The sequence below is a fragment of the Bos javanicus genome, chromosome 18, assembly GCF_032452875.1.
Source record: "Bos javanicus breed banteng chromosome 18, ARS-OSU_banteng_1.0, whole genome shotgun sequence".
NCBI classification, from domain to species: domain Eukaryota; kingdom Metazoa; phylum Chordata; class Mammalia; order Artiodactyla; family Bovidae; genus Bos; species Bos javanicus.
In genome coordinates, this window is record NC_083885.1 from 46441537 (window position 1) to 46563263 (window position 121727).

The 121727-nt window shown below is 45.9% G+C and overlaps 5 protein-coding genes, 1 long non-coding RNA gene, 1 other non-coding gene and 1 pseudogene across 11 annotated transcripts; 7 read left to right on the top strand and 1 right to left on the bottom strand.

Moving 5' to 3' along the window:
* Positions 1 to 4277: 4277 nt before the first annotated feature.
* On the top strand, positions 4278 to 6001 carry LOC133229424 (etoposide-induced protein 2.4 homolog; annotated as a pseudogene).
* A 25761-nt stretch (positions 6002 to 31762) lies between these two features.
* LOC133229864 (uncharacterized) lies at positions 31763 to 33377 on the top strand. The gene is made up of 2 exons (XR_009730666.1): positions 31763 to 32979; positions 33181 to 33377. It is a non-coding gene; the product is annotated as an uncharacterized LOC133229864 (long non-coding RNA).
* A 12504-nt stretch (positions 33378 to 45881) lies between these two features.
* On the top strand, positions 45882 to 57074 carry HAUS5 (HAUS augmin like complex subunit 5). Its single transcript, XM_061388017.1, has 19 exons — positions 45882 to 46046; positions 46816 to 46878; positions 46970 to 47002; positions 47137 to 47161; positions 47717 to 47822; positions 47902 to 48061; positions 49170 to 49239; positions 49332 to 49414; positions 49902 to 49959; positions 50114 to 50238; positions 50424 to 50487; positions 50595 to 50725; positions 50949 to 51111; positions 51330 to 51410; positions 51512 to 51657; positions 51842 to 51953; positions 52031 to 52163; positions 54126 to 54258; positions 54427 to 57074. Exons 1-19 carry the CDS (start codon positions 45949 to 45951, stop codon positions 54542 to 54544), a joined length of 1902 nt encoding a protein of 633 aa, XP_061244001.1. The 5' UTR covers positions 45882 to 45948; the 3' UTR covers positions 54545 to 57074.
* Positions 57075 to 62356: 5282 nt separating this feature from the next.
* On the top strand, positions 62357 to 69861 carry RBM42 (RNA binding motif protein 42). 4 transcript variants are annotated; one of them, XM_061388019.1, is made up of 10 exons: positions 62357 to 62590; positions 62832 to 62976; positions 64267 to 64351; positions 64452 to 64526; positions 66053 to 66118; positions 66218 to 66372; positions 66838 to 67170; positions 67483 to 67600; positions 69337 to 69531; positions 69612 to 69861. In XM_061388019.1, exons 1-10 carry the CDS (start codon positions 62463 to 62465, stop codon positions 69722 to 69724), a joined length of 1413 nt encoding a protein of 470 aa, XP_061244003.1. In that variant the 5' UTR covers positions 62357 to 62462; the 3' UTR covers positions 69725 to 69861. The 4 variants fall into 4 exon arrangements, with proteins under 4 accessions (XP_061244003.1, XP_061244002.1, XP_061244004.1 ...); XM_061388018.1 differs by having other exon boundaries at positions 62358 to 62590; positions 66197 to 66372; XM_061388020.1 differs by lacking the exon at positions 66053 to 66118 and having other exon boundaries at positions 62358 to 62590.
* A 3626-nt stretch (positions 69862 to 73487) lies between these two features.
* ETV2 (ETS variant transcription factor 2) lies at positions 73488 to 76032 on the top strand. The gene is made up of 6 exons (XM_061388023.1): positions 73488 to 73777; positions 73875 to 73952; positions 74227 to 74304; positions 74582 to 75040; positions 75467 to 75579; positions 75818 to 76032. The coding sequence occupies exons 1-6, from the start codon at positions 73708 to 73710 to the stop codon at positions 76016 to 76018; spliced, it is 999 nt and encodes a 332-aa protein (XP_061244007.1). The 5' UTR covers positions 73488 to 73707; the 3' UTR covers positions 76019 to 76032.
* An 8786-nt stretch (positions 76033 to 84818) lies between these two features.
* LOC133230500 (cytochrome c oxidase subunit 6B1) lies at positions 84819 to 93374 on the top strand. Of its 2 annotated transcripts, XM_061388025.1 has the most exons (4): positions 84819 to 84925; positions 86486 to 86602; positions 87906 to 88006; positions 93183 to 93374. In XM_061388025.1, exons 2-4 carry the CDS (start codon positions 86497 to 86499, stop codon positions 93234 to 93236), a joined length of 261 nt encoding a protein of 86 aa, XP_061244009.1. In that variant the 5' UTR covers positions 84819 to 84925; positions 86486 to 86496; the 3' UTR covers positions 93237 to 93374. The 2 variants fall into 2 exon arrangements, with proteins under 2 accessions (XP_061244009.1, XP_061244010.1); XM_061388026.1 differs by lacking the exon at positions 87906 to 88006.
* Positions 93375 to 93776: 402 nt separating this feature from the next.
* On the bottom strand, positions 93777 to 93848 carry TRNAT-UGU (transfer RNA threonine (anticodon UGU)). The gene has a single exon. It is a non-coding gene; the product is annotated as a tRNA-Thr (tRNA).
* An 8379-nt stretch (positions 93849 to 102227) lies between these two features.
* On the top strand, positions 102228 to 111364 carry UPK1A (uroplakin 1A). The gene is made up of 7 exons (XM_061388024.1): positions 102228 to 103364; positions 104847 to 105047; positions 107640 to 107714; positions 107850 to 107957; positions 109109 to 109288; positions 110587 to 110670; positions 110749 to 111364. The coding sequence occupies exons 1-7, from the start codon at positions 103200 to 103202 to the stop codon at positions 110791 to 110793; spliced, it is 858 nt and encodes a 285-aa protein (XP_061244008.1). The 5' UTR covers positions 102228 to 103199; the 3' UTR covers positions 110794 to 111364.
* The last annotated feature ends 10363 nt before the right edge of the window (positions 111365 to 121727 follow it).

The following is a 121727-nucleotide window of genomic DNA, read 5'->3' on the forward strand; positions in this document are numbered from 1 at the left end:
CCTCGGGAATTGATCACCTAAGAGAGTAGGAGGAGCCTGAACCCCTACAGACCAATCAGAAGCCACTTGAGTGTTTCCCCAGCAGCCACTTGAGTGCTTGCCCAGCACACACAGCCTCCAATCAGCCAATGGAAGTGGAACTACAGAAGCGGGGCCTGCCTGGTCTCCATGGTAATCCCTGGCAGGGCGGAGTGGGAAAAAGGCTCTATGTAGCCTTGGTAGTACCAAATCCAGGTGCCCTAAAGGAGGGAGGTGGGGGATTAGAAGAGGTAGGGAGAGAATTTATGGAGTGACAAGTGCCAGGAAGAGAGTTAGGAGGGGTAGGGGAGAATCAGGCGGAAGGAGAGTTTCATGAGCCGGAAGAGAGGGTTTATTAAGAAGAGAAGTATTTAGAGACAGTACAAGTTTAGCAGAACAGGGGGGTTGTGTAATTAGTAGAGGAAAAAGGAGTTCAAAGCTGGTTTCAGAGGTAGAAAGAAGACGTTAGGAGGACGCAGGGCAGGTCTGTATAAGGGACAGACAAGAAGCTACGAGTGGATAAGAAGAGACTTCGAGTTTACAGTTGCTTAAAGAAGGTCTTAGAGGAGCCAAGTGAGAGGATATGGGCGTGGGGGATAGATGAGGGGAAGAGTTTACAGGTGAAAAATAAGGGTCATAGCAGGACCATGAGAGATGCTTAGGGGCAAAATGAGTGATATTATTATAAAAGGGACAAGCAGAGAGCTATTAAAGACATTAAAGTATTATAGGGTGAACGTCTTTAAGGGGACAATGGAGGTTTTACACATGAAAAGTGAATGTGTTAGTGCTGAGTGAGGATCTTCTCAGAAGGGTGGTTTATAGGGACAAAGAGAAGGTTGCTTGGGGGACAATGAGGGTGTTCATGGAAACAAAGTATTACAGTGGGTCAGTTGAGGTACAAGGAGGTCAAGTGAGAGTCCTCAGAGTCAGAAAGGACTTTAGGGGGACAATGGAAGGGGGCAAGTGAGACATGCTGCAGAGAGCAGCAAAGCAGTTGTAGAAGCCAGGGAGTAGCTTCCAGGAGATGGAGAAAATGTTACAGAGAACAGAGGGGTTATAGGGCATGGGGGTGGGGAGAAGAGAGGGTCTGGGAGTTATGGGGTAAATGGATTTATTAAAATGGATAGTAAGGTTTAAGAGAATACAGCATGAATTCAAAGGAGTCAGTGAGTCTTTTAAAGAGTGTCAGTGAAGATTTTATAGGAATCAAGGACAATCAAGGAAGGAAGTTACAGGGAATGGTAGGGTCCAGAAGCCAAGCCAAGCCATAACCCACTCCCTCTCCCCAGGCATTTGAAATTATGGCTGAGAAGCCCCCCAGTGACCACCTCTTGATGGCGATCTTGGCCTATCTCCTGTGCTTTCCTTTAGGCGCTGTAGCCTTGTACTATTCTTCCCAGGTGGGAATGTGTGTCGTGTGAGTCCTCACCCTCCCCTCCCTCTCCATCCTGGCCCTGTGTGTGTGTTAGTTGCTCAGTCATATCCAATTCTTTCCAACCCCATGGTCTGTAGCCCACTGGGCTCCTCTGTCCATGGAACTCTCCAGACAAGAATACTGGAGTGGGTAGCCATTCCCTTCTCCAGGGGATCTTCCCGACCCAGGGATCAGACCTGGGTCTCCTGCATTGCAGGCAGATTCTTTACCATCTGAGCTACCACAGAAGCCCTGACCTTGGATAAATTTCATCCATATTCTCCATCCTGTTGGTTCAGACCCCACCCTTGCAGTGCCTTCACCCCCTCCAATAACCCTTTTAAGCTCATCTGTTCCTGTTCTGTCTCTCCTCTCAAACTCAGACAAGGCGCCACAACCGCAGGAATGAACGAGCCTTGGCAGTCAAGACCTCCCGCAAAGTCTTCAGTTATTCAGTGGCGGGAATTATTCTGGCATGCATCGCTGCTGTCAATATCTGGATTGTATTTCTAATAGCCACTTTTAAACGGTAACCTCATCTCCAGCTCATGAAGAAAACCACAAAAATATACAACAGCATTGCTTACCAAGGCTCTCAGTATCCATCTGGGCCAGTGTCTGGTGTGCCAGGTGTTCTAACTTGAAGCACCTTGAGGTGGCTGATGGGGGAAGGAAGTGGTAATTCAGGCAGCCTATTGGACCAGAGCTCAAACCAACCCTGGGACTCTGCCAAAGGAGTGGGGCTCATGGGAGACAGTGTAGGGCACTATTTCTCCAGGGCAGTCTCCCCTCCTGCCCAAATACATGCCACAAACCTGTTTATGTCAACCAAGGGCCTTGACTGAGCTGCCTGACTTTGGGGATACTGCAGTCAACTTCAGGTCAAATCCCCACCCTTTCAGAACTTATAAACCAGGGGGGAAGACATATCACCAGATAGTGACCGTCCACATTAGAACTATCTGTAATTGAAGAAATCCAGTGCTGGGTATTGGAGGCTGAACCTAATCTGGACCTAATCTGGGGTACTTGTGGTCTAACAGAAAACCAGAGAGTCAAGCAGCTGTGAGTGAACTGACTAGAATTCAGGCCAGGTAGGATTGTGGAGTTTCCATAACAGCTATGGTTGCCTCCTCTCCCCACCAACACCATTGTTTGTTACTTAGGCATCATTCAACAATACTTTATGAGCACCTACTATATCTCGGCCACTAACTGGGAAAGCAACAGAGCAAAATAAATCAGACCTCTTTCTAATGGAGCTTATGCTCCAGTGAGAAGAAAACCATAAACAAATAGACCTCTAAGTAAACAAGGTAATTACAGGGAATATAAATACTACGGAGAAAAATATCACAGGGTAATAAGCTAAAGCAATGCCAGTACTGGTCCAGCAAGTGTTAGCGTTAATTACACAAGATAGGTGCAGAAATTGCCAGTTTAGTTCAGTTCAGTCGTTCAATCGTGTCCGACTCCTTGCGACCCCATGGACTGCAGCATGCCAGGCTTCACTGTCCATCACCAGTAATTGCCAGTAGGTATGTTGAAAGTTCAGGAGTAACATTTGTTCCTATGTAGATTTAATGTTGGTACATAGTAGAAAACCTCAAGAGATGATTGATATTTGGTCTCAGTTGCAGAGTGCTCATTTAAAATGCTGAATTATGTGCAAACTACATTTTACATAGAAATGTATCTCAAATACTTCCAATTTGTGTTCTCTTCCATTAGAGGTCATTTCTATGTAAAACCATCAAAATTGCCTTTATAGGTCATGTCCATTTGACAGCCTCTAAACCCTTCAGTTCAGACGGTAAAGCGTCTGCCTGCAATGCGGGAGACCTGGGTTCGATCCCTGGGTCGGGAAGATCCCTTGGAGAAGGAAATGGCAACCCACTCCAGTATTCTTGCCTGGAGAATCCCATGGATGGAAGAGCCTTGGGGGCTAGAGTCCATGGGGTCACAAAGAGTTGGACACGACTGAGCGACTTCACACACCCACTCATGTTGAAAGTGAAAATGTTAGTCTTTTGGGCCTGATTCTTTGTGACACCCATGGACTGTAGCCCACCAGGCTCCTCTGTTCATGGGATTCTCCACTCAAGAGTACTGGAGTGGGTTGCCATTCCCTTCTCCAGGGAATCTTCCCAACCCAGGAATTGAACCCGTGTCTCTTGCATTGCAGGCAGATCCTCTACCTTCTGAACCACCAGGGAAGCCATACGTTGAAACTTACAGCAGTTTGACATTGTCATGGCATCCAAGTATAAGGTCAAGAATCTTGTTTCAATCAAAAATTAAAGAGTCTTGGGTCCATCTAGTCAAGGCTATGGTTTTTCCCATGGTCATGTATGGATGTGAAAGTCAGACTGTGAAGAAAGCTGAGTGCTGAAGAATTGATGCCTTTGAACTGTGGTGTTGGAGAAGACTCTTGAGAGTCCCTTGGACTTCAAGGAGATCCATTCTAAAGGAGATCAGTCCTGGGTGTTCTTTGGAAGGACTGATGCTGAAGCTGAAACTCCAATACTTTGGCCATCTCATGCGAAGAGCTGACTCATTGGAAAAGACTCTGATGCTGGGAGGGATTGGGGGCAGGAGGAAAAGGGGACGACAGAGGATGAGATGGCTGGATGGCATCACTGATTCAATGGACGTGAGTCTCAGTGAACTCCGAGAGTTGGTGATGGACAGGGAGGCCTGGCGTGCCGAGATTCATGAGGTCACAGAGAGTCGGACACGACTGAGCGACTGAACTGAACTGAACTGAAAGAGTCTTGTCTGGTTGAACCAAGTATAGGCCAGAGTACGGGTGCAGCGGCCTTGGCCCCGGAGCACGGGGGCAGGAGTGGGTGGCCAGGCAGGTTGGGCTGGGAGGTGCTGAGTGGGTCCACATGGGGTGAGAGGCCTGACTAGATCTGGAGCCCCGGGGGCAAAGCAGCTGTGTCCCTCACAATGAAAGGTCTGGGGACAACTCTCTCTCCTTTGTGTAGTTGATAGTTTGAGCAGTGAGGAAATGGCTTACAGTATCAAAACCTTTCTGCAGGACCCTGCCAGGGGAATCAAAACCTCCATCTGGGGAATTTGTACCATCTCAAAGCTAGATGCTCAAATTCAACAAAAGAGAGAAGAGCAGTGTCCAAGAAAGGCAAGCAGTGTCCTGGCTCAGAGGAGAGCCCAGAGCACTGAGAGGAAGCAGGAGCGTGAACCACATGTTGTTAGGAGAATTTTTCAGTGCTGCACTTGGAATGGTGGAGTTTTCTGGTTCAATCTCCTCTTGTTTCATCACGTGTTTATTCCTGTGCTTCAGTCAGTAGCAGCCCAGATTATTGGTGATCCCATCACTACACAGGGATGTTTGGTCATGGCTGGAGATTTTCCCTGGGTCAACTTTCAGAGCTCTCTCGGTGCACTCTCTCTTTGCGCTCACCAAAGTCGTAAGCTCAATTTGGTTCCATGATATAGCTGACCTGGCATCCGAGGTATCAGGAAGGAAGCCTCCCACATTCCTTGCTGCTCCTGCTGCTAAGTCCCTTCAGTCATGTCCAACTCTGTGTGACCCCATAGACGGCAGCACACCAGGCTTCCCCGTCCCTGAGATTCTCCAGGCAAGAATACTGGAGTGGGTTGCCATTTCCTTCTCCAATGCATTAAAGTGAAAAGTCAAAGTGAAGTCACTCAGTTGTGTCTGACTCTTAGCGACCTCATGGACTGCAGCCTACCAGGCTCCTCCATCCATGGGATTTTCCAGGCAAGAGTACTGGAGTGGGGTGCCATTGCCTTCTCCACCCACATTCCCTAGTGTAGCAAAATAATTGCTGACATGCTCTTCAGCCTTTCGCTGCAGGCTCTCTTCTTCCTCCAGGGGATGTTTGTGAGTCTTTTTCCCATCTAGCTGGTTAGTCTGGTTAGTCTTCTGCATATGTCTCTTTTCTACTCACTACTCACAGTTCATGGAATTCTCCAGGCCAGAATACTGGAGTGGGTAGCCTTTCCCTTCTCCAGGGGATCTTCCCAACGCAGGGATTGAACCCAGGTCTCCTGCTTTGCAGGACGATTCTTTACCAGCTGAGCCACAAGGGAAGCCCAAGAATACTGAAGTGGGTAGCCTATCCCTTCTCCAGCAGATCTTCCTGACCCAGAAATCGAACTGGGGTTCCTGCAGATTCTTTACCAACTGAACTATTAGGGAAGCTCTAACTCACTATATTGCTTGAATGGATGGTTCCATAAAGGAATTGAAATGCACCAGCGGTTGTCAAACACAGAAAGGAATTGGCCTTGCTTTGGATTTGGTTTGCCCCTGGCTTTCCTCACAGCAAGGCAGTCTCCAACATTGTCAGTGGCTGACCCTTCTCTGTCCTCTTCCCTTTATTCCTTATCAATGCCAATGAAGCAAAGATCCCTGGCAAAGCAAACCTTTTCAAATTGCAGCTCTTCTCCTTAGTGATTTTCTTGAGCAGCAGACTCTTCCACAAGATGGGTGAACCTGCAGTAATTTCCACTTCTGCAGAGTTTCTTCACCACACCCATCTCCTGCCTGAACTGAAGGCTGCTGTGGGCCCCTGAGTCCATCACCTGCAATCTGGAGGAGATGGGAGGGATTGGAAGGATGCTGCGGCAGCTCTTTTCCTGGTTCACCTCCATCCCCTCCCAGGGAAGCTGGGGCCCACCATGCCAAAGGCCCTAGATACATTCCCTTCTCTCTGAGGAATCCGGACTTTTGTCTCTGGTGCACGTAAGGCAGAATCTTCCTGACACCACTACAGACTTTAAGCACTGGTGGGTCTGAAAGGACCTCAGGTTTTTCTGCAGCTCTTCTCTAACATTTGCCAGCCTCATGCCTGGACTGATTTGAATACTCTTTCTCCCTGTGCCATTTCCCCTTCCACTTACCCTTCCTGCCTCCCACCACCCTTGGATGAATGGATTTTTGTGATTCTGGCTGCTGTATTTTGTGGATCTATTATTTTTGTTTTTCTGTGATGCACATCTATTGGCTGTGGGAGGGACAGGAGGCTCTGCTGCTCCTGGTCACTCCCTTTTATAGCCATCACTGTCTTGTTTCTTTAACTCAAGTTAGATTTTGGTCTCTTGCTCCACTGCAAAAAAAAAGGAGAAACAAGCCTGAAGAGATGGGACAGGGAGAAAGACTGCACAGCCAGATCTGCTGGGTTTTGAGGAGTGATTTTCTTTCTTCCCCGTGAAGGAGAAAAGCTTTTTTCACTGGTACATTTAAAGCTCGCTTGACGACAGGGAGGTACCAGTTTTGGACAAGTGCCACGGCAACGTGGAATGCTCAGAGAACCTGACTGTTGGCCACTGCCAGGTCTGTCTGGTATTTCAAAGGAATACTGGGTGCTGCAAATAGGAACTGAATGGGTAAACTTATTAAACCCATTAAACCTGAAAAAAAAAAAAAAGTACAGCCCCAAAGTATCGATCCATGACAGACTGGAGAAGATAGCAAAAACAGATCCTATACTATAGTCACAAATAGCTTGAGATGCAATGAGCTAGTAGACACTGAGGTCTAGAAAGTATATTGTTTCAGGTCATGCTAGTGGCCATAGTAAATATACTAGCTCACAAAATAGAAGTGTATTTCACATTCCCAGAACCTCAAATTTGGGCATTTCAAAGGAGATGAGTCCTGCGTGTTCTTTGGAAGGAATGATGCTAAAGCTGAAACTCCAGTACTTTGGCCACCTCATGCGAAGAGTTGACTCATTGGAAAAGACTCTGATGCTGGGAGGGATTGGGGGCAGGAGGAGAAGGGGACGACAGAGGATGAGATGGCTGGATGGCATCACTGACTCGGTGGACGTGAGTCTGAGTGAACTCCGGGAGTTGGTGATGGACAGGGAGGCCTGGCGTGCTGCAATTCATGGGGTCGCAAAAGTCAGACATGACTGAGCGACTGAACTGAACTGAACTGAACTGACCCACAAATAATTCAGGGATCCCATCTCCTTCTATTTGGTAATTCCACCATCCCCAGAGGACTGAGTCTTTTGAATTCAGGTAGAAGTAGACAGTGAGATCCCCAACTTGATTTTTAAAAATTCCTGGCCTGCAAGTGAGCACTTGTACATTGTTGGTAAGAAGGTAAACTTGGACAACCACTATAGAAAAAAGAATGGAGGACCCTCATAAGTATAATTTATAGATTAATTACGATTGTCTATCAGCTGATGCAACCATTTCACTTTTGGGCATATGTCCTAAAGAAAGAAAATCACTGCTTCAAAGACATATCTGTTCACCCTTGATCATTGCAGCATTATTGACAATAGGCAAGATAAGGAAACAACTCAAGTGTCTGATAAAGGATGAATATCATCCACATAAAGCAGATGTGATACATGTACAGAAAGGAATATTATTAAGCCATGAGAAATATGAAATTCTGCCAATTAAGACAACAGAGATGGACCTTAAGGGAACTACCATAAATGAAACAGGTCGAACAGAGAAAGATAAATACTGTATGATACCACTTACATATGTAATTTTTAAAAATATATTCCTATAGAAACTAAAAGTAGAATGATGGTTGCCAGGGACTGGAAAGTGGGAGGGAAAGGGACAAGCTGGTAAAAACTTTTTAAAAAGTAGAAAATTTCAGTTACAAGGTGAATAAGGTTTGAGGGTCTAATATATAACATTGTAACTACCATTAACAATACTGTATTGTGAACTTAAAACTTGCTAAGAAAGTAAGTCTTAAGCATTCAACAACCTCCCCCCCCCAAAAAAAATAAAGAGGTAACGGTGTGAGCTAGCAGATGTGTTAATTAATTTGATTATGGTAATAATTTCACTACAGATATGATACAAATGAGTAATCATAACAAAACAGAAACAGAGTCATCGATACAAATAGTTGCCAAAAGGAGGATAAGTGGAACAGGTGAGGGAGGTTAAGAGACCCAAACTTCCAGTTAAAAAATAAGTGAATCACATCTATGTACATCATGGGGAATATAGTCAGTAGTAATGAAATATCTTTGTATGGTGACTGATGAAACTAGGCTTATCACAATGATTATTTTGTAATGTATAGAAATATCAAATCACTATATTGTGTACCAGGCATAGGTCAATTATGCTTCAAACAAACTCATAAAAAAGAGATCAGATTTGTGGTGACCAAAGGATGGGAGTAGGGGGAGGAGGACTTGGATGAAAGTGGTAAAAGGTACAAACTTCCAGTTATAAGACAAATCATTACTAGAATATTATATATAATGTGATAATACAATCCACACTGCTGTAAGTTCTATATGTAAATTGTTAAGAGAGTAAATCCTAAATCCTAAGAGTAAATCATCACAAGGCAAAAAAAATTTTTTTCTGTTATTTTGTATCTGTATGTGATGATGGATGTTCACTAGGTTTATTGCGGTGATCATTTCATGATGTATGTAAGTCTGATCATCATGCTGTACACCTTAAACCTATGCAGTGCTATATGTCAATTATATCTCAATAAAAATGGAAGAAAAAACACATGCATACATATATATTCCTGGAATTGGTAACATGCGTTTAGAAGATCACAGGGTACAATATCAACAAGCAAAAATCTAAGATATTAGCAAATGCTAGCAATGAACAATAAGAATGCATATCTTTTTTAAATACCATTTTATTTTTTTTATTTTTTTTTTTTTTTGCATTTCAAATATTTTTGTAAAGTTTTTTATTAAAACTTTGAATGTTCAGCTCAGTTCAGTCGCTCAGTCATGTCTGACTCTGCGACCCCAGGGAATGCAGCACTCCAGGCTTCCCTGTCCATCACCAGCTCCCGGAGTTTGCTCAAACTCATGTCCATAGAGTTGGTGATGCTATCTAACCATCTCATCTTCGATCGTCCCCTTCTCCTCCTGCCTTCAATATTTCCCAGCACCAGGGTCTTTTCAAATAAGTCAGTCCTTTGCATCAGATGGCCAAAGTATTGGAGTTTCAGCTTTAGCATCAGTCCTTCCAATGAATATCAGGACTGATTTCCTTTAGGTTTGACTGGTTTGATATCCTTGCAGTCCAAGGGACTCTCAAGAGTCTTTTCCAACACCACGGTTCAAAAGCATCAATTCTTCGGCACTCGGCTTTCTTTATAGTCCAACTCTCACATCCATACATGACTACTGGAAAAACCATAGCTTTGACTAGATGGACCTTTGTTGGTAAAGTAATGTCTCTGCTTTTTAATATACTGTCTAGGTTGGTCATAGCTTTTCTTCCAAGGAGCAAGCGTGTTTTTAATTTCATGGAGCCAATCACCATCTGCAGTGATTTTGGAGCCTAAGAAAATAAAGTCTGTCACTGTGTCCACTGTTTCCCCATCTATTTGCCATGAAGTGATGGGACTGGATGTCATGATCCTAGTTTTCTGAATGTTGAGCTTTAAGCCAACTTTCTCACTCTCCTCTTTCACTTTCATCAAGAGGCTCTTTAGTTCTTCTTTGCTTTCTGCGTAAGGGTGGTGTCATCAGCATATCTGAGGTTATTGATATTTCTGCTGGCTATCTGGATTCCACTTGTGCTTCATCCAGCTCAGCATTTTGCATCATGTACTCTGGTGACTAAGTGTGCTAATTCTAACTAGTAAAGTACCAAGAGCTTCTTGAAAAGTTCACTGGGCACATTCTTGTAGAAAAAATACAGAATCATGTTGGAAAGTCGGGTATAACACCAGTGCCCGTGGACAAGGAGGAGCTTGCTGAGATGTCTAAACTGAGAAACAGCAAAGTCGCTGGCCATCACAGCCTTGTCCTGAAGGATCCCGGACAAGCCCCCAAGATGAAAGGTTGTTGTTGAATCACGCGAATACACCGGGATTCTTGGCCCCCGGAGGAGAAGAATTTAATCCGGGGCCAGAGACGAGGCTTAATCGCTCAGAGCTTTTGTGTAGTAAAGTTTTATTAAAGTATAAAGGAGATAGAGAAAGCTTCTGACATAGGCATCAGAAGGGGGCAGAAAGAGTACCCCTTAAATACCATTTTAAATAGTTTAAAAAAAAACTAGTAGAGTGTATATCTAAGAGATTCTGTGTATGCACTGTCTATTTAAACAACAGCAGCTGACGAAAGAAATAAAAGAAGACTTAAAAGTGTTCCCACAATCATTAGTTGAAAGGTTCAACATCTCTCAAGTAGATACGAAATTTTAATACTATTCGTATTAAAAGACCAACAAAATTTGTAGATCTAGACAAGAATAGTCAAAACAATTATGAAAAATAAGAATAAAGTTATAGAACTCATGTTACCCAATTTTAAGAATCATTATAAAGCTACATTAATAAAACAGTGTGGTATTGGCAAACAGATAAATACATAGGCCAACAGAATAGAATAAGGAATGCAGAAAGAGACACACAATAAACACGGTCAATTTATTTTTAAAAGAAGTCCAAAAGCAATTTATGAATAAAAAAGGGTATTCATGGTGTTTAATTGGATCACTATAACCAAAATATAATTAATCTCAACTAAAACCTCATATCTTATACAGATATACTCAATACAGACCATAGAGCTAAATGTACATTGTAAATCTAACATTTAGAAGAAAACATTGGAAAAAATCCTCCTGAGTTAAGCAAAGAGTTCTTAGACATGATACCAAAAACACCTCCATAAAAGAAAAAAAAGTAATTTAGACTCCCTCAAAATTAAAAACTTTGCTCTGCAATGGACACTGTTAGAAAATAAAAAGATTAAGCTACAGACCCAAAGAAAATACTTTCAAGTCACAAATTTGATATCTGGATTCAAATATATATGACCCTCAAACCTAACTGTAATTAAAAAAAAAAACAAAACTATTTTTAAATGGGAAGAAGACCTGAACTGACACTTCGTCAAAGGGGATGTACAAGTGGCAAATAAGCATATGAAAAGCTGTTCGTTCTTGCAAAGATCACCCTCCACCTGTCACTGCTAATGATCCTTCTCAAGGTGTCTGAAGCAACCTAAGACTCCTAGGTTCATATCACTCTTGCACCAAGCGGTGTCTCTCCCTTGCTGGGACTGATCAATCATCAGAGAGACTAGGAGGGGCCTGAACTCCTTCAGACCAACCAGCAGCCAGATGAGAATTGGCTTCCTCAACCCTAACACACAACCTCCAATCAATCAATAGAAGTAGAATGATAGAATATTCTAGGATAGGAGGCGGGGTCTGTCTGGTCTCCATGGTAATCCCTGGCAGATTGGAGTGAGGGACAGGCCGTATGCTACCTTAGTAGTGCCAGACCCATGTGCCCTAATGGAGGTGAGGGGGGCAGGGAGAGAATTTATGGGGTGACAGGAGGGAGAACGAGAGTTAGAGGGGGTGGGGAATGGAGGCTCAAGGAGGGCTTCGTTAGAGGGCAGAGAGGGTGTAGAAAATTATTCAAGGAGAATGGATTTTGGAGAACTGGAAGGTTGTAATTAGTGGAGGGAGAAGGAATTCAAAGGATCACCAAGCTCGTTTTAGAGGCAGAGAGAAGGTGTTAGGAGGAACAGGTTAGGTCTTTAAAAGAGGACAAAGAAGAGGCTATAAGTGGACAAGGAAAGGACTTAGAGTTTATATTTGCTCAAATAACATCTTAGCGGAGCCAAGTGAGAGGATATGGGCGTGGGGGAAAGGGAGGAATTTATAGGTGAACAATAAGGGTCATGACAGGACCGTGACAGATGCTTAGGGTCAAAATGAGTGGTATTATTATAAAAGGGACAAGCAGAGAGCTATTAAAGACATTAGAAGTGTCGTAGGGTGAGAGCTTTTAGGGGGACAGTGGAGGTTTCACACATGAAAAGTGTGTTAGTGTTGAGTGAGGGTCTTCTTAGTAGGGTGGTTTATAGGGACAAAGAGAAGGTTGCTTGGGGGACAATAAGAGTGTTAATGGAAACAAACTGGAACAGTGGGTCAGTCGAGGTACAAGGAGGTAGAGTGAGAGTCCTCAGAGTCAGTAGGGACTTTAGGGGAACAGTGGAAGGGGTCAAGTGAGACATGCTGTAGAGAGGAGCAAAGTAGTCACAGAAGACAGGGAGGAGCTTATAGGAGATGGAGAAAATGTTACAGAGAACAGACGGGTTATAGGGCATGGGGTCGGGAGGAGAGAGGGTCTGGGAGTTATGGCATAAAGGTATTTATTAGAGTGGGTAATAAGGTTTGAAGGAATATGGTGTGAGTTAGAGGGAGTCAGTGAGACTTTTCAAGAGTGTCAGTGAAGATTTTATAGGAATCAAGGACAGTCAAAGAAGTTACAGGGAATGGTAGGGTCCAGAAGCCACGCTGAGCCATCACTCACTGCCTCACCCCAGGAATCTGAAAGTGTCTGACGAGGCCCCCAGTGACCACCTCTTGCTGGCGATCTTGGCCTGTCTCCTGTGCTGTCCTTTAGGCACTGCAGCCTTGTCCTGTTCTTCCCAGGTGGGAATGTGCGTCATGTCAGTCCTCACCCTCCCCTCCCTCTCCACGCTGGCCCTGACCCTGAACCAATCTCATCCATGTTCTCCATCCTGTTGGCTCAGACCCTACCCTGAGTCCTTGCAGCGCCTTCACCCCTCCACACCCCCCACAGTAACCCTTTTAAGCCCATCTATCCCTGTTCTGTCTCTCCTCCCAAACTCAGACAAGGCGCCACAACCATAGGAATGAACGAGCCTTGGCAGCCGAGACCTCCCACAAAGTCTTCAGTTTTGCACTAGCGGGAATTATTGTGGCATGCATCACTGCACTCAACAGCTGGATTATATTAATAATAGCCACTTTTAAACGGTGACCTCATCTCCAGCTCATGAAGAAAACTGCCAAAATATACAACAGTTATTAACCTAGGCTCTCAGTATCCATATGGGCCAATGTCTGCTGTGCCAGTAGTTTTAACCTGAAGCACCTTGAGGTGGTTGACGGAGAAAGGAAGTGATAAGTCAGGCCAGAGCTCAAACCAACCCTGGAACCCTGCTGAGGGGTGGAGCTCATGGGAGACAGTGTAGGGCACTGCTTCCCGAGGGCAGTCTCCCCTCCTGCCCAAGTACATGCCACAAACTTGTTTATGTCCACCAAGGGCCTTGACTGAGCTGCCTGACTTTGGGGATACAGCAGTCAACTTCAAATCAAATCCCCACCCTCTCAGAACTTATAAACCAGGGGGGAAGACATATCACCAGATAGTGACCATCCACAGTGGACCTATCTGTAATCAGGGAAATCTAGTAGGGGATAAGTGAGGCTGGACTTAATCTGGGTACTTGTCATCTATCAGAAAACTAGGGAATCAAGCATCTGTGAGTGAACTGGCTAGAATTCAAGTCAGGTAGGATTGTGGAGAGTTCCCATAACAGTTACGGTTGCCTCCTCCTTTTTCCACCAACACCATTGCTTGTGATTTAGGCATCATTCAAAAATGCTTCCTGCTGCTGCTGCTGCTGCTAAGTCACTTCAGTCGTGCCCGACTCTGTGCAACCCCATAGACGGCAGCACACCAGGCTCCCCCGTCCCTGAGATTCTCCAGGCAAGAACACTGGAGTGGGTTGCCATTTCCTTCTCCAATGCATGAAAGTGAAAAGTCAAAGTGAAGTCACTCAGTCGTTTCCGACTCTTAGCGACCCCATGGTCTGCAGCCTTCCAGGCTCCTCCATCCATGGGATTTTCCAGGCAGGAGTACTGGAGTGGGGTGCCATTGCCTTCTCCAAATGCTTCCTGAGCATCTACTATTTATCAGCCATGATAACAGGAACTAGGAATGCAAAAGAGCAAAAGAAATCATACTCCTTTCTGATGGAGCTTACAGACAGAGCTCTAAATAAACAAGATAGTTACAGGGAATGTAAATGCTATGGAGAAAAATAACACAGTGTAATAAGCTAGAGCAGTGCCAGTACCAGTCCACTGACTGTTAATGTTAATTACAACAAGCTAGACAGAAATTTACAGTAGGTGCATTGAAATTTACAGCAATTTGACAGTGTCATGGCCTCCAAGTACAAGATCAAGAGTTTTGTCCTCTTGAACAAAGTATTACCCAAAAGGATCAATACATGACAGACTGGAGACATATGAAACAGATTCAATGCCACAATCAAAACTAGTTTGAGATGCACTGGGCTAGTGGGCACCAAGGTCTAGAAAGTATACTGTTTAGAGTCATGCTAGAGGCTGTAACAAATAAACCCCCTCAAATCAAGGGCTCACAAGATACAAGTTTATTTCACATTATCACAACCTCAAAATGTGGGCATTTCAAGTGACCCACTTATAGTTCACAAATCCCATCTCCTTCTGCCGGTGATTCCACCATATCCAGAGGGCTCAGAATCCTTTGAACTCAGGCAGATAAGACAATAAGACATTTGCTTTTTAATTTTATTTATTTTTGCCTGTGCTGGATCTTCATTGTTGCACATGGGCTCTCTCTACTTGTGGTGCGTGGGCTTTTCATTGCAATGGCTTCTCTTGTTGCAGAGCAGGGGCTCTAGGGCATGCGGCCTTCAGTAGTTGTAAAGCACAGGCTGAGATGCCCTGTGGCTTGTGGGATCTTCCTGGACCAGGGATAGAACCCATGTCCCCGATCTTGGCAGGTGGATTCTTAATCATCTGACCACCATAGAGGTCCTCCACTGGCTTTTTTAAATCCCTGGCCTGAAAGTGAACACTTGTACACTGTTGGTGGGAATGTGAACTTGGACAACCACTATAAAACACAGAATTGAGGATCCTCAAAAATATAATTTAAATATTAACTATGATTGTCTATAATATGATGCAGCAATTTCACTTTTGGGCATATGTACAAAAGAAATAAAATCACTGCTTCAAAGAGATATCTGCTCTCCCTTGATCATTGCAGCGTTATTCACAATAGGCAAGATAAGGAAACAACTCAAGTGTCTGACAATGGATGAATGGATGAAGAAGATGTGTTATATGTACAGAAATGAATATTATTAAGCCTTGAGAAATACGAAATTCTTCCAATTAAGACAACACAAATGGACCTTGAGGGAATTACTATAAGTGAAATAGGTCAAATCAGAAAAATATAAATACTGTATGGTATCATTTATATATGCTGCTGCTGCTAAGTCGCTTCAGTCATGTCCGACTGTGCGACCCCATAGATGGAAGCCCACCAGGCTCCCCCGTCCCTGGGATTCTCCAGGCAAGAACACTGGAGTGGGTTGCCATTTCCTTCTCCAATGCATGAAAGTGAAAAGTGAAAGGGAAGTCGCTCAGTCGTGTCCGACTCTTAGCGACCCCATGGACTGCAGCCTACCAGGCTCTACCGTCCATGGGATTTTCCAGGCAAGAGTACTGGAGTGGGGTGCCATTGCCTTCTCTGATCATTTATATATAGAATATTTTTTTAAAAAACATAGAAACTGAAAATAGAATGAAGGTTGTCAGGGGCTGGAAGGTAGGGGACAAGCTGGTAAAAAAAAAGTAGAAAATTTCAGTTGTAAGGTGAATTTTGTCTGAAGGTCTAATATATAACATTCTAACTATGGTTAACAATACTGCATTTTGTACTTAAAATCTGCTAAGAAAGTAAATCTTAAGCATTCAACACTCCCCCAAAACAATCAAGAGGTAGCTGTGTGAGCTGATAGATGTGCTAATTAATTTGATTATGGTAATAATTTTACTACCAACATGATACAAATGAACAATCATAACAAAACAGAAAAAGAATCATAGATACAGAAGGGGGTGTGGAAATAAGTGGAATAGGTAAGGGAAAACTAAGAGCTACAAAGTCCTAGTTAAAAAATAAATGAATCACATTTATGTACAGCATGGGGAATATAGTCAGTAGTAATGTAATATTTTTTATGGTGATGGATGATAACTAGACATCACAGTGATTATTTTGTTCTGTATAGAAATATCAAATCATAATATTGTGCACCAGGGATAGGTCAATTATACTTTAAACAAGCTCATAAAAAAAAGGGAGACCAGATTTGTGGTGACCAAAGGAAGGGAATCGGGGAGGGGATATTGGATGAAAGTGGTAAAAGGTATGAACTTCCAGTTATAAGACAAATAATTACTGGGATATAATGTTGTTGCTGTTGTTCTGTTGCTCAGTCATCTGACCCTCTGCAACCCCATGGACTACAGCACACCAGTCTCCTCTGTCCTTCACTATCTCCCAAACTTTGCTCAAACTCATGTCCATTGAATTGGTGATGCCAGCCAACCACCTTATCCTCTATTGTCCCCTTCTCCTCCTGCCTTCTGTCTTTCCCAGCATCAGGGTCTTTTCAAATGAGTCAGCTCTTCGAATCAGGTGGCCAAAGTATTGGAGCTTCAGCTTCAGCATCAATCCTTCCAATGAATAGTCAGGACTGGTTTCCTTTAGGATGGACTGGTTGAATCTCCTTGCTGTCCAAGGGACTCTCAAGAGTCGTCTTCAACACCACAGTTCAAAAGCATCAATTCTTTGCTGCTCAGCTTTCTTTTTAGTCCAACTCTCACATCCATACAAGACTACTGGAAAAACCATAGCTTTGACTAGATGGACCCTCAAGGCACTCCTGCAATTGATCAGTCACCAGAGAGAGTAGGAAGAGCCTGAGCTCCTTCAGACCAATCAGCAGCCTTCTGAGTATTTGGCTTACCCTAGTCATCACACACAACCTCTAATCAGCCAATAGAAGTAGAAAGATAGACTAGGAGGCGGGGCCTGCCTGGTCTCCATGGTAATCTCTGGATAGTGAAGGAAAGGCTCTATGTAGCCTTGGTAGTACCAGATCCAGTTGCTCTAATGGGGTGTTTGAAAGGGCAGGGAGAGAATTTATGGGGTGACAGATGGGAGGAAGAGAATTAGAGAGGGTGGGGGGAATAAAGTGGGGAGACAGTTTTATAAGTAAAGAAGTATCTAGAGGGAGCACAAGTTTAGGAAAGCATGGAGGTTGTAATCAGTGGTGGGAAAAAGAGTTCAAAGGATCACCAAGTTGGTTTCAGAAGTAGAAGGTTTCAGTGGGGGACAGGGCAAGTCTTTATAAAGGGATAGAGAAGAGGCTGTAAGTGGAAATGGAGGGAACTTTAGTTCACAGTTGGTCAAATAACAGAGGAGCCAAGTGAAAAGTTATGGTGTGAGGGGGAGAAGGGAGAAGTTTATGGATGAATATAAGGGTCATAACAGGATCATGACACATTCACAAGGACAAAATGAGTGGTATTATTATAAAAGGGACAATGAAATGAAATGTTAGTTGTTCATTCATGTCCAACTCTTTGTAATCCCATGGACTGTAGACTTCCAGGTTCCTCCATCTATGGGATTCTCCAGGCAAGAATACTGGAGTGGGTTGCCATACTCTTCTCCAGGGGATCTTCCCGACCCAAGGTTCAAACCTGCATCTCTTACATCTCCTGCATTACAGGCAGATTCTTTACTGTCTGAGCCAGCAGGGAAGCTATAAAGGGGACAAGCAGAAAATTATTAAAGACATTAGAAGTATTATAGGGACTTCCCTGGTGGTCCAGTGGCTAAGACTCCTTGCTTCAAATGCAGTGGGCCTAGGTTCAATCCCTGGTCAAGGATCAAGATCCTACATGCTGCAACCAAAAATCTGAAGTGTCACGACTAAGACCCAGCACAGCCAAATAAATAAATGTTTTTAAAAAGACATTCAAAGTATTATAGGGTGAAAGATTTTAAGGGGACAATGGAGGTTTTACACATGAAAGGTGTTGAGTGAGGGTCTTCTTAGTTGGGTGGTTTATAGGGGCAAAGAGAAGGTTGCTTGGAGGACTATGAGAGTGTTAATGGAAACAAAGCATGACAGTGAGTCAGTTGAGGTACAGGGAGGCCAAATGAGAGTCATCAGAATCAGTAGGGAATTTAGGGGGACAGTGGAAGGGGTCACGTGGGACAAGCTGTAGAGATCACCAAGCAATTATAGAAGACAGAGAGGAGCTTACAGGAGAAGGGGAAAATGTTACAGAGAACAAAGAGGGATTCTAGGGCATGGGGGTGGGGTGGGAGGCTGCTACCAGGTCTAGTGGTCAGGGAGGTATCAAAAGAGAGAGGGAGATGTTAGGGGGAGACAGTGAGAGTTTGCAAGGGCTAAGGGGGTGGTCAGTGAAGAACTTATAGGAGCCACAGAGAGATGTGTTGGTGTAAAAAGAGAGAGACCAGAAGCCATACTGAGCCATAACCCACTCCTTCCCCAGGTGTTTGAAATTATGTCAGAGGCATCACCCAGCGAGGACAACATCATGCTGCCAACCGTGGCCTGCTTCATGTGTTGTCCCTTATGTATGGCAGCCATGTTCTACTCTTCCCAGGTGGGAATCTGCATCTTGTGAATCCAAACCCTCCTCTCCCTCTGTCTGGCTGTGACCCTGAACCACCTTCTTCCTGGTCCTTCCTTCTTGGTTTCAGGCCCCCACCCTGGGTCTGTACACTCCCAATGGCTCACCCCCATTCAGTAACCCTTATAAGCTCATCTATTCCCGTTCTGCCTCTCCTCTCAAACTCAGACAAGATGCCACAAAAATAAAACGAACAGTTTTGTGGGGACAGTGGAAGGGGTCAAGTGAGGAATGCTGTAGGGGTGTGCAAGTCAGTTAGAGAAGATGGTGAGGAGGTTGTAGGAGGCAGAGAAAGGGTTATAGAGAACAGAGAGGGATTAGAGGGTGTAGGGGTGGGGTGGGGGTAAATGAGTTCTAGGGAACATCAAGGTACTATAGTAAAGTTAAAAGGAGTATGGCACAACTAGTGGGGGTCAATAAGACGTTTTTAAAGAGTGCCAGTAAAGATTTTATAGAAGCCAAGCAGGGTGAAGGGTAGGAGGTATTGGGAATCATAGAGTCCAGGAGCCACACTGAACCATAACCCACTCCTTCTCCCCAGGCTTTTGAAATTAGGTCTAACAAGCCCCCAAGCGACCACCTCTTGCTGGCGATCTTGGCCTATCTCCTGTGCTGTCCTTTAGGCACTGCAGCCTTGTACTATTCTTTCCAGGTGGGAATGTGCATCATGTCAGTCCTCACCCTCCCCTCCCTCTCCATGCTGGCCCTGACCCTGAACCAATCTCATCCATGTTCTCCATCCTTTTGGCTCAGACCCCACCCTGAGTCCTTGCAGCACCTTCACCCCCTCCAAGAACCCTTTTAAACCCATCTGTTCCTGTTCTGTCTCTCCTCCCAAACTCAGACAAGGCGCCACAACCGTAGGAATGAACGAACCTTGGCAGTCAAGACCTCCCACAAAGTCTTCAGTTTCGCTGTCTCAGCAATTGTTTTGGGATGCGTCATCATACTCCTCACCCTGAGTGTATTCCTAACAGTCTTACTTAAGCGGTAACTTCCTCTCCAGGTCATAAAAAAGCAACCAAAAAAATATACAACAGTGTGTCTAACCTTGGCTCTAGGTATCCACTGGGGCCAAATGAGACTCCTGCCTCTCAGTGTCTGGCATTCTGAGTGCTGCCAACCTGAGCCAGTGCCATGAGGTGCTTGTTGGGAGAAAGAAAGTGGTAGTTCAGGAAGCCCCTTAAACCAGAGCTCAAGACCAACCTAGGGACCCCACCAAGATGTGCGCCATGGGAGACAGGGTAGCATACTGACTCCCCACGGCAGCCTCCCCTCTGTCCACATTCACGCATTGATGCCATACATCTGCTTATGTTGACCAAGGACCTAGACTGTGCTGCATGACTCTGGGGACATAGCAGTCATCACTTGAGATCAAACCTTACACCTTCAGAATCTCACAACCTAGGCTGGAAGACAGACATATCACTAAACAGTAACAGTCCATAGTGACCCCATCTCTAAAGGGGAAAACTTAAAGAGAGGGATTGTAGGAGGCTGGACCTAATCTGGGATACTTGTGGGTCTATCATAAAACCAGGGAGTCAGGCAGTTGTGAGTGAACTGGCTAGAATTCAGACCAGGTAGGATCATAGACAGCTTCCATGACAGCTATGGTTGCCTCCTCTCCCCACCAACACCATTGCTTGTGATTCAAAAATCAACAGTACTTTCTGAGCACCTACTATGTATCAGGCACTAGACTGGGAAATAGGAAAGCAACAGAGCAAAGTAAATCAGACCTCTTTCTGATAGACCTTAAGTTCTAGTGGGAAGAAAACCATAAAAAATAGACCTCTAAATAAACAAGATAATTACAGGGAACAGTAAATGCTATAGAGGAAAATAACAGAGTAACAAGCTAAAGCAATAATGTAATGAACATTAACAGCTGGTCCATCAAACTGCTAATGTTCATTATAAGACAGGTGCAGGAATTGATAGTAGGTACCTTGAAACTTACAGCAATTTGATGTCATCATGACATCCAAGTATAAGATCAAGAATCTTGTCAAACAAAGTATAGACCAAAAGGATCAATCCATGACAGACTGAAAGTGAAAGTGAAAGTCACTCAGTCATGTCTGATTCTTTGCAACCCCATAGTCCATGGAATTCTCCAGGCCAGAATACTGAAGTGGGTAGCCTTTCCCTTCTCCAGGGCATCTTCCCAATCCGGGGATCGAACCTAGGTCTCCCACTTTGCAGGCACATTCTTTACAAGCTGAGCCACAAGGGAAGCCCAGGAATACTGGAGTGGGTAGTCTATCCCTTCCCCACTGAATCTTCCAGACCCAGGAATCAAGCCTGCATTGCAGCTGGATTCTTTACCAACTCAGCTATCAGGGAAGCCCTCCATGACAGATTTGAGATACCAAAAACAGAATCTATGCCACAGTCACAAATAGATTGAGATGCATTGGGCTAGTGGGTACTGAGGTCTAAAAGGTATATTGTTTAGAGTCATGCTAGAGGCTGTAAAAAATAAGCCCTCATCAAATCAGCAGCTCACAAGATACAAGTTTATTTGACACTATCACAACCTTTCCATGTGAGTATTTCTACTGACCCATAGATTAAGCCGGGGATCCATGCTCCTTTTACTTGGTGATTCCACCATCTCCTAAGGGCTCAGAGTCCTTTGAGTCTGGGCAGAGGATGAAAGAGTTAAAACCTCCACTTGTTTCTTAATATCCTTGGCCTGCAAGGAAATCCTTGTCCACTGTTGGTAGATTGTAAATATGAACAACCACTGTGGAAAATAAGACGTGTGTGTGTTTAGTCACTAAGTTGTGTCCAACTCTTTTTCATCCCCAAGGACTACACTCCACTAGGCTCCTCTGTCCATGGGATTTCCCAGGCAGGAATACTAGAGTAGGTTGCCATTTCCTTCCCCAGGGGATCTTCCTGACCCAGGGATCGAACCCAAGTCTCCTACACTGCAGGCGGATTTTTTACCACTGAGTCACCAGGGAAGACCAGAAAATAGGATGGAGGTCCTCAAATATTAAAATTATAACTACATATGATGCAGCCATCTCACTTCTGAGTATACATCCAAAGGAAATAAAATCACTATCTCAAAGAGGTACCTGGAGTCCCATATTCATTGCAGCATTATTCATGAACAAACTGAGTGTCCATCGTCAACTTAAGAAATAAAGAGGATTTGGTGTCTATATACAAAGGAAAATTATTAATCTGTGAGAAATATGAAATCCTGCCATTTGAGACAACAGATAGATCTTGAAGGTGTTATGAAAAATGAAAAAAAGTCTGACAAAGACAAGTACTGTATGATATCACTTACATGTGGAATCTTAAAGAAAACAAACTCGGAAGAACAGAAATTAGAGTAATGGTTGCCAGAGGGTGGAAGGTGGTGAGGAAAAACAGATAGGCTGGTAGGGAATTCCCTGGTGGTCCAGTGGTTAGGACTCAGTGCTTTCACTGCAGAGGCTACGGGTTCCATCCCTGGTCAAGGAACTAAGATCCCATAAGTGAAGCCACACAGTCCCCCAACCAAAAAAAAAGGATAAGCTGATAAAAAAGAAAAAGTTCAAACTTTCAGTTATATAATAAATAAAGTCTGAGGGGCTAATATATAATATAGTAACTAGAGCTAACAATACCATTTGATATACTTATAATTTACTAAGAAAGCAAATCTTAAGTGTTCTCCCAACCCCCCCAAAAAAAGGTAAAAAAAAAGAAACTGTAAGCTGATGGATGTATTAATTAACTTCAGTACAGTAAAAATTCACTATATACATGTATATCAAATCACCACGTTGTACATTTTAAATATATTACAATTTTATTTGTCACATATACCTCAATAAAGCAGGGGAAGGGTTTTGAAATAAAGCTTTGGTCTTAAAGTAACAAGCATCACTTTTTTTCTTAATCACTTTTGTCTCAGTCTTGTACAGAAGTAGTCTTATGGTCTCAACTGGATGTAAGGGCCTCTGAGATGAAGCCCCCAGACAGATCCACAGATGCTTCCCAGACCCTGAGATGAAGCCCGACTGCAGGATGTCCAGATGCTGGCCGAGAAGCCAGCAGCAGTCAAGGACCCATAGGCTTCACAGACGTTGAAAATTCGGGGCAGCCTCTGGCTGAGGATCACCCAGGTTCCTCTGGTACCCTGGTCAGCCTTCCATCCCTGGCATCCTGGCTTGCCTCGCCTCTCTCCAAATGCCCAGCACACCACACCCACTGTCCCAGGCTCAGGACCAGCACCAGCCTCTGGGGAGCCCTTGTGTGAGTCAGAAGAGGTGCCCATTCACCTGGGCAAGTGAAGCAGCTCCCATGCACTCCCCTGCCAGGTCAAGTCATGAGCAATGGGTACAAAACCGAAACAGCTCCAGGTGGCAGCCCTGCCCAACCATTGTCACTGACCCCCATGAGCTTCTTCCTCCCTGCCCCTCCCCGCAACCTGCAGACCCAGAGAGCCACCCTCCAGGGAGACGTGATCTGAGCCCAGGTCCGCTCTGCCAGCACCCTCTGCTTCAATGCCTGTTCTGCCCTCTGCACTTCCATCACCTTGTTCTTGATCGTTTTCTATTGCAGTTGTGGTCGTGGCCCTGGACCAGGACTGACAGACTCATCTGCACCTCAGGCAGTAGGACAGAGGAAGGGGGTGGGGAATGAAATGCTTACTCCATTTTAGGACACTTTCAGGAAATTTTACACACACACTTATACACACACCTATTCTGCTGCCAGAATTTAACTACACGTTGGCCAGAATTTAACTACAAGGCCTCTGGCTACCTCCCAGGGAACCTGGAAAATACAGTCTATTCCAGGAGGCCAAGTACCTGGATAAAATGAGAATTTCAGGTTTGGGGACTACCTATATGTGCCACCTTAATTCTAGTCTGGTGGAACAAGTATACCTGTGATAGTTTTTATTTGGAAGACTGAACATCAGGAATGAAAACTAAAAGAATTAAAATGGCAGTTGGAGAATGTGCATTGGTATGAATCAAACCAATTTGCAATCAATCTCATAAAAACCCAAGATGGAAGTGCATGCGATTACCACGTTGAGTACAAAACCTTGTACTGGCTTGATTTTATCTGCCCTCGAGTATTGTCTGCAGAATTGTCTGTCCATGACTTGATGTTACGTTAGAAAAGATTTCTGCCGGTTAACACAAAACAAACAAAAAAGCCAAGATGAACAAAATTGTTCTCTTCTCCGTGGCACATTTACAGTGTCCATGTGCTACTCAGTGTGTCTAATTACAGCTGGAATTGCTCTTATCTGTGTCGGCTGAGGAGGAGGGCAGGGCAACCCACTCCAGTATTCTTGCCTGGAGAATCATATGGACAGAGAAACCCGGCGGGCTACAGTCCCTAGGGTCACAAAGAGTCAGACATGACTGAAGCGACTTAGCATGGCACTGCACATGTCGGTTGAGAGGGTTGAGAGTTGCTCAGGTTTGAAGTTGGCTGCACTGTTCTTCGGAGAAGGCAATGGCGCCCCACTCCAGTACTCTTGCCTGGAAAATCCCATGGACGGAGGAGCCTCGTAGGCTGCAGTCCATGGAGTCGCTGAGGGTCGAACACGACTGAGCGACTTCACTTTGACTTTTCACTTTAATGCGTTGGAGAAGGAAATGGGAACCCACTCCAGTGTTCTTGCCTGGAGAATCCCAGGGACGGGGGAGCCTGATTGGCTGCCGTCTATGGGGTCGCACAGAGTCAGACATGACTGAAGTGAAGCAGCAGCAGCACTGTTCTTAAAATTTATCTGGAACATTGAGTCAATGTCTGTGTTTTTAAAATATAGGATGGATCATTTACAATCTGGGGTCATGGAAATTCAGATTTATAAACACAAAGTGTAATTCCCAGGCATTTGTTTTTTAATTTTTCATTGGCATATAGTTGATTCAAACATTGTGTTAGTTTCAGGGGCACAGCAAAGTGAGTTCGTTATTCATGTATCTATTCTTTTTCAGATTATTTTCTCATATAGGTTATTACAGAGTATTGAGTACAGTTGCCCATGCTATACAGTAGGTCCTTGTTGATTATCTATTTTACATATAGTAGTGTGGATAGGCCATTTCGGAGAAGGCAGTGGCAACCCACTTCAGTATCTTGCCTGGAAAATCCCATGGACGGAGGGGCCTGGTAGGCTGCCGTCTATGGGGTCGCACAGAGTCGGACACGACTGGTGACTTAGCAGCAGCAGCAGCATAGGCCATTTAGTTTTTTAAACCCTAAAGAAAAAAATTATCTTGCCTTTAATCTCTTTTTTACTTACAGAATTTACTCTGTTGCTCTTTTATTAACTTAATCTTTCAGAGCTTTATCAAAGTATAATCGACAAGACTACATGATACTTTAAAATACAATGTGATGAGTTTTGACACAAGTAATACACCCATGAAACTATTACCACAATCAAGATAATGAACATATTCATCACCTCCAACTTATTTCTCCAGCCACTTTGTCATCCCTCCCTCCCATCTCTCCCCAAGTGGCTACTAATCTGTTTTCTGTCGCTATAGATTAGTCTGTATTTTCTAGAATTTTATGTAACTGGAATCACAAAGTATGCGCCCTTCTTTTCTCTAATATCTTTCAGTCAGCATAATTATTTTGAGATTCATCAATGCTGTTCCATTTTCAACAGTTCATTCCTTTTATTGCCAACTACTTCATTATATGATTGTGCCACAGTCTGTTCATCTGTTAACCTGTTAGTGGACACTACGATGCTTTCCAGTTTTTGCCTAATACAAATAAAGCTGCTGTGAACATTCAAACACAAGTATTTGTATGGGTATGTGGGTACACGCTTTCATTCCTTATAAATAAATAACTAGGAGTGGGATGGCTAGATCATATGTTAAATACATGCTTAGCTTTTAAGAAATTGCCAAAGTGTTTTTCCAAATTGGTTGTACTATTTTACATTCCTATAAGCCATGCATGAGACTTCCAGTTGGCCCATCTTTGCCAAGCCCTGGTATGATTAGTCTTTTTATTTTAGCCATTCTACTAGTTATGTAATGATATCTCACTGTGATTGAACATGCCTTTTCCTAGTGACTAATACAATTGAGTATCTTTCTGACTACTTATTTACCGTCAATACTTGGTGATGCGTTTGTCAAATGCTTTGCTTTTTTTTTTTTTTTTGGCCGCAACAAGTGGCATACGGGATCTTAGTTCCCTGATCAGGCATGGAACCTGTGACCCCCGGCAGTGGAAGCATGGAGTCTTAACCACTAGACCACCAGGGAAGTCCCTTGCCCATTTTTATTGGATTGCTTCTTTTCTTTTTCAAAAAATATACTTATTTATTTGACTGTGCCAAGTTTAGTTCCCTGACCGGGGATCCAACCTGGTTTCTCTGCATTGTAAGCGCAGAGTATTAACCACTGGACCAGCAGGGAAGTCCGTGTTTCTTTTCTTATTATTGAGTTTTAAGAGTTCATGATATATTCTGGAATCAAGTCCTCTATCAAATTTTCCAGCATGTACCATGTCTTTTGTTTCTCTCAACAGTGTCTTTTGAAGATTGGAAATTTTAACTTTGATGATGGCTGTTTTGTCAATTTCTCTTTTATTTCAGATCATATTTTTGTTGTTGGATCTAAGAAATCAAGGGTTTCTTAACCCAAGGTTTCTCTTAACATCCTCCTCTAGAAGTTTTATGATTGTAGTTTACATTTAAGTCTAGGATCTATTCTGGGTTCATTTTTATTAGATGCAAAGTATGCATCTGACTTTACTCTTCTGCATGCATGCATGTGCCTGCTCAGTCATGTCTGACTCTTTGCGACCCCAGGGATTGTAGCCAGCCAGGCTCCTCTGTCCATGGGATTTTCCAGGCAAGCATACTGCAGTGGGTTGCCATCTCCTTTTCCAGGGAATCTCCCTAACCCAGGGATCGAACCTGAGTTTCCTCCATTAAAGGCAGATTCTTTAACAACTGAACCACCAAGGAAGCCACATATAGATGTCCAATTATTCCAGGGACATTTGTTGAAAAGACTGGCCTTCTCCACTGAATTGCCTCTGCATATTTTTTAAAAATTCAAATGTTCAGATATGTTAAGATCTAGTTCTAGGGTAAAAATAGGTTGTACCCTTCTACTGATCCATTTCTCTATCTTGAGAGTAATACCATATTTTTTCATTTTCCATGCCTTATAATAGGACTTGAAGTTAAGGAGTGTGACTGCTCCCATTCTGTTCTTTTTCAAAGTCATTCTTGGCTATTCCAGTTCTTTTTTATTTACATCTGAATTTATGAAGAATCTTATAAATTTCTAAAACAAATTTTAAAGGCCTGTGAGTATTTTCACTGAAACTGCACTGACTCTATAGATAAATTTGAGGAGAACTGACATCTTAGCAGGGCTTCTCAGGTGGTGCTAATGATAAAGAACCTGCTTGTCAATGCAGGAGACATAAGAGACACAGGTTGGAGCCCTGGGTCAGGAAGCTCACCTGGAGGAGGGTATGGCAACCCACTCCAGTATTCTTGCCTAGAGAATCCCATGGACAGAGGAGAGCTACAGTCTATAGGGTCACAAACAGTTAGACATGACTGAAGCGACTTAGCACACACATACAACAACTTAGCAATATTTTATTTCTTTCTATCTATGAGCATGGTATACCTCCCCTTTTACATAGGTCTTCTTGAGATCAGCCCTGGGATTTCTTTGGAAGGAATGATGCTAAAGCTGAAACTCCAGTACTTTGGCCACCTCATGCAAAGAGTTGACTCATTGGAAAAGACTCTGATGCTGGGAGGGATTGTGGGCAGGAGGAGAAGGGGACGACAGAGGATGAGATGGCTGGATGGCATCACTGACTCGATGGACGTGAGTCTCAGTGAACTCCAGGAGTTGGTGACGGACAGGGAGGCCTGGCATGCTGCGATTCATGGGGTTGCAAAGAGTCAGACATGACTGAGCAACTGACCTGATCTGATCTTATCTTTTAAATCTCTCAGAATTGTTTTGTAGTTTCCAATGTACAGAGATGGCATATCTTTTGTCAAATTCATCTCAAATTATTTAATATTTTTGACATCAGTATAAATGGCATTTTTTAATTGTAGTAAAATATACATAACACAAAATTTACCACCTTACAAATATTAAATGTACAGTTCAGTGGTGTTCAGTATATTTCATATTGCTGTTCAACCAATCTCCAGAACTGTTTTCATCTTATAAAACTATATCTCTATACCTATTAAACACAACTCCCACTCTCTCCCTGCCACCAGCACCTAGAAATCACCATTTTAGTTTCTGTCTCTACACATTTGACTACTCTAGATTTTTTATATAAATGAAAATCATAGAGTATTTGCCTTTTTGTAACTAGCTTATTTGTTTGTTTTTTGCTTGTTTGGCTGCACTGCATGGCTTTCAGGATCTTAATTAACTGATCAGGGATTAGTTCAAGTTCTAACCACTGAACATCCAGGGAGCTCCCTGTAACTAGCTTACTTCACTTAGCATAATGTCCTTAAGGTCCATCCATATTATAGCATTTATCAGAATTCCTTACTTTTTAAAGCTGGATTGTGTGTGTGTGTGTGTGTGTATGTTTTTATAATATACATACATAAAAATGTTTTATCCATATAAAATACATGTATTTTATATATATCCAGGCTCTTCTGTCCATGGAATTCTCCAGGCAAGAATACTGGAGTGGGTAGTCATTCCCTTCTCCAGATCTTCCTGACCCAGGGATTGAACCCTAGTGTCCTGCATTGCAGGTAGATTTTTTACCATCTGAGCCACCAGAGAAGCCCCATGTAAACATACATGTGTGTATATGCACGTGTGCTAAGCTGCTTCAGTCGTCTCTTACTCTTTGTGACTCCACGGACTGTAGTGCACCAGGTTCTTCTGTCTGTGGGATTCTCCAGGCAAGAATACTGGAGTGAGTTGCCATGCCCTGCTCCAGATCTTCCCCACCCAGGGATTGAACCCTCATCTCTGGCAGCTCCTGCACTGCAGGCAGATTCTTTACCCCGAGCCACCCACATATATTATCATGTATTATAAATATGTGCTTTTATATATATATATATATATATATATACAACATTTTGTTTATCCATTCATCCATCAATGTATACTGGGGTTGCTGTCACCTTTTAGCTATGGTGAATAATGTTGTTATGAACATGGGTATGCAAATTCTTTTGAAAACATGAGTGTTTTTAATCCTTTTGAACATATACCCAGAAGCTAAATGGTTGGATCATATAATAATTCAACTTTTAATTTTTGAGGAACTGCCGTACTGCTGTCCATAGCACCTGTGCGATTTTGTATCCCTACCAACAGTGCATAGGGGTTCCAATTTCTGCACAACCTTGTCCTCACTTGTTATTTTCTAGGTTTTTCTGATAGTAATCATCCCGATGGATATGAGGTGATAGATATATCATCATGATTTTGCATCAGGGAATGACTGGTGATGTTGAGCACATTTTCATATACTTATTGGCCTTTTACATATCTTCTTTGAAGAAATTATCTAGTCCTTTGCCAATTTTTAATCAGATTATTTTGTTTTTATGAGTAGTAGGGGTTCTTTATATATTCTGGATATTAGCCCCTTATCAGATATATGATTGGCAAACATTTAATCCCATTCCATCATAGGTTGTATTTTCACTATTAATGTTCTATGATACATACTAGTTTTTTTATTTTTATGTAGTCCATTTTACCTATTTTTGTTTTTGTTGCCTATTCTTTTGTTGTCATATCCAAGAAATGACTACCAAGTCCAGCGCCATTAAGCTTTCCCGGATGTTTCTATGGATTTTGTGGTTTTAGATCTTCTGTTTAGTCCTTTGATCCAGTTTAGTTAATTTTGATGTATGGTGTACTTCATTCTTTTGCACGTGGATATCCAATTTTTCAACACCATTTGTTGAAATTACTCTTCTGCTTGGTTTTATTGTAATTTGCTCTCCTTTTTTCAGATACTCAAAGTGGAAGCTGACATCATTAATTTGAGATGATTTGCTATAGATCAAATGTTCATGTCTTCCCAAAATTCACATGTTTGAAGCCTAATCCCCAGTGTTATGGTACTTAGATGTACAGCCTTTGGGAAGTGATTAAGTCATGAGGGCAGGTATTAATGCAAACTATTGAGCATAAGATAGGCTCAAGGATGTATTGTGCAACATGGGGAATACAGAAAACATTTTGTAATAACTGTCAGTGGAAATAAACCTTTAAAATTGTTTTTAAATTTTTTAAATTTTTAAAAAGATAGACCATATCTTTGATCATAAAACTAACAAATTCAAAGAATTTAAATCATACAAAATCGTATTATCTGACTGTGGTATGTAAAACTCTAATGTGCCCCACCCCCAACCACAAAAGAACTCCAGCCCCTGGTGTGCAATCCTGTAAAATCTCTGAGATTGTGACTATGATGGGATATCACTCCTGTGATTTTCTGGTACAGCTGACCTTAAGAGAAGAAGATGATATGGATGCACCTAGCCTAAACACATGATGAGGCATTTAAACGTGGGTCTAGAGGTAAGAAACAGAAGTCAAACACAAAGCACAAGAGTGATTTTGATGGAAGGAGATTCTCTGTTCACAGCTTTGAAGATGAACAGGACCACATGCCAAGGAATGCAGGTGTGCTATAGAAGCTGAGAATAGATCCTGGCAGCTCGCCTGCAAGGAAGAGGATGGCCTCAGCCCCCAAGCCACAGGGAACTGAATTTGGTCACAACCACATGAGCTTGGAAGAGTATCCAGAGCTACAGAAGAGACATTTCAGCAGACACACTGATATCAGCCTTGTGAGAGCCTGAGCAAGGAACTCAGGCACACCATTCCTGGATTTCTCATCCTCAGAACTGTAAGCCAATATACGGCTGTTGTTTTAAACCACTCAGTGTATGTTGATTTGTCATATAGAAATAGAAAACTAATGTGCTGACCATAATAAAAGTAATGCAGAAATAAATAACTGAAAGTTAACAGGAAAATCTTCAAACACTTGGAAAATCAATCCTGCAAGTCAAAATAACTCATGAAGCAAGGGAAATTAGCAAATGTATTTAACACATCAAAAAGGTAGTATAGGGCTTCCCTGGTGGCTCAGCGGTAAAGAATCCCCACACTAATGCAGGAGACATGGGTTCCATCCCTGATCCTAGAAGATCCTACATGGTGAAGAGCAACTAAGCCAGAGAGTCGCAACTACTGAGCCCATGTGCCCTAGAGCCAGTGCTCCGCAATAAGAGAAGCCATTGCAATGAGCAGCCTGCAGGTCACAACTAGAGCGTAGACCGACTCCCTGCAACTAGAGAAAAGCCCACGCACGAACGAAGACCAAGAACAGCCAAAAAAAAAGTGTATGTGGATGCAGCTAAAGCAGTGCTTAGAAGTAAACATATTATACTCAGATGCTTATTATATTAGAAAATAACACGTCTCAAATTAACAATCAAATATATAACGTAAATCTATCAAACATTTGGAAGAAAATATAGGAGAAAATATTTCTGACACGGGGTTAGACAAAGAGTTCTTAAACATGATACCAAAGCACGTTCCTAAAAGAAAAAAAAAAATATATATATATATATATATATACTCTATCAATATTAAAAAAACTCTTGCACTGCAAATGACAAAAAATAAAAAGATAAAGACCCAAACATAATAATTGCAAATCGCATATCTGACTAAGGGCTTGTATCCAATACAGATAAATAACTCTAAACAAAATAAAAAGAACATCAAAAACAAACAAACAAAAAACTAAATTGCAGTAAAAATACTCCTAGAATTGATCAATCACGGGAGAGTTTAGGACAGACCCGCACTCTACGAGACCAATCAGCATTGGTTTCCCACCCCAACACGCAACTTCCAATCAGCCAATAGGAGAAGGTACAGGGTAAGAGGCGGAGCCTGCGTGGTCTCCATGGCAATACCTGGAGGGATGGAGTCAGGGAGAGGTTCCATGTAGCCAGATCCAGACGCCCTAATGGGGGTGTTTGAGGGGGCAGGGCGGGAATTTATGGGGGGACAGGGTGGGAGGAAGAAAGCCAGCATGGGTTGAGGGGAATGAGGGGACAAAAAAGTGTTTCATAAGGGGAAGGGAGGGTATTAAGTATTCAGAGGGAGGCACGGGTCTAGGAGAACCGAAGGCTGCTGTCATTAAGTGTACAGGAAGTTCACAGGGTATTGAAACTGGTTTCAGACTTAGCGAGAGGGTATTAGAGGGCGACGTGGCAGGTCTTTATAAGGGGACAGAGAAGAGGCTATGTATAGACAAGGAGAGGACTTAGAGTTTATAGTTGCTCAAAGAAGGTCTTAGAGGAGCCGAGTGAGAGGTTATTGGTGCGGTCGGGGTGGGGGGTGGAGTGGGGAGGAGTTAGTAGGTGAACAATAAGGTTTATAACAGGACCATGACAGATTCATAGGGACAAAATGAGGAATATTAAAATGGAGCAAGGAGAGAGCCACTAAGGTCATTAGAAGTTTTTATAAGTTGAGAATTTTGCAGGAGCATAATGATGGTTTTACACATGAAAAATCAGAGTGTTAAAGTGTTGAATGAGGATCTTCTTAGTAGGGTGGTGAATAGAGACAAAGAAAAGGTTGCTTGGGAAATGATGAGGGTTTGTTTTATAGGAAGAAAATGCTCTTAAGGTGTCAGCTGAGTTTTCAGGGAGGCCAAATGAGAGTCCTTGGAGTCGGTAAATGATTTTGTGGGGACAATGGAAGGACCAAGTGAGACGTGCTTGGGATCTGAAAGGCAGTTATAGAATATGGTGAGGAGTTTACAGGAGATGGGGAAAGCCTTACAGAGAACTGAGCAGGATTATAGGGTAGGGGGGATGGAGGTGGAGTGGGGGGCTGACAGTTCTAGAGGACAGAGAAGGTATTAAAAGGAATAGGGAGAGGTTAGAGAGAACACAGTAGGAAGTAAATGGAGTCAGAGTTTTAAAGGGTGTCAGTGAAGACTTTACAGGAACGGAGGAAAGTCAAAGGGAGGAGGTCAGAGGGATGTCAGAACCCAGAAGCCATACTGAACCATAATTCACTTCCTACTCCCAGACGTTTGAGATTTTGCGTGCCAAGCCCCCCAAAGACTATATGTGCCTGTCCATTTTGGCCCTCTTCCTGTGTTTTCCCGTAGGAATTGTGGCAGTGATCTTCTCCATCCAGGTGCGAATCTGAATCATGCCAATCCTTGCTTCCCCCTTACTCTCCATCCTGGCCCTAACGCTGACTCAAGTTCTTCCTTGTTTCCTGCCTCTGGGTTTAGGTCCCCACCCTGTGTTCCTATAGTCCCATGGCTCACCCCTCTCCCATACAAGAACCTTTTTATGCCCATCTATTCCTGTTCTACTTATTACCTCCAATCAGACAAGGCACTGCAACAGATGGAATAATCGAGCCATGGCAGCCGAGACCTCCCACCAAACCTTCTACATTGCAGTCCTGGGGATTGTTATGGGAAGCATCATCATATTCATCATCTTGATTTTCTCCATGACGGACTTATTTTCTCGGTAGCCTCCTCCCCAGCTCATGAGGAAAAAAAGCACCAAATATATCCAAAACTGTTCCTTACTTTGGTTCTAAGTATCCATTTGGGCCAAATGAGACACCTGCCCCTCAGTGTCTGGTGGGTCAAGTGTTGCCAACCTGAGGCAGCACCGTGAGGTGGTAGATGGGGGAGGAGGGCCACTGGACCCGAGCTCAAGACCAATCCTGGGACCCCGCCAAGATGTGGACCATGGGAGACAGAGTAGAACACTGTTCTCCTCTGCCCATATTCACGTATTTGTGTCATAAATCTATTTATGTTGACCAAGGGCTTTGAATGTATTGCCATACTCTGGGGACAGAGCAGTCACCACTTAAGTACCACTGGTACCTCCTGTGAACTTAAAAACCAGGCTGAAAGACAGTCATATCACCAGACAATAACAGAATAGAGGGTCCAGTCTCTACCAGGGGAAGCCTAGGGAAGTGGGTTGTAAGAGGTCATGTTGGGTGCTGTGGTCCACCAGAAAACTTGGGAGTCAGAAACTGTCAGTGAACTCATTGGAATTTGGAATTTTGATTGTAGGGCTTCTGTAATAGGTAGATTAACTCCTCTCCCCTCTAACCACCAAGTATGAGGCTTATTCACCATTCAACAAGTACTTATTCCGTTGAGTAAGTTGAATATTCTGAGCACTTATGATGTACCAAGCACTGTACTAGGTACTAGAATCACAACACAGAGCTTACATCTGGGAAGTTTCCCCACATTCTAGTGGGAAGAAAACCACAAACAAATAGAAGCAAATAATTACAGGGAATGGTGAATGTCGCAGAGAAAAATAAAACAGGGTAATAAGCTATGGCAGTGATAATAGTGGTCTACCACTGTTAATAGTTTGCAATAAGCTAAGTGTGGAAATTGCCAGTAGGCGCTTTCAGACTTACAGCAATTTGACCTGTTACGGCATCCAAGTATTTGAAATAGACTTGTCCCGTTGTGCAGGGCATAGGACCAGTCCATGACAGATTGGGAGATATTAAAAAAAAAAAAAAAACAGGTCCTATTCCACAATCACAAATAGTTTGAGACGCACTGGGATAGACAGCAAAAGTCTAGAAGGTATATTGTTTAGGGTCATGCTAGCAGCTGTAACAAATAAACCCCACCATTTAGTAGTTCACAAAATAGGAATTTATTTCTCACTCACAGAACCTGCCAAGGTGGTCAAGGGACCCAGGAACCTTCCATGTGGTGATTCCACCATCCCCTAAGGATCCAGAATCCTTTGAGTCCAGGCAGAAGATAAGAATGGAAAACTGCCACATGTTTCTTTAAAGCCTTGACTTGAAAGTGAACACTTGTGCACTGTTGGTGGAAAAGTAAGTTTGTAGAGCCACTGTGAAAACCAGGATGGAGGCTTCACAAAAATTTAAAAATAGAACTACCATATGAATCAGTAATCTCACTTTTGAGAGTATATCCAAAGGAAATAAAATTACTGTCTAAAACAAATATCTGGACTCCCACATTCAGTGCAGCATATTCATAACAGCCAAGATATGGAAACAACTTAAGTGTCCATCAACAAATTAAGGGATAAAGAGGATTTGATATCTATATTCAAAGGAATATTATTAAGCCATGAGAAATACAAAAGCCTGCCATTTACAACAATATGAATGAAACTTGATGGCATTATGCTAACTGAAATAGGTGGAGAAAAACAAATACTCTATGATATCACTCATATGTAGAATCTTTTTTAGATTTGTTTTCAAACTCGTAAGAACAGAAAGTAGAATGGTGGTTGCCAGGGACTGGGGGTGGGGGATATGAGGACAGGCTGGTAAAAGGGTAAAGACCTTCGGTTATAAGATGAATAAGGTCTGAGAATTTAGCATAGGACAAGGTGACTGTGATTAACAATACTGTACTGTATACTTAAAATTTGCTAAGACAGTAGCTCTTAAGCACTCTCACCAAAAACAGACAAAAACAAAGGTAACTCTGTGAGGTGATGATATTTAATTTGGTTGTGGTAATAACTTCACAATGATGCATATAGCAAATCACCATGTTGTACATTTTAAACCACATTACAATTTTTGTCATCTATACCTCAATTAAGCAGTATAAATTTTTAAATAAAACTTTGGCCCTAAAGTACCAACTATCAAATAAATAAATAAAGTACCAACTATCACATTTGCTCTCAGACCATTCAACAGAACTAATTTCATGGCCTCAACTGGAACAAGGGCCTCTGGGAAATGTAGTCCCACACTGGACACCCAGTGCACACCTTTCTAAGATGTTCCTTGAGCCAAAGTGTGAACAGCTGTTCCAAGAACTGTGAGAACAGAGTTCCCACAGAGTGGGACTAGCAAGTGTAAACGTCCATAAGCTGGAATGAGCTTTGCAATTCAAGGAACACAAAGGAAGCCAATGCGGCAGTAAGTAATGTCATACATCTCCACTCTCCAAAATAGGTGGGGCTCTCTCCTCCTCCTAGTAAGAATCCTTGTAGGTGCTTATGAAAGTCCCAAAGATATCCCCCATTTCCACCTTTACTGAAGAGGAAACCCAGCACTGGTTCTCACAGATCTGCTCACAGGAATATTTTGCACATACAGTCACCCTCCTATAGGACCTCCCAATCCCCTCCATGCCTGGCTCTGTGCTGGGTGATGCTAGAAACACAGCTGTGACCAAGACATACCCCATCCCCGCTTTCAGGAAACCCACAGCCCAGTGGGCAAGGCAGATTCACCCCCACACAGGGCTGTTGATTTGTTCTTTCTTCTTTCATTCAGCAAATTTTTATTGTGCATCAATTGTTGTCCCAGGCAAAGGGCACAACAAAGCAAACCAAAAAACTCCTACCTCATGGATCTCATGTTCTAGTGGGGTGTGAAAGGTAATAAATATAGTAAATAGTGAAATATTAAGAGGACTGTGGGGAGAAATAAAGCAAAGTAAGGGTGACTGGAAGTAACCAATCACCAAAACGACAACCAAAATGACAGTGAGGGGCTGTCATTTTAAATAGGGAGGCAGGTAATGCTCCAGTGAAGATCTGACTTTTATTTATTTTTGGCTGTGCTGGCTCTTCATTGCTGCACATGGGCGTCCTCTAGTTGCGGTGAGCAGGGACTGCTCTCTAGTTGCAGTGCTCAGGCTTCTCATTGCCGTGGCTTCTCTTGTTGTGGAGCACAGGCTCTAGAGCGTGGGCTCAGTAGTTGTGGCACATGGGCTTAGTTGATCTGAGACATGTGGAATCTTCTCAGACCAGGGATCGAACCTGTGTCCCCTGCATTGGCAGGAAGATTCTTATCCCCTGGGCCACCAGGGAAGCCCCAGATCTGACTTTTGACCTAAGTCCTGTAGGACTTAAGTGAGGAAACTAAGCAGATATCTAAGTGAAGCTTATCCCAGGGACATGAAATGCTAGTTCAAAGGTCTGGAGGGAGAAGCATGTCTGATATTTCTGAGATATATTAAGGAGGCCAGGTGTAGCTAAAGGGCAGAAGACAGGGAATGGTTAAAAGAGAAATCAGGGAGGAAACAGAAAATAAGATGGAAGTGAGCTTACTCTACTCTGAGTAACATGAACAGCCTTTAAACAGATGAGTGACAAGAGCTGACTCAGGTATTAACAGGCTCTCCATGACTTTGGAGGGGAGCTGACTGTGGGGGAAATGTAACAGTAGCAAATTGCTGTGAAAGTCTAGATGGGATGTGATGGAATATCAGGGCAGTGTAAGGGAAGTGGAAAAGGAAAAGCCTTGATGAATTTTAAAGGTAAGGTAAATAGGATTGCTGATGCATGAGTATAAGAGAAAAAGAGGGATTTGGGGCCTCAGAAGCTTGAAGGAGAGAGCTGCCCTCATCTGAGCTGGAGAAGGAGGTGAGAAACACCTCTGGGATGTATGGTGTAGTGATCATTATGAATGTGGGAAGTCATATACTGGCTCAGAGATTGCTTCAGCAGTGGGCATGTGACCCTGCTTGAGTCAATGAAACTTAAATAAATGGCTTCTACAGCTTATGGAGGGCTTCCCCGGTGGCTCAGTGGTAAAGAATCAGCCTGCAGTGCAGGAGCCACAGGAGACTTGAGTTCGATCCCTGGGTCAGGGAAGGAGGAGGAGGGCATGGCAACCCACTCCCAGTGTTCTTCCTGGAGAATCCCATGGACAGAGGAGTCTGGTGGGCTACAGTCCACAGGGTTGCAAAGAGTCGGACATGACTGAAGCAACTCAGCATGCATGCAGAGGTTATGGAAGGAAGCAGAGCACCTCTTCCAAATTAGCCTCTAACCACATCTTTGTCTCTCACCTCGCAGGAGCAGAGAAAGTCATTCTACAACCACATGAAAAAGCCTGGGGCTTTCAGGATGAATGAGGGGCCAAGGAAAAAGCAAGTACTAAGAAGTGGAGAAGCAGGAAACTGGGTCTTACTCATCAGGACCATCATCATCACTATCATCACCATTGTAGCTACCGAGCAGTCAACTGTGTCAATCACAATTCAAGGAACTTATGCATATTATTACATTTAAATCCCACTCACTAACCTTAGAGTACCTGCCAAATGGGTAGGGACCTACTGGAACTCTCTCCAGGACTGAAGGTTCCAGCAAGCAGCATTGTTTGATCCCCCAGGACTCCCCACAGCCTGTGCCTGCTCCAGCTCCAGCTGCCTGCTAAGGCTCCTACAGCATGACACATCCCTAGACTGCCCAGTCCATGTGTGCTCCAGCTCCAGCTGTCCACCAAGGAGGCCTTGGCACAACATGCTCCAGGGTTTCCTCTTGCCCCACAATAGCTTCCAGGTATCTACCAAGGACACTATCAGAGTGCCCTGGGACTAACCCCAGCCCCCGCCCAGTTCTCCTCCAGTAGGCCTGCCAAAGCCACCAGGTACAGGCAGTCTACACCAAGGATGCTCCCACACAAGGCTGCTTTTTCCAGACTGAAAGAGGTGCTGGTTCATCTAATTAACAGAAACAAACACAGAAAGTCAAACAAAATTAAAAGACATACAAAGAAAGAACAAGATAAAACCCAAGGGGAAAAAAATCCCTAATGAAATGGAAATAAGTGATTAACAGAAACAAACACAGAAAGTCAAACAAAATTAAAAGACACACAAAAAAAGAACAAGATAAAACCCTAGGGGAAAAATCCCTAATGAAATGGAAATAAGTAGTTTATCCAATGGGCTTCCCTGGTGGCTCAGATGGTAAATAATCTGTCTGCAATGTGGGAGACCTGGGTTCAAGCCCTGGGTTGGCAAGATCCCCTAGAGGAGGGTATGGAAAGCCACTCCAGTATTCTTGCCTGAAGAATCCCCATGGACAGAGGAGCCTGGCAGGCTACAGTCCATGGGGTCACAAAGAGTAGGACACAACTGAGCAACTAAGCACAATTTATCCAATAAAGAGTTAAAAGCAATGATCATAAAGATGCTCACTGAACTCAGAAGAAGAATGGATGAACTCAGCAAGAACTTCAACAAAGAGTTAGAAAATATAAGAAAGAACCAAACAGACCTGAAAGATACAGTAACAGAAATAAGAAATACAACAGAGGGAATCAACAGTAGACCAGATGATACAGAACAGATAAGTGATCTGGAAAATAGAATAATGGAAATCACCCAATCAAAACAGCAAAAAGAAAAAAATTTAATGAGGACATTTTTAAGGGACCTCTGGGACAATATCAAGCATATTAACATTCCCTGGTGGCTCAGATGATAAAGAATCTGCCTGCAATGCGGGAGACCTGAGTTCGATCCCTGGGCTGGGAAGATTCCCTGGAGAAGGGAATGACTACCCACTCTAGTATTCGCTGCCTGGAGAACTCCATGGACAGAGGAGCCTGGCAGGCTACAGTCGATGAGTTCATAAAAAGTCAGACATGACTGAGCAACTTTCACTTCCCATCACTTCAGAAGGATAACAGAGAAAGAGAAAGGGACAAAAAAAACACTTATTTGAAGACATAAGAGCCAACTACCTTTTCCTGAGGAAGGAAACAGACATCCAGGTCAGGGAATCATAGAGTCCCAAACAAGATGAGATTAAAGAGATCTGCACCAAGACATAATTAAAATGGCAACAGTTAAAGAGAGACTCCAGGTAAAAAAAAAAATCCATTCAAAATCACATCAAAACATAAAGTAAAATAACTAGGAATATACTTAACCAAGGAGATGAAAGACCTATACTCTGAAAACTATAATATACTGATGAAGGAAACTGAAGATTACTCAAAGAAATAGTAAGGTATCCCATGCTCTTGGATTGGAAGAATTAATACTAAAATAGTCATATTACCCAAAGCAATCAACAAAGCCTTTGACTGTGTGGATCACAATAAACTGTGGAAAATTCTGAAAGAGATGGGAATACCAGACCACCTGACCTGCCTCTTGAGAAATTTGTATGCAGGTCAGGAAGCAATAGTTAGAACTGGACATGGAACAACAGACTGGTTCCAAATAGGAAAAGGAGTACATCAAGGCTGTATATTGTCACCCTGTTTATTTAACTTATATGCAGAGTACATCATGAGAAACACTGGACTGGAAGAAACACAAGCTGGAATCAAGACTGCCAGGAGAAATATCAATAACCTCAGATATGCAGATAACACCACCATTATGGCAGAAAGTGAAGAGGAACTAAAAAGCCTCTTGATGAAAGTGAAAGTGGAGAATGAAAAAGTTGACTTAAAGCTCAACATTCAGAAAACAAAGATCATGGCATCCGGTCCCATAACTTCATGGGAAATAGATGGAGAAACAGTGGAAACAGTGTCAGACTTCGTTTTTCTGGGCTCCAAAATCACTGCAGATGGTGACTGCAGCCATGAAATTAAAAGATGCTTACTCCTTGGAAGGAAAGTTATGACCAACCTAGATAGCATATTCAAAAGCAGAGACATTACTTTGCCAACAAAGTTTCGTCTAGTCAAGGCCATGGTTTTTCCTGTGGTTATGTATGGACGTGAGAGTTGGACTGTGAAGAAGGCTGAGCGCTGAAGAATGGATGCTTTTGAACTGTGGTGTTGGAGAAGACTCTTGAAGTCCCTTGGACTGCAAGGACATCCAACCAGTCCACTCTGAAGGAGATCAGCCCTGGGATTTCTTTGGAAGGAATGATGCTAAAGCTGAAACTCCAGTACTTTGGCCACCTCATGCGAAGAGTTGACTCATTGGAAAAGACTCTGATGCTGGGAGGGATTGGGGGGAAGAGGAGAAGGGGACGACAGAGGATTAAATGGCTGGATGGCATCACTGACTCAATGGATGTGAGTCTGTGTGAACTCTGGGAGTTGGTGATGGACAGGGAGGCCTGGTGTGTTGCGATTCATGGGGTTGCAAAGAGTCGGACACGACTGAGCGACTGATCTGATCTGATCTGATCTGATCAAAATATCTATGATAGTTCTTACAGAACTAGAATAAATAAACTTTATATGTAACCACAAGACTTCAAATTGCTAAAATGATCCCAAGGGGAGGGGGGAAAGTTGATGGTATAACCCTCCCAGACTTCAAACTATATTACAAAGCTACAGTAATCAAAACAGTATGTTGTTGTCATAAAAAATAGATCAATGGAACAGAATAGAGAGCCCAGAAATAAACTCATATATCTACAGTCAATTCGTAGAACATGCAATGGAAAAAAAGACAGTCTCTTCAACAAGTAGTGCTGGGAAAGTTGGACAACTACATGTAAAACAGTAAGATTAGAGCATTCCCTCACAACATATACAAAAACTCAAAATGGTTTAAAGACCTAAACGTAAGATCTGAAACCACAGAAGAGAACTAAAACTCCTAGAAGAGAACATAGGTGGAACAGTCTTTGACATAAAGCATAACAATATTTTACTGGATCAGTCTCCTAAGGTAAAAGAAATAAAAGCAAAAATAAAATAATGGACCTAATTTAACTTAAAAGTTTTTGCACAGCAAAAGAAGCCATTAACAAAACAAGACAACCTATCCAATGGGAGAAAATGCTTGCAAATGATGAACTAACACTTCATCATAAGTACTTAATATCCAAAATATACATCTCATACAACTCAATATCAAAAAAAAATCCCAAATGGAATCAAAAAGTGGGCAGAAGACCCAAATAAACATTTTTCCAAAGAAGACAAAAGATGGCTAACAGGCTTGTGAAAAGATACTTAATGTCACTAATTACTAAAGCAATGCAAATCAAAACCACAGTGAGGTATCACTTCACTGTGTATATGAAGGGCTATCATCAGAAAGTCTATAAATAACAAATGTTGGAGAGAATATTGAGAAAAGGAAACTTTCATACATTGTTGGTGGGAATGTAAATTAGTGCATCCATTATGGAAAACAGTGTGAAGGTTCCTTTAAAAACTAAAAATAGAACTACTATATGATTCAGAAATCTGTTGCATTTCTATACACTAATAATGAACTATCAGAGAAATTAAGGGAAAAATCCTATTTACAAAGGCCTCAAAAAGTATAAAATACCTAGGAATAAATTTAACCAAGGAGGTGAAAAAAAATGTACTCTGAAAACTACAAGATACCAAGGAAAGAAATTGAAGATGACAAAAGAAAAGCACACCATGCTCATGGATCAGAAAAATCAACATCTTTAAAATGTCCTTACTATCAAAAGCAATCTACAGATTCAATGCAATCCCTGTCAAATGCCCAAATGCCAACGGCAGTTTTCACAGAACTAAAACAAACAATCCTAAAATTTTTATAAGACCACCAAAGACCCCAAACAGCCAAAGAAATCTTGAGAAAGAAGAATAAAGCTGGAGATATCATGCCCCTGGACTTGAAACTATACTACTACAAAGCAATAGTAATTGAAACAGTATGGTACTGGTAGAAAAATAGACAGTTATCAATGGAACAAAATAGAGAGTCCAGATATAAACCCACTCCCATATGGTCAATTAATCTAAAACAAAGTAAGGAAGAATATAAAATGGGGGAAAGACAGTCTCTTCAATAATGATGATGGGAAAATTGGACAGCTACATGCAAAATATGGCCTTCCCTAGTGGCGCTACTGGTAAAGAATTCTCCTGCAATGCAGGGGCCACAGGAGACCCAGGTTCAATCCCTGGGTCAGGAAGATTCCCTGGAGGAGGGCATGGCAACTCACTCCAGTATTCTTGCCTGTAGAATCCCATGGGCAGAGGAGCCTGGGGATACAATCCATAGGGTCATAAAGAGTCAGACCAGACACGACTGAAGAGACTTAGCACACACACACATGCAAAAGAATGAAACTGACAACTTTCTTTCTTTTTGGTGAGAAGAAAAGTTTATTGTTTGATTTATTGTGACAGGTGGTTTTACCTAATTGGATACTATCACTAATCTTAAAATTTTGCTATTGTATTAACTGAAATCAAAACCTCATTTCATGCTTAATATTATTTTTGTTAAATCCACGTCATTCTATTTGTTAGGAATTTCATAAAATACCTTGTTCAGTTCAGTCACTCAGTCATGTCTGACTCTTTGTGACCCCATGGACTGCAGCACACCAGGCCTCCCTGTCCATCACCAACTCTCAGAGTTTACTCAAACTCACATCCATTGAGTCAGTGATGCCATCCAACCATCTCATCCTCTGTCGTCCCCTTCTCCTCCCACCTCCAATCTTTCCCAGCATCAGGGTCTTTTCCAGTGAGTCAGTTCTTCACATCAGGTGGCCAAAGTATTGGAGTATCAGCTTCAGCATCAGTCCTTCCAATGAATATTCAAGACTGATTTCCTTTCAGATGGACTGGTTGGATCTCCTTGCTGTCCAAGGGACTCTCAAGAGTCTTCTTCAACACCACGGTTCGAAAGTGGTGAACACAGTTCAAATGTTCAACAGTTCAATTCTTTAGCGCTTTAAAATACCTAAGTTTCTTAAAAAGCCCACCCCTGCCAATGCAAGAGACATGGGTTCGATCCCTGGTCTGGGAAGATTTCACAAGTTGCAGAGTGACTAGACCCATGCATCGTAACTACTGAAGCCCAAGTGCTCTAGAGCCCATACACCTCAACTGCTGAGCCCACTAGCCCTAGAGCCTGTGCACTACAATAAAGAGTAGCCCCTGCTCACCGCAACTAGAGAAAGCCTATGCTAAGTAACAAAGACCCAGCACGGCCAAAAGTAAAAATAATCAATTAAACAATGAGGATGTAGCCTTTGAAGATAAGAAAGAAGGGTAATTGAGTTAGGGGGCAGAGCAGGAATAAAAGCTCAGATGTGAGAGGGAGGGAGTCTTGAAAGCTACTATCCCAAAGGGAACACTGCCTTGCTCTCTGGAAAAGTCTTAATCTTAGAATCTGTTCCCTCCAGTTAGCCCTATCATCACTCTCACCAGTCCCTTGCTATGCTTCAGTTCTACCATCCTCTGCCCTAGTTCCCTGCCCTGGCCTCAGTCTCCTCCTGATATCAGGGTTCAATTAGAGAGACTGAACCAACAGCGGGGGATAGATAAGTAGGTAGATAGACAGACAGACAGACAGACAGGGATTTGACCTTATGCAAGTGGTGGAGACATTAAGCAGTCCCTAATATTATTGTCTTAGTGTCTGATGCTGCCACTCAAAGTGCAGAGGGCAGGCAGTTGTTAGGAAGGGAAGACAGATGTAAATGGGGGAAAGCTAGCACAAGCTGGAACAAACTTGCCTCTGACCTTATTGGTATGAATGCCCACAAGAGAAGCTGGAGCTAAACACACACATGGCCCAGGAGTTGCAGAAGTTGATGGAAGAGCCAGGAGAAAGTGCAACACTTGCTGACCTGGCTGCTGCCCTATGCAAACATGATGTGCTAGCAGCCAGCCAGGGACAACTTGCATGACTGGCAAAATGTCAGCCACCTCACTTCTGGATTTTAGACGTTCTAATAGATATGTAGAAGTATTCCATTATTGTTTCAATTTGCAACTCCCTGATGACATTGTGTTGAACAAGTTCTCGTATGCTTACTTGCATTTATCTGTATATTTTCTTTGGTGAGACATATGTTCATAATTTTTGTCCATTTTTAAACTGGATTATTTTCTCATGGTTGAATATAAGAGTTCTTTGTATATTTTGCGTACAAGTCAATAATCAGATATGTGTTTTGCAAATATTTTCTCCCAATCTGTGATTTGTCTCTTTATTCCTTTAACAGTCAATACTTTCTAACACTCCTTGAAAGGCTCAGAGACCTGCTAACTGCTTTTTTTAATAGCAAAACAACCCACAAAAGTTGGAAGGGTGGAGACGTTTGAGAGAAATCAAAACTGTTGAAAAATCAAAATGGTGAAGTAGAAGCTGCTAATCTTTCTTCCAGGAAGCCCATCTGGATTTTACATCAGCCCCAGGCACCCTCTTCTGCATCTCAGCCCATAAGAAGCATTTGAAGCTCAATTCAGCTTCTCCCTGAAATCTGCTATCTCAATGGAAACCTTGTAGTCCCCTTGTTCCTGGAGCAGAGACTCAGCTGACCCTTGGACACCTCCTTGACTCCTCACACCCAGTGTTGATAACATTGTTGTCAACATCTCCTCCAAAGCTGTCCCTTCTCTCATCTCCCCATATCAAGGTCTGTTCCACCTAATCTCCAGCCTAGAGTGCTGTATTTCACCCCTCTACAGCCAGTCAACTTCACATGAGATCCACTCAGTTACCTCTCTACTCAACATCCCTACAGTTGTCCAGCACTGTCCTCAACACCCTCCTCTCCCTCACCCTGCTCCATCCTCTTCCCTGGGTTCCCAGCTTTTAGTCTCACCCCGTCATCTTTCTCCCCCATTTGTTTATTCAACAACTATTTAGAGATTCAGGCTCTGTATTGGACACTGAAGACAGTGATTAATGACACAATCATATTGAGTGAGAGGTATTATTTCTCAGGACCATGTCTGAGGCTGAGTGGGCTCTCCAGGACTCCAGCCCTAGTATTAGCGCTTTCTAGGGGCACTCCACAGACCTCTCACGTTCCTTGACCCCAAAGTGACCCACCCCTGCCGCTTATGTCCTATCCATCCCCACCTGGTGATGCGTCTACTTCCCTCACTGAACTGTGAGCTCCGTAGCATGGAGACTGGGGCTGTCTCAGCCACCGGGGTGTCCCCAGCTCAAGGTCAGCTCACGAATGTTACGGATTGGTAAGGACGAACGAATACCTAGAAGAAAGTATGCCAGGGAAATATTAGGCTCATGCCAACTGCCCCCGTCCCTCGCTCAGACCTGACACCCTGTTTCTGAAATCAAAGGGCAGTAATTTTGGCATCCCCTCGCTGGATTGTCATCCTCCTAGGATGAAAGTCCCATTTTGTCGAGAAAATGAAAGGAGGCATTAGGGACCTTTAGCCTCTTAGGGAACAGCTGGTAGTAGGAAGGAAGACGCAGAAGGCAAGCGGATCCCACCGTTTCTTCAAGTTCTTTCATCTTCGCTCACAGGAACCCCGAGGTAAGAGAGCTGTGGGTCGGCTCTGAGACCCCGCAGAGCGGGAAAGCCCCCATCTTCCTGGAGACCGTGGCATCACTTCCGGCGCGTGCGTGACGTCAGAGAAGGACGCCACACTGAAGAAGGGGCGGGAGGCAGCGGCCTGGTCACTGTCATGGAGCTAGCGCAGCAAGCGCGGGAACTGGGTTGCTGGGCGGCGGAAGAGATGGAGGTGCCCGTGGCGGCCCGGGTCCCGGAGTCGACGCTGCGCAGGTGAGAGCCGCTCTGGGAGTGAGGACTCCCCACCCTGGAGATGGAGTCTCCCGGGATGAGACCCACGTCTTCATCCAAAACGCGCCATCCTCCCCTTGCCCCTCTGCCCCAGTGAAAATAACCTTTGAGGGCGCTGCTGCCGCAGTGCAATTAACCCTCGACGGCGCTCCTGCCCTGCAGGTAGTAAATCCAGGCAGAGGATCCTGAATTGAGTGAGGGAGTCCTGGTGGTGACTCCCACCCCCATCCTCTGAGGCCACCCAGAATGGGGTCCCTTGCACTAGTGGGGATCCTCCATGAGTTAGTAATAAAGCTCTCTTTTATCAGTGTGAAAATTGGATTTCCAGGGTAAGGCTGTCCCTCAGTACATCACCACCCACCCTAGCTAGTGAGGACACTCAAGTCAGCAAAGACCGCCCCATTCGAGACCGAATGTATAGGAGTAATGACCCACAACTGATCATGAGAAGGCCCTTTCTGGCAGTGTACCCCTCACCCCACCTCTGGAAGTAACTGGAGATAATCCTTTGCCAGGAGAAATGGAGCACTCCACCAGAGAATGAGAATACCCCTATCCCCAGTGAGACGCCCACCCTCTCAGTGGCTGAGAACTCCCCAGGAGGAAATACCTTACCCCTAAAAGTATGGGCCCTCCCTCCCGTACAGATGAGAATTCCCTAGTAAAGGTCTTACCTCCTCACCACTCTGTTAGTGAGGATCCTCCATCCTGTGTGATGGCCCAGGCATACCTTTATATGCTGTTCCCACAGGCTGTGTCTGGGCCAGGGGGCCGACATCTGGGCCTACGTTTTGCGGCACGTGCACAGCCAGAGGTGAGCCTGGCCACAGAAGGGAAGCTTTGGCAGAGGAGAGGACCCAGGAGAGCCCCACTGTAACTCCCCTTCCTCCTGCCTCTCCATTTAGGAACGTCAGGAAGATCCGGGGAAACCTGCTCTGGTAACTGGTCCTCAAAGCTGTCCCTTCCTGTCTTCCCCAGCCCCATCAAGCCATGTCCCTGCCCCCAGCCTCACACCTCCTGTCTCTCCCCTGGAAGTCCCCATCATCCTCTCACTCTGATCTCATTTCCTCAGGTATGGCCACCAGGACAATCCAGAGGTGAGAAGCATGTGCTGCAAGGTTTTATTTCATCCAAAAAAAGGACTTATAGATCTTCTGCTCTGGGCCCAGCCTTGTGCTGGGTGATGCCAAGGGTCACTGTGTCACAAGACAGCCCGATCCCTGCACTCACTTGCAGTCCGGGGGGAGGAGGCATGAGCTGTGAGTGGGGGGACATGGATATGAGGCATCAAAGCCGGTGAGGTTGATGGGAGAAGAGATGGGCTTGGGAGAAATGCTGAGGCCAGTATGGGACCCAGCATGTGCATGGTGCCCAGGTGACATCTTGGGGGAGGCTTCCAGGAGACCTCAGGACTCCTGGTTTGGGGCTCAATGGGAAGATGAGGACTGGGACAGAGACAGGAAACAGGTTGGGGGGACAGATGAGGCAATCCCAGAAGGAAGGAGGGGGACATGATAGTACCCTGGTGCTCTTCTTCAGGCACTGAAACTGCCTGGGGAAAACCCTATGCCATGTAACTGGGCAGGTAAGAGACTACTGCCCCACAGAGAGCAGTCAGGCCATGCATCTGACCCTGTACCTGATTCCACCAGGCCCGCCGGAAGTTGGAGTTGGAAGCCGATGTTGCCCGCCTGCGGGCAGAGATCCTGGAGTTAGACCAGAGCCTGGAGCTGATGGAGCAAGAGACTGAGGCTCAGGGTGACCCATGGGGCTGGAGAGATGGGCAGCAGAATGGGGTGAGGGAAAGCGCTGATGGCCACCCTTGTTCCTCTCACAGACATGGCCATGGAGCAGAACCTACAGAGAATGCAAGATACCCAGCGCCGTGCTCTCCTCCTCCGGGCTCAAGCTGGGGCCATGCGAAGACAGCAGCGTGAGCTCCAGGATCCCATGCAGCGACTGCAGAATCAGCTCAAGCGCTTGCAGGACATAGAGAGGTGGGCTTCAGGTGTCCAGGGAGCATCCCTCACCAGGGTGGGCATACAGACATTCTTAGAGACCCAGTGCTCTGCCCGGACCCCTTCTGGGTTCTAGAATTCTGAGCTTCACTCCATGGAGCCAGAAATTTTTGCCGTCTCAGCCACCTGTTTTTTCAGTGCTTAGCATGGTGCCAGCTGTATATCTAGAACGCCAGTGCTGGGGGGAGAAAAAAAAAAACAGTAAACGGGACAGTCCTGCCCTCATGGAGCTCACACTCTGATGCAGAGGAGACAAGTGCTAAACCAGGACACAAACAAACCCTATAATCAAGGGTGGAGATGAGCGCTATGAAGAAAAGGTGATGTAGAAAGGGAGAGGGAGATGCTACCCTAGGTACAGTGGTCAGAGAAAACCTCTCTGAGGATGTTAACATTTGAGTTAGGGGAGGAATTTCCATTGAGAGGAACAGCAAGAGCAGAGCCCCCTGAGCCTGGCATGTGGGAAGAACAGCCAAGAAGCCAGTTCAGCTTAAATTTTGAAGGCAAGAGGCAGAGTAGTAAGGGGGTAGGTTGGAGAGGTGGACAGAGCACTGTGAAGGCATTGGAGTTTTATTCGGAGGCTTGGTTCATGCCCTGGCTCAGCTACTTACAGCTGTGTAACTTTGGGCAAAGTATTTAACTGCTTTGTGCTTCAGTTTCTAAGTTCTGTAGAAGAGAGATAATATTAATATCTATTCTAAAGGGTAGGTATGATAATTGAGTTAAATCAAGCAGAGTGCTTAGAAGCATTCTAATTGTTGTTATTCTGTGTGTGATGGAAACCCATTACGTTTTCAAAGGTTTTGAGCAAAACAGGGACTGTTTTGATCTGTCTGAGGTTTTAACAGGATTGTTGGCTTACTGCTGGGTGGAGAACAGACTGCAGAGGGTAAGAGCAGGGAGATGGATGAGGAGATTAATGCAGTCATCCAGCTGGGAGGTGATCTCATCTGGGGGTTGGCCTCTGAGATCCAGGCTCAGTGATCCCTGTGACTAGCTTTGCTGGCAGCAGGAGGGAACACCAACCTCTGTGCTGCCAGCCGCCTCCTCCCAGGACCCCCAGCCCCAACTGAACTCCTCCCTCCAGGAAGGCCAAAGTGGATATAAACTTTGGACCCTTGATATCAGCAGCCCTGGGCCTGGAGCCTGCGGTCCTGGTAAGAGTCCTGGGCCAGCGGGGAGAAAGGTTGGGTGTCCGGGGTTAGATGGACCTCTGGGCCTCCCTCATACTACACCCTCTTCTTCACAGCACGATGTCCGAACAGCCTGCAGCCTCCGAACCCAGTTCCTGCAGAGCCTCCTGAGTCCTCAGGCCCAGGGAGGCGGCGTTCCGTGAGTAGCCCTCGGCCACCAGAGACCCTGTAAAGAACCTTGTTACAGACACTACCTCTGGGCTCTGTCAGCCCCAGGCCCTGCCCTGACAGGGCTCCCAGGCTGGGAAGAGAGGAAGCAGACCTTTAGAGATAGTGACAACCCAGGTAGGTAGGGCTCTCAGAGGGTGGGCAAGCCTGGGAGGCTTTGGGTACCTAAAGGAGGCACCTTACCCAGCTAAGGAGGCAGAGAGGATGGGTGCTTTGGTGAGGAGGGATAAAAGGTTGAGAGGATGTTCCAGGTAAACAGCACACATGAAAGGGTCCAAGGCCAAGGCATTGATATGCTGTTAAGTGGGACACTCAAGTCTAGCTGGTATAGAGGAACCTGGTTTCCAGTCTTTAACATGGGGACAGTGACAGCCCCTATCTTACAGAGTGGTAGTGATCATTAAAGGGTGAATTAATGGTTCTTGTAACATTCTCTGTCCTCCTTCCCAACTCCACAGAACCCTGCAAGATGACCACTTTGGAACTTCCTACCAGCAGTGGCTTAGCTCAGTGGAGGTGAGGGGCACTCTCAAGAAAGGCTACACCCCCTGCCCCATGATTAAACCTCAGGGTGCCAGGACCTCACTCATGATCCCTACTCCTTCTCCATGGAGTCCCAGCTCGCAGCCCTGCCCCCATCCTGGCCTGACTTCACCCCTCTCCCCACCAGAGCCTACTGACAAACCACCCACCAGGCCACGTCCTGGCTGCCTTGCAGCATCTGGCTGCAGAGCGGGAGGCAGAGATCCAGTCCCTGTGCAGTGTGGATGGGCTCCAGGATATGGAGAGAACCAGGTGAGGTGTTGGTGTTCCCAGTCAGCGCAGGGCAGGTGGCTGGGTGAGCTGGGACAGGTTAGGACCAGGCAGGGTGACCTGCCAATGGGAACTGAGGCCCAGTAACCAGTCTGGCAGGTAGGCTGACACTGGTTACCTACAAGGGGACAGGGCTTCTCCCACTACAGCTCAGCCCTTATTCTCAGGTCCCAGGCACCAGACCAGTCAGACTCCAGCCAGACCCTGCCATCCGTGGTGCATCTCATCCAGGTGACCCCCCAGGACCCTTCCCAGGACTCCATCCCCTTCTCAACCCAAAACACCTTGGTCCCCTCCCTGCCAGGGACCATGTCACCCTGACTTTGTGCTCACTCCAGGAGGGCTGGCGGTCTGTGGGTGAGCTGGTCACCCAGCGGGAACCCCTCCTGAAGGAGCATCAAGTCCTGACCCTGCGCCTCCAGGGCCTGATGGAGAAGGCTGATAGATGTATCCTGGGATCCAGCGAGAGGTGAAGAGTCTCCAAGGGCTATGGTCTCTAGGCCATGTCTCTCCCAAGGGTCTTAGAATACAGACTTCTGCACCCTGGCTCCTGTTTCAGTCTTCCTGCTTGCTCTGCTGGGTTCTCCCTATGTTTACGGCTCCTTGTGCATCCTTGTGCCTCTGATCTCCCTGCTCCGGCGAGAGTCTTAGTCACCTTCCTTCTCCTTTGGTCTTTTCTCCTTGGGCCGCAGGCAGACTTTGGTGCTGGGGCTCCGGGTCTGTGCCCTGTGGGCTGAACTCAAGGCCCTGCGTGCCCTGAGCCAGGAGCTGGAGGAGGCCACTGGGCGTCGGCAGATTCTGCTCCAGGAGCTACAGGCCAAACAGCAACGGATCTTACGCTGGCGGCAACTAGTGGTGAGAAGTGGGATTGCAGGAGAAGTGGCCAGGCTTGATGGAGGGCCTGAGTCAGACTGGGAGCCCTAAGGAGCCAGAACTGGGCCTCCTGGTGAGGGGAGGGGGCCTCAGTGAGACTTCCAAGAGAAGTCAGGGCCTGTGCAAAGGGGTGAGCAGGGGCAGAGGCTCGGAGGTAAAACAGAAAATCAGCCCATCTCCATGGCTTCTTGGTTGCCTAGGAGGAGACACAGGAGCAGATCCGCCTGCTCATCAAGGGCAACTCAGCCAGCAAGACACGCCTGTGCCGGAGCCCCGAGGAGGTGAGATGGGAGTGGGGGCCAATTCTGGGGAGGGCTGGGCCTCCTCGGGAGGGGACTAAGCAGCCTCACACTGTCCTTCCCATCCCTTTCCTTCCCCACAGGTGCTAGCTTTGGTTCAGCGAAAAGTGATCCCCACGTCTGAGGCGGTGGCTCCACAGAGCCGGGAACTGGTGCAGTGTCTGGAGCAGGAAGCCCAGCACCTGCCCCGTCTTCCTCTGGGCCCCTTGCTGCAGCACAGCCCCGGAGGGTGAGATAGGGGTTGCCACATACCCTGTCGTGGATGACTGCTATTCCCTGGGCCCACTCCTAAAACACAATCCTAGGGTTCCCAGGCTGCCAGACCTCACCCTCAGCCCTACCTCCAAGTTCCTGGGCCTCTGGAACCCAGCCTCTCTCTCAGCACCCCTCCCAACCTGGACTTCACTCCACAGATTGCAGCCCCTCCCCACGATCCTGCCATCCATCCACCAGCTGCATCCTGCATCCCCAAGGGGCTCCAGCCTCATAGCACTGAGCCACACGCTGGGGCTGCCTGCAGGAAAGGTGAGTGCCTGTCCCCTCGGCCCTGTCTTCCGACCCCAACCTCCGCCCCAGGTGACTATCCGTCCTCCTCCCTCCAGGCTCCGGAGCTGCTCCTCCCGAGGGCTGCCTCTCTTCGCCAGGACCTTCTGTTCCTCCAGGACCAACAAAGTCTCCGACGCTGGTATCTGCTCCACATGAAGACCAACCTGCCACCAGGACTGTCCACCCAGGGTAGGCCTGCCCCACTTCCTTATCCAGCATCTCAGCCCCTTCCCAGCACCTTTAGCCTCCAGAAGAAATCACAAATACCCACTGCTTACACAGTGCCCACTGTGCATTGAGGTCTCACTAGAGTCCTCTGCGCAGCATCCCCGGGGGTTCTCTCCATATCACAGAGGGCTTGCAAGCTGCCCAGACGGCCGAGCTAGATTCAAACCCAGGCCGTCTAACATGGGTCTGTGCTCCTAACCATTAGATGACACTGCTCATCAAACTGCCGAATATTCATCCATCATCAAACAGCAGTATACTTGAGTATACAAAGCAGTCTGTATAGTTAAACTACTGGATTCTTTTCTCAGCAGTCCCTCTTCCTTGCTGTATGGTCTCCCTCTGCCTCAGTTTCCCCTGCAGTGGACTAAGCATAATCATATTAATAACACCTTACAGAACGGCTGGGAAGACTCAGTCAGGTGGCCTGAACAGGGTGTTGAGCTGAGGCTGGCTGCAGTTAAGCATTCTGTATCCCTCGCATGATTCCAGTCTCCGCTCTCTGCACATGCACAGCCTCTTCTAGTCCTTACCATGAGGGAAGGGAGTGTAAGACTACAGAAAGGAAGCTAAAACGCAGAAGTCCTTTATTCCTGGATTCACTAAGCAAGTACTCACTGCGTATATGCCATGTGCTAGCCCCCGAGAATTCAGTGGGGAGAAAGGTGAGAGCTGTCCAGCCCCAGGGTGTCCCAATTGTAGAAGCAAAGAATTCAAAAGAGAAATAGATGGAAGAGGTGGCTTGAGAAGAAGTGAATCAGTATACTATCAGCAAAGCAGGAAGAGACCATTTTCAGGCCTTTGAATTTTTAGCTCCTTACCACCCCGACTCTTCAGTGGGCAAGGAGCAGTGTGAAGGAACAACAGAAACAGCCCAAGACGTGGCACAGCATTGTCTTACTTCGTGGGCATCAGGGACTTTTAACACATCTGCAACTGGAACTCAGTTCCCTTTAGTCCGGAAAGCAGTTCTGTTTTTTTTCCATCCTGGTTTCCTTCCCTTAATAAATGACCCCACTGCCCTCATGCAGGGGCTAAAGCCAGAAACCCAGGAGTCATCCGTAATTTTTCCTAGTCCTCTGAACCCCTACCTTCAACCTGTCAGTAAGCCCTGTGGGTCCCCTCTCCAGAGTGCTCCCATCTGCTCCCTGCCTCACTAGCCTGTGGCTCAAATAATTCCATCTGTGCCTAAGAGTGCCCAAAGAAAGGGCAAGTGTCATGCCTGAGATTACAAAGCCAGGAAGGGGTTCAGGCCCAAAGGGTCTGACCACACTGCTGATCTGCACTTACTCTGAGCTGGGCTTATTCTGAGTCTGTAGAGAGAGACTAGACGAGTCACAGTCCCCAGGGAAGACACCAGTGGAGGGAAGGACTGCAGCAGTCTGAGGAAGCAGCCAGGGTGAGGAATGCTGGGAAGGGCTTCCAGGAGGAAAGATGGTGTCTCCAGTGGTCCTGGGGGACAGTGAGGCTTTGCTCCGGAGTAGTGAGCAGAGGCCACGTGGTGCATTCCTCAAGTACTAGGCTGAGAGCTTGGGTGGTCTTGAGGCGCTGAGGCGCCTTGGAGGGTTCCAAGCAGGAGAGGGAAAGGATCAGGTTTAGGCCGTGAGAGCACTCTGGCTGCCACATGAAGGGTGGACCAGTAAGAGGCTGAGGCTTGGAGCTAGGAGGGAGGCTGGGGGGCAAGCAGAGAAGCAGGTAGGACACTGAGGGATGGACCATGGAGACTGAGGGGGCGGGAGGAAGGTGTTCAGAGGATGCCTGGGGCATGGTGGGCTTGCACCTGGTAGGAGGACCTGGGAGGAGAGAGAGGCTCAGGAGGGATGCTGAGGTGAAGACTAGATGACCGGAGACAGTGACTCATTAGCTGCAAGGTACCCGGGAGCCCGAGGATTCAGTGCTGCCCCCTGGGTTTCTAACCTACAGAGCTGCTGCGGATCCAGGAATCCCAGGAAAAGGAGCAGAAGGAGAGCCTGGGACAGGCTCTGAAGCGGCTGGAGAACCTGCTGAAACAAGCACTGAAGCGAGTCCCCGAGCTTCAGGGAGTTGTGGGGGACTGGTGAGAGGGGGACATGACGAGGTGGGGGCTGAACTGGGTGCAATGGGCAGAACTTAGGCCGGGGGAGGGGGTGGGGGGCTGGTGACAAGCAGACCGTGGTGTTGAGGGTCAGCTAGTGAACGTCTGGAGGTCCTAGACCTTCCCTTTTAACCCCATCCCCTTCTCCAGGTGGGAGCAGCCAGGACAAGCCGCCCTTTCCAGGGAGCTCTGCCAAGGCCTGTCGCTGTCCCAGTGGCAGCTGCGCTGGGTCCAGGCCCAAGGTGCCCTGCAGCAGTTGTGCAGATGAAGAGGTAGCTCAAAAAGAAGTCAAGAGCTTCGCACTTGTTCATCCCAACACATCACTTCCCTTAAGACCTCTGGAAGCACTGCCTGGACACATCCGCCCATGGTCTCTACCGCACCTGCCGCCCACATCCCGGCTGTTCTCGGTGGTTCTCTCAATTGCCTTGCCCTGTCCTGTCATTGCACTAAAGCCCAGACGAACGAGATACTACGAGCCCCACCCTAGCTGAAACTCGCCTCATCGCTTTTACCCTCAGTAAGAAATAATCAAGTGCCTGCTGTAAACACTGAGGATCCAGCACTGAAAAAATGGACAGAAGCCCCAGCCTTCAGGGAGTTATTCTAGGACAGGAGAACAAACCGCTGACAGAATAAGTAAGCAGAATATCTAGTACATGGAAGAACTATGAGAAAAAGCGATTGCAGAGGTGCAGTGTTAGAGGACTGCGCAGCAAGGTGACACTGTAAAGGCAGTGAGGAGGAAGCACCCGGCTATTGAGGAGGGCCTGCAGGGGGAGACCGCAGCGCATGCAGGGGCCCCAGTTCACGTGTGTTGCTGCGAGGGCTGAGGAGGCAGTGTCGCTGTTGGAAGAAGGGAAGCTTTAAGAGATGGGATTGTCTTTGAGTTTTTATACAGTTGTTTTTTTTTTTTTACATTTAAATCTTTGAGCCATTTGGAATTTATCCAGATGGATTCCATTTTGTCTTATTTTAAGCACTTACTAAAATTCTCATTCAGAGCAGTGGTCACCTCTAAGGGAGGGGTGGGTGGCAAGGAGGAGACAAACTTCCTAGAGTTAAAAATACATTGTGTGTTGAAGGTGGTGAGGGTTACACAGGTGTACGGATTTGTCAGAACTAATCTCGCTGTACTCGTTAGGTCTGTGTATTTCACCGTGAACTATCTTCAATTTGTAAAGTAAAATTTTACCCACCTAAACTTTATAAAGTAGATTTAGATATTTTTCATACACAAAACTTCCATGGCTATTTGGGTTGTATCTGGGTTGTATCTGTTTTATCTGGCTGTATCCAAGACCGCTATCCGTCTGACTCTTGTGTGCCAACCCCACAGCGTTTTAATTTTAAAGGCTGTGTAATATGTCTTAACTGCAATGACTGGTTGCCATCTTGCGCTTACTTGTCAGTGTTTCCCTGTCTCTACTTGCTGTCTTTTTCTGTTAAGTGAAATTATACCAAATTTGGCTGGTTCCTGAAGAAATACATAGATAGGAGTTTTACTGGGGTTGCAGTTAGTCTGCCAGTTAGGGATATTTGCCATCTTTGAGATTTTAAACCTGATTTTCCAGCTCCCTTCCCATAGCGCCTCTCTCGACCTCCAGAGCACCCTCGCTCCCAGTGCCCCTCCTGTCCCTCGCTGCTCTTTCTCAGTCTTCACACACTTGCTTTCCCACATGCCACCTTAGTGTCCCCGCCTCCTTTTTCTTCTCTTCGTCTCACTTCCCAGCCACCTCCCTACTGAACAAGGTGATCCTTACCCTGTCCTTGCTTTTTTTTCTGTAACATAGCTTCTAACATATACTATTTTATCTTTTATTGTCCTCCTCAAACAAAATGTGACCTCCACGAAGGCGAATTCCTCTGTAAACTAGAACCTGGACAAACTGTCTTCAATATGATTTGAAATCCATATGCAATAAGGGAAAATAATACTGACAAAAACATAAATTTTTACATGATTTTTTTTAAAAAAGGCAAAGTTAACAAGAAGGCTAATTAGGGGGAAATATTTGCAGTTTATACCATAAAAGGATGTGTGAGTGTGTGTGTATGTGTGTGTAGTGTCAAAATGGAAAAGAAAAGTTCCAAGTCCATAGAAAAATGGACAAAATATATGAATGAATAGTTCTCAGAAAATATGCTCAAAATCAATAAGAGAAAAGCTAATGAAAACCCCACTTTGATACATTTCCTACCTATCAGACAGGGAAAAGGAAACCTGGGATTTGGGCAGCTCCCTCTGTCGACAAGGCAGAGGGAAGCAGCACTCTGATGTATCAGTGGGTATGCCATATGGAACACCTGTGAGATAATCTCCAGCAAAACTGTATGAGGACCTGCTCTTTGCCAAAACAATGCTACCTATAGGAATCTGTCCCGAAGACATACTGGGCGAAACATAAGTTGTGGGGCTTTGTACAAAACTACTAGATCACATCCTCAGAAAGTCAGTGGGGGTACAGAGGGGGCTGTTTTAGAATTAAAAGAGACATGACAGCCAAATGTAATGCAAGATATTGATTGTATCACAAGCTGTTGTGATTTTTAAGTGTTTGAGTTTGAAAGTAACATTTTTAAATCAATGGGGGAAGTTTTCATGAGAAATGGAAAATTGGTATATTGGAAAGTGTTATCTTTATTACATTTCTTTGGTGTGATAATGGTATTGTGGTTAGGTGAGAGAATGTGGACAAAGTATTAAGGATGATGTCTGCAACTTACTTTCAAGTAGTCTTCTTGTTCATAATACTGATTTTTTTATTTTGATAAAAGTTTAAAATTTTGAAAGCCAACATCATATATTTTGAAATTATATATATTAGACTAAAGCATATAAGTATCTATGCTAACACTACTGGGGACCAAGTTTTTAATGCAAGTGAAAAAAAAAAATATAAGAAGTAATACCCTGTGATCTTTCATTTGAATTGGAAATACCAGAATGAATTCATGGGTTTTCCTCTTTCTTAAACAAACAAACAAAATATATATAGTTCCCTAGCTAAGTCCACAGAAAAACTCTAGATACAACAAACCCAGTAACCCTCATGCCCAGGTTGTGGTCTCTAAATACCACTTCTGACTCAAAGGAACCAAGGATCCTTGGGGAAATAACTGATTCTAGTCTGGGGAAAGAAATGTGCAAAACGAGTATGAAGCATTTTGTGCCAGCAGCAAGGAAGTACTCTAAAACTACTGGGATTGAGTCAAAGGACTCAGAAGTCAATATGAAGAGGTTGTTGATTCTTAATCACTAAGTCATGTCCGATTCTTTGCGACTCCATGGACTGTAGCCCACCAGGCTTCTCTTGTTCATGGGATTTCCTAGGCAAGAATCCTCAAGTGGGTTGCCGTTTCATTCCCCAGGAGATCTTCCAGACCCAGGGATGAACCCAAGTCTCCTGCATTGCAGGTGGATTCTTTACCTCCGAGCCATCAGGCAAGCCCATTAAGTTTAATACTCAATAGAAACTTCACTTATCTTGAATCTAAAATTTGTAGTTGGGCCTACATACTCACGCTGTGCTTTTACAGTACCCAGAAGGATGATAAATTTTGAAGCATTAATTGCAGTAGTTTGCACTACAGTCCATGCAACTTTTTGTGGATTCTTGAGGCGATCGTTTACAAAGGTCACACATACTGGCTGTGGCTGGCCTGGCTGCCTGCCATTATCTTTCAACAACAATTTCCCAAGTGAAATTTCAAAACAGACCATTGAGTCCCCATTTTCCAAGATCCACATCATGCTCACAGCCAGGACAAGGAAAAGCAGTTGTCCTAGGGGTCAATGAATTGCACTTCCAGCCTGTGTATTTAGTAAATCTTTGTTACATCAGTAGGAAAATGAACAGAATGAAAGAAAAGGAGGAGTCATGTTTTGGAAAGATAGGTATCTAAATATATGTATTCCAAAACAATACTCAACATGGTTCCATATTGATTTATGTACTAAAAAAATTGTAATGGTTTTTCCTTGGCATATGAAAGATAAGCCAAAGCTACTAGTTATTAAAAAGAAAAGAAATTCTATAACAAATCTCATAAAAACCACATTAAATCAAACATGTGAACTAAACACATAATGCAATAGTACACAGGGTCAAGATCTTTTGAAAGTATACAGCTAACCTTTATAGTTACTTTTATATATCATACCCAAAGGAATCTGGCTTGCATTTAAATGAAAACATCCTCGACGGATAGGAAATCAGTTTATACATAGAAGAGCAGGAGTCCTTACCCCAGCCATGGTCCATGGATTGACTCTGCTGCTGCTGCTAAGTCATTTCAGTCGTGTCCGACTCTGTGCAACCCCATAGACGGCAGCCCACCAGGCTCCCCCATCCCTGGGATTCTCCAGGCAAGAACACAAGTGGGTTGCCATTTCCTTCTCCAATGCGTGAAAGTGGAAAGTGGAAGGGAAGTCACTCAGTCGTGTCTGACTCTTAGCGACCCCATGGCCTGCAGCCTACCAGGCTCCTCTGTCCATGGGATTTTCCAGGCAAGAGTACTGGAGTGGGGTGCCATTGCCTTCTCTGGATTGACTCTAGGAAGATTCAAATAGTTTAGTAAACCATTTAAAATTGTATGGAAAATTTTGCATCTGTGTATCCATACATATTGGCTAAAGATGGGATATTTTGAGCAGCAATTAGAATGACTTGAAGCACATACATATGTTTGAAAATGTAAGTTTATATTGATATTCATACACATATACCTCATTGGTCCTTTGAAGGGTGCTAGGTAACCAACTCATTTCTTCCCTCCCTCCCATAAAATAGGGAAAGAATCAGGCATTTTCTGTCTTCCTTCCTGTTTGTGAAAAAGTAACCAAAGTTCTGAAAAGAGGAAGTTTATAAAAGTCACTAATGATTTTAGAATAATAAAATTTGAAAACCACTATCTTCAATACATTAATGGCATAATAGATACAGGTGATGATGATCAAGTGCTGCTAAAACTTAATGGAAGGACTGGAAGGGCTGATTGAGCTTTTTTAAATGGATGAACAGGATGACACTGCTGATCAATCTTGGCATCACTGAAGCAGGACAACCAGACACCACCCACTCCTGACAGGACAGTGGTGGTGCTTTAGCCACTAAGTCATGTCCAACTCTTGCGACCCCATGGACTGTAACTTGCCAGGCTCCTCCATGGGATTCTCCAGGCAAGAATACTGGAGTGGGTAGCCATTTCCTTCAGGGGATTTTCCCAATCCAGGGATCAAACCTGGGTCTCATGCATTGCAGGTAGATTCTTTACCGGACTGAGCTACATGTAGGATTCAATGGCTACTTTATAACAGCACTACCTCTTAAGCATTCTTTTACAAAATTAAATCTAAATCTAAGCTTCTGTCAAGAAAGGGAGAGGAACAAGTGAAACAATGTAATCAGTTAAACCCAAAATATGAGAAATCCAACAGGACAAGTGATCAGTTTCTCCAACAAATAGGGGAAAAAGAGAGAGAGAGAGGATCTGGAGGAGAAAGAAAAGAAAAAATGAGGAAGATAAAGAGAAGGACATTTTTCGGTTAAAAAAAAAAAAAAAGACTTAAAAGCTGAAACAATTTGAGCAACAAAATAAGTATTGAATAATAACCAAAAGTATAAGATATCCATGAGTCCATACTGATACAAATGATTTACTAATTAAATGAAGGGGGTAGACTAGACATCCCCTATGCAAGAAAAAGAGCTTGAAAAGGTTTTTTGTTTTGTTTTTGTTTTAATTGAAGGATAATTGCTTTACAATACTGTGTTGGTTTCTGGTGAATCATACACAGTTATACATATGTCCCCTTCCTCTTGAACTTCCCTCCCTCCTTTCACCCCATCCCACTGCTCTAGGTTGTCACAGAGCCCCGGTTTGAGTTCCCTGAGTCACACAGCAAATTCCCACTGGCTGTCTTGGTAGTGTTTATGTTTCCATGCTACTTTCTCCATTCGTCACACTCTCTCCTTCCCCTCCCCCCGCATGTCAGCAAGTCTGTTCTCTAGGTCCAAGTCTCTATTCTTGCCCAGCAAATAGATTCATCAGTACTATTTTTTTTAGATTTTATATATATATATATGTCAATATATTTGTTTTCCTCTTTTCTTATTTCCCTCTGCCTAATAGGCACTAGGTTCATCCAACTCATAGAACTGACTCAAATGTGTTCCTTTTCATGGCTGAATAATATTCTATTATATATATATACCACAGCTTGTTTATCTATTCATCTGTTGATGGATATCTCGGTTGCTTCCATGTCCTAGCTATTGTAAATAGTGCTACAATGAACATTGGGGTACATGTATCTTTTTCAATTATGGTTTACTCAGGATACATGCCAAGTAGTGGGATTGTTGGGTCATATGGTAGTTTTATTCCTAGTTTTTTTTAAGGAATCTTCATACTGTCTTCTGTAGTAGCTGTATCACTTTACATTGCCATCAACATTGCAAGAGAGTTGAAAAGGGAGGTTTCTTTTTTTTTTTAAGTAACTTTATAGTAGAGGCCTGACAAGTGCTACCTCAGGAGATGAAAATTAATAATAATTCATGTTGACAGTATGTACCCTTGATATGATAAGAATTACACTTTACCTCTGTGGTCTCCCCCCGCCCCTCAAAAAAATATAACCTCAGCCTAATAATGAGAAAAACATCAGAGAGGTCCCAAATGTGAAATATTCTACAAAATACATGACCAGTACTCCTCAAAACTATCAAAGTCATGAAAAAAGAAAGAGAAATTGTCACTGGCAAGAAGAGCTTAAGGAAACATGACAACTATATGTTACGTGTTATCCTGGATAGAATGTGTGAACAGAAAACAGATAAGGTAAACACTAGGAAAACTGAATAAAGTACGGACTCTGGTTAATAATTTTTAAGGTATCTTATTCTCTTCTTATAATATCTCCAGCACAGAAGCAACCAAACTATTTTAACAAATCTCTCATTTATGCTAATTCAAACTCGAACTTCAAGGAACCAAGGCAGGCAGTAAAATTAAGTTTTAAGGGGTGGGATGGGGGGTGAAGGAGACTGACCCACTGACCACATGAAATGTGGGGCTTACTTGGATCCTGATTTTTACAATACTATTGTAATATAATGACATTTTGAGTCAGGGGAAATAGAACGCAATGTAGGTGTAAGATAATAGAACAGTTTCCTGTATGTGAACATGGTATTTTTTTCTTTTAAATACTCCTTATTTAATAGACATCTTATCTGTTACACATTATGAAGCAAGTACAGGCGAATTGACAGATGTCTTCAATTTGCTATAACGTAAACCGAAAAAATGTATAGACAAAACAAGAAGGATAAAATTTTAGTAAATTCTTGAGAGGCACGTGGATGTTCGTTATATTATTCTCTCTACTATTGTGTAGTTTTGAAAATATTCATAAAACATCTTGAGGACTAAAAAAAGAGAGAAAGAGAGCTGTGTCTGAAGGAAGCACAAACAACAGACCTATACACGTGACCTTCTGAGTTGACATATTTGACTACCGTCCCTTGGCCTTTGCATGAACTATTCCTCCTACCCAGAGTCTCTATACTCATTTTATCTAGCAGAAGTCTTCAGGTGTCACCTCCTCCTCCAGGAAGCCTGGGTCAGGCGCCTCCTCTGAAATTCCCACATCATGGTCCTGGTTTTTCTGGAACTCACTGGTAGCATGTCCGAAAGTGGACGACCACGGCTTCCAGCTGTCTCCAGCCCCATCCTGCACTGGGGTGACTGGGATGTCCCTGTGTTTTAAAATTTCCGGAACGGGTCTCGCAGTGGCACGGGAGGAACCTCCGAACTTCCCAGAGTTCTCAAAGGCCAAGTTTTCACTTTAGGGGCGGGCCGTGTTCCCCCATGAAGGCGTGGCCGTCTCTCTGGGTTGCACGCCCCTAAACGCAGTTTCTTCCGTTGACTCCTTTCTCCGGCACTCTGACTGGCCTATAGTTCTCCTTGGGGGCGGGCTCTCTGGGTGTGGCCAGGTTCTCATTGGCCCTTACTCCAAAGGCCAGCCCTGTTGACGCATGACATCATGTATCGGCGCCCGTCGCTTTCGCTTATACGTCATCCGCGGGCGCCCACCCTGACGTAGCCAGAGAGTATACAGCGGAACCGGCGGAGGCGACAGAGCTAAGGCGGTAGTACCGGAGACAGTGACGGCAGCAGCAATGGCCGGAGCGGGGCCAGCCCCGGGCCTCCCTGGTGCAGGAGGACCCGTGGTTCCGGGCCCTGGTGCCGGCATCCCTGGAAAGAGCGGCGAGGAACGCTTGAAGGAGATGGAGGCGGAGATGGCCCTGTAAGGCCCGCGATAGGGAGCTATAAAAGCCGTCCTAGAGTCAGAGTCGTCGAGCCCTAGAGCCTCCAGGCCACGATAGACTCGATATATAGTTCTGTCTTGGGGAAATGGGACTTTCGGAATTGTGGGGACGAGGGTTAAGGAGGAGAGGTTGGCAGGGGTGAAGGCGCTGTCGCGATATACCCACCGTTTCAGAATTGGTGCAAGGTCCTGAGCTGTGGTGTCTGTCCTGCCTTCCCAGGTTTGAGCAGGAAGTTCTGGGGGCTCCCGTAACAGGAATCCCAACTGCCGTGCCTGCGGTGCCCACAGTCCCCACGGTTGAAGCGATGCAAGTCCCAGCAGCTCCTGTGATCCGCCCAATTATCGCGACCAACACATACCAGCAGGTACGGCTGAAATAAGGCATAGAAGAGAGCACAATGCCCCAGACACACGTTTGTATACAGAGAGCTTTTGAGATGCTGGCTTGTTGATTAATTAGCATGACAAATATTTTAGGTGTCAGGCACTGAGGACTCAGTAACGACTGAGACAATAATTCTGCCCTTTGCATGCTTTTATTCTAGATCATGATGGCCAGTAGAACTTTCTGCAATGATGAAAATGTTCTGTATTTATTTAAAATTCATATTAGAGTTACATAGTTCCTCAGACTCATTAATCACATTCAAGTTCTCCATATTTAACTATATGTGACTAGTGAAGAAAGATTACCAAAAAGTGAACAAGTAAATGAAACTTGTTCATTCTCTCGACAAATAATTTTCAGGTCCCTCTTCTGCGCCAGGTGCTAATCTAGGCCCTAAACATATAGCAGAGAATGAAACAGAGAAACATTCACTACCTTTTTGGAGTTTCTATTTTGCTGTGGAGAGACAGATTAAAGTAGATTAAGAAGGGCAGAATTTTATCAGCATGGTCAGGGAAGACCTTTCTGAGGAGGTGATATGTAAGCAAAAATATAAAGAGCATGATGGAGGGAACTGTGCAGATATCTGGGAAAAGAGTATTCCCAGACAACTGTTGCTCTGCAAAGGCTGTGAGGTAGGTGCATACCTGACATGTTCAAGGACCAGCAGGGACAACAGGGTGGCTGGAATGGATTGAGCAAGGGAGAGGATAGGAGGAGATATAGACAGAGAGCTGATAGGGACAGATCTAGTAGGACCTTGTGGATCACCATAAGGACCTTGGTTTTTACTCTGGGATGAGAAGCAGTTGAAGGATTTTGAGCAATGGGGTGATATGGTCCAATTTAGATGTCACCAGGGTCACTTTGGTTGTGTTTAGAAGACAGGTTATAGGGGTCCAGGGCAGAATCAAGCAGTCTGAGGAAGAGGCTACCATCATACTCTAGGTAAGACATAATGGTGGCTTGGAGCAGGGTGGTGGCATGGGAGATGAGGAGGCCAAGCTGGACATAATTTCAGGTAGTGCTGAATGCTTTGGGGAAGGTGAAGCAGGATGATGAAAGAAGTTGCACCAGGGAGGGACTAAGGGCACCTTGAGCTAGTGTGATCCCAGAAGCCTTTCTGAAAAGTGATGTTTTAGCTGAGACCTAAAGTTTGAGAGATAGCCACACAGTGCAAAGAACAAAACCCTTGGTTCCCAGGTGAGCCTGCCAGGCAGCTTGGGGGCACTGAGTCAGACCCTTCACCCCAACCCCCATCCCACAGGTCCAACAGACTCTGGAGGCCCGAGCAGCCGCTGCAGCCACAGTGGTTCCTCCCATGGTGGGTGGCCCGCCTTTTGTGGGTCCAGGTAAGTAAGGAGTGGTGGGACGAGGGAAGCAGGGTGGTAAAAAGGGAAGCCTGGGACTCTCCTCCCCTCCCCCCCATCCTCATCACTCCCCTCCCAACAGTTGGCTTTGGCCCTGGTGATCGGAGTCACCTGGACAGTCCAGAGGCTCGAGAAGCCATGTTCCTGCGGCGAGCAGGTAGGTCTGAGGCCAGAGAATCCCACATTTCACCAAGCACTTTTGTTTTGACTACTTCACCCTCTCCATTTCATCCCCAAGATATCATTGTCTTTCTAAAGCATAAACCTAATCATGTACTTCGTTGATTTGGCCTTATTTACTGGGTCATTGCAAACCAGCCCCTTTCTTGTGACTCCTAATCCATATTCTTTGCTATTTCTTCATAGCACTTCATGTGCTACAAAGCTATATAGCCTTATAACAAGTTATACAACTTACTTGTTTATTATGATTACCATCTTTTGCTTCCTCTAAAATATAACATCTGTGAGGCTGCCTGTCATCTTATAAGCATTACATGTTCTCTGTTGATGGGATGAACAAACCAGACCATCAAACAAGCACCTGTGGTCCTCACCTGATAGTCAAGACCTTACATCAGCCGGCCCCTTGTGGAGAGAGATCCCCATTTCCTTCCCTGGAGCCCCAGACATTGCTGGGATTTGCCAGCAAGGCTCTTGTTGAGGTCCCTTCCCTCTCCTGCTCATTGTCACCCAACTTTTAACCTTCCAAACCTATCAACTAAACCAAAATCTAGCTAACTAAAATATATTGTCTCCACAGGACACTCTTACTTCATGTTGTTGAGATGACTTACACAAACAGTCAATTTTTGTGACATTAACTTCCTTACTTGTAGGAAAAGGATATGTGTTCTGTAATGTTCTAGTGTCATCTCATTAGATCAAACTTGTTAATTGTGTCACTTAAATCCTGATAGACTCTTTTACCTGATATCTAGTTTAGTATAGGTTTAGTATCTCCTATATGGTTTTAATGAAAGTGCACATCTGACCTAGTCACCCTGCCCAGCTTCCAGCCCTGCTGTGGCACCCTAGTGCCCTCCAGAAAACAACCACTGAAACAGTCTTTCAGCCACCAAGACTATGCTTGGATGCCTACTGACCGCTTGACCATCCTCTTATGATGCTCTTCAGCTCCTGACTTCCCCTGTTGGAATCAGGCTAAACTAAAGAGGGAAAGGTTTTGGTTTATAAGCATTCTCCTTGCCAGTAATATTTCCAAACTTAGCCTTTGCATTACTAGCTCTTCATTATCTTTTGGGTCTCAGCTCACAGATCCCTTTCTGCCAGAAGCCTTCTCTAGTCCCCCTGATGTCCCTCTTCTGAGCTCCCTACTGCCAGCCTCAGTCACCCTGCCTGGGCTTCCCCCATCCCGGCCCTGATCACCCTGGCTGTCACTCTGGTGATGAGTATGTTCTTTCCTGCTCTGGACCAGGAGCTCCCGTAGGGCCTGTGGTCTTTAGGTGTGCCCCTAGCATTGCCCAGGACAGGGCCGGGCCCAGAGGAGATCATCAGTGGTAAGTGTTTTGCTGAATGAACAAATGAAAAGGACCCCACATCTCCCAGAGGGTTCCCCAGGCTCTTCGGCAGAATTTCTTGGGTGCTCAGAGCACCCACAGGCACATACCTTGCCCTGAGTGCCCCAGTCCCCCTTGACACACACCCTCATCTCTCCCACAGCTGTGGCCCCCCAGAGTGCCACTATTCTGCGTCCAGCCTTCGTCCCTCACGTGCTGCAGAGAGCAGGTGAGGGGGCCAAGGTCATCATCCCTGCCACATAACTCCTCCCCAAGTCCTCCAACTCCCCCACTAACACCCTGACAGATTCTGCTCTTACCTCTGCAGCAGCTGGGCCCCGCCCTATGGCCTTGCGGCCCCCTCACCAGGCCCTCGTGGGCCCCCCGCTGCCTGGGCCCCCTGGACCACCTATGATGCTGCCACCAATGGCTCGGGCCCCCGGACCGCCCTTGGGCTCCATGGCTGCGCTGAGGCCTCCTCTGGTGAGTTGGTCAGGGAACTGAGGGTCAGGTGTGGTGGACAGAGAGACTCATCCTGGCCTAATGAGCTGTGTCCACCAAGTCTGCCTTTCCCCGGCTTTACATGTCTCTGCCTCTGTCTTTCCCTGTTTCTTCCTGTGGCCATATCATTCTGTTTTTTGCTTTTTTTTTTGAGGGAAGTTTAGAGAGAAAACACAAATTGTAGGTGCATTTCTCTTTGTGTGTCTCTATTTTTCCTTTGATTGTCCCTCTCTTTTTCTGTATTTATTTATTGGTCCGTGTGTTTGTCTCTCTGCCTGTTTCTCTATCCCTGTGTTGGTCTGACAGGAACAGAGACACTGTTCCCTGTCTTGGTGTCTCTTGCCTGCTCTCTGGTCCCAGTGCCCTTGCTCTGTTGTACAGGATAAGGATGAGAGGGAGGTCTGAGCCTGTGATCTGGCCCCACTCATGCCCTCCTTTTGCCCGCAGGAAGAGCCAGCAACACCCCGAGAGCTGGGCCTAGGCCTGGGGTTGGGCCTGAAAGAGAAGGAAGAGGCTGTGGTGGCAGCAGCGGCTGGGCTGGAGGAGGCTAGTGCAGCAGTGGCGGTGGGAGCCGGGGGCGCCCCAGCTGGCCCTGCAGTCATTGGGCCCAGCCTGCCACTGGCCCTGGCCATGCCTCTGCCTGAGCCTGAACCCCTGCCCCTCCCACTGGAAGTTGTGCGAGGCCTACTGCCCCCACTGCGCATTCCTGAGCTCCTGTCCCTGCGTCCGAGACCCCGGCCACCTCGGCCTGAGCCACCCCCTGGCCTCATGGCTCTTGAGGTAAGCAGGGAGCAGAGTAGTGGGGGACAGAAAGGGCTGGATGGGCAGACAGCAGCCCATGGGCTTCCCCACACAGAAACACAGGTCATGTTCTGTCCGTGGAGGTAGGAGGGACCCAGGAAATTGGAAGGTTTGGGAGAACATGGGGAAGAGGGAGGCAGACACACACATACACCTGACACCCAGAAGCGTATCCTGTGCTTTAACTATGGAGACAGGAGAACTAGGGGGACCAAATGGAAGAGCCTCAAGAGGGCAGATGGGCCCAAGAGACTCAGATCTAGCCCTTTGCACCCTTCCTTTCCTCTGTAGGTGCCGGAACCTCTGAGTGAGGACAAGAAGAAAGGGAAACCAGAGAAACTGAAGCGCTGCATTCGCACAGCAGCTGGGAGCAGCTGGGAGGACCCCAGCCTGCTAGAGTGGGATGCAGGTGAGTGGGCTCGAGTGCAGGGTCTGTGCTGCTCAGCCAAGGAAGGTGAGCCGGGCAGCTCCACACCTCAGTGTAGGGCAGCAGTGTTGTTAGCCCGCCTCCTGGAGAGCCAGACTGTGGCTCAGGGGGCAGGCCCTCACCTAGTCACTGAACAGAACTGGGTAAAGGGGATTGGTGCGTAGGACCTCTGGCCCATTTCATTCATGAGGTGCCTGGCTTGTTAAAGGAGAAAGACCATTCTTTAACTTTTTGTGAGAAATAAATTTCTCACAGTTGCACAGTTAACTATATATCAACCACCTAGATTCAGCAATTAACATTTTGCTATCTTCACTGTAACCCTCCATGTGTATCTTTTTTTGGTTTTTGCTCAATCGTGTGAAGTAAATTATAAATGAGGTTATCACTTCACTCCTAAATACCTTAATATTCATCTCCTAAGAAAAGTAATATTTTCTTTCATATCATTACATGGTTAACACATCTAAGAAAATTAACAGTAACTCTGTGTTATCTCCTATTCTGTTTGTACTGTGATTTTCCCAGTTGTCTCCAAACTATTTTCTTATAGCTGTTTTTCCCCTAAACCAGGAGGCATGCAGTTTTGTGTGACTAGATTATCTTTTAAAGAGAATGTCTCCCTCCCGCTGCTTTGTCTCAGGTATAATAGTTTTTTGAAGTGTTCAGATCAGTTGGTTTATGGACGGTCCTACCCTCTTAAGTTTGTCAGATTACTTCTGCCTGGAGTGACCTAACTTGTTCAAGAGTGCCCTCTTGAACAAAGCTGTGAGGCAACCACAGTGGTAGCCAAGGAAAGGGGCCTAAGTCCCACCCCATTCCTTTACTTCTGCCTCTTTTCCTGGGACCATCTGCCCACCCCAGGCCAGAGCCATACAGCACTGGCCCAGAGGTGGCTAGGCGGTAGACCCTAATTCTGTGACCTTGGACAAGTCACTCAGCCTTGCAAGCCTCGTTTTCCAGCAAGGAGATAGTAATAGTATATGCTCGTGGGGGAAGGGATTCTTTGAGCTTGAGCACATTTGGTCAAGACCAGACTCAGCTCAGGAGGTATATCCAAAAATGGCAGCTGAAGTTGACCTTGGAGAAGAATCAGGCAGTGTGTTCAGGTTTCAGGGACTCAAAGGGGATCAGAGAGGGCTTTGCAGAGGAGGCAGAGCTGAGGAATGATGAAGTCTGCGGTCCTGGGGTGCCATTATGGGAACCAGTGGGTGTCAGGGGCCCAGGGAGTGTCCATGGAGAGGTGTTCAGTAGACCAAAGGATGCTGGGGGCTCAGAGGACAGGCCAGCGCTGTGATGACAAAGATAGGGGCTTCATCACGGGAGTGGGTGAGGTGGCCCTGGGGTGGGGCAGGGCAGTGCCATTAGTTGAAAGTGAAGGCTCTGGAGCCAGATGGATGCCTGAGTTCTTGTCCCAGCTCTGCTACTTGCTGATTAACTTTGGGCAGGTGACTTGACCTCTCTGTGCCTTGGTGTAAGGGGCTGTTGGGAATGCCAGGTATGTGAAAACTTTATGGACTCTTTGCAGAGAGTCTAGCACAGGGTAAATACTACCCAAGTGTTGGCTGTTATAACTAAGAGGACCTCAGGTCGAGACTGCTGGGATACAGAGGGAAGAGAGCTCAGGGGGTGCTCCCAGAGAAGGTGGGATCATTTCAGTAAGACAGACACTGGGCTGCAACATGTGTATCCTCTGATCTTCCCTCTCCCAACCCCAGATGACTTCCGGATCTTCTGTGGGGACCTGGGCAACGAGGTGAACGATGACATCTTGGCCCGAGCCTTCAGCCGCTTCCCATCCTTCCTTAAGGCTAAGGTTATTCGCGACAAGCGCACAGGCAAGACCAAGGGTTATGGCTTCGTCAGCTTTAAGGACCCCAGTGACTATGTGCGCGCCATGCGTGAGATGAACGGTGAGTGCGGTCTCCCCTAGGGTCAGTGGGCATGGCAGGCATCTGGTCTGAGCATGGCCTTGAACCGTCTCTTCCCACAGGGAAGTATGTGGGCTCACGCCCCATCAAGCTGCGCAAGAGCATGTGGAAGGACCGGAACCTGGACGTGGTGCGCAAGAAGCAGAAGGAGAAGAAGAAATTGGGCCTGAGATAGGGTCTGTGGCCAGGCACCCGCTCCCATCCGGCCGGGCGCTGGTTCCTCCCCACAGTTCTTTGGAAAACCCTCAACTGTCTACCCACCCATCCTCCCCAATACCAGTTTCAATAAATTTACGTTCATTTCCATCCTTGGCTAGGCTTGGAAGCACTCTTTGGAGAGCCGGGTTTAGCATCCCCCACTCTGGAGACAGTGGGGAGCCTTGAAAGTTTACATAAACATGCAGATGGGCGTTTTCAACGCTGCTACCTGCCCGTTAGATCTTCTTGAAACCTCTTTAAGTGTACACTGAGTGCAGCCCATTCCTCACAGGAGGAAGTAGAGGCTTAGTGCAAGGTCAAAGCCGAGTGGAGGCTCACACCAGTGGTCTTCTGACTCCACCCTGTGTTCTCAGCACCAAGGTAGTAGGTCTTCTGGGCCCTGCCCTTCTGGAGCTCAGAGCTTTCCAGGCGTCCATTCATTCATCCGATTTCATCAAGGACAGTGTGTGGATACAGTGGTAACAGTGTTCCTAGCTAATGGTTCAGTGGCAGAGATAGGGCCATTGCCAGACAATGACAGCCCAGAGTTATCAGGGTTGGGATGGGGAACCATCCCTAGGGATCCAGGAAGGCTTCCCGAAGGCACTGGCCATTTCTGAAACTATTTCATTCTCTTCCTATTAATATCATTCTCTCTCCTTGTCTCTGCCGTTCTCACCCTTTAGGTCTCTGAGACTGTTTTCCAGTTTCTTCACTCTGCCAAAACCTGGTCGACTTCTGCTGTCTCTTTGAATGTTTATGCCTCCTCCTGTTTCTCTTAAGTCCCCCTCTGCTTCTTGCCTCTTTCTAAATGTCTCTGAGTCTCTCCTCTCTGTCTGTCTGTAAGTCTCTCCCCAGCTCCTGTTTCCCAGCTCCAGCTTGTCTGCCTGTCAGAAGTAAGTGTGCGTGCGGGACCTTGAATGCCAGACTGAGAGCTTAGCCTTTACCCTGAAGGCAGCAGCCAGCCGTGAGAAGCTGAGACAAAGCTCAGGCAGGGGACTGGCATCACAGATTTGCACTTTAGAGAAAACAGGTCCAGGAAGGAGGTTGGAGCAGTGACCAGCCAAAGGAGGGAGATGGCATGGGGAGGGGACAAGGGTCTCCCAGGGGCATAGCCATCAGAACCCCAGATTGGGAGGGGAGAAACAATACCAAGGTTTCTCGGGAAGCCAGTCACCCAGGAGAGGTGTCAGATTTCCTCTGTTCCGGTCTTCCTCCCTTACTGCCCACTCTGACGTCACATTTTCCAGTCTGGTGAGAAGGGTGAGGGCCTCCTTTCAATGACAGGAAGTGCCCTTCAGCCCCCTGCCACCTGGCTGGACCACCCAGCTCCAGAATCCTCAAACCCCATTCCGACATCACTAGCCCTTCCCTTCTCCTAAACCCCTTCTATTCACTGCAAGCAAGAGAGGAGATGCAAACGATTCCAGAAAGGAGGGTTTTAAACATGCATTTAAGTCCCAGGAGAGAAGAAAATCAATGGGGTTGAGAGATGGACAGAGAAGGAGAGAATGTAGTGAGCGGAGACTGAGGGGTGGGGAGGGAGGAAGAAAAGAGAGTGGGTGGGTCAGAGGCTGTACAACAGGAAGGAGTTGGGGGAAAAGTCCAGAGAGGGAAAGAGATGGAAACAGATAAGAAGGTAGGGAGAGAGAGAGGAACACTTGGAGACAGATGGAGAGGGACTGAGACACCAGAAGAGACTTGGGGGACTTCCCTGGTGGTCCAGTGGTTAGGATTCCACACTTTAACTGTCAGGGGCAAGGATTCAATCCCTGGTCAGGGAACTAAGATCCCACAACCAAGAGTCAGGCCTGGTACAACAGAGGACACCAACCCAGGGCAGGAAGACATGGAGAGAGACCAGCTTCAGGGAGAGGAGGCCCCAGGCCTAGTGGGGCATGGCAGATACGAGATTCCTTTCAGACTCCTGGGTTAGATGGATGGAGGGACCAATGACTCCTGAGGGCTCTGTGGTTCAACCAACACTGGGTCCAGTCCCAGCACCAGCCACCCACTGTGTGACCTAGTGAGTAGCTCTTCCTCTTGAGGCCCAGTTTCCTCTGTGTAACACAGAAAGGCAGTGCCCACACCCCCCAGAATGGCAAGTGGTTAATGATCAAACTGGGTGAATATTGGAAAAGGTCCATATTAAAGAGGTTATTTTTTTTAACACAAAATTTTTGTATTGGAGGATAGTCGATAAACAATTTGTAGTTTCAGGTGAACAGCAAAGGGACTCGGCCATACATATACATATATTCATTTTCCCCCAAACCCCACTCCTATCCAGGTTGGCACATAACATTGAGCAAAGTTCCATGTGCTATACAATAGGTCTTTGTTGGTTATCCATTTTAAATATAGCAGTGTGTACATGACCTTCCCAAAGTCCCTGACTACTCCTTCCCCCACACCCTCCCCCAGCAACCATAAGTTCATTTTCTAAGTCTGTGAGTCTTAAAGGGGTTATTTTTAATGATACATATCTATCTATCAATATTTCAGGATAGAAACAACATAGGTTCTGAAGTCAAGCAACCAGGGTGTAGGGTTGCCAGATTTAGAAAATAAAAATACAAGACACTTAGCTAAATTTGAACTTAAACAACATAATTTTCTAATTGTATGTTCCAAATATTGCACGTGTGTATGTATATGTTGCAAGTATACATGTTTTGGTTTAGTTTTGCTGAATCATTGGAAAAGTTACAGACATAACACTTCACTCCTAAATAGCTGTGAGCCTTTGTTGTTTGTAAATAGCTTCGTTTCTTAGAAATAGCATTTCATATTATATAGCATTGTCACATGGAAGAAAATGATCCATTCTATATCTCATATTCAGTTCCTACTCAAATTTTCCCCATTTGTCCTGAACTATTATAGCATGAAAGGGCGCAGATTCTGGAGATGAAGAAAAGTGGGAGTCATCTTCAATTTCCCCTTTCATAAAATCAGGATAAGACTAATACCTACCTCTCAAGGGGAGTAAACAAAGGCCCATAGTTTGGTGGTATGCAATGAGCCCCCAGTAAATGTCAGCTATTACTATCACTGCTGTTATTGTTTACATTGTTACTGTCCTTGGAAGCATCCAGAATGTCCTCCTCAAAGCCCTAGGAAGCGGGGAACTGGGCCTGGTGGAGGATCCCAGGTCGATCTACCCCCACCTATCCCCCACAGGGCCCCTGCCGATTGTGACGTCTGTCGACCGACCGGGGGTCTGGCCGGAAATCCCCCTTCCTGTTGAAGATAAGCCTGGCACAGCCCAGCTGACCCCTGGCCCGCTTCCCCCACCACCTCCCATGTCGCAGGATCAAGTCCCCAATCCCCACCCCCCTCCCGGCTCTTGTCACCCCGGAAACACCCCTTGCACCCTGGTCTCAACCCAGCCTGCTGTTTCCCAAGCTCCCGTTCAAGTCCAGGCCAGCCATGCAGCGGGACAACCAAAGCTGCCTCCTAAAGCTACCCCGGAGGCCAGCGGTCATCCCCGGGGCCAGAGGGGAGTGGGGCGGGGGTGACATGGCTTGGCCACGCCTCAGCCCCTGCAACTCGACCCCTACTGCGACCCCCAGCTCTGACGTCTTGGAAAATCCGCTCCCCCTGCTCAGGCCCCCAGGGGAGGGGTGCATGGTATGAAATGGGGCTGAGACCCCCGACCAGGGGCAGAAGGACCTGCCAGAGGTGAGCCATGAACTGGGGGCTGGAAGACCGGGTGTCTGGGGGCCTGGTTTCCTGGGTCTGGCTGGGTGTCTGGGGGCCCTCACTCCTGGGTCTGAGAGGAAAGGACACTGGAGGCCAAGATTTCAGGGCCCTGGGGAAGAAGGGAGCAGAGGCCTGGACTCCTCCTTGTGAGGGAAGCAAGGGATAGGGCTCAGACTCCAGGGTCCCTAAGTGTCACCGGCTCACCCTGTGCACCCCCCCTTTTTTTCTGACCCAGTACATTCACAACGGACATCCATGGACTTGTGGAACTGGGATGAAGTATCACCACAGGAAGTGCCTCTGGGGCACAGGATGTCAGGGCTGGGTAGGTCCCAGGGGTGTGACAATGTGTGTGCGGTGGGTACGCAGGTGGGGGCCTTCGATGAACCTGATGGGGCTCTGTCTAACTTCACTGCCTGCAGAAGGAGCTGAACTCAACTTCTATATCCCTGAACTGGCAGTCCAAGCGGACACGCTGACAGAGGACACATACTGGAAAGGTGGCTGTGGGCTGGGACCTCTGGGCACTGGGGAAGAAGGTGAGGCTGGGCACCTAGGTCTGAGGAAGGGGGCATGCTTATCCTGCAGTTGAACCCTGAGAGGGATATGGGCTTGAACTGCAGAGGTTGAAGGAGGAGGAGGGGGCCAGTGTCCTGAGTCCTAGGTCTAAGTGAGTAGGAGCTGGGGTTGAGAACTCTCAGTCCCTGACAAAGTCCACTGGGTGAGTGGCTGAGGGGAGTCTTCAGGCACTGTGCACACCCTTCCCTAAATCAGCTACAACCTTATTCCTTGCAGGGCTCCCACAGCCAGACTGGAGCTCTACTCCGTACCCAGAAGCTGCATGGGGGACGGGTGAGTGTGTACGGAGAAGCGCGGGAGGAAGCGGAGGGCGGGGCGGGGAGGAGGGGACTGGGGTCCTCCACTGTGACTAGAGGTTTAGATTCCGCGATCTATGAAAGGGAAGGGGGTTAGGACGAGGGACACTGTGTCCTTAAGGTGGTATGACCTAGATCCTGGAGCCTGGAGTCCCAGACGCCAGGGCTGAGAGCTTCGCCTCCCAAAACTCCAGAGGGGAGCGGGGATCGGGACACCTGGGCTCCTCTCACTTGGGGTCCATTTGTCCTCGCAGAGCCCGCCCCTCAAGCTCTTCCGTGGCCGGGAGACTGGACAGACCTGCCGTGCTCCGGCACCGTCTCTTGCAGCGGTGTTTCCCAGGCCCCGGGTCCCGCCACCTGGACCGGCTCCGAAGGGGCTACTGGCCAGAATTACACCACCTCCGCGGGTAGTACCAACTCGTGGTCGCGCGCCCAGGTGGCCTCCAGCTCCACCAGCTGGGACTATTCTATCGGCCCCGACGGCGCCACCTGCTGGGGCAGGAGCCTCGGCGGGGAGCTCTGTGCCGACTCGACCCTTCCTTGGGCCGGGCCTGAGGCTTTGGACTGTACCACCTCCTGGGACTCAGGGCTGCATATGGATTGCACCACCTCTTCCAAAGAGTACCAGAGCTCAGATATCACCACTTCCTCTGAACCCACCCAGCAGTCGGACCGCGCAACCTTGGCTCGTTACCCCAAAACTAACCACAGAGGTGAGGTCCGATGGGAGGGAAGCGGGTGTCTAATGAGGCGCTAAGGGGGCGGAACCCAGGAAATTGGCGGCGCTCCAGAGAGGAGGGGGAGGGGGCCTCACTGCCGGGTACCTAGTGAGGAGAGGAGTAAGACACAAGTAGTTTCTAGTGTTTCTAGGGAGCAAGGGACAAGGACCTAGGCTCCTAGGTGAGAAGAAAGAGATGAGGATCTGAATGTCTGGGTCCCTGAGATGGGGCAGCCAAAATCCTAAATCTCCAACAGGAGTCTCTGGACTCCTGGGTCCCCAGGCCAATTCTTAGGTCCCTTAGATGGAGGAATCAGGATTTGCTGGTCTCCGAGGAGGAGCAGATCCGGATTCCTGGGTCATCGAAGCGACATCATCTGGGGCCAGGAAACCTGAGTGTACACTTGTCCCCACACTACAGGTCCCATTCAGCTGTGGCAGTTCCTCCTGGAGCTGCTCCACGACGGAGCGCGTAGAAGCTGCATCCGCTGGACCGGCAATAGCCGAGAGTTCCAACTGTGCGACCCGAAAGAGGTAAGTCAGTTTCGCAGACCCGCCAAGTTCCGTCCAGGTCTCCCAGTGTTCGCCATCAGCACTTTGCCTAGTGCTAGGCCCCGCCCCCAGCCTCGCCTTCATCTCCTGCCTGCTGCGCCCCGACTAACCCCTCTGCAGACAGACCGGAACCCCGCCCCCGCCCCACCCATCCACCGTCTAGCCCCGCCCTCCCCAATCCTCTCCCGCCCTTTCGGACTAAGCCTGGGCTCCTCCCTAGGTGGCGCGGCTGTGGGGTGAGCGCAAGAGGAAGCCAGGCATGAATTACGAGAAGCTGAGCCGAGGTCTGCGCTACTACTACCGCCGCGACATCGTGCGCAAGAGCGGGGGGCGCAAGTACACGTACCGCTTCGGGGGCCGCTTGCCGAGTCTAGTCTATCCTGACCTTATGGGAGGCGGGCTAGAAGCACCGACCCAATAAAAATACCCAATCAAGCCTTGTTGTGCTGTTTGCATCCTTCCCACTGATACAAACTACTTCTGCTTGGGAGTCTGTGCACACCATCACATCCACATCCCAGCCCCCCCGCCCCCAACAAACCCCATGTGATCCCAGGAAACACGATGACCAAAACAGACCCAAGACCCTAAGGGGAAATACTGTGTGCTCGCTGTGTAATGGGATATGCAGAGGTTTCAAACTGAGTCCCCACTGCGCCTGCCTTGTGCTGGGACCTGCACCGAAATCAGACCCTATCACTAACTTTCCACTTTACCAACTGTTCCCCTCTTGAAGAGAAGGCTTATATTCCCCAAAAAAAGGGCCTACTGTGTGCCTTCCCAGTACTAGCGACCATCACGGAATTAGACCTAGTGCTTGCCTCCTAAAAGCCTCTATTCCAACCCACCGGACACAGAACTCATACTCCAAGAAGAGCCTACCGGATTCAGATCAGATCAGATCAGTCGCTCAGGCGTGTCCAACTCTTTGCGACTCCATGAATCGCAGCACGCCAGGCCTCCCTGTCCATCACCAACTCCCAGAGTTCACTCAGACTCACGTCCATCGAGTCAGTGATGCCATCCAGCCATCTCATCCTCTGTCGTCCCCTTCTCCTCTTGCCCCCAATCCCTCCCAGCATCAGAGTCTTCTCCAATGAGTCAACTCTTCTCATGAGGTGGCCAAAGTACTGGAGATTGGGGAACTACTAAGTCTGAAAGAGAGCCTATTAACTGGTCCTCCTGTGGGCCCTGCTAGGGACTTAGCAATGACAAAGACAACTCTGGACCTTGCCCATGGGAGGTTCACAGTCCAGTGAGGAGATAGACACCTCCCCACCCCCCCCACCCCCCACCAAACAGGGACAGGCCAGAGTGGTCAGGACTGAGATGGGAGAACTCTGCAGGGGTAGAGGTGGCCCCCAAAGAGGGACCTGCCCTAGCCTAAGGCAGGAAGTTGGGGGTTGGTCAGGGAAAACTTACTGGAGGAGAAAAATAGCTGATTTAAGCAGTCTGCTGCTGTTGCTGCTAAGTCGCTTCAGTCGTGTCTGGCTCTGTGCGACCCCATGGACTGCAGCCCACCAGGCTCCTCCGTCCATGGGATTTTCCAGGCACGAGTACTGGAGTCAGGTGCCATTGCCTTCTCCATTAAGAAGTCAGGTAGGAAGAAAAAAAAATCAGGTAGGCAAAGAATGTTCCAGTCAGAAGAAATCAAAGGCCTGGAGGTAGATCTCACAGCACTGTTTCATGAATTAAAATATCAGCGTAGCTGAAGAGGGGACCATGAGTCAGTTCACAAAGCTCCAAGATGAAGTGCTCATGTTGGCCTTGGCCGAGGTAAGGAGCCTAGACTATGTCCTGAGGGCACAGGGGAGCCAGGGAGTTTAAGCAGGGAAGGGATTTGGGCTTGAGGAAGATCTCATCGAAGGGGGTAATGCAGGCACATAAACAGGCAGCTCCACAAAAAATTACAGCGTTGATGAACACAGAGCATAAGAACCCACCAACCCAGTTAGGCCTCGACACTGTACACCGCACGCACATGAGAAGCTTTGGAGGCCAGACTGAGGGGAGAGGCAATAACAGTTCTCTCTTTTTTTTAAGGTTGAGCCACAGTCTTTCATCGGAGAAGGCAATGGCACCCAACTCCAGTACTCTTGCCTGGAAAATCCCAGGGACGGAGGAGCCTGGTGGGCTGCAGTCCATGGGGTCACTAAGAGTCGGACACAACTGAGCGACTTCACTTTCACTTTTCACTTTCATGCATTGGAGAAGGCAATGGCAACCCACTCCAGTGTTCTTGCCTGGAGAATCCCAGGGACGGGGAGCCTGGTGAGCTGCCATCTATGGGGTCCCATAGAGTCGGACACGACTGAAGCGACTTAGCAGCAATAGCAGCACAGTCTTTCATGGCTTCCTCTTCCAGTCCCCAGAAGCCCACTTTATTTACACAAAAAATTCACTCATTCCACAAATATTTATAGAGTAATCATATTATGTACCAGAAATTAAGTCATAGAGATACAGTGGTGAGTAAGAGACAGAAATTGCTCCTTTATGATGCTTCTATTATATTGAGGGAAACAAAAAGAGAGAGAGAGATAAACAATAAAAGAAAGTATATAGTATGTTAGAAGATAAGTGCTTTGGAGAAATAAAGTAGGGAATAAACTGACAAGATAGCAATTTTAAATATTTGGACTGAGAAGAACTCACTGATAAGGTGACATTTTAACAAAGACCTGCAGGACATGGAGGGAGCCAGCTGACGGAAAAGCATTCCAGGCCAAGGGGACAGCAAGATCCTTGGGGGAAGCCAGCTTGCAGGTTTAAGGAACTGCTAGGAGGCGAGAGTGGCTGGAGCAGCAGCAGTTAAAAGGAGATAAGGGTCTGGTCCCATCACTTCATAGAAAATAGAAGGAGAAAAGTGGAAGCAGTGACAGATTTTATTTTCTTAGGCTTCAAAATCACTGCAGATAGTAACTTCAGCCATGAAATTAAAAGACATTTTCTCCTTGGAAGGAAAGCTATGACAAACCTAGACATCATATTAGAAAGCAGAGACTTGGCAGACAAAGTTTCGTATAGTCAAATATATGTTTTTTCTAGTAGTCATGTATGGATGTGAGCATGTATGTGTTAGTTGCTCAGTCGTGTCTGACTCTTTGTGACCCTGTGAACTGTAGCCCACCAGGCTCCTCTGTCCATGGGATTCTTCAGGCAAGAATACTGGAGTGGATTGCCATTCCCTTCTCCAGGGGATCTTCCTGACCCAGGGATCAAATCCAGGTCTCCCACATTGGAGGGAGATTCTTTACCATCTGAGTCACCAGATGGATGTGAGAGTTGAACTATAAAGAAGGCTGAGTGCCAAAGAATTGATGGTTTCAAATTGTGGTGCTGGAGGAGACTCTTGAAGAGTACCTTGGACAGAAAGAAGATCAAACTAGTCAATCTTAAAGGAAATCAACTCTGAATATTCATTGGAAGGACTGATGCTGAAGCTGAAACTCCAATACTTTGGCCACCTGATGCAAAGAGCCGACTCATTGAAAAAGACTCTGATGCTGGGAAAGACTGAAGGCAAAAGGAGAAGAAGAGGGAGTGGCAAAAGATGAGATGGTTAGATAGAATCACAGACTCAGTGTACATGAATCTGAGCATACTCCCAGAGATAGTGAAGGACAGAGGAGCCTGGCATGCTGCAGTCCATGGGGCTGCAAAGAGTCAGACACGACTTAGAGACCGAACAACAACAAGGATATAAAGGGAGCCAAACTGTGTAGGTCATTTGTAAGGACTTTGGGTTTCAACTAAAAGAGTCAGACCAAGCACGTGGGGAGGTTTCCAGGTCAACGAAGAGAAGTGATCTAACTGAGGAGTTCACAGGGTCCCTCTGGCTGAGTGACCTGATTGCGGAGGGCAGCATGGAAGCTTAGGGCTCAGGGAGTGGGCCACTGCAATAATCCAGGCTGGAGGTCCCTGTGACTTGAATCAGAAGATTCTGGATATATTTTTAAGGCAGAGGCAACAGCATTTCTTGATTGATCAGCTATGGGGCGTGAGAGAAAGGAGACAAGGACATGTCTGTGACCAGAAGTTGTCATTTCAGAGATGGGTCAATTTCTGCCAGACCCTCCACGGACCCAAGCTTTAACTCTTAACTCTTAACCTCCTCTCTGTGAGGCAGGAATTTGGTTTATGAGCTCTCAGTCACTCAAATCTTTGTTAATTTGTACCTTCTAAGGTTTGGAGAAAGATGGTAATGAACAGGGAGGTGCAGTCTGGGCACCCTCATAGCGTGACAAACGACCCTGGGAGAAAAAAATGATTTGTTTTCAATCCCCTAACCATTCAGTTCAGGTCAGTCACTCAGTCATGTCCAACTCTTTGCAACCCCATGGACTGTAGCACATCAGGCCTCTCTATCCATCACCAACTACCAGAGTTTACTCCAACTCATGTCCATGGAGTTGGTGATGCCATCCAACCATCTCATCCTCTGTCGACCCCTTCTCCTCCTGTCTTCAATCTTTTCCAGCATCAGGGTCTTTTCAAATGAGTCAGTTCTTTGAATCAGATAGCCAAAGTATTGGAGTTTCAGCTTCAATATCAGTCCCTCCAATGAATATTCAGGACTGATTTCCTTTAGGATACTGGTTGGATCTCCTTGTAGTCAAGGGACTCTCAACAGTCTTCTCCAACACCACAGTTCAAAAGCATCCATTCTTCAGCGCTTAGTTTTCTTCACAGTCCAACTCTCACATCCATACAAGACTACTGGAAAAACCATAGCCTTGACTAGACAGACCTTTGTTGGCAATGTCTCTGCTTTTAAAATGCTGTCTAGGTTGGTCATAACTTTCCTTCCAAGGAGTAAGCGTCTTTTAATTTCATGGCTGCAACCACCATCTGCAGTGATTTTGGAGCCCCCAAAATAAAGTCTGTCACTGTTTCCACTGTTTCCCCATCTATTTGCCATGAAGTGATGGGACCAGATGCCATAATCTTCGTTTTCTGAATGTTGAGCTTTAAGCCAACTTTTTCACTCTCCTCTTTCACTTTCATCAAGAGGTTCTTTAGTTCCTCTTCACTTTCTGCCATAAGGGTGGTGTCATCTGCATATCAGAGGTTATTGATATTTTTCCCAGCAATCTTGATTCCAGCTTGTGCTTCATCCAGCCCAGCGTTTTTCATGATGTACTCTGCATTTAAGTTAAATAAGCAGGCTGACAATATAAAGACTTGATGTACTCCTAGTCTGTTGTTTCATGTCCAGTTCTAACTGTTGCTTCCTGACCTGCATGCAGATTTCTCAAGAGGCAGGTCAGGTGATCTGGTATTCCCATCTCTTGAAGAATTTTCCAACAGTTAGTTGTGACCCACACAGTCAAAGGCTTTGGCATAGTCAATAAAGCAGAAATAGATGTTTTTCTGGAACTCTCTTGCTATTTCGATAATCCAGTGGATGTTGGCAATTTGATCGTTGGTTCCTCTGCCTTTTCTAAAACCAGCTTGAACATCTGGAAGTTCTTAGTTCACGTACTGTTGAAGCCTGGCTTAAGAATTTTGAGCATTACTTTACTAGCGTGTGAGATGAGTGCAATTGTGTGGTAGTTTGAATATTCTTTGGCATTGCCTTTCTTTGGGATTGGAATGAAAACTAACCTTTTCCAGTCCTGTGGCCACTGTCGAGTTTTCCAAATTTGCTGGCATATTGAGTGCAGCACTTTCACAGCATCATCTTTTAGGACTTGAAATAGCTCAACTGGAATTCCATCACCTCCACTAGCTTTGTTCGTAGTGATGCTTCCTAAGGCCCACTTCGTATTCCAGGATGTCTGGCTCTAGGTGAGTGATCACACCATCGTGGTTATCTGGGTCGTGAAGATCTTTTTTGTATAGTTCTTCTGTGTAATCTTGCCACCTCTTCTTAATATCTTCTGCTTCTGTTAGGTCCATACTATTTCTGTCCTTTATTGTGTCCATCTTTATATGAAACGTTCCCTTGGTATCTCTGATTTTCTTGTAGAGATCTCTAGTCTTTCCAATTCTATTGTTTTCCTCTATTTCTTTGCACTGATCACTGAGGAAGGCTTTCTTATTTCTCCTTGCTATTCTTTGGAACTCTCCATTCAAATGGGTATATCTTTCCTTTGCCCCTTTGTTTTTTGCTTCTCTTCTTTTCACAGCTATTGGTAAGACCTTCTCAGACAGCCATTTTGCTTTTTTGCATTTCTTTTTCTTGGGGATGATCTTGATCCCTGTCTCCTGTACAGTGTCATGAACCTCCATCCATAATTCTTCAGGTACTCTGACTATCAGATCTAATCCCTTGAATCTATTTCTCACTTCCACTGTATAATCGTAAGGTTTTGATTTAGGCCATACTGAATGGTCTAGTGGTTTTCTCTACTTTCTTCAATTTAAGTCTGAATTTGGCAATAAAGAGTTCATGATCTGAGCCACAGTCTTGTTTTTGCTGACTGTATAAAGCTTCTCCATCTTTGGCTGCAGAGAATATAATCTATCTGATTTCGGTATTGACCATCTGGTGATGTCCATGTGTAGAGTCTTCTCTTGTGTTGTTGGACGAGGGTGTTTGCTATGACCAGGGCATTCTCTTGGCAAAATTTTATTAGCCTTTGCCCTGCTTCATTCTGTATTCCAAAGCCAAATTTGCCCATTACTTCAGGTGTTTCTTGACTTCCTACTTTTGCATTCCAGTCCCCTATAATGAAAAGGACATCTTTTGGGGGTGTTAGTTCTAGAAGGTTTTGTAGGTCTTCATAGAACTGTTCAACTTCAGCTTCTTCAGCATTACTGGTTGGGGCATAGACTTGGATTACCATGATATTGAATGGTTTGCCTTGGAAACGAAGAGAGATCATTCTGTCGTTTTTGAGATTGCACCCAAGTACTGCATTTCAGACTCTTTTGTTGACTATGATGGCTACTCCATTTCTTCTAAGGGATTCCTGCCCACAGTAGTAGATATGATGGACATCTGAGTTAAATTCACCCATTCCAGTTTAGTTCACTGATTCCTAAAATGTCGACATTCCCTCTTGTCATCTCCTGTTTGATCACTTTCAGTTTGCCTTGATTTATGGACGTAACATTCCAGGTTCCTATGCAATATTGCTCTTTATAGCATCAGACTTTGCTTCCATCACCAGTCACATCCACAGCTGGGTATTGTTTTTGCTTTGGCTCCATCTCTTCATTCTTTCTGGAGTTATTTCTCCACTGATCTCCTGTAGCATATTGGGCACCTACCGACCTGAGGAGTTCATCTTTCAGTGTCCTATCTCTTTGCCTTTTCATACTGTTCATGGGGTTCTCAGGGCAAGAATACTGAAGTGGTTTGTCATTCCCTTCTCCAGTGGACCACATTGTTTCAGAACTCTCCACCATGACCCATCTGTCTTGGGTGGCCCTACATGCATGGCTCATAATTTCATTGAGTTAGACAAGGCTGTGGTCCATGTGATCAGATTGGTTAGTTTTCTGTGACTCTGGTTTTCAGTCTGTCTGCCCTCTGATGGAGGATAAGAGGTTTGTGGAAGCTTTCTGATGGGAGAGACTGACTGATCAAGAAACTGGGTCGTGTTCTGATGGGTGTGGCCATGCTCAGTAAATCTTTAATCCAATTTTCTGTTGATGGGTGGAGCTGTGTTCTCTCCCTGCTACTTACCTGGGGCCAAACTAACAATTGGGCTTCCCTAATAGCTCAGTTCACGGACCACAGCCTTGTCTAACTCAATGAATTAACTAAGCCATGCCGCATGGCGCCACCCAAGATGGGAGGGTCATGGTGGAGAGGTCTGACAGAATGTGGTCCACTGGAGAAGGGAATGGCAAACCACTTCAGTTTTCTTGCCCTGAGAACCCCATGAACTGTATGAAAAGGCAAAATGATAGGCCACTGAAAGGGGAACTTCCCAGGTCAGATAGAGCCAAAGCAAAAACAATACCCAGTTGTGGATGTGACTGGTAATAGAAGCAAGGTCCAATGCTGTAAAGAGCAGTATTGCACAGGAACCCATAATGTCAGGTTCCTATCCAATACTATCAGATAGAGGGGGAAACAGTGGAAACAGTGTCAGACTTTATTTTGGGGGGCTCCAAAATCACTGCAGATGGTGATTGCAGCCATGAAATTAAAAGACGCTTACTCCTTGGAAGGAAAGTTATGACCAACCTAGATAGCATATTGAAAAGCAGAAATATTACTTTGCCAACAAATGTCCGTCTAGTCAAGGCTATGGTTTTTCCAGTGGTCATGTATGGATGTGAGAGTTGGACTATGAAGAAAGCTGAGCACTGAAGAATTGATGCTTTTGAACTGTGGTGTTGGAGAAGACTCTTGAGAGTCCCTTGGACTGCAAGGAGACCCAACCAGTCCATCCTAAAGGAGATCAGTCCTGGGTGTTCATTGAAAGGACTGATGCTGAAGCTGAAATTCTAATACTTTGGCCACCTCATGCAAAGAGTTGACTCATTGGAAAAGACCCTGATGCTGGGTGGGATTGGTGGCAGGAGGAGAAGAGGATGACAGAGGATGAGATGGCTGGATGGCATCACCGACTCGATGGACGAGTTTGAGTGAACTCTGGGAGTTGGTGATGGACAGGGAGGCCTGGCTGCTGTGATTCATGGGGTTGCAAATGTCGGACACGACTGAGCAACTGAACTGAACTGATAGCTCAGTTGGTAAAGAATCCACCTGCAACGCAGGAGACCCGGTTCGATCCCTGGGTTGGGAAGATCCCCCGGAGAAGGGAAAGACTACCCACTCCAGTATTCTGGCCTAGAGAATTCCATGGAGTCGCAAAGAGTCAGACATGACTGAGCCACTTTCAAACTAACAATTGGCCCCATAATAATCACAGAGATTAGTTCAACTATGCTTCCTCAACGCTCAATAGAAGTACCCAGCACTGGGTAAATATTCAGTAAGTAATTCTTACACGAATAGGAGCATTTCTGCTGGAATATTTTCCGCAGGACCACTCTCCAGCCAATTCCAGGACCCAGAACCCCTTTCTCCTAGCAAAGACAGAGAGCTGACCAGGTCGCGTCAATACCTTGGAACAGAGTCCACAGCTTGGAACAGCTCGGAAAGATACCTACCAAGTGCCACGCAAGCTTACGATTGGGCCGAGAATGAGAGGATGAACAGGCATTCGGCCCAATAGGAGGTTGGAATTCGCAAATATGGGCGTGGCCCGAACGGCTCCAGGGATGGCGCTCTGGCCGTGCGGAAGACTCCTCTGTGCGCGGCTCCGTCCCGCTTCCGGCCGATCTTTTTTCCGCTTCCGGTCCGGCACTGGCGTCTTTGCTGAGGGTCACATTGAGCTTCTAGCGACTTCAGGGGCATCTTTAGGTAAGTGTTGAGGGCTCGGGAACCTGGAACCCCATCTTGGAGGACTGAGGATCCCTACTGGAAAATGAAATGACGTTTCCATCCGGCGGTGGCCGACCTCCCGGAACCCTGGGGTCGTTTCAATTATTAGTCGTAACTGACGATTATTTGGTTCTTCTCGGATGCCTAGAACTTTCAAAGCGATTTATGTTGATTCGTTTAAGCTTCCCTCCAACTCTATGAGATAAGGCCTGTGATTATCTCTTTTAGCTAGGAGGCAACTGAGGCTTAGATACTACGCAGTTTAGCTAGCGATCAGGATTTGAAATCATTAGGACTGCATTGCTCTTAATCACCAGGCCGCAGGCATTTCTCTCCCCGGCCCCTGACCCCCGAGGCTTGGCTGGGCTGCAGCCTGGCTTCCTGGTGACTCCCCACCCCCACCCCCCGCCCCTTGCACGTTCGAGGGGCTGCAGCGTCATCCCCAGTCCACCCTTAATCCCGAAATCAGATGGAGATGGCTTTCAAAACAACTCTTCGGACCGTGTCTATGTCACCGCGTCTAGTGTTCCACATCCTCTGCTCCCGGAAAGACGCTACTCCGGTGCCCCAAATCCTTACCACTAACCTTGGTCGCTTGAATTTATTACTGGTCTACTTAACTTCTATGTAATACCACGACTCCTCGAATAATCTGGAATAGAGGCGGTGTCAGATTCCCTAATGAAAACCGTGTGTCACCTCATAAAAGATTATGGGACAGGTTTTTAACCCTAGGTCCACAGAATGGATGGAACTCAAGGGATGCTAGTGAATAGAGGTAAATTTACATCTGTATTTTTGCCAGTTTCTCATTGATAATGTAGCATTTCCTTGGCTTGGGAATGGAGGCAATAGCGGTAGTATTTGGCATCATCAGCAGTGAAAATCACAGGTTATCATATCATATATCCATTATGTTTGCAGGTTTCACAGCATAACCCTTTCCAGGCATGATTATTTGAAACTGTGGTAGTTCATAAATCCTCAGCTACATGTAATTGGTTTTCTTTGTGATCCTGTGCCATTTTTAAATGCACTGAAACGTATTCGGAGAAAGGGTTCATTAGATTCCTGAGGACTTCAGGGCACCAATAGAGATTAAGAACTTTTGCATTGTAGGTTATGTTAGTGATGGAGTGCACCTCCATCCCACGTGTGCTGTATGACCTTGGGAAGTTGCTCAAACACCCTGTCTCTTGTCTGTGAAGCAGTGATAATAGTTCCTGTCTTTTGGAATAGCTTTAGGAGTAAAGCTTCCTTGCCTATAGTAAGCGCTCAGTGAATATCAACTAGTGTTATTTTGGCCTGTTTTTTTTAACCAAGGAGTTGTCTACCCCCACACATCTTGCTGTGACTTCCATACCTGATGTGTTCTTGCCCAGCCCTTCACCTCTGTCTGTATGTTGAAAGGGAGGGGGTATTGGCTCATTCACACCCAGCCCATTCTTCTCTGTCAGGCCTCCACTGGGCCTGGGTGGGCTGACAGCCCTGTGTCTAGGCCCTCAGGACCTCTCCAGAATCCACTCTCTTTCCCTCCAGGAGTCAGCACTATGGCAGAAGACATCCAGACCAAAATCAAGAACTACCAGACTGCTCCTTTTGACAGCCGCTTCCCCAACCAGAACCAGACCAGGAACTGCTGGCAGAACTACCTGGGTGAGCAGGACTTGGGGCGGAGGGGGGCAGTGTTGACCTTGCCCTGATCGCACACCTCATATCACTTACCTCTTGCCTCCTCATAGCCTCTTCTCTTTTATTCTGAACATCCTACTTCACGGGGCCCATGCCCCCATCACCACCTGTGTTCAAGATCTGACCTAGGATCACAAACTTTGGATCCCATAGTGATTTCCGCCCACCCCCCCCAACAAGATATGTATATGTCTGTCTGTCTGTATGGAATATAACATACTTATAGGAAGTACATAAACCATAATGTACAGCTAAATGAATAACTCTAAATTGAATCCTCCATGTGATTATAATCTGGATAGAAAACTGGATACTGTCAGTCCTCTGAGCTCGCCTGTCTGCTGCATGCCGTCTCTTGAAAGCAACACTCTGCTCTCCCCACTAGAGTTGTAATCGCACAGACTTAGGGCAGTCATGTTTTGGTTTTATCACCACTTTCAGGTTTGCTTCTTTGTGAACTTTATAAATACTGTGTGTTGTTTTATGCTTGGATTTCTTCATTCAGTAGTTATGAATAGTCTTCCATGCTGTGGCATATATTTTGCTCATTTTTATTTTGTACAGTTTTCCAACATTTCATTCATGAACAGTGGTGTGGTTTCCAGTTTAGGGCTCATATGAATGATGCTGCTATAATTGATGTAATTTGATGTCTTTGTGAATGCTTTCTGTCTTAGGGAGTGTGCCCAGGAGTGTAATACTTGGAATAATCTTTGAATTAATCTCCTCCTATTAAAAACTAGATTCTCCCCCTCCTTTCTCCTCTCCTGGATGCCAGCATCTTAGCATCAAGACCATCTTCCCCTTCCCTTGTCCTGGTTCTGGACTTCCATAATCCCCACACACACCTCTCAGGTTTCCCTGTTGTTCCTGACCCGGAAGTTCCAAGTTGAACAGTAGTTCTTTTTTCTTTTTTTCTTGGCTACTCTGGGTCTCCTTTGTGATGCACGGGCCAGGCTTCCTTGCCCTGTGGGATCTTAGTTCCTCCTCCAGGCCATGAACCCAGATCCCCTGTAATGAATGGAAGGCGGATTCTTAACACCAGGGAAGTCCCAGTCAGTAGTTCTTTATGGATTGCAAAATAAGCTTAGTGTGGTGTGTCTAGCCCTTTTCAGTACTACCCTTGTAAGGATATACTTTCTTTGTGAAACTTGGGAGTGGGGGGGATTCGTGTAACTGGTTGTGAAGTAAAAAGTATCTCTGAGTTTGGATCAGAAATGTGTTCCAGCCCTTGGTGTGGGCTGACCCTGATCCCTTTTCTTCATAGACTTCCACCGCTGTGAGAAGGCAATGACCGCTAAAGGAGGTGACGTCTCCGTGTGTGAATGGTACCGGCGTGTGTACAAGTCCCTCTGCCCCATATCCTGGGTAGGTGCCTCCTGGGGCCCTTGGGATGCCAGGGTGGGGTGGGGTTTTTGCCAAGGGGCGTATGGTGACTTGGTGGGAGCTTCTCTGTGAGGGGCAGAGGGAGGACAAGGCTTCACACCGGCCATGGATGCACCTTTGCTTCTTTCTAGAATTGCCCGCCTTTCCTCCTTTTCACCAGGACTCTCAACCAGCCAGGCTCTCAGCCAAGGCAGCCAGATCCATCTCACCCAGGTGCTCTACGAGTACATGCCCTGTCCCTGTGGAGCTCATCTGCTTTTGGAGTCTTGTTCTTTCTTTATATGAACATTTCCAAGTGTGTATAAAAGTAGAATAATTCAGTCAGTTCAGTTGCTCAGTTGTGTCCGACATTTGCGACCCCATGAATTGCAGCATGCCAGGCCTCCCTGTCCATCATTAACTCCCAGAGTTCACGCAAACTCATGTGCATCAAGTCGGTGATGCCATCTAGCCATCTAATCCTCTGTCATCCTCTTCTCCTCCTGCCACCAATCCCTCCCAGCATCAGGGTCTTTTCCAGTGAGTCAGCTCTTCTCGTGAGGTGGCCAAAAAAGTACTGGAGTTTCAGCCTCAGCATCAGTTCTTGCAATGAACAACCATGACTGATCTCCTTTAGGATGGACTGGTTGGATCTCCTTGCTGTCCAAGGGACTCTCAAGAGTCTTCTCCAACACCACAGTTCAAAAGCATCAATTCTTCAGCGCTCAGCCTTCTTCACAGTCCAACTCTCACATCCACACATGACCACTGAAAAAAACCACAGCCTTGACTAGATGGACCTTTGTTGGCAGAGTAATATCTCTGCTTTTTAATATGCTGTCTAGTTTGGTCATAACTTTCCTTCCAGGGAGTAAGCGTCTTTTAATTTCATGGCTGCAGTCACCATCTGCAGTGATTTTGGAGCCCAGAAAAATAAAGTCTGACACTGTTTCCACTGTTTCCCCATCCATTTCCCATGAAGTGGTGGGACCAGATGCCATGATCTTTGTTTTCTGAATGTTGAGCTTTAAGCCAACTTTTTCACTCTCCTCTTTCACTTTCATCAAGAGGCTTTTTAGTTCCTCTTCACTTTCTGCCATAAGGTTGATGTCATCTGCATATCTGAGGTTATTGATATTTCTCCCGGCAGTCTTGATTCCAGCTTGTACTTCTTCCAGCCCAGTGTTTCTCATGAATAAGTAAGTGACCCCAAATATACCCATCACCCAAACTGAGTAGTTAGTTCAAGATTTCTCCACGTCTCCTCCATCTATCCCCACCCCCACCCTGTTTTCTTTGGCTGCCCTGGGTCTGTGTTGCAGCACACGGGCTCTTTGTTGTGACATGCGAGGGGACTTCTCTAGTTAGAGGGCACAGTCTTAGTTGTCCAACCAAAGATCAAACCTGAGTCCTCTGCACTGGAAGGCAGATTCTCAACCACAGGACCACTAGGGAAGTCCCATCTGTCCTTTTTGTTTCTTTCCTTGGCTGGAGTATTCTGAAGCAAACCCCAGATCTGTCATTTCACCCCTGCCTACTTCTGTGTGCATCTCTAAAACTAGGAATGCAGTGGGGCAGTCTTCTAGGCCTGATCCAACAAGACCTGTTGTTACTATTTGATACTCTGCCATACCCTCTTTTTTTTTAGTAAAATATTACTTTATTTCATCAAGTTGAAGACCCCATTGACTACAGGAAACACTTAGAAATGTTTAAATCTTTTTTTATTTTAATGCTGGAAATGAATGTGACAAGCATGCTAATTTCAGAGATGTTAAAATGAAAAAATGTGTCTTAAAATCAGAATATGATATTATTACAAAACTAACAGTGCTCATTTTTAAAAACAAAACAAATATGAGCAATACAGTAAAATAAAAATTAGATCTACTTGCGTTCCTCAGTCCCCCTCTCCCCTTGCTGCTGCTAAGTCGCTTCAGTCGTGTCCGACTCTGTGCGACCCCATAAACGGCAGCCCACCAGGCTCCCCGTCCCTGGGACTCTCCAGGCAATAACACTGGAGTGGGTTGCCATTTCCTTCTCCAATGCATGAAAGTGAAATGTGAAAGTGAAGTCGCTCAGTCGTGTCCGACTCCTAGCGACCCCATGGACTGTAGCCCACCAGGCTCCTCCGTCCATGGGACTTCCGGGCAAGAGTACTGGAGTGGGGTGCCATTGCCTTCTCCGCCCTCTCCCCTTAGGTAACAATTATTAGCAGATTCCTTTTTCTCTGTATACATTTATCATTCATAAGCCTGTGGAACTTCTGGGTAAGTATGGGTCATACTGTATAGTCTGTCCTATGTCTTGCTTTGACTTACAAACATGTTTTGAGCCTTTTTTTTTTTTTTTTTTTAAGACATTGCATATAGATCTACCTCATTTTTGTTTGTTTCTTTCCTTTTTTAAAATTTTTTGGCCATTCTGCATGGCATGTGGAATCTTAGTTTCCCAACCAGGGATCGAACCCTCACCCCCTGTAGTAGAAGCACAGAGTCTTAACTACTTGACTGCCAAGGAAGTCCTTAATATACAGATGGTTTTATTCAACTGGTCCCCTTTGATTATATTCCCATTTTTCAGTATTTTAAACATTCTTGATGTGCATCTCTGGGGCCTGTTTGTTGAGAACAGACTGTCTTAATTCACTTTTCCTCAACCTCTTTGGTACCTCACACCTCTCCAGCCACACACTCTTAAGTGCCTGTGCATACCCACTGCCCTTTCAGGATTTCTCCTTGTCCCTACATGATCTTGGGTACCATCCACCCTCCAGCCTCTGGGCCTGCATTGGATGGGTGCACACTGGCCCAGGTGCTAGGAAGTGTGCTTCTGGACCCAGTGCTGCCCCATACCCCAGTCCCTGGCACCAGGGCCTACCGTTACCTGGGGATCATCAGATTATGTGGTCCATCCCTTCAAGCACTCACTGTATCTGCCTTCTTAGCCCTTCTTAGGGCTGGATATGAACACATTTTTTTTAACACACTCTTTATACCCAGCAGCCGTGACTTCTTTGTTCTAGAAATTGGTGACACAAAAATAACTGTTTTGTTAATGCTGTTTGTTTTTGTTTTTTATAAGAATGAAACCACTTCATAAAAACTTAAGAAATAGAGGAAGGGGAAAAAATTGTTCTTCATCCTCATGATCTGGCTGATCATAATGTAACATCTTCCAAGTGTTTCCTGTGTGTTTTTAAAAATTAGTCTCTAACCCCAAAATGTGTATTTGGAGAAGAATGGGGGTGAGAGTCCAGCACTTTTTCTGTATGAGCATTTAAAACATTTTTGCTTATCAGCTTTTCCCTTTTTCTCTTTTGCCACATCTTGAGGCTTTCAAGATCTTAGTTCCCCCGTCAGGGATTGAACCCCGGCCCTCACAGCAGTGAAAGCCCTGAATCCTAACCACAAGGCCACCAGGGAACTAACTGCCTTTTATTTTCCAGTGTTAAAACATCTGTAGTTTCTCCATGAAAAATTCAGTGGCTTTTTGGAAAGCTTCAAAACAAGTTTTTATGGTGCAGAAAGTGGAAATCTCCTAAGTCATCCCCTTTCTGAATCCAAAGTTAACTTCCCTTCGAAATTTGGTATAAATCTTCCACTTCCTTTTCTGTGTGCTAATGTTTGTATAGGTGTGGGTGTATGTTTATATGCTTTTAAAATATAGTTATGGATCATACTTTAGATACTGTCTTATCTTTGGCTTTTTTACTTTGTTTTATTTTCATGTCAGTACAACCTGCTCGATTACTGGGTAGCCATTGTCTTTCATAGTTAAAAAATAGTTCCTTCCCCTTTAACTGGACTCAGTCTTTTTTCACTATTTTAAATGATACTGCGGTGTACAGTTCCACTACAGGAAATATTTTGCATCTCCTTTCTATGAAATGAGATTATTGAGCAAAGACTAATTTGCCAAAAGATCAGATCAGCCTGGTCCTTCAATATAAAAGAAAGTGGGCAGGGGTAGATAGTGCTCAGTGTTGGTGGTTCTGTAGACTGGTCCAGTCACATTTAAGGTCCGTCCTGAGGCAGGATCTTTCAAAATGAAAAAAATCATACTGCAGATATGGCCTTTTCACCTCTACACATCCTGTAAAAACGTGTACGAAGACATCCACTGCAGAGTGGTTTGTAATGGGGAACATTCAGAAACACGTTAAATAAATGGATATTCATCTTGATCTTCATGACAGAATACAGAAAGAGCTCTAAGACTCATGAAAAAAGCAAGTAGCAGGACAGTTTAAGTACAGAGTATTTGTGATGCATGGTGTATGTGTGTGTAAATAAAACAGGCACTTACTGAAGGCACTTAAATGTTGTATTTTATGTCATAAAAGGGCAAAAATGTTGAAAACAGATAGGTCCTTTTATCAGGATCATCATTTTACAGAATTGGAAATTGGAGCCCTGAAAGGTTCAGTGATTTGCCTGAGGAGATCACAGCTGGGAAGTGATGGAGTAAGGGTTCAGACTGTCTTCCTTGTCCATGCACTTACCCATTGCCTCTACTGTATCGCATGTGAGTGTGCATGTGTGTATAAAAATGTGCCTCTGATTGCCTGTAGGAGGGTTCACACGTTGCAGAGCATTAGTTCTAGGTAGTGTTAACAGTTTGCTGTGGGCCTTTCTGTTAGGTTTCATAGGTGTGCACACATACATGATCAATAGTGGGATCATGCTGTATATCCAGTTTGGATCTTTTTGCACTTGATTGTATATCTTGGAGATGCATTCCTGCTGAAGTATAGATAGCCTCTTTACCCCACTCCCCGCCCCACAGCTGCCCAGTATTCCTTCTTCCCTCTGTTCTGTCAAACATCGTTGAGTGTTGACTTTGAGGTTCCTGAAGCAGGGCACACACAGTCACACTCCTGAAGCTCTGTACACACATCTCCCCATGGACAGCTCTGCTATGAGTCTGCCTGATATTCCTCTCCACCCACCTTCCACCTCCTCTCCCGTCAGTGCGTCAGCTCATTCAAGGCATTGATTTTTGTCCTTCTGGGTCAGTATTGGTCCGCTGGCTCCTGGAACAGCTGCCAGTATTGGCATATAGCAGGTACTGGGGTTCCTTGTTGACTGAACAGGTGGGCAGACTAAGGAAGGCAAAGAAGTCCGCCCATCTAGTTTCCCTGTGGAGGAAGGGAATAACACTGGCTGTCTATCTACAGGTGTCAACTTGGGACGATCGCCGGGCAGAAGGCACGTTTCCTGGGAAGATCTGAACTGGCTCCATCCCACCTCCTCTGTCCTCCGTCCTTCTCCCCAGGGTGGTGAAGGGGGACCGGGGTACATGGTGATCCCCACCCTGGGATCCTGACTCATGGTATAACTAATAATAAATGCTCGTTGGAAACATGTAAGGCTGTGTATGTGTAAAAGAGCTGGACGATGGGGCCAGAAGCTGGGGCGGAATTAGTACCATGATCAGTAAAGGAGACTGAATTCAGGGTGGGGTTTTTTGTTTTTTATTTGTTTTTCTTTGAATAAATTTTGACCACCTCTTCTTTACCAGACAATAGAGTGAATGATTATACAAAATAACTTCAAGTTACTGTATGTGCTAAAATTTATCCATACGTTCTGCTTTGTTATCTGTACAATTTTTAAAACTTATATTTTGAATCACAAGAAAATAGTATAATAAAACTATCACCTAGCTCAACAGTGATCAACAAATGACCCATTAGTTTCATCTCAGCTGCTTCTCTGTACTAGGTTACTTTATTTAGTTATTGCCACGCCACCAGGTTGTGGGATCTTAGTTCCCCAACCAGGGATTGAACCTAGACCCTTGGCAGTACAAGTGCCAAGCCCTAACCCTGGACCATCAGGGAATTCCCTGTCTAGATAATTTTAAAGCAGATACTGGAGATCATATTTTATCTAGAAATATGGTACAGATTTATTTTAAACAATCATAATTACATCTAAAAACTAAGAAGTTCTTAATATTGTCTAATAAGCAGTCTAACGTGCAATGTGTTAATTTCTCCCAGTTTTCTAGGCCTCCTGTATTGTGTTGATCATAGTGACGGTTGGAAGTCATGTAAGTAGACCAAGTTAAGAATTGTCCTTTCTTGACATCCCCAAAGGAATTGTCACACAACAGTACAAAATATCATCCTCTGCAAACTTGTCAATAGGGAATTCCTCAGACGGCGTGACAGCTAGCGTACCATGTTGTGGTCAGATTGGTGTTTTCTCAAGTCAGTCAGTTCAGTCACTCAGTCGTGTCCAGCTCTTTGTAACTCCATGGACTGCAGCACGCCAGGCTTCCCTGTCCATCACCAACTTCCAGAGCTTGCTCAAACTCATGTTCATCGAATTGGTGATGCCATCCAACCATCTCATCCTCTGTCGTCCCCTTTTCCTCCTGTCTTCAATCTTTCCCAGCATCAGGGTCTTCTCCAATGAGTCAGTTCTTCACATCAGGTGGCTAAAGTATTGGAGTTTCAGCTTTAGCATCAGTCCTTCCAATTCAGGACTTCCAATTCAGGACTGATTTCCTTTAGGATGGACTGGTTGGATCTCTTTGCAGTCCAAGGGACTCAAGAGTCTTCTCTAGTACTAGTTCAAAAGCATCAGTTCTTCGGCACTCAGCTTTCTTTATAGTCCCAACTCTCACATCCATACATGACTACTGGAAAAACCATAGCTTTGACTAGATGGACCTTTGTCAGCCAAGTAATGGAGAAGGCAATGGCACCCCACTCCAGTACTCTTGCCTGGAAAATCCCATGGATGGAGGAGCCTGATGGGCTGTAGTCCATGGGGTCGATAAGAGTCGGACATGACTGAGCGACTTCCCTTTCACTTTTCACTTTCATGCACTAGAGAAGGAAATGGCAACCCACTCCAGTGTTCTTGCCTGGAGAATCCAGGGACGGGGGAGCCTGGTGGGCTGCTGTCTATGGGGTCGCACAGAGTCGGACACGACTGAAGTGACTTAGCAGTAGCAGCAGCCAAGTAATGTCTCTGCTTTTTAATATGCTGTCTAGGTTGGTCATAGCTTTTCTTCCAGAGAGGAAACGTTTAATTTCATGGCTGCAGTCACCATCTGCAGTGATTTTGGAGCCCAAGTCTGTCTCTGTTTCCATTGTTTTCCCCATCTATTTGCCATGAAGTGATGGGACCAACTGCCATGATCTTAGTTTTTTGAATGTTGAGTTTTAAGCCAGCTTTTTCACTCTCCTCTTTTATCAAGAGGCTGTTTAGTTCTTCACTTTCTGCCATAAGTGTGGTGTCATCTGCATGTCTGAGGTTATTGATATTTCTCCCGGCAGTCTTGATTCCCGCTTGTGCTTCATCCAGCCCAGCATTTTGCTTGATGTACTCTGTGTATAAGTTAAATAAGCAGGGTGACAATAAATGGTTGTTTTACAAACTTATGTTCAAAAGAGCAGAGAGATGATGGCCCTGTGAGAGTGCTCCTGAAACGGCCACCCATGAGGAGGGGCGGCTGTAAACCAATGGGCGTAGTGCGCACAGAGAAACTAGAAGCTTGTGGCATGTGTTGGGAATAGGAAAGAATGTAAACATGGTGAAATTTCAAATGAATACCGTCCAGTGAAAAACCAAGATGTAGGACTTCCCTTGACCCCACTCACCCAGTTCTGCCCAGAGGCTGCCACCATGAGCAGTTTCAGAGATTGCCCAGAGAAGCATCTAGAAACATAAATACGGGTTCTGTCTATAGTTGGTTTGATAAGGATAGACACAGCTCTGCATTTCCTCTTTGCTCTCCCACTGCGGATGTGCTCTAGCAGTTCCTACTGCACTGCTCTTGATTGTGACAGAACTGTGAGGTAACGAGGTCAACGCACTAGGCTAGCTCCAACCGCAAGGTCTGTGCACCCGCCCCTTGCTCTGTCTGCAGTGCTTTCCCACGAGCTAGCCACTCGGCTTGCTCCCTCCTGCATTCAGCTCTTCCCAGGTACCATGAAGTGAGCTCTTCCCTGACCACTCGACCTACCAGTTCACCTCCACACACACAATTCCCTGGCAGTCCAGTGGTTAGGACTCCACACTGACTGCCAAGAGAATTGGGATCCCGCAAGAAGGGCCAAAAAAACAAAACACACACTTTGCAGCCCTCACCCCTTTCATTTCTTAAGCACTTACCACTAATATTCCCTACATTCTAGCCCTTGATAATCATCTCCCCACCACTAAAACGTAATTTGCACAAGGGCAAGGAATATGTATATTCTGTCTTCATCTTATTGCCCTGTTAGTGGGGGCCACTGTTTGTCTCCTCTGGAAAGATCTGGCAGGTGACCTGTGGGATGGTACTATGGAGAACAGTTCCACCACGACAGCCTTGCACAGCACAGTACTGTTAACTTGAAAGCACAGTGTTGGACAGCAGACCTTTAGAATTTATTCATCTTGTATAACTGAAACTTTACATCCGTTGATTAGTAATTTCCCCATTCTCCTCATCATTCCCCATCCCCTGGCAATCACCATTCTACTCTCTGCTTTAATGAGTCTGACTATTTTCCTCTTTTTTAAAAAAATATTTTTATTTATTTGGCGGTGTCAGGTCTTAGTCATAGCGTGTGGGATCTACTTCCTTGACCAGGGATCAAACCCAGGGCCCCTGCACTGGGAGCATGGAGTCTTAGCTGTTAGGCCACCAGGGAAGTCCCTTCATTACCTGTGATAAGTGGAATTATACACTATTTGTTGTTCTGTGACTGGTTTATTTCATGCAGCACCGGGTTCTCTAGGTTCATCCGTGTTGTGTATTGCGGGATTTCCTGCCTTTCTAAGGCTGAAGGATATTCCATTGTATATATAGATCATGCTCCCTCTGTCAGGAATGTTCTTTTCTGCCTTTTACCTGCCAGCCCATCTCCTCCTCCAATGTCCCTTCCTCCAGGAAGCCTTCCTCTGCACCCTCGGCTAGGTTGGACACTTCCTTTGGGTTCACACATTCCCTTTGTTTTCCCCATGGCGGCCCTGACCTCTTGGCCTGAGCGTCCTCCCTTGGTCACTCTGGCATCCCCTTGACCGTGCTGAGCTATCACTCTCTGGTGACTGTCTGTCCACACAACTCCCTCCACCCCCACCTGCCGCCAGCCCCTTCTTGTGTGAGCTTGTGAGGGCAGGGACAGAGCCATCGTGATCACCGCTGTGTTCCCAGCCTTGCCTCCCACAGAACTGGGAGAAAATTCAGTATGTGCATCAGATCCTTAATGCTTAGTTCAGGCCTGATCACATACTTGGTGCTTGATAAATCTGAGAAAGAAAAAAGGTCTTCCCTTAGTCCAGTGGCTAAGACTCCGAGCTCCCAATGCAAGGGGCCTGGGTTCAACCCCTGGTCAAGGAAGTAGATCCCACATGCTGCAATGAAGAGTTTGCATGCTGTAACTAAAGATCCTACATGCTGCAACTAAGACCTTGCACAGCCAAGTAAATACATATTAAAAAAAAAAAAAGAAAAAGGCCTTTTGACCACCCTGCTCTCCTGCTTTCCTCCTTGCTTCACCACCTCACAGCACGTCCTAGTCTTCCCTGACTCCTCTCTCTACCCCTGCTTCCCTTCCTCTCTCCGCATCAAGCCACCCTTCACACTGGCCCCATTCAGCTCTGAAGCTTCACTTTCTTGGGCGTAATGCCCATCTCTTGCACCCCTACCCGTGAATTTCAGGTCTTCCTTTGCTCAGCTGACCCAAAGGAGCACCTGAGATTTCAGCCTCTCTTTATCACCTTAGCACCCAAACTTCAGGTTTCAGAATGTTGCTAAGTCTGTGTACCTGTGTTCTGCCATTGATGGCGTTTTCCTATATCCTCTTTGATAAGTTCATTTGGAAAGGAAATTTTAACCTATGACATATTCTTGCAAAAGAATGGATGAAGTAGAGCCACATAGTTCAGTTCAGTCGCTCAGTTGTGTCCAACTCTTTGCGACCCCATGAATCGCAGCATGCCAGGCCTCCCTGTCCATCACCAACATATTAGGTGATGTATAAATCTCAAAAGCGTAATGCTGAGGTATAAAAAATATCAATTGCCTGTAGCACAAGACACAATTTATTTAAAGTTTGCCCCCAAATCTAAAACTGTTCTATATACAGACATAGAGAACAAATGCACGGACACCAACGTGGGGAAGGGGATTGGGGTGAATTGGCAGATTGATTGCTTATATACACTTATATACACTACTTGGAGAAGGAAATGGCAACCCACTCCAGTACTCTTGTCTGGAAAATTCCATGGATGAAGGAGCCTGGTAGGCTATATAGTCCATGGGGTTGCAAAGAGTTGGACACAACTGAGCAACTTCACTCACTCATATACACTACTGTGTATAAAATCACTAATGAGAAACCACTGTATAGCTCAGAGAACTCTACTCAGAGCTCTGTGGTGACCTAAATGGGAAGGAAATCCAAAAAGGAGGGGATATATGTATACCTATAGCTGATTCACTTTGCTCCACAGCAGAAACTAACACATTGTTAAGTAACTATACTCCAGTAAAAATAAAGCTATTCTATACATCGTTGATGAATACACGCATATATATTAAAAATGTGAAAGCATGCATAGGAGTAGAAACCCCAAACACTAACAAACATTTGAAAAGATGCTCAAAATCCTCAGTCATAAAATGGAGTGAGAATGGAAATAACGGCATGTATCACTTTATACCAAATTACTCTTGTCAAAAACTAGAAAGCTGAGTAATGTCAAGCGTGGATGGTGAGGGAAGGATACAAGAACCCTCATGAACTGTTGGGTGGAGTGTTAAAGGGGACAGCCATTGTGGAAAGCAAACTGCCGCATACATACCCAGGACCCAGAAATTCTGCTCCCTAAGAAAGAGACACAAGCATCTGTCTACAGGGCCACACATGAGGGTGCTCGTTGCCACATTATTTACAGTGGGAATGGTGGAGGTGGTGGAGTTGGAAGTAGCCTGACTGTCCTCTCTGGGGAGGAGACAGTGAGCTGTGAGGGATGCACCAGAGGTGTCCCAAGCAACCATCAGAAGCCACGGACTCAATGAGCCCAGAGTAACAGTGATGGCCCTTAATAACACTAGTGCTCAGCAAGAAAAATAAGACTAGGATAAGCTATTAACACGATCATGGGGAGATAAATTAGAACAGACGTGCGCTGGACACAGTGGTACTCATTTTACAAGAACTCACTCAACAACAACAAAAAATACTATATGAACATATTAGAATGTTTGTCAGTAGCAGGTGGGGCACCAAAAGAGACTGGGATATGGAGACTGAGGGAATACATAAAAATTTGTTGAATATTTGTTATTGGTCAGTTACATGTGTGATCCATTCATGTAGCCTGTTCTTGTTTCAGCTGAAGTGGTAGTGGTGGTTTAGTCAGTAAGTCATGTCCAACTCTTTTTGAACCCATGGGCTGTAGCCCACCAGGCTCCTCTGTCCATGGGATTCTCCAGGCAAGAATACTGGAGAGGGTTGACCTTTCCTCCTCCAAGGGATCTTCCTGACCCAGGGATGGAACCCCTATCTCCTGCAGAGCAGATGGATTCTTTACCATCTGAGCCACTGGTGAAGGCCAGAATACATTAAATTTAAATCAAGAGATGTCTTGCGGGGGATAATGAACTATAAACTGAGGGTGTGGGATTAACGCAATCCATGACACCTGCGATCTAAAAAGGAAGACAAGGGAAGGGATGTAGAGGAGGAGGAGTCCCAAATTTAGTAGTGAAGTTGTCTCTGGGCAGGAGGTGACTTCAAATGCCATCTGCGATGTGTGCACCTTAGAAAACCATCTGCAGGGAATACAGTAAAATAGACTTGACGAAGCTGGGAAGTGAGGATGTTGGTGTCAGTTACATGATCTCTCCGTTTTCTTCTATACTGAAATATTTATAATAAATTTGAGAAAACTTTCCTTTCACCACTGACCAGGGAAAACAAAACACATCAGAAAGACTGGTTAGAAGTGGCTCATTTTCATATAACTTTTATATCCTTTCGTGCCATTGCATTTTCTGTTCATGGAGCACCTAAAATTATCTTGTGTGCCTTCTTTGGGAAACACCACTTTTAACACGTCAAATATGTTTCTTTTGAAAGAATCTACCCTCTCTCATTTATTTTTGTCTGTGTTGAGTCTTCATTGCTATGAGTGGGGCTTTCTCTAGTTGTGGCGAGCAGGGGCTACTCTTCACTGCGGTGCGGGGGCTTCTCGTTATGGTGGCTCCTCTTGCTAAAGAGCACAGGATCTAGGCACACAGGCTTCAGTAGTTGTGTCTCGCAGGCTCTAGAGCACCGCCTCTAATAGGCTCTAGAGCACTAGCTTAGTTGCCGCAAGGCATGTGGAATCCTCCCAGAACAGAACCTGTGTCCCCTGCATTGGCAGGCAGATTCTTTTTTTTTTGGCAGGCAGATTCTTAACCACTGGACCACTAGGGAATTCTTGATCTACCCTCTTTCGAAGGCATTGGAATAAAAAAAAAAACAAACAGAAAAGTGCACTTATCATGAGGGTACTGCTTGATGAATTTTCAGTCTGAACACACTTGCATAACTGGTATCCAGATTCAGAAAGAGAAGTCCCTTTCCTGTCCCCTACAGTCACATCCCATGGGTAACCACTCCCTGACTTTTATCACTCTATTGCTTTTGCCTGTTCTAGAACTTCCTATCTAGAATCATATAGTGGTAGTCTTTCAAGTGTGGCTTTTTTCATTTAGAGTAATGCTTTTGAGATTTATCCCTGTGGTGGGATGTATCCATAATTCATTCCCTCTTGTTGAATAGTATCTGGTATATGCATGTACCATCATGGACTTATCCAGCCTCCTGTTAAGGGGCATTTGGGTGGTTTCCAATGTGGAATACATTCACAGCATCCAGTAGATGGAAGTGGCGAAATTCCCACGGACAAATGGCTGGATCGTGTGTAGGTGTATGTCATCTTAAGAAGATCTTGGCGCTGTGGTTTTTATCAGCATTCTGAACATCTGAGTAATTAGCACTTCAGATCTTCTTGCTTTGAAGACTAGCTTATATAATAATCAGAAAGAATAGTGAAAATTCAACCTTGACATCAAAACACACTGGGTTCTTGTTTCAGAAAATAGATCCCTTTTATGACAAGTAACATGTTAATGCCCCCACTGACAACAACTTTTTGCTTTTATTAGACTTTATATAACATCCAATTACTTATAGTTATGAACTATTTGAAAATAAAAATATTTCATATTATCAGCATGGCCCTATTATTTTGCAAGTTATTTTAGCTAAAACTTATAAAATGTATTTGACAGGTTATATACATAAATATTATTTTAATGTTCTCCTTAGTCCTTAATATAGATGTAAGTCATCAGAGAAAAACTATTTTAAATGTGAAGTGGATGACTAAAAATCACGTTATCCATTTTGGCTGGAAAACATCTCTTGGGTCTTATTACTAAGCTAGTATCTTTTTTTTTTCCCGGCCGCAGCGCTTGTGGGATCTTGGTTCCACGTGCACGCGTGCTAAGTCTCTTTAGTCCTTTCCGACTTTGCGACCCCATGGACTGTAGGCCGCCAGGTTCCTCTGTCCATGGCATGCATTTTCCAGGCAAGAATACTGGAATAGGTTGCCATGATCTCCTGCGGGGCCTTCCTGACGCAGGAATTGAACCAGCAGTTCCTACATCTCCTGCATTGGCAGGAGGATTCTTTACCACTAGCGCCACCCCGAGATGCAAGCTGAACCCCGTGCATTGGAAGCCGTGGATTCTTAACCACCAGGGCAGTCCCACCAAGCCAGTATCTTGACGATGGAATTTTAAGTAGCGTTTGTGTGCCCAGCTCTCGGGGTTGAGAAGTTCTGGAGGACAGAGTCCAGGCCACCATTTTCGCCTGCGGAATGGGCCTGTGTGCCACTGGGGGGCGCCATCGGAGGGACCGCGGGCCTCTCTGGAACGCGGCTGGTGAGGCGCCTTCGCCCGCTGCACACCTGGCGGGAAGACTTCCTTTGCAGACATCCCAGCCCTCAGTTCCCACCGCCGCCCAGGAAAGCGATATGGTGATACCCATTCTGCAGATGGGCAAATGCACACGCCAGGTCGCGCGGCACGGAGTAGGCGAAACTGGGTTCAGAACCTAGGTCTTTGATTCCGCAGACTGAAGACATTTCCAACCATGGCTCCTCCTCGCTGTGACCTTGCTTTGTCAGCGCGAGTGTGTGGTGATGGGGCGCGGGGGTGGGGGGTGGGGGTGCTCCGACGAAGTCCATTCAGTATGTCTTCCCTTTTTCTTGCACACTCCTCTCCCCGCCTGCTCGTTGAACACTCGTCTCAAAATCCCGTCACACACACACATCTTCCAAACTCTCCCTCGGTCCCAGAGGGGAGCATCCCTTCCACTTGCCTCGTCTCCTCCCTCCTCCCGGCCTCGTCCAGCGGCCCGCAGGGTCACTGCCCTGGAGAGGTGGAGCCAACCAGCCGCGGAGGCAGTTCTGGGATTCCGGACTCGCGTGTGGATTTCATTTGAATCTCTCCCCCTCCCAGGGAGGCTCTAGTCCTGCTGAGAGAAGTCGGGTGGTATACTCGCCCTCCCTACCCTGTCCCCATCCCCACCCCCACAAGGGACTGAGAACCAGAGGCCACCGCATGTCACCCTGCCCATGCGGCCAGCATAATCTGGAATTTCAGGTTTATAAATCACCGGCAGGGGGTGGGGTGGGGGAGGGGGGTCATAAAGCTGTTCTCCCATACTGGTCTGCTCGCTTGACCTCTTGTCCCCTCCTCCAGACACCCTCCCCCCTCCAGGAAACTGGCCTAAGGAGAGGCCTGGGCGTATATAGGGAGCCACTGTGGGAGGGGCTGGCCAGAGAGGCTACAGGCAGAGAAGGTGAGGAGGGGGCCCTGGGGGTCTGGATGCGTAGGGGGAGCTGCGGAGGCCAGCCCTGAGCTCTGATCAGTGACTGCCTCATCCCAGCCTTGGTTTCTTTTTGGGGGGGAGGGTGGGGCATGCTCCATGGCTTGCAGAATCTTAGATCCCCAACCAGGGATTGAACCCACATCCGCTGTAGTGGGGGCACAGAATCCTAACCACTGGGTTGCCAAGGAAGTCCCTCCTCTTCTGTAAAATGGCCCACTGCCAGGGTTGTGGGCACACTGGAGACCAGCCTGGGCCCAGCAGCGAGGTGGGAGCAGAACCTGGCAGCTGGGGTGTGGAATGGGGGCAGTGGGTCGTGTCCAGCAAGGCCCGCCCTCCTCTCCCAGCCTCTACCCGGTCTCATGTGTCCCAGGCAGGACTATGGCTTCTGCAGCAGCAGCAACGACAGAGAAGGGGTCTCCAGTTGTGGTGGGTCTGCTGGTCGTGGGCAACATCATTATTCTGGTGAGACATTCACTGGGGAGCCCAGGGGGCAGGTGAGGAGGAGGGAATCATCCTGAGCCTGGGCATGGGGTGGCTGAGAGCCCAGGACCCACTTAATGGCCCACGTCGCCTGGCTTCTCAAGTCTGAACGGTCCTAATTTGATTCCCAGCTCTGCCTCTCCCCAGCTGTGTGAACTTGAGCAAACAACTTGACTTCTCTGTGCCTACTTCCCCATCTATAGATTATGTCTTCACTGTGGGCACTGTCGAGTGGATTAATCCTCAGATTAATGGTCCTCAGATCAGAAAAAGTGCTTGACAAGTGCCAGCTGTCATCATTAACATGATTATGGACATAAAGCGCCTGCTGGGTGCACAGGAGGCCCATAGCAATGAGTAATGGCAATGTCTTTAAGTTATCTAATACCTGCACGTGGAGCCGGACAGCCTGGGTTCAAACCTCAGCTTTATCACCTTCTACTCTGGGACCTGGGGCCAGTGATATAATCTCTCCAGGCCTCAGTGTTCTCATCTGTAAGATGGAGATAAAATAGGAATGCTGAGAGGATCAAGTGAGTTACTGGAGCTGTGCTTAGGCCAGAGCCTGGCACACATGTTGCTATCAGTACGGGCCATCACAACGATAGTACAGGACAGCTGGTGACGATGATGATTATCACATGGGAAGCAGTTTTGGGGACCAGTGCACACAGTAAATACTCTGAACCTTGGTCTGATTGTTGGCAAAGGTACCACCGGGCAGTCTTCCTCTTGCCTGATTCCCCATCCCAAGAGGTAACCAGATTTTTATTTTCTCCAATATTTCTTGAAGCAGATACAAGCAGATAGGAACTAGTACCTGTTTTCTCCCTTTTCTTGCTCATTCCGCATCCTGGCCTGTGCCTCCCCCATCCTCCTGCTCCCATTGTGTGTAGGCCCCTCCACACCAGGCCTCCGCCAGCCTCCCCACCCCTTCCCACAACTGCAGAGCCCTCCGTTGTGTGGCACCCTGGCTCCTTTATTCCCTACAGTGCAGCAGGGAATAACCTGGTGGGTGTGTGATTTTCCTGCATGGGCAGGTATATCCGGAGGATCAATTCCTGTGAGTGGAACGGCTGGACCGAAGGGAAGATGCCTTTGTCATTTGTTCTGGCCACAGCCAGGCTCCTCTCCTCAGGGACTAGCAACTCTCTCCAGGAGACCCAGCATCTCCTTGAGGCCAGTCATGAGCTCCAGGCTTAGCTTGTAGTGTCTCCTCGTATCCTTGAAGTCTTCAGCAGCTGGGGTGGAGGTGGGGTTCAGGGGCCTGGCTGGGCCCTCCCTCCCTTCTCGGTCCCCTGCCCAGCTTCATCCCTGCTCGTGGAAGGGGACGTCTTTGTCACTCTTACTACTTTCCAAGAGGGCAGCAGAGGCTCAGAGTGGGGAAGGCGCTTGCTCACAGAGACTCACGCGGGTGAGCCAACTGCGCCTGCCCAGCCCCTGCTGACCAGCCGTTCTGTCCAGCTGTCAGGCCTGGCCCTGTTTGCTGAAACGGTATGGGTGACCGCCGACCAGTACCGCGTGTACCCGCTGATGGGCGTCTCGGGCAAGGATGACGTCTTCGCCGGCGCCTGGATCGCCATCTTCTGCGGCTTCTCCTTCTTCGTGGTGGCCAGCTTTGGTGTGGGCGCAGCACTCTGCCACCGCCGCTCCATGATCCTCACGGTGAGGCCCCGGGAGGAAGGGATGGGCATGGCTGGCCATAGAGGTCATCCTCACAGTCATAATACCAACTGCACAGAAGCCCCTAGTGTGCCCTCCCCGTGGCATGGCACTGGGGCCTCCTGGCAATCACGTCATCTCCTCTGTCCATAAGCGGATAACCTAGGCTCAGCTGTGAGTCTCGTCTTACTGGGAAAACTAGGACCCACGGGAGGCAAGGAAGAAGGCGCTGCACAGGAAGATGGCTCTTGAGCAGCAGGACTGGGACTCGAACCTCAGCGAGTTGGTCTCCAGGGTCTGCACCTGTGAGCTCTGTTGATAGCAATGACAATAAGAATAGCACAGCTACCATTTCAAGAGTGCTCCGTGTTCTACACAGATGAGTTCATTTGTGCTTCACCATCCGTCATGAGGTACCATAATCATCTCCATCTTCATCCTCACGAGCCCATTTGACAGAGCTGCTACTGAGGCTCAGAGAAGTGAATCCACTTCTCTGGGGTGGCACGGCAAGTGAGTGGCGGAGCCAGGATTTAAACCTGAGTCTATCAGTGCTTGAGCCTAGGCTCTTAGTCTCCGCCCACAGCAATAACCCACATTCCCCCAAGTACCTCCCACGTACCTGACATGAGGCTAAGCAGTTTAGAAAGTGAATGCCTTCAAGCCAACCAGCGGCCGAGAAGTGAGTGCTTCTCTGCCCATTTACCAGATGAAGAAACTGAGGTTCAAAGAGGCCCACAGACCAGATGATAGGGAAAGCAGGACTTCCAATCTTGGCCCTACTGACCCAGAGCCAACATGGGACTTCCTCCCCATCTGAGGGCTTCTTGGACTCCCAGGAGCAGCTACTTACCTAATCCACAAGTGTGTACTGAGCAAGAACCATGTGCCAAGCCCTGTGCTAGGCCCTGGGTGATTTAGTGAGCAAACCACAAAAGCCCTGGCTATGGGGCCGGATACTGTAATGGGGAGGCAGTGACCAGGGAAGGAGGAGCTGGAGCTGCGGAAGGGAGAGTGGAGAACTTGCAGGTAAAGTGAAGCAGAGGCGAGGTTGGTGGGGGGTGTGCAGTGAAGGGGGCTGTGAACCACGTATGTGTGGGCTGGAGCCAGTTGTGGGGAGGTAGTGAGAGGAACTGAGGGCGGACAGGGGAGGAGAACACTGGGGGATGGGCATGGCGATGAGGGGAGAGAGGGGAGGTGGGCCTGGTCAGGACTTTGGCTTCACTATGTGTAAGATGGAGCCATGGAAAACACTCTTTTCCGGGCCTTTCCTTTTATTCTTTTCTTTCCTGCATTTAGGTCTCTGGCACAACAATTTTCCAGTCCTAAAAGTCCACCCAACTAGTAAAAGAAAAAAAGTCTGTGTCTGTCTCCCCTGTGAGTTTGTCATTAATTGAGACACAGAATTTTTCTTTAATTATTATGAGAAATTTCAAACAGACTAGAGTGAATGGCACTATGAACCTTGTGGACCTATCACCTGGTTTCAACAATATCACCCACACGTCATGCCCCCTACCCCACCCTCTGCCTGCCCACATTTTTCTTTCCTGGGGTATTTTGAAGTGCATTCCAGACACCAAGTCACTTCCCTGTAAATACTTGAGTGCACATTTCTCTGAGCGATAAGGACACGGTTTTAAAGCAGCCAGGTGTGCTGGGCCACAGCATCTCGTCTGGGCAGTGAAGTTGGCAGGTCCACACCCCACCCTCTGTTACTTTAAGGGTAAGGGGAGGGGACAGCTGAGGGTCAGAGAAATAATTTTCATTAAACACCAAAGGGGTTTTTTTTGGGGGGGGGAGTTTTTTTGGCACAACCACTATACCGTGGGCACACCCTGTAAATTTACCCCACTCCCTTCCTATCTATCTTCCAATACCTAGTCTGTGTTCAGATGTCCCTGGTTATCTCAGGAATGTCTTTATATTTTTCTTTTCTATAGTAGACATTCATTTGACTGCATCCAAGCTAATAGTTAACTTCAGGGAATACCTTACATATTTTTAAATTTCATTTCCTCCTAACATTTTATTATAACAAATTTTCAAACATACAGAAAGGGTGAAAGATTTGCACAGACAGTACCTATGTATCCACCATGTAGATGTTTCCATTCATATTGTGCATGCTTAGTCAGTCAGTCATGTCAAACTCTGGGCCCCCATGGACTGTAGCCCCCCAGGCTCCTCTGTCCATGGGGATTCTCCAGGCGAGAATACTGAAGCGGGTTACCATGCCCTTCTCCAGGGGATCTTCCCAGCCCAGGGATCGAACCCAGGTCTCCCCCATCACAGGCATTTTCTTTACCGTCTGAGCCACCAGGGAAGACCTCCATTCACGTTGTCTTATACTTCTGTAAACAATTGCATTTCTGAGAATTCCCTGGCAGTCCAGTGGTTAGGACGTGGTGCCCTCACTGCCGGCCCCTGGTTCGATCCCTGGTCAGGGAACTAACATCCTGCAAGCTGCAGGGCTCAGCCAAAAAAAACAAAACATTGCATTTCTATCCATGGACCCATCCCGTGAGGCGTGTGACCTCACAGGCTTTGCCCTGATGGCACTGGCCCTCCATCCCTCCCTCCGTCTCTCCGCAGTACCTGATACTCATGCTCATCATCTACATCTTTGAGTGCGCCTCCTGCATCACGTCCTACACCCACCGAGACTATGTGAGTCCGACGAAGGCCAGGGGAGGGACGTGACTTCTGGTGGGGGGAGTTCGGTGAGGGTCTCTGGTAGAAGTGGAGGTCGAGCTCTCTCCCCACCCAGCCTGGCTGGACCCTGTTCTTCCTGGCCCTCTGCAGATGGTGTCCAACCCGTCCCTGATCACCAAGCAGATGCTGACCTTCTATAGTGCAGACTCGAACCAGGGCCGGGAACTGACCCGCCTCTGGGATCGCATCATGATTGAGGTGGGCGAGGGTCTGCAGTGTTGGGGGGTTGGGGGCAGACCTTGGGCTCTGACCACAGAGGTAGTTAGGGCTCCCATGATGCCCAATGGTGGATGATATTTACTCAAATGGTTCTTAGGAGGGAGGAACTCTGGTCGTTGCCATTTTCCAGATGAAAAACCTCAAAAGAGAGAACAGCACTTGCCCATATGTTTGGTAAGGGACAGAGTTGGGGCTCAAACCTGGCAGCCTAGATCCAGACCCACTGCTCTGAACCATCGCATGCACCATCTTAATAATAACAATAGTCATAATAATAACAGCAAACATCAACCAGCACTACCTTTTGTTTTGGAGAAGGCAATGGCACCCCACTCCAGTACTCTTGCCTGGAAAATCCCATGGATGGAGGAGCCTGGTAGGCTGCAGTCCATGGGGTCTCGAAGAGTCAGACACGACTGAGCAACTTCACTTTTACTTTTCACTTTCATGCATTGGAGAAGGAAATGGCAACCCACTCCAGTGTTCTTGCCTGGAGAATCTTTTGTTTAGCACTGTTCAAAAGCACTTTCAAGCTTCTTTAATCCTCACAGCCACCCCATAACAGAGATCAACTCTTAGCGATGAGGAAAGGGAGGCAGGAGGTCACATGGCTGGTCGGTCACAGAACCAGACGGACTCAAACCCGGGCTGCCAGGTTCTAAAAAACACACGTTAATTAAACTCAGTGTGATATAGGAGCACAAAGGGAGAATGTTGAGGACCCCTCAGAAACCGAGGTCCCCATTTGCTTTAACCTAGCCAGGACTGGAGCCCACGTTTGAAGGGGCCTATGTTTTCATCATTTGGAAGCCACAAATTAAACACCCACAAGGGCCAGGAGAAGCCAGAAATCGGCCCTTTGGTGTCGTTTAACTCTTTGTGTTGATGGGTAATTTAAAAAAAAAAATTTTTTTTTCCAATGAATTTTTTTTTTCAAAAAATTAAAAAAATAAACCATGAATGTGGGTTTGATCCAAATCCCCCATCAGCCTCAGGGTGCTGGGACAAGTATTGCCTGCTCCTTGCTCACACACAGACAGTGGAGTGCAGGCCCACCTCGGCCTTCCTCGCTGTGAGACGCAGGGGAGCGTCTGAGTTGGAGCCCGCCTGACCCCAGCCTCTCCCTCCAGCAAGAGTGCTGTGGCACGTCAGGCCCCATGGACTGGGTGAACTTCACATCTGCCTTCCGGGCCACCACCCCAGAGGTGGTGTTCCCCTGGCCCCCGCTATGCTGTCGACGGACTGGCAACTTCATCCCAGTCAATGAAGAAGGCTGCCGCCTGGGCCACCTGGACTACCTGTTCACCAAGGTGTGTCTCCTCCTGCTGTGTCTTTCCGTCTGTCTGGCCCTCTCTGGTTCTTCTGTCTCTTTCTCCCTCCCACTGTCTGTCTGTCATCTCCTCCCCAACCCCCATCTGACTTTTCCAATCTTCCATCTGTCCGCCCTCCACCTCCCCCACCGACCTGCCACCTCCCTGTGCAGGTCAGCGGGATGCATACCGCAGGTTTGGTCTGATCCAGACCTGGCGACACCTGAAACTTTTCTCAGGTTGTCTGGGGGTCAGAGCAACAAGAACAATACCGGCAGCACACCACCAATAACCACTAACATTTCTTGAGCCTTTACTTTGTAGCAGGCATCCTTCTAGGTGCTTTACATTTTCCTTTTTTACTTATTTCCTTCTCACGGCAGCCTAATGAGGTAAGGTTGTAATGTTTTCATTTTACAGATGATGAATCTTGCTAGTGAGGGATGGAGCTGGGATGTGATTTCAGGCAGTGAGGCCCCAACCAGGTGCTTTAACTCCTGCAAGGGGAGTTCAGAGGCAAAGAGAGAAGCCAGAGGAGGGGAACCAGTCCCAGTGGGCTAGGGGCGCCCTTCAGCGCCATGTCTTAGATCAAGTATCATGGAGAGAGGAGCCTGATGCAAGCCATCACCCCTCTAGAGTCAGATAGCTGTTCCTTGAGCCTTGGCTCTGTGCAGAGCACTTACACGCCTCATCTCACAGAATCATCACAGCTACTTTTTGGACGGTAGTGCTGTCAATATTGCTATTTCCCTGATGGGAAAACTGAGGCTCAGAGGGTCAGAATCGTAGCTAGGCCCCATAGCCAACAAACGACAGAGCTGGCCCTCAGCTCTGTCCTGCTGACTCCAGGGCACACATCCTGAACCTTTAAGGCAGATGGAGCAGGGGATCTACATGAAGGCAAGTGGTGTGGGGCTCTGGCCCTGCTCAGCCTCACCTCTAAACGAGAAGCTATTAGAACTGGTCTGATCCTAAAGTTAAATTTCAAACCTTTGGAACTTGGGGGCAGCGTGGAAAGCCGGCTCCAGACAGAATCGCCCTCAGACTGCACCATCGGAGGCAGCACCTGCCTGTGCAGTCTGGGTTATCGTCACAGCCCTGACTCCCCGAAATCACCCTGGGAGGGAGACACTGCTGTGATCCCCAGGGTGAGAAACCCCCACCCTTGGTGATCGCACAGGAAAGAAAAGCACGACTGGAAGCAGGAAGTGACTCTCCCAAGGGTGCCCAGTGACTCTTGCTTTCAGCAGCCAGCCTCCCTGGGCATTATCTCACACTCCCACTTTCCACTTGCCCAGGGCTGCTTTGAACATATTGGCCACGCCATCGACAGTTACACGTGGGGCATCTCGTGGTTTGGGTTTGCCATCCTGATGTGGACGGTGAGAGGCGGAGCCTTTGAGCTGGGTGGGATGGGGGTGTGAGGCTGGAGTGTCCCTCACCTGACGCCTCCTCTTCAGCTCCCCGTGATGCTGATAGCCATGTATTTCTACACCACGTTGTGAGAACGAGAAGTGAAGGCCACGTGCACACCTGGCTTCCTCCTCCTCCTGCCCTGGCTTCCTCTGGCTGAGATGGCCGACTCGCCTCTCCCTGTCCCACCTCCCTGGCCCAGTCCTCCCTCCACTCCAAAGATGTTTTACCAGGTTTCTGAGCCCTGCTGAGAGTCGGGGTGCCCTAAAACCCCTGGACATCCTCTTACTAAGGACTAAGCTTCCAGCAAATTCTCTAAGGGGTGTGTAGCATGTGTGTACAGACCGTTAGTCCTTAACCTCCTTTCACTAGACTGATTCTTGGCCCATCTTTCAGGGTCAACTTCAAGTCCTGTCCTCGGGGGGGCCCTTTCCTGATCTCACCACCCCATTCACAGATGCCTTTCTTATAGTTCCCAGAGCTCCTCCTCCATGGTGGATGTCATCATCATCACTGAATAGTTTGTGATTGTCTGTTTAAATTCTGGTAGAACTGGGATTGCCATGAGGAGAGGGACAAGTTCTGTTATGGTCACTTTAACATCCCCTGCATCACCTGGCATGGGGCTGAGCACGGATATTCAATAAATACTACTTGAATGAGTTCGTTTGTTTTCCTCTAAGGCCAAGGTAAATGAATAAGAACTATCCCAGAGGAAGTAGCAGAAACCCAACCAGCACTGACTGAAACATAAAATGGAATGTACAGGCTCATGTAACCAAGTCGGTAGTGCTGGCTTCAGGCATGTCTGGATCCAGGGGCTCAATCTAGGTTTCCAGGAAACCTGCTTCATTCTCTGGCAGGATTTCTCTGGTAACACCAGACTGGCATCCTTATAGCTAAGCAACACGGCAGTGAGAAAAGGCCTCTTTCCCAAAAGCTTTCACCAAGGTCAGGAATTAAATCTCACTGTTTTGGCTTAGGTTTTAGCCCCACTCTTCAGTCTGGGAAGGGAAACCAATGTGGATTAACATTCCTGCTAAAGATGCATCCAGGGGGTGGTGTTAGGAAGGGGACTGGTTATCAAAAGAAAATCAAAGTGCAGGGCTGCTGGGCCAGTACAGGTGACAGACATCCTCCTTTATTGTCGTTATCTGGTCGCCAAGTCCTGTCCAACTCTTTGCAACCCCATGGACTGTAGCCCAGCAGGCTCCTCTGTCCGTGGAATTTCCCAGGCAAGAATACTTGAGTGGGTTGCCATTTCCATCTCCAGAGGATCTTCCCTGATACAGAGATTGAACCTGTGTCTCCTGCATTGGCAGGAATATTCTTTACCACTGAGCCACCTGGGAAGCCCCAGACATCCTCCTACTAGGGACTAAAGCTTCCAGTAAGTTCTCTAAGGGGTGCATGAGAGCAAACAGTTTAAGAATCTCATCATTGTTCTTTTGTTCTGTCTGAAGCAGGCCCATGCTCTGGCCACTTGACAGTGGTTAGGCCGTATGGGGAGAACTCATCCTTACCCATTAAGTGAGGTTTGTCAGGGTCCTCATTTCCTCCACTGGTCTGCAAATGGCCTGCAAATGCTGGAATCATATGTCAGCTTTTGAAAACATACTTTAATGGTCAAATCTATTACAGTGAAAAATTGGAAACAACAGAACATCCATCAGCAGAGGGTGGGTTGTACAACTCATGTTATATCCTTGACTGGGATTCTTCGTGGCTGTCATAAAGAAGGTAAATCTATGTGAGCTGATATAAAAAGATGTCATAATGGTATAAATAATTGGAAAGCATATATAAGGGTGTTCATTATGTAACAAATGAACATCAGTGGTGGACTGGTTAAATTAGCTATGTTATGTCTGTACTCTAGAGTACCACAAACAATACTAAAGAATAATGTTTTAACATGAAAAAAATCTCCAAGGAATGCAAGTAGAAATACTGGCAAAGCACGTACAGTGTTTTTATTCCTGTAGATCTCTATGCAGGGTAGGTCTTTTCTTTTTAAAGAAAGAGATCAAGGTTTTAAAATAATGTTTAAAGGAATATGGGAAATACTTTTTAGAAAGCAAAAATAATTTATAATGCTTCCATTTAAAAAATTTACAAATGGGAAGTGTCCCATGTTCCATTCCCCAGTAAACATCCCTCCAGATCTTCTCCAACCCTGTAGGTAATGCTATTAATACATGATCAATGTCCTCTTTGGCTTTTCAAACATTTTTATCAATGTATTGATATATGCTTATATAAGCACATATATACACATGTTTGATAGAATCATGCTTTGGATTAGATTCCTTAATGGTCCAGTGGTCAAGAATCTGCCTTCCAATGCAGGGGATGTGGGTTCAATCCCTGGTCAGGGAATGAGGATCCCACATGCCACAGAGCAACTAAGCCCATACCACAGTTAGAGAGAAGCCTGCCCATCACTATGAAAGATACCACGTGCTGCAGGTAAGACCTGATGCCACCAAGAATAAATAAGTAAATATAAAAAAATAGAAACATGCTCAAAATATGTATTACAACTTGTTTCCTTCACTTAAGTATATATTTTGGTCATCTTTTCATGTCAGCTTATGTGAATTCACTTCTTTTTTTGAAACTGTGACTGTGTTTTCTAGAATACAGATATGTCACAGATCATCATACTCTGCTGTAAGTAAACAAGGCAAGGAGCAGAACCACATACATAAGTGATTTCTTTTTTATAAAAATGATATATACATATTTCTCATAAAGTTTTTTTTGAAAAACAGTTGGGATGGAGGGCCAAGAGGAGGAGGAATTTCCATACCATATATATCTTTATGATGTTTGGGAAAAAATGCTTTGTAAAGATAATGTGTTACTTTCCAAAAACAAAATCTAATAAAGGGATTTCTGAAATACTCAGCAATGTACAACTTTGCTTTTCGAGACAGAATTTTTTTTAAACACCAGGTAGATGTAGATGTTATATGTACCGTATTTTAACACATAAGCATACCTCCAGATTAACTGGCTTAACAGGCTTTTCTGCAGGCCCAGGAATGAAACTTCTCCTCCATCCTTGAGCACATATTTGACCACGTTGTAAACATGTCAAGGAAAAGAGGGTATTTGTCACAATCTACTTTTAAAATCAGATGTATTCTCAGGTGGAAGTTCACAGTGACCTAGTCAGTGACTCAGATTCTCTGGGAAAGGAAAAGAGGCAGTACTGAGTTCTCACCCTCCACCACCACACTCTGAGCCTCCCTGTTGCCATTTAGTCGCTAAGTCGTGTCCGACTCTTTGCAACCCCATGGACTAGAGCCAACCAGGCTCCTTTGTGGGATTTCCCAGGCAAAAAATACTGGAGTGGGTTGCCATTTCCTTCTCCAGGGGATCTGCCCTGATCCAGGGATCAAACCTGGGTCTCCTGCATTGAAGGCAGATCCTTTACTACGAGCCACCAGGGAAGCCCTGAGCCTCCATGTACCCACCTCTCTAAAATTGGGTTCTTGGAACTTCCCTGGTGGTCCAGTGGTTGGGACTCCACACTTCCACTAGGGGGCGTGGGTTTGATACCTGGTCGGGGAACTAAGATAGTACATGTGGCAGGGTATGGCCAAAAAAAGAAAAGTACAAAGAAAAATGGGGTTCCTGCAGCCCCTACTTCATGACATAGGGTTCATTATATTCTAAGAGCTCAGGAATCCATAGACCTCTTTATTATGGATCAGGAATTTTCTCAATCCTGTATAATCAGAATCAAATACAGAAATAAACTGCTGGGTAAGGCTGATAAAAATATAAATATGTGTGTTGTTTGCCTTAAAACTGTAAAACACTGTAAAAAAACCTTTGTAAAATCCTAAAGTTTAACCTTGGTTATCAAGGAAGAGGAGACACTTGAAGGGGGGGTTTGTTTCATTTCTTGGGCATTTTGGTATTTTCCAAAAATTTGTATGAAAACTCTTGCTTTTGTCCTCCACAAAAATAACTATTAAAAGAGTTCCTTTCTACTTGCTAGATGGGATGCTGTCTAAATCATGACCCGTTGCATTAAGCCAGTTAGATCTTCAGATTTATTCAGCTGAATTTTCTTAACACTCCTACTCAGTGCTAGCTCCAGTCACACAACCAGAGCTTCCAGAAGACAAATACTCCTGCTGGACATCGGTCTCACATTGGCCATTGCAATTTAACGGTGGCACTTAAATTTGCCTGCTTAAATGTGATGTGAACCAATTTCTGATAGGCAGTTGGTGAAGTAGAAGCAATGGGGGAGGGGGTCCCTCTATAGGCCTTTCTGTTTCCAGTAAGATCCAAATAAGTGACTGGCAAAGGAAACTTAAAGGAAGCTCACCACTAGGCAGTCCCAGGAAGTCCAGAGCTGGGAAAACCAGACACCAGCCCCTTCCCGCCCCTAACCCCCACTGCAGACAACTGCAAACAAGCTGTTCTCGTTTCTCTCATTTCTGGTAGTAACCTGTATAAATAAAATAGATGAATGATATTCATCATTCATCATTCGGCTGGATGGCTGAATAGATAATGACTGATAGATTTTTTTAAAGAAGAAAATAGAAATATTAATAAAAACTTCACTGTTGGACATGAGATGTGTATTGCGAAAAGAATTATTTTGCTAAACATTGTCAAACTTTATCTGAACAGTTAAGACAAGGTCAGGCTTTGTCAGACGCTGGGGTTTGGAGTCAAGCTGGCCTCTGGGCCATGGGTAGGTGGACCTCCACCTCTGCCCCACATCAGCCACTCCTTTTTCTGGCTTCATCGGGTCACATTTCTGCTCAGCCGGAATGGCAGCAGTGTAACCTGGCCAAGGTAGGCCTCATCTGGCAGGACGGGTTTGTCTGCCCCGGCCCTACCACTCAGAGGCCCACTCCTGAGGGTGAGAAAGGAGCAAAGGGATGAGGCTCCCAGGACCACCCAAGAGAGAGGCAGCCATTTGATGGCTGTTCCTACTGCACCTCTGCAGGATCACATCTGTCTAGAGCTGAATCCGACCTCTAACCTGCTATGGCTCCCCAGTGCCCTCAGCACAGAGTCCAGCTCCTCAGCCTGGCGTTGAGGGGCCCTTGTGGCTTGTCTCCTTTCTTCCTCCCCAAGCTCACCTCTCCCTTCCGTCTCGTGGAGCCAACCTCTCTTTCACCACTGGAGATCATAGAATGGAAAGGATAAACCAATGTTATATAGCACTCAAGCTTACATTCCTTCCATGAGAACAAGTTGATTTATTCACTAAAATATAAAACTCACACCCCTTTGACCCACCTGATTCCATCTCTGGGAATCTATCTTGCATATACACTCTCAAGTGTGTTAAAAAAAACCCACATACAAGGGTAACAAACACAGTAACTGAAGAGAACTAGTGATACAATTCATTTTTTTACACCATAGAATAGTATGCGGCTAAGTTTAAAGGGAGCTCCATTTATTTTTGCTATATTAAATCATCTCCAAGATAGATTGTTCACTGAGAAAAATGCAAAGTGAAAAGCTGAATTAATGCTAAATGAAATGTGGTATCCTAGATTGCATTGTATTTAGCATTAATTCAGTTTTGCAATTTGCATTTTTCTCTATGAACAGTCTATAAGGAGGGCATTGAAAACCACTCCAGGATTTTTGCCTGGAGAATCCCATAGACAGAGGAACCTGATGGGCTACAGTCCATGGAGTTGCAAGGAATCAGACGTGACTGAAGTGACTTAGCTCGCATCCTAGATTGAATCCTAAAAAGACATTAGTGAAAAAACTAGAGCAGTCCAAATAAAGTCTGGAGTTTAGTTAATGGTCTTTTTTTTTTTTCTTCCCCAGTCACTCGGTCCCATACTAGTGTTAATTTCTTGGTTTTGAAAAACATCATGGCTATGCTGCAGAATTCTAAAATGTATCGTATGGCACAAGGTTAGGTCTTATCAGTAGAGGGTGCTGGAGGGACACAGCAGAAGTTCGAAGCTTCTCTCCAGATTCCAGTGGTTCCTTCTTGTTACTGCTGAGCTGTGACCAACCAGCAGGTCCTGTGGCTCTTCTCCACGTTTCCTGAACCCAGCTAGGAATGCACCACTTAACCCAAGTAAGAAACCTATTGAAAACATGAAATAGAATCATGATTTTTCATTTTTTTCAGATAGTCTGCAAATAGAAGTAGAAAGATGCAAAATAGAGAAAATGGTCATTTTGAAGAACCAATTCCACTCCTGCTGGAAAAAATGATCAAAAGATCCTGGCATTTGATCCCTGGCATTAAAATTCATCTCATAAAAACATATTCAGACAGTTGATTAGACAAGTGCAGAAACTGAAGGGATTTTTCAACTTTCAAGATCTATACCCAGAGCCAAGGCAAGTGATATTGGTTGCCTAGAAACCACTCTGATCCAGGGTATATAAGTTAATTTTTGTTAACTTACACCAAAACACCGTGGCTTAAAATAATTATTTTTTTAGCTCCTGATTCTGTGGGACCATTTGGGCTGAGCTCAACGCTGAATATTTATTGGAAGGACTGATGCTGAAGCTGAACTGAAGCTCCAATACTTTGTCCCACTGATGCAAAGAGTTGACTCATTGGATAAGACTCTGATGCTGGGAAAGATTGAAAGCAGGAAGAGAAGGATGAGATGGTTGGATGGCATCATCGATTCAACAGACATGAGTTTGAGCAAACTCTGGGAGATAGTGAAGGACAGGGAAGCCTGGTGTGCTGCAGTCCATGCAGTTGCAAAGAGTCAGACATGACTTAGTGACTGAATAACAACAATAGTCATCCAGGCAGTTCTTCCATTTTTCTCACCTGGGCTTACCCATGCAATTTGTCAGCTAATGGGGTGGCTGGGGGCTGACTGGTCTAGAGTGGCCTCCCTCACATATGTGGCAGGCTAGAAGTTCGTATAAGTGGCTGGGATGAGGACTCTCACTGGGCCATGTGTCTAAAGAAGGCCAGCCCAAGCTTATTCACATGGCAGCATTTGCAGGTTTCCCAAGAGCAGAAAGAGAAATCCCAAAACGTGTACTCAGTTTTCAAGTCTCTGCTTTTGCCAAATGTGTTATTATCCCATTGTTCAAAACAAGTCAATGGCGAAGGCCAGATTTAGTGTGGGAGGTGTGCAGAAGGGAGGGGAGTTATGGAGGCTATTTTAAAAATGTACCAGGATGAAAAAAACATGCCAGCAGTCCCTGGCAGAAGTAGTCAAATGCCTTTAGTTGAGAGTGTTTCACAGCTGTGTTCTCCTCAAACAGCCAACAGTTCCCAGACAGAAGCAAGATGGGAAATGGTTAATGCCAACAGTAGTCTATGCCTTGGGCCACTCTTCCAGTAACCAAAGAGTTGTTCTATAAATAAGTGCCTTTTTCTGAATTTCAGATATCACAGAAGATTAAGGAGATGATTTTTTTGCCTGAATTCATGTTTCAAAACCCAAGCAGGAGATCTATTCAAGACATCAAGTTTCCCTTATATACTTCTCAGATTGCCTCCTCAGATGCCATGGGCACTGGATTGGAAAGGAAATATAAAAGTTAAAAAGTTAAGAAAGTGGTCTTTTTGTAGTTCTACTTCAGTACTGTTGGATACATAATTAAAAGAAGGTCCCTAGTAGTCAGATTACCTAAGGTCAAATTGCCAAGGATGTCTCGTCTCATCGCTCATCTCAAAATCCTGCCAGAAGTCCTAGCTAATGCATTAAGACAAGAAAAGTAAATAAAATGTACAGAGATTGAAAAAGAAGAAATAAAATTGTCTTTGTGTGCAGATGACATTAAGTATCTATGTAAAAAATATAAAAGAATGGACCAAAAAAGTAACCATGGAACTAATAAGCAATTATAGCAAAGTTTTATTACACAGAAGATCTACTTGCTAGTCCAAGCATTACATCTACTGATCACATCCCTGCCCGATGTCAACTGAGATACCATCAGGACTTACAGAGGACTGGTCTAGAAATAACAGGTGCGATCACTGACACTTGTTGGAGGCTTGCAAGACACAAGTTCTGTTCCTTATTAGACTTTCCTAACCTTCTTCAACTCAAAATAGATGAGTACATTTCCATGCCATGGCACCAAACCTTTAACTCAGTAAAGGCAAATTTTCTGATCAGGAAGAAATGAGGTTAACAGACACCATGAGACACATACTATGCTTTTTATAGTATATATAAAGTATGCTTTATACTATCAAAATATTTTATGGGTAAATGCCCTATTTTGATCATAGATACTTATATTTATAATGATTACCTTAGTAATCATCAAGCCAAGTGAGTGATAAAACCCCAATCAATTTTAATCTTCTGAAAACATTCCTCTAAAATACAAGCATGCTTCAGCAATATTGCAGGTTCAGTTCCAGATGACTGCAATAAAGTCAATATTATAATAAAGGATGTCACCAGAATATTTTGTTTTCCAAGTATTTCTAAAAGTTACATTTACACTACACTGTCATCTATTAAGTGTACAATAGTATTATGTATAAAACTTAATTTAAAAATACTTTATTGCTAAAAAATATGCTAACCATCACTTGAACTTTCAGTGAATTGTAATCTTTTTGCTGGTGGATATTGCCTTGATGTTAATGGCTGCTGATTGATCAGAGTGATAGTTGCTGAGGGTTGGAGTGACTGTGGCAAATAATTAAAATATAATGAAATTTGCTACATCAATTGGCTCTTCATTTCATGAGCAATTTCTATATAGCATACAGTACTGTTTAATAGCGTTTTATCCCTTTCAAAATGGGAGTCAGTCCTCTCAAACCCTGCTGATGCTTTATCAACTAGGTTTATGTAACATTCTAAATCTTCCGTTGTCATTTCAACAGTCTTCACAACATCTTCACCAGAGGCAGATTCCATCTCAAGAAACACTTTCTTCATTCATCCAGAAGAAGCAACTCCTCATCTGTGAAAAGGTTATCATGAGATTGCTGCAATACAGTCACATCTTCAGGCTGCACTTCTAATTCTAGAACTCCTGCTATTTCCACCACATCTGCAGCTACTTCCTCCAGTGAAGTCTTGAACGCCTCAAGGGGTTGGAATCAACTTCTTCCAAACTTTTTAAATATTGATGTTTTATTTCATCCCATAAATCACACTGTTCTTAATGGCATCCAGAATGGTGAATCCCTTCCAGAAGGTTCTCAATTTACTTTGCCCATCTCTATCAGAAGAATCATATATACGGAAGCATAGCCTTAGAAAATGTATTTCTTAAATACATTTTAAGAAAATCAAAATGTTACTTGGTTTCTGGGCTGCAGAGTGGATGTTGTATTAGCAGGCAGAAAACAACATTAATCTCAGTGTATATCTCCACTGGAGCTCTTGGATGACCAGATGCATTATCAATGAGCAGTAATATTTTGAAAGGAATCTTTTTTGTCTGAAAGAGGAGGTCTCAACAGTGGGCTTAAAATATTCAGTAAACCATGTAAACAGATGTGCTGCCATCCAGGCTTTGTTGTTCCATTTACAGAGCACAGGCTGCATAGATTTAGTGTAATTGTTAAGGGACCTAGTCTTTTCACAATGGCAAATGAGCACTGGCTTCAACATAAAATCACCAGCTGCATTAGCCCCAACAAGAGACACAGCCTGTCCTTTGAAGCCAGACATTTTCTTCTCTGTAGCTATGCAAGTCCTAGATGGCATCTTCTTCCAACAGAAGGCTGTTTCATCTATACTGAAAATCTGTTGTTTAGCATAGCCACCTTTGTTAATTATCTTAGCTAGATCTTCTGGATAACTTGCTGCAGCTTCTACATCAGCACTTGCTTCTTCACTTTGTACTCTTCTGTTATGAAGACAGCTTCTTTCCTTCAACCTCATGAACCAATCTCTGCTAGATTTTTTTGTTTTTAATTTTTTGACTGACTGCGTGGTATGAGTGTGTGCTCATTCACTTTCAGTTCAGTTCAGTTCAGTCGCTCAGTCGTGTCCGACTCTTTGTGACCCCATGAATCGCAGCACCCCAGGCCTCCCTGTCCATCACCAACTCCCAGAGTTCACTCAGACTCACGTCCATCGAGTCAGTGATGCCATCCAGCCATCTCATCCTCTGTAGTCCTCTTCTCCTGCCCCCAATCCCTCCCAGCATCAGAGTCTTTTCCAATGAGTCAACTCTTCACATGAGGTGGCCAAAGTACTGGAGTTTCAGCTTCAGCATCAGTTCTTCCAATGAACACCCATGATGGATCTCCTTTAGAATGGACTGGTTGGATCTCCTTGCAGTCCAAGGGACTCTCAAGAGTCTTATCCAACACCACAGTTCAAAAGCATCCATTCTTCAGCGATCAGCCTTCTTCACAGTCCAACTTTCACATCCATACATGACCACTGGAAAAACCATAGCCTTGACTAGACGGACCTTTGTTGGCAAAGTAATGTCTCTGCTTTTCAATATGCTATCTAGGTTGGTCATAACTTTCCTTCCAAGGAGTAAGCATCTTTTAATTTCATGGCTGCAGTCACCATCTGCAGTGATTTTGGAGCCCAAAAATATAAAGGCTGACACCCACTGTTTCCGCATCTATTCCCCATGAAGTGATGGGACCAGATGCCATGATCTTCGTTTTCTGAATGTTGAGCTTTAAGCCAACTTTTTCATTCTCCACTTTCATTTTCATCAAGAGGCTTTTTAGTTCCTCTTCACTTTCTGCCATAAGGGTGGTGTCATCTGCATATCTGAGGTTATTGATATTTCTCCCGGCAATCTTGATTCCAGCTTGTGTTTCTTCCAGCCCAGCGTTTCTCATGATGTACTCTGCATAGAAGTTAAATAAGCAGGGTGACAATATACAGCCTTGACGTACTCCTTTTCCTATTTGGAACCAGTCTGTTGTTCATTAACTTTAGTCATGTCCAATTCTTTGTGACACAGTGGACTGTAGCCTGCCAGGCTCCTCTGTCCATGGGGATTCTCCAGGCAAGAATACTGGAGTAGGTTGCCATGCCTTCCTCCAGGGGATCTTTCCAACCCAGGGATGGAACTCCTGTCTCTTATATCA

Excerpts from the sequence above, each read along its gene's own strand:
- HAUS5 (XM_061388017.1), top strand. The coding sequence starts at position 45,949 with ATGGAGCTAGCGCAGCAAGCGCGGGAACTGGGTTGCTGGGCGGCGGAA. Across the intron at positions 49,415-49,901 it reads GCCCAGGGAGGCGGCGTTCC|AACCCTGCAAGATGACCACT; the intron begins GTGAGTAGCCCT and ends CCAACTCCACAG. Across the intron at positions 49,960-50,113 it reads AGTGGCTTAGCTCAGTGGAG|AGCCTACTGACAAACCACCC; the intron begins GTGAGGGGCACT and ends TCTCCCCACCAG.
- RBM42 (XM_061388018.1), top strand. The coding sequence starts at position 62,463 with ATGGCCGGAGCGGGGCCAGCCCCGGGCCTCCCTGGTGCAGGAGGACCC. Across the intron at positions 62,977-64,266 it reads CGACCAACACATACCAGCAG|GTCCAACAGACTCTGGAGGC; the intron begins GTACGGCTGAAA and ends CCCATCCCACAG. Across the intron at positions 67,601-69,336 it reads CCTGCTAGAGTGGGATGCAG|ATGACTTCCGGATCTTCTGT; the intron begins GTGAGTGGGCTC and ends TCCCAACCCCAG.
- ETV2 (XM_061388023.1), top strand. The coding sequence starts at position 73,708 with ATGGACTTGTGGAACTGGGATGAAGTATCACCACAGGAAGTGCCTCTG. Across the intron at positions 74,305-74,581 it reads AGAAGCTGCATGGGGGACGG|AGCCCGCCCCTCAAGCTCTT; the intron begins GTGAGTGTGTAC and ends TTGTCCTCGCAG. Across the intron at positions 75,580-75,817 it reads AACTGTGCGACCCGAAAGAG|GTGGCGCGGCTGTGGGGTGA; the intron begins GTAAGTCAGTTT and ends GCTCCTCCCTAG.
- LOC133230500 (XM_061388025.1), top strand. The coding sequence starts at position 86,497 with ATGGCAGAAGACATCCAGACCAAAATCAAGAACTACCAGACTGCTCCT. Across the intron at positions 86,603-87,905 it reads CTGCTGGCAGAACTACCTGG|ACTTCCACCGCTGTGAGAAG; the intron begins GTGAGCAGGACT and ends TTTTCTTCATAG. Across the intron at positions 88,007-93,182 it reads CCCTCTGCCCCATATCCTGG|GTGTCAACTTGGGACGATCG; the intron begins GTAGGTGCCTCC and ends GTCTATCTACAG.
- UPK1A (XM_061388024.1), top strand. The coding sequence starts at position 103,200 with ATGGGGGCAGTGGGTCGTGTCCAGCAAGGCCCGCCCTCCTCTCCCAGC. Across the intron at positions 109,289-110,586 it reads TGGACTACCTGTTCACCAAG|GGCTGCTTTGAACATATTGG; the intron begins GTGTGTCTCCTC and ends CCACTTGCCCAG. Across the intron at positions 110,671-110,748 it reads TTGCCATCCTGATGTGGACG|CTCCCCGTGATGCTGATAGC; the intron begins GTGAGAGGCGGA and ends CCTCCTCTTCAG.